The sequence below is a fragment of the Diplotaxodon limnothrissa genome, linkage group LG9, assembly GCF_057381915.1.
Source record: "Diplotaxodon limnothrissa isolate DT_005_m linkage group LG9, D_limnothrissa_male_GT1.1, whole genome shotgun sequence".
Lineage (NCBI taxonomy): Eukaryota > Metazoa > Chordata > Actinopteri > Cichliformes > Cichlidae > Diplotaxodon > Diplotaxodon limnothrissa.
The window spans coordinates 865,729-987,207 of record NC_140604.1 but is presented as its reverse complement, the minus strand read 5'-3'; the positions used below and the strand labels follow the sequence as shown (position 1 = coordinate 987,207).

General features: G+C 43.8%; 2 protein-coding genes across 4 annotated transcripts; both read left to right on the top strand.

Annotated features, from left to right (window-relative positions):
• The first annotated feature begins 44,833 nt into the window (after positions 1-44,833).
• LOC146624949 (uncharacterized) lies at positions 44,834-116,186 on the top strand. 3 transcript variants are annotated; one of them, XM_085361866.1, is made up of 8 exons: positions 44,834-44,878; positions 52,321-52,401; positions 56,295-56,425; positions 62,263-62,377; positions 104,737-105,270; positions 105,427-107,167; positions 107,251-107,342; positions 116,103-116,186. In XM_085361866.1, exons 1-8 carry the CDS (start codon positions 44,834-44,836, stop codon positions 116,184-116,186), a joined length of 2,823 nt encoding a protein of 940 aa, XP_085217992.1. The 3 variants fall into 3 exon arrangements, with proteins under 3 accessions (XP_085217992.1, XP_085217990.1, XP_085217989.1); XM_085361864.1 differs by having other exon boundaries at positions 104,737-107,167; XM_085361863.1 differs by lacking the exon at positions 116,103-116,186 and adding an exon at positions 112,930-113,091 and having other exon boundaries at positions 104,737-107,167.
• LOC146624950 (palmdelphin-like) lies at positions 68,253-72,927 on the top strand. Its single transcript, XM_085361867.1, has 2 exons — positions 68,253-68,454; positions 71,695-72,927. Exons 1-2 carry the CDS (start codon positions 68,253-68,255, stop codon positions 72,780-72,782), a joined length of 1,290 nt encoding a protein of 429 aa, XP_085217993.1. The 3' UTR covers positions 72,783-72,927.
• Positions 116,187-121,479: the final 5,293 nt, after the last annotated feature.

The window sequence follows — 121,479 nt, the reverse complement described above, 5'->3', positions numbered from 1 at the left end:
TTTGAACACGGGCCACGTGCGTTTGGTTTGCAGCAGGTTTGGGATCACAGTGAGGACAGCATTGATAGGAACACTCTCATTTGTAGCTTGTACAGATTTCTCTATGTAGACGCTGCATTGGAGCTGGCGCCATGCGTCATATGCAGCCGCCATGTTGCTCAGCAGGTCAGACTGCTGGCTCTCATTTAAAAAGTTCCAATGAAAAACAAGTGAGAACCACAGAACAAGGCTCCACCAGGGAATACTTTACTGTTATTAGCAGGATGTCACAATTCACATTTTAATTAATGTAAAATATCAGAACGATGTGGATATTTGTCAGCAGAGAACTGCACAAAGCATGTGCACAACTGTAATGTTTACTTCAATAACAGGAGTATCTTTGTTACTATGAATAATGTGAGTATTTTCGCAGCGAGTGCCCTGAGTACAGTTCAAAGACAAGCTGTGGCTTTCTGAACAACACGGCAGCTGTAATGACGCATGGCTGCTGTGGGCAGCTCTGTGGAGCTGAGTGGGTGCTGCCACCAGAAGCAGGACCAGCGTCTGCCGTGAGCATTCCCGTTTTCCTCGCTCCTCTTGTGTTACAGTAGCTCTGGGGACTGAACCGGCTCGTCGACCCGCTCTCTGATTTATGCATCACCTTTATACTTTCTGCTGTTCGAGCTGCTCCGCTCATTCAATGTGGTTTTCAAAAAGCAAAGCGGACGTGGCGAAGTCATTCATTTCTGGCAAACATGCTGCAACATATGCAATATACAGTAGATAAATGTGTCTATTTTCTATACTGTGCTCTGCTAAACCACAAACGGCAAGAACAACAACCAACAGCTGCCACCATGCCTTCCAAGCCAGTCGTTACTGGAAAGTGCCGTGCTTCAAAGCCACCGTGTCCTGTGTTGGCTGTCGTGGGTTTTTGCGGATGCAGCTTTGTGTGGTGTGCGTCAGAGGAGGCTTGGCAGAGACCCCACTGAGCAGCAAGCTCATCCTATGCATACCCGCGATACAGTGAGGATAGGAAGAGGAGACGCACACCGGACGCCGCTGCGCCCACGGCCCAACCGACACACTGGTGCCATACCATCAGACCTCCCCTGGAACACCTCGCCACCTCAACGAGAACTTCTCATACAGCTCATCCTCTGGAGCTCCAGCACCGTAGACTGTTTGCAGACAGAGCTCTCTCGAAAAGAACCATAAAGACTCGTAAGCATTAACGATGTCGCTCTCTAAGTGTAAACTCGGACTCTCCGATGTTCTGTTTCTGTGTTGACGACGACAGCATGAATCAAACGATGAACATTCTTTCTCTGTAGGATATTTAACAAAAAAGCAGTGAGGTGCATTCATTTAAATATAGCAAATGCATATTTACTAAGCCATAGGTTTTTCAGGTTGCATATTATTATTATGATTTTCTTTTTTGTCTTTTCTACTAGAATGTACATTTACAAAAACATGAGATGATCAAAATCAAACCGACAATTTTGTCATTTCAGCTTAGCAAGCCTTAAGGGACCAACACGTAAGAGTCAGGATATGCTCTTCATTCTGTGTGTCGTTTTTTAAAAATCGATAAATCTATTATACACATATATAATGAATGCTTTGATGGAGTAAGTGTCATTATTCTATGTAAAGGATATATAGATGTATATATCGCACCTGACGTTCCAGGTGTGTTTGTCCTGTTGCCAAATTGCCATGACATCAAACACACAGGTCCAGAACTGGGTACTTTGACTGGGACGTCTGCCACACCGTGATTTGCACAAAGACACCACAGAGTCTGTTTGTTGTTCAGCAATAAGTGCACTTCTGTACTGCTGTGGTGTTTATCTGTAAGTCGGCTGTCAGCGAATCAGTCTGTCTTCGTGGTTTCTTCTCCTTTTATCCATTTATAATGTATCGTTGTGCTGCTGCTTAATTGGCCAGCTCGCTTTCCAGGTCGAGGCGAGAGCTGCCGTTGGATGTGAATATCCATCTGTTGCCTGAATCATTGTGTGCTATGTTGCTCTAACGCAAACTCGCTCCGAGCGAGTCCTCTGCTTCTCTGTGCTGATCGGTTAACACGGAGGTCCGTTTATTATTTTAAGGAAGGGGCAGCTGAGGTTGGGACTTGTTCTTTGTTGTCAAAGCGTAAAAACTGCATCACTGAAAAGCCGTCATTATGGGACCTTTCAGTTGGCTCTGAAATCCTCAGTGTACACAACATTTTCAGGTAAAATCAAGACAAAAAGCTCCAGTTGGCTGAAGCTAAATATCATTTCACCAGCTTCTGAAGCCTACACAACATTCTCACAACCTGCTGCTGGCTTTTTACAGTTCTGCCTCTGTCATCATAGAAACATAAGACAAAAGAAAGATTGGCCCCTGCCATAGCCTCTAACTATCTGCTGGAGGAAAACAAAACGAGGTGACAGGCTGGTTAAATGTTGTATGTCTGCAAAAGTTGTTGAACTAGCAGGCTTGTCGAGGAGGTTAGGGCGTCACGTGTCCAAGCTGTTTACGCTCCACGGTGTAGGTTGGAGGTTTGCTGGTAGAGGTCTGGGAAAGAGATTACATCCCTTTAAGCTCTGCACAGGTGGGCCTTTAGGTTGGACTGGGAGCACGTGGAATGTGTGCCATCCACAACAAAAGCTCAGTGAACAGCTCTCCTTATATGCCTTTAATAGGTCAATCTTCATTTTGTCTTAAAGTCACCAGCAGCCTTGTACCTTCTCTTTTCCAATCCCAACATAAGTGTATAAAGATGTTTACCCAGCATTTTTCTCTCTTGAACAGAACCACTTCGGTCTGTTGAGTCTGTCTTGGCTTTTCTTGTTCCACGTTCTCGAACTGATCCAACAGCTACAACGGCCACGCTTCACTGCAGCGGTTTCAGTGGCTTAACAGCTCTGTACCGAGTAGAGCAACTCACACTCACCCCTGCTTGTTTTTCAGTTTATTTCTTTGTGAACTAACACGTTAAGGCTGGAGTAGGAGTCAAATAAAGCATTCGGCTTGACGCAGTGATTGGGGAAAAGAGCTCGCACTTGATGACAGTGCCTCCTCTGGTCTCTTAAGGCAGTGCAGAAGATGATCTCAGTGAAGGTGAAAATCTAGGCACTAAATTCTTTCATCAATACTAAAGTGGGCATGTTTATCAGATTGTGTTGATTGGACCAGACACGTTCCATCAGACACTTCATTTCAAATACACAACTTTTCTTAATGTACAAGTATATTTGATTTTCACGGTGGACATTTTAATGCATGGTTTAACTCTGATGTCCAGTGGCTACCTTTTGGGAAGCTGTTGGGTTTCTCCTTATAACATTTCTAGGCTTGACCTGGAGGATCATCTTACTGCTGTGATGATCACACTAGGCCCATAAGCTGTCCTGGTGTTTGGTCATGAAACTTGGATTTTTAAATATTTGTAATTTCTTTTCATTCATCCATCTGTTCCCTTTTACTAACCTTAGCAGGGTTGCAGGGGTGCTGGAACGTATCCCAGCTACCATAGGGCGAGAGTCGAGGTGCAGGTCACAGGGAGAGATAGCTAACACACCTGTGGGCAATTTAGATTCACCAATGAACCCATTAAATACATGACACTGGACAGTGGGAAGAAGCCGGAGAAAGGATGTAAACTTCATTCGTTTTTAGTTTTGTACGTGCTTGCTTGAAGAAGAATGAGTTTAAAACAGTAGAATTTGGAAACAACCACAGGTACAGTCAAATGCTCTTCAGTATTCTCCTTATAGGAACACTTTGAATGGTGTGCAGAACCCATTTAGTTTGCAGAGGCTTGCTTAATGACGAACACAATTCTGCACCAAGAGAGTTTAATACAATTCATTTTGTCCTCGGTGCTAGCGTCTGAGGGTTCTTAGACATAAGCAGCTCCTTCTGGAGACTAAAAAGGGCTTTTTTGTTCCCTAACACCAGTCACAAAATTCAGGAGATCTCCCAGTTGATTTTAGGTGACCATATTACTTATGAAACCTCCGTGACCATTCTGAAATTGAAGGCGCTCTTGGTCGGTCATTGTTCTTACAGTTGTGCAACCATGTAGAGCAGGGGTGTCAAACTCAAATACACAGTGGGCCAAAATTCAAAACTGGAACAAAGTCGCGGGCTAACATTTATTGAAAAAAAAAAATCTTCAGATTCTCAGATATAAGAATGAATCTCTTCTTATGGACTCAAACAAGTTTTGCTGAAAAACTGAATATGGAACAAGCAAAGCTTAATACTAAACAATATATATATTAGCTGTATAATACCAGTAGGCCAGCTCTGATAGTAATTTGGTATGGCTTCGCGGGCCAAATGTAATTAGGCTGCGGGCCAAATTTGGCCCGCGGGCCAGAGTTTGACACCTATGATTCGTCCCCATACCCGAATCATCAAAGCGTCCTTGTGGTTGGCTGACCGTGAAAAGATGGCGTACTGTCGGTCAAAGCTCCATCAGCACTACAGCTGTGTTACGTGATCGATGCTTTTTGGACCGTGGCCTTCATCACGGTGATGTTTTCTGGAAAGCAATGGGAGTAAACAAGTCCTTTCCCTTTAACACAGTCTGACAGCAAAATGGGTCATCGCTGCTTTGGTCCTCATCACCATTGCAGCCTAGCTAAATATGGAGCTTTGTAAAGTGTGATTAACTTTGCAGAAGTGTCTGTTCTAACCCAGTCCATGGTCTTTCATCAACATTATTGAACTGTTTGTTGCCTAAAACTAACCAAAGAGCTGGAGGAGGTGACCGTGGACCATGTCCCATCTTACACTGCTGCCCTGCAATCTGGCTAAATCCAACCAAAAGTATATGTTTAGTTAAAAAGCCCCAAAATAACCGGAATAAAAAGTCTGAATCGATGTTGGATGCCCAGTGTTAAAGTCCGGGCCACCACACCTCCAGCCTTCAGACTTTGTAGCTCTTTGTCTAAACGGGCACTTGACTTTAACACGAGCCGATACGAAAGGACAAAACTAAAACTCACATTGCTATGAGACTGTGTTGTTTCCTTCATACTTTTAAGTAAGAAGTGTTTGTTTAGTTATTTGGATCATCAACCATGTTTCAAACTGTTAGCAAGAAAACCTGTACCTCATTTTGGAGACTCGCGTTCTGCTTTCTCTCTTTGTAGCTCTCAGTTAAATGGGGAGAGGTGCGCTGTGACGTATAGCCATGCAATCTCAAACCTCACTCCACCGGTCAGTAGCAGCATGGCTCAGCTGTTTGGTGACTCAGACCCATTAAAGCAGCACCGTAGAATATGCAGCCTTTCCACGTTTTACTTCGTGTACACGTCAGGCCTGTTTTCCTGCTTTGTGCGGATTGATGGATGGCCACAACAGGGAGGTGTCGTGAACTATGCCAGCAGCTTCAAACCATGCACTGACAGCTACAGCTGCGAATGTATCAGTCATCTCAGAGTCAACATCCCAACCCGAGCACAACCTGCATATCTCAGCCCAAACTTGTGTCTGCAGTCGTGCAGATATCGCCCGTCTCCTTCTCTCAATATGCAAAGCCGGGCTCGGTGGCGTCTGCCCACAGAGTCCCGTTGGATCACACATGTTCAGAGACCTACCTATGCTAGCAGCATCTATACACTGTGACCGCATTAGGGTGACGTGCTCCTCTCCTGAGTGCCCTCCATCATCTCACAGACCAGAGGAAGGCGGTGTGGGTCACTAAAGGGCTCTGCCTCTGCTTGGAACAAACCTTTTCCAACCTGGTTTAATACTGCAGCGTGGCCTCTTTGGCAGCAAAGGTAGTAGAAAGCTTTAACATGTTTTATTTGGTGCCTAAGTTTGACTTTTGCTTTTGACCTGCAACGACGAGACTGCATGTGTCTGCATAACCCGCTTCATAGATGTCATCCAAAAGCTGAACGTGATCTGTAAAAAGCATCCAGTAATTAAAGTGTTAAAAAGGACACTTAATCAAAAAGAAAATACCTCTTTGAAAGACCAATGTATTTTTACCTCACTGTATATATTCCTGATTTGTTTACTCCGACTTTGCAATTGATCTGTTTTTGTTTCTATGAAATGCTTAAAGATTGGTTTCTTCTTTTTCATGGTACTTTTCTGTCACATGGCGCTGTAATGTGTTAGTGTTGTGAGCGAGCAGTATACTCTCCTTCCTCTGTTACCGTGCTCTGTGTGTGACCTGTCGCTTGTGTTCTGCGTGAACTGTATAGTCGATGCGCTTTACAAATGTCCACGCCCTCTTCTCTGGTTACAAATGCCTTGTTCAGTATGGTTTTGTTTTTTTGTTGAACAAAGGAGGGGAAAAAAAGTGGAAGTGGGACGCTGGAAGAGTGGGGTGAGACTGTTGAGCAGAAACCCCTGAACTGTGGAGGTCACCTCAAAACTCTCTGGATTTCTAGACGTATGTTATAATCTTGAAATGTTTATATAGTGTGGAGAGATGAATGAGAGGTCAGCATAGAGCTAGAGGATAGACACATGTTAACTTCTAACGTAGCTGGAGTAGAAAGTGGTGTGAATAAAGGAACCCTGTTTCACTCTCACGTTTGTGTTTGTCAGCTTTATTTGAATGCTGCACACTCGGCGCTCTAACAGCACGTGGAACACATCGTTTAAAGAGCGCGATCATGATTATGTCTAAATGCATGCTCGACCATCCAGGCGAGGACATCCCCAAAGGTTGATCCTGTTCATGTGGACATAGCGTGACTTCTTCAGTCTCAGCTGACTGCAGGTTTCCCCAACCATATAAACAGCACCTCTGCACAATGACTGCAACCAGCAGCACTGATAAACAATGGGCTGGGAGGTCAGTTTGCAGTCAGCTGAGCCTGAAGAAGTCACGCTACGTCCAGATGAACACAATCAACCTTTGCAGTACATAATGACTGCTCCCCCCACAGTTTTTCACATACTGTTAGTGTAATACAGTATTGAGCCAGAGCCACAAAGCCAGACATACTTACACTTTTTACAATTAGTAATCTCAGTCAGTAGTTTTTTTAGACCTTTTAAAGTTTTTCTTCTTTGTGTTTTTAGTGTAATCATTTTCAGAGAAATCAGACCCATTGCTAATTCGAGCACCTAACTCTTTAAGTCATCTTTAGGTGATTCTCAAAGAGCTGTTAGTAGACACAATGGATGAAACTGAACAACACAGGAAGGCTGAGCCCCTAAAACTCCATAATGAAAACAGTGTCATGGAAATTTGAAGCTGTAAGAGACTGAAATGTATGGATTTGTCTTTGAGCGGACTAACTGGTAATTCCCCCACACTATCAAACACTGTGGCTTTGACATCGAAACACCTGGAAGCTACGAACCATCTAGTCAAAAGAGCACTATTTCAGTATCATGGGTCACGAATGCTTGGATATAAAAACTGTAACAGTGGAAAATATTCAATTCACTAATCAATTCAATTTTATTTATATAGCGCCAAATCAAAACAAGTCTCCTAAAGGCGAAACGTGGCAACATTTTATGAGCACCGGCTCTCAGTTTGAGAGTCATAATCAGTCTTTAGATAAAAATCATGCGTGTACGTGTAGCTATTGTTACAGTCTCTCGTTATTCTGAGCTGTAGTTATCCGTTGTTTATCCTAAACAGTGAAAAGATGAATCGGCTGTTACATCATTTTAAACGCTGATGACTCCAGTGACCATCTGTCATTTATCCCAGCGGATGTATGGGAGTCTTAAGGCTGTAAGAGACCTACTGACATCAATCCAAATGGAATTATACAGAACATCTGTTTGTGCACCACTTCATCAGTTTTACTGATTATTTTCATGAATGCTTTTGATGGTCCGAGTTCATCCTATGCTAAAGGAAGTAATCATGGGAATGCTCATTATAGTTAGCACTATAATGAGCACAATCAGTTCTTTCCCCAGTTTCAAAATATATCAGCGATTTAGCAAATATAATATGATCTATAAACAGACCTGTCCAGGTGTCCAGTGGTTAATTGCAAGTACCTGGAGGCAGGACCTCACAGCAGAGCATGCGCCATAATGTGTTGTATGTTATTATGTATTTTGCATTTATTTTATTTACCAACATCAAGAAGTGACAGGCAAAGAAATACCACACCATGGTGCATGTTTACATAAGAACGGTTTATTGATTAAATCTATCCATGAGACTAATGATGGCCCGCTTGAAGCTAGCGCTCCAGTGCGTACCCAAACAACACACTGCAGAAGCACTGTGTCGTTTGGCCAGAGTCACGTCATCAGTGACGTCCGAAGCTTCATTTAGAACACAAGTAATTCAGTGGTTTATAGGAAAGTGAATCATTCGCGGGATTTTGAGTTGATTTTGGTCAATTTATTTTATCTGCCGAAGTGAAAAACTTGAAATGTCCAAAATCATGTTTTCATAATGTAAATATCATTACAGCATATGACTTCAGGAACACTTCCATGTGAATTAAAGCTGATAAAGACTAAAAAAAAAAAGTATTTGACACTATACGTACATTACATTGCTACACATTTTAGAAAAATCATTTTGTTTATTGTTTTCAGGTGATAGTCTGCAGGACCCAGGAAGACCGCATACCTGCATATCTACCAACTTGCAGTGCAGTTCCTGCACTCCACAGCCTCTTCTGTTCCATGCGAGAGGATTTTCTCCAGGGCAGGAGAAACTATTTCTAAGAAAAGAAACAGACTCAGCCAGCGCACAGTAACACTAATCCTCTTGTTAAATGTAAATAACAAAAGGGCTACCTTACATAGATCATGTTTTTACTTTGCAAGTTCTTGATTAGGGGTGGGTTTTGATTATCGCTTTTCTGATTACAATCCATGCTAAATTGAATAAAGTGATATTGATTCATTACAATCCCGTGTCGATTTGTAAATTAACGTTATTATGCCTGAAACGCCAGCATCTCAGGTTAAACCTCACAACATGTCGTCAAACACCATGCAGCTAAAACAGTAACTGGGAGCAGGTTTACGGATTCTGCATACAAACGTGAACACAGAGCGCGGACCCGACGCGTCAGAGTCAGATTTTGGTGTGTCGTCGGGTCCGCGCTGTGTTTGCCTCTTTTTTTCCCCCGCTGGCTTCTGCAGCTGCAGGTTTCATAACTCTCTGTTTACATCTCTAATTAAGTCTCACATGTGTCAGCTTTCTTTTAATAGACACGAAATTATGGATATATATACTGTTAAATGATCAGACTTGTAATATTTCTGACTGAGGCAAAACTTTCCAGATTCCAATCAAATTGAATCGGATCCTGTATCGAACCAAAATGATTCTACAAATCAGTGACGATGCAGCCGTACTCAGCTTCCTAAGCATTTTCCCTTTCCAGTTCACAATCAATCCCACCCCTAGGTCAAAAATATGCATAGGACAATCGGCCTAATCTAATATTTTATATGAACCTGTCCAGCTGTCCAGTGATTAAATCCACAAGTAGATGGAGGCAGGACTCCACAGCAGGAGCATACTCCATAATGTGCTGTGCGTTATCATATGTATATTATATATATTGCTCACTTATTTACCAACATCAAGGAGTCATGAGCAAAGAAAGGCCACACCATAGTGCATGTTTAAATAGGGAAAGTTTATTGATCAAAATGTATTAAGCAAATAAGCATTACAAGCCCCCCCCCCCAATCTCGAAAAAAAAAACAAAACAAAAAAAACAATTGCATGTTCAAAGCAACGCAACGGTGGCCCAATATCAGAGAGAACTCCACTCTCTGGAGTGAGCAGTGATAATTGAGCAGTCCGTTTTATTTTGCAGATTCAAGCTGCTCTTCATAATTTTCACCACCAGATGTCACCGGAGAGGACTGTGTTGAAAAGCTTCGAGTAATGAACCGTTTTTCAATACAAGCTTCAGTAAGCTTCATTTGGCCATCACTACTGCTTCCCTTTCTTACTATTTACTCTTATTGCCACAGACTGCGGAAGTAGACTGTAGGAAGTTGACGTAGAGGACCCAAAATGCAGACAAAATAGAACGTGGAACAAAACTTGAATTAACAGAAAGCGAGCCGTTTAATGAGGCTGGTAGAAAAAGGTACAAACAAAGGGCAAGGCAAACTGAAATAAAACTAACATGAACCTAAACTGGGAGAACTAAACAAACAACATGAAAGCCCTAGACATGAAACATGGCGTGAACAACAGACAACCTCACAAAGAATGAACAAACACACTGGCTGTATCCCTATTCAGGGTCTGCAGCCTCAACGATCCTCAAGGGCCGCGTACTCAAAGACCGCTAAGGCCAGAAGTGCGAGGCTTGTGAAATGGGACGGTCCAGCCTCCGTCCCGCTGCCCAGGTTGCCTAGCAACCATGATACTAACAGCTGGAAACGTGTCATACAGCTGTGTTTGACAGAGATGAAGGAGAAAATCTTTTGTTCATTTGTTTGTTTCTACATGAGCTTTGATCATTCTCTGTGAGATTAAGCTCAGCTATTGAACGGCGTATATTTTAAAGTAAAGGCTTTAAAACCAAGTTAGTACAAACGTCACTGATGTCACATGACTTTGCTGACATGTGGCCAACAGTAATGTTTTAATGTTCTTCGTTATTAAACATTTGCACATAAATAAGTGACATAATATTCAGTACTTACTTTTCACAGTTTACTCTTCGGCCGCTCCGCTTCTGCCGTCTGCGGCAGAATTCTCCACACAGACTGCTGCGCTATGAATTGTGGGATATGTGGGACCACAAAGTCTACACTGCCACAGCCTTAAAATTCAGGGAAAGGAAGGACGCATTTCAGGGCCGCATTTCGAGCAGCCTTTGAATTGGGACAGCCTTCGGCGCACCGCTGTGACGTAATCGGCCTTGAAATGCGGCCTTTAAGGCTGCAGACCCTGAATTGGGATACAGCCACAGACTAAATACACACAAGGGTGATTAGGGGAAGTGGAAGCACATGGGGCAACAGCTGACACTAGTCTGACATAACGAGACAAAGGAAGCAAAGCTGACTACACTGACATAGGACACAGACCTTCAAAATAAAACAGGAAACATGAGACGCAGACGCGACAATATAAACTTGACAACATAAGACACGCAGCATGAAACAGGGAGAGGGAAACTCAAATACAGGGGTAGAAAACACAAAGAACCTAATAAACAAATGAACTTACCCTGAAGAACTTAAATATAACATCCAAACAAACGAAAACTCAAAACGCTGGGCCAACAGACCCAGGACCATGACACTTATGTCGTAATCGCCTTACTTAAGCATGGCGAATGGTATTGATGTGGGGGTGGCTGCTGTGCGATTCATTAGCTGGAATGTGAAGGGTTTGAATGGGCCTGTCAAAAGAGCTAGGATTTTTAATCATCTTAAGTATCTAAAATGTGACATTGTATTTCTCCAGGAAACCCACCTGTTGGTAAAAGATCACATCAGACTTAAGAAAGGATGGGTAGGAAAAATGTCTCAGACCCGCAGGGGCGTTTTGTGGTGGTCTCAGGACTCCTGTACCATAAGCCTGTGGTCCTGATAAATATTTATGCCCCGAACTGGGATGATGAGAAGTTTATTGGCAAAATAATATCATTAATTCCAGATATGAACTCAAAACAGCTGATTTTTGGTGGAGACTTGAGCTGTGTGATGAACGTAGCACTTGACCGTTCCAGCTCTAAACCTACAAATCTCTCCAAAAAAGCCAAGATATTATCTGTTTTTATGGCCCAAATAGGATGTGTCGACCTCTGGCGGTTTTTATTTCCACAAAGTAAGTCATTTTCTTTTTTCCTCTAATGTACATCATTCATATAGTCGAATAGACTATTTCTTCATTGATCAGAATCTTCTCCCCTTCGTCAGGAAAACTGAATATTTAACCACTGTAGAGTCAGATCATGCCAAAAGAAATAGATGACTTTCTCATTTTTAACCAGAAAGACAATGTTTCACCTTCTCTCTTGCGGGAGACACTAAAGGCTGTAATCAGGGGAGAAATCATCTCATATTTGTTTAGAAAAAACAAAATGAATCGAATTAGGCGAGAGGAACTAATTAAAACCATCTCTATGGTAGATGCTCAGTACTGTCTCTCCCTCTCCTGAGCTTTATAAAAGGAAGCTAGACCTCCAAATACAATATAATTTGTTATCAACCGAAAAAACTGAACGTCTTCTGTTAAAGTCACGAGGTTATGTATATGAGCATGGCGAGCCGCACAGCAAATTCCACAAATACGAAAAGATGATGGTGAGTTAACAATTGACCCCGAAGAAATTAAAGAAACCTTGACTGCGTTTTATTCAAATCTTTATACATCTGAGATTACAAGTGACTGCTCTGATATGGAGCATTTCTTTGACAATCTTCAGGCTCCTCTTGTAACAGCGGCCCATAGGACTGAAGCTGAACTTCCACTCAATCATGCAGAAGTGACTACTGCACTAAAGGCGATGCAAAATGGCAAAGCACTGGGCCCTGATGGGTACTTCCACAGACAATGACTGAAGCATCTATTTTCCTCCTGCTGAAATCAGGTAAAGACAGCACAGAGCCTGGTTCATACCGTCCTATCTCACTCCTAAACTGTGATGTAAAAATCTTGGCTAAGGCTCTTGCCCTACGCCTAGAAACTACAATCCATGACGTAATATCTGCTGACCAAACTGGCTTTATCCCAGGCCGTCACTCATTTACGAATGTCCGTCGGCTCCTAAATGTTATCCACTCTCCTGTGTCCGGCGAGGTGCCTGAGGTGGTTATCGCGCTAGATGCAGAGAAAGCATTTGATAGGGTGGAATGGGGTTATTTATTCGCTTGTTTAAAAAAAATTGACTATGGTCCTAATTTTATCTCATGGATTAGACTTTTATATGCATCACCCAAAGCCTCTATAATCATTAATGGTAAACGTTCACGATATTTTAAGTTGACAAGGGGTACCGGTCAGGGCTGTCCAATCAGCCCATAGTTATTTGCCCTGGCCATAGAGCCCCTCTCTATTACACTCAAAACCTTGCCATCAATTGCAAGTATTTGTAGGATGGATAAAGAGCATAGAGTGTCCCTCTATGCAGACGAGCTGTTAATGTATGTATCTGATCCCGTTTCAAGTGTCCCCCATATCATCCACACCCTAAGCAGCTTTGGCTCCTTCTCTGGGTTTGTCAAGGGGAAATTGTATTTAGTAGTCAGTATAATCTTTTAGTGATTTAAGTTTGCATATGGTAGAATACTGCATGTAGTTATTTGTTTTAGGAAATATTTAACCATGTATACTTAGAGGCGTATAATCAATTGTGTAGTGACAGGATGTGTGATCTCTAGCAGGCCGCAGGCTTGGTGTGCACCCCAGGAATGCACCCCCACGTCCTGGGAGCATGAGAGCTCGTACCTTGTTTTATTGTTTTATGGCAGGATTAACGTAGCTACGTCTGCTCTAGTCTAAGTGCTGTAACTGCTGGACTTCCTCACCCTTTTCCTGACCAAGGATGTACCTTTTGTGCTTTTATGTTATATGACCCTTTGATCAGCAACACACACACACACACACGCGCTCACACACACACACACACACACACACACACACACACACACACACACACACACACTCACACACTCACACACACACACACACACACACGCGCGCGCTCACACACACACACACACACACACACACACACACACACACACACACACACACACACACACACGCTCACGGAAGTACACTCAACAAAAATATAAACGCAACACCTTTGTTACTGCTCCCATTCCCCATGGGATGGACGTAGAGACCTAAAATTCATTCCAGATACACAATATAACCATCCCTCCCAAACAGTGGTCACAAATCAGTCCAAATGTGTGGTAGTGGGCACATCTGCTATATTGAGATAATCCATCCCACCTCACAGGTGTGCCACATCAGGATGCTGATCTGACATCATGAGTAGTGCACAGGTGTACCTCAGACTGCCCACAACAAAAGGCCACCCTGGAATGTGCAGTTTTGTCTCACAGCAAAATGCCACAAGCAATGAGGGAGCGTGCAATTGGCATGCTGACAGCAGGAATGTCAACCAGATCTGTCGCCCGTGCATTGAATGTTCATTTCTCAACCATAAGCCGTCTCCACAGGCGTTTCAGAGAATATGGCAGCACATCCAACCGGCCTCACAACCGCAGACCTCGTGTAACCACACCAGCCCAGGACCTCCACATCCAGCAGGTTCACCTCCAAGATCGTCTGAGACCAGCCACCCAGACAGCCGCTGGAACAATTGGTTTGCACAACCAAACAATTTCTGCACAAACTGTCAGAAACCGTCTCAGGGACGCTCAACTGCATGCCCGTCGTCCTCATCGGGGTCTTGACCTGACTCCAGCTCGTCGCCGTAACAGACTTGTGTGGGCAAATGCTCACATTCGATGGCGTCTGGCACGTTGGAGAGGTGTGCGCTTCACGGATGAATCATGGTTCACATTGTTCAGGGCAGATGGCAGCTGAGAATGTCCCAGTTCTTGCATGGCCAGCGAGTCTCAGTTTGGAGGCTGCCCTTGCTAGCAAGAGGTTCTGTGTGTTTCTCTTCTCTGAGTCTTTACTGAAGAAGTGTTTTAGAATATTTTCCCTAACAGGGTTGAAAATGTTTGATTTCTTTTTGATTTCTAAAATAAGCGTATATAATGGTTTTTCATACACACATTGCAATTGTGCTCATAGGAGTGCTACTCAGTCATGTGGAGGTCAAAAGCTTCGTTCAGCGTGACCGACTGAACTGATATATTGAAGGGATGACTTGAAGTATGGAGGGATAAAATGCAAACACACTTACACACATAATTAAGCTAATCCTTTTGATTAGAGAGTCCCAAACGTGGTAGTCTGAACTAACTTTGAATAACTGAACGAACAATTGATAAGCACAGTAGAGTATTAAGGCATAGCAGGGAGAGGTGTTTTGTTTATCCTTTACAGGAGATTTCAGGACCACAGTGAAAATCATGAAGGGGTTGGCAAGAAGGAAGCACCAGACCGAACGGAACCACCAGAAAGGGGCACCCAAAAGAAGCACAGAGAATCGCAGTTTCAGAAAATTTGTTGTTTAGGAAATTAAAAGCTTGTTAAGGTTAAATGTGAACATAAAAGTAATGAAGAGTAATGAGAGGGACTTTAGTAATAGTTTGCAGGATTTCTATGTTAGGTAAGTTGCCCAAAATAGTGTTAAGGTCAGATATGTGCTACCCCTAAAGGGGGTGGAAAACCAGGAGTAAATTTTTAAAGAGGAAACGGGTTAACTCTATAGCGGATATTTCCAAAGAGTGATAAAAGTAATGTAGGACCTTTTACCAGAAAAAGCTAATTATATCTGTTCTTAGTTCACAGTAGTTATTGAGGGAGTCAGTTAATTAGGTTAACTAAGAGAAATATGGTGAACTTTCTAGGGAAAGGTAAAAAGGGGGAAACTGGTAAGGAATAAACATATTCTTAGTGCTTATTTTCTGAGTATATTGTTTTATGTATTTTAATATTGAAGGCTTGTAAAGCAAGGCCACTTTTGACTCACAAACTAAGTGCTCAGCCAGACTGAAAAACAGGAAGTTGGTGTAGAGCTGTACAAGCATATAAATAAAACAGGAAACCAGACAGAAAACACAGGAACTAGTAACATATAAGGAGTGTTTGTATCGAGGCTGTGTGTGACGTGTAAAGGACCAAAATAACACCTATATGAGACACATTTTAGCTTCTAATGTCAGAGATTCTGCAACTGGCTTTGGGCTGTGCGGGGCTCTCTCTTCCAGAAGATGATTGAATAAAGAATTATAAATGTTTTGACCACTCTGAGTCGGGTTTTCTCTGTTCTACCATGGGGATCAAAGAATCGGGGTTAATAGGGTACAAACTGAACTTCAGTGAAAGCAAATGCTATCCTGTTAATGACCTGGCTCTTCAAATACAGAACAGTCTATACCTTTCAAAACAGCCCAAAACGGCTTTAAGTATCTAGGCATGAATATAACATGAGATTTGCACAATCTCTATGAAGAAATTTTCTGCCCACTACTTGAAAAGGTCAAATCAGACTTAAAGAAATGGAAGCCACTTCATTTATCGTTGGCAGGGAAGGTAAATTGTATAAAAATGAACATACTCCCCAAGTTTCTTTATCTATTTCAGTGTATCCCACTTTACCTTCCAAAATCATTTTTTAAATCTATTGATAAAGCTCTGATCTCATTTATATGGGATGGGAAAAATCCTAGAATACGGCTGGATTTGTTACAGAGGCCTAAAAACCTAGGTGGCTTATCCCTTCCAAATTTCGACCATTAATACTGGGCCTCAAATGTTCAAAAAATAATTTAATGGTTCCACACCCCAGATGAAGATTGGTGCCAAATTGCAGCGGCATCTTGCATTTCCACCTCCCTTAGAGCCTTGGTCACCTCCAGCCTTCCAGTTTCCTCACGGCAGCACACCACCAGTCTTATAGTTATTAACACCCTCAAAATATGGGTTCAATTTCAAAAGAACTTTGGGTTTAAAAATCTTCTCCATTTGAAACCTATTCATAATAATCACCTTTTCCCTCCCACCACATTAGACTGAATTTGCTCTTTGTCATTTGTCATTAGTGACAGGACCATGCCCGGGTCTCCCGGCTTGGTCTCCTGCCCTTGATGGATTTCTGGGAACGGGGGTGCCTATCGGGGCCACCCCACCACCCCCTACCCTGCCAATCCTTTCCTCCCCATCCCCAGTTGGCTCAAATTCCCACTCCATCACACCACCACACATGCAGCTCCTTGAGGTACAGGTGCGTCACTGAGGTGGCCCCTCCTGGCCACCTGTGCCTCAATTTTATTCCACGACTTAGACACATTACTCACACTCTCATAACATATACATATAGGGCCTTGGGGGTGGGCACGCCCAGAGGAGGATCTGTTTATTCAGCCTCAGCTCTGGCACCGGTGCCCACCTCTCAATTTGAAATACATGTAGACACTGAAGGTTCTCGGTAGGGGTGGTGTTGACACCAGCTGCTGTCTGGCAGAGAGTTGTTGGTACGATGCCCCTGTTTTTAAATCCACTTTAGAATGTCACACGGCAACACCACAATGAGAGAGCATAATGAAGGGGGTCTTCACACCCCCGTTCTCTGTTCGCCATCAGCAAGGAGGAGGAGGCCGTCTGGCCGGGGTTTGGGCTGTTGGGCTTCCCTGCTGCTGCTTCTTTCCCTCTCCTTCTGTCTCTTCCCAACTTCTCTTTTCTTCATCTTTTCCTTTCCCAACTCCCAGTCCTCTCCGTTCTGATTGTAATAACTTAAAAGTAGATAAATAATAAAGGACAGGGAAAAAGAAGGAAAAGGAAAGAAATGCAGAATCAGAGGAATACTAGGGAACACACATCTCACAAAGATATGATGTTGGAGTTTTCTTTGTTTTCTTTGTATTATTGTAGGGTCTACCTTACAATATAAAGCATCTTGAGGCGACTGTTGTGATTTGGTGCTACAACAAATTGAAAGCTTTGAGTTCCTTGTAAATATGGTCACCACATAGAGCCAGGTAGTCCAGTTTCACTGTCATTTTTAGCAGGCCCATTCTCATCACGTTATTATCCCAGCTCATCAACACACAGTTACTACTGTAATGCTGGCAATGGTGGTTGGCACTCCTGTTCCTATAGCAACATCTGAAGTGGAGTGTTGTAGCTGCTCTAAAGATAGAGCCTTTGAAAAACAGCAGTTGGATGGTGGCATTCAGCAAAAACCTAAACTGACTGGTTACTGCAGAGAATGAATGAGGCCGTATAAAGTGGCAAAAAAGTAGAAAAAGAAATAATTTTCACTCTGCGATATATGGTAGATGACACACATTTAAGGTAGATTCCCCCACTGAACAGTGACAATCATGGATTACATGATGTATTGTATGATTACGTACCTGTAGTTTCTACCTGGTTATCGGTTTACTTCTCTAAAATATGAAACAGGCCTTTCAGCCATATGTAACAGAGTCACTGTATTTAGGCTATAAAATCTAAACTCATATTCACTAGAATTTTCCACATTCATATGACAGTGTAACCTGGACCAAAGTAAAACTGTGAAATCCTCTGATGCCCTGTGTATTGATTTCATATGACTGTCGTTTACTAGCCTATCCATAACAGCCTGTTGTCAATCAAAAACTATTAATAACACATAAAAGCCGTCTGAACAGATCAATAGAGTCTTTGCTTTGATCTTTATACTCAGTGTGACAGTGATGACTGCTAAAGAAGAAAAGGTCCACTTTGCCTTGTACACAGTAGCCGAGGGTTTGCCTGCAAGCCCTAAGACAAATTTTTGCTGTATGTCATTCACCTTCACTCACTCCTGAATGTTTAATCGCCGTCTCCAATATCAATCAATTTTTTTTTAAATTGAGGATTCTCTACAAAATGCATGGCAACAGTGTGCTGGAGTTCAGGCAACGTAACACTGACATGAGCTGAAAACAAAAAGAAGTAGGTTTCCATTGCACTGTGTGTGTGGGTGGGTGTGTGGGTCGGTGGGTGTGTGTGTGTGTGGGTCGGTGGGTGTGTGTGTGTGTGTGTGGGTGGGTGTGTGTCGGTCGGTGGGTGTGTGTGTGTGGGTCGGTGGGTGTGTGTGTGTGTGTGGGTCGGTGGGTGTGTGTGTGTGTGTGTGGGTGGGTGTGTGTCGGTCGGTGGGTGTGTGTGTGTGGGTCGGTGGGTGTGTGTGTGTGTGTGGGTTGGTGGGTGTGTGTGGGTCGGTGGATGTGTGTGTGTGTGTGGGTGGGTGTGTGTCGGTCGGTGGGTGTGTGTGGGTCGGTGGGTGTGTGTGTGTGGGTCGGTGGGTGTGTGTGGGTCGGTGGGTGTGTGTGTGTGGGTGGGTGTGTGTCGGTCGGTGGGTGTGTGTGGGTCGGTGGGTGTGTGTGTGTGGGTCGGTGGGTGTGTGTGTGTGTGGGTCGGTGTGTGTGTGTGGGTCGGTGGATGTGTGTGTGTGTGTGGGTGGGTGTGTGTGTGCGTGTGGGTGGGTGTGTGTGGGTCGGTGGGTGTGTGTGGGTCGGTGGATGTGTGTGTGTGTGTGGGTGGGTGTGTGTGTGCGTGTGGGTGGGTGTGTGTGTGTGGGTGGGTGTGTGTCGGTCGGTGGGTGTGTGTGGGTCGGTGGGTGTGTGTGTGTGTGTGGGTCGGTGGATGTGTGTGTGTGTGTGGGTCGGTGGATGTGTGTGTGTGTGTGGGTGGGTGTGTGTGTGCGTGTGGGTGGGTGTGTGTGGGTCGGTGGGTGTGTGTGGGTCGGTGGGTGTGTGTGTGTGTGTGGGTCGGTGGATGTGTGTGTGTGTGTGGGTCGGTGGATGTGTGTGTGTGTGTGTGTGGGTGGGTGTGTGGGTGTGTTGGGGTGGGATCAAGGGGCCGGGGGTGAGGGGGGGGGGGGGGGGGGTTCACATGTGTGGAGCAATTATTTGGCAAGTGGTATTTGTGGCGCATGGCTGGGCCTTGTGACAGACTCATAGAGAGCAGAGAGGGAAAGAGAGAGAGAGAGCGGGAGGGAGGGGGGAGGAAGGGGAGGGAATCTTCTCAGTAAATCTGAATCTCTCTTCTTACACAATCTCCCGACAAAACCTCAGGCTCAGTAATGCTCGGTACGCTGCAATAGTACCATCCGTACCCTTTCTGCTGCTCGAGGACACACAAAGCACAAATCTGGTGAGTAGATCTTTGTATCCTTGTACTGTTTGTGTTTGTCTCTACGTTAATATATGTGATGTATTTCAAGCTTTGCGTGGAATGTGGCTTTCACAGGTAGATACTCTTCTGTCAGACAGAGTGCTGCATGTAGAGCCCCCAGTGTTACAAACTACTTTGTACCATCAGTTACTTTGATGTAATGTATGTGTGGAACTGAAATGTCTCAAAAGGGTCTCTTGATTCTGTAAGCTTTTAATTCCTTTAAGCTGTCAGCTGTGTGCAACATCTCAGCGGGGGTCGGGTTTTAAATAACCAGTGTGTGTACTGATGCACTGGCACATACAGAGAGCAGCTAAAGAATCACTACGTTACATCTCTGAACATTATTCCACTGTCAGAAACAGAAAGAAAGACATTTGAAAGAGTGTGTGTGGGTGTGATGAATGTATATGCAAAGACACACATATATGCACTCCCACATACATACTGTTGTTTTGGGCTGCCTGCAGTACAGCAGTCATCCAGTGTCTTTTCCTTCCCACTCATTTCAGGTTGAGCTATAATTCAGCCGGTTTAAGGCTGCAGAGAGGAAATAATAATGAACTAGAGCTCGTTTTTACTAATTTCTCACAATTTGAAATGAGGGTTCAGTTTGTTCTGGTGAATGGTGCGGCTGCTCGGTTGTTTTGGCAGATAGTTTTCTGCGCAGTTTTTGCAGTGAAGGGGCCGGCTGCTCTTGGGAGTGTTGTTGCTATGGCAGGATACGCTTGCTCTGTGACAGTATTTAGATGGGTGGTATGTGCCTAAGTAAGATGCACATGATTGCCAGGACTCACCAGTACAATCTGCTTGACTTGTCCCTGGCTTTCAAAGTGGAGCTCGGGAGCATGGCTCAGGGTCATCCACTGATCAGAAGGTCAGTGGTTTGATCCCCTGCTCCTCTCGTCTACATGTTAATATGTCTTTGGCCAAGTGACTGATGCTAAATTGTCCTGAGGCAACTGACAGTTACACTAAAGTGCATGAAAGTGAGTCTCAGTGGATGCTGTGAGAGCATAAATGAGCACCAGTCCATTTACCAAATAATTAGAGAGGGTAAGAGTACAGACATGTTCCATCCTCTACACTGACAGTACACTGTTTATGCTGTCTGTCAGTGAATGAATCTAAGCATCATCAGGGTGATTCTCTTCATCTGGACGTATGCATCCAGACATCATCATCTTAACTTCAAATAAATCTTTGCTATACTTGATGTAACTCTGACCATGAGCACCAGAACCACTGTGCACCAGTCACACACTGTTTTATTTCAAATCCATCACATTATTGCAAGCTAACCGATTTATGCTGCAGTAAGCTGCAGAGTATTTTCATGCAACCTTTAAATAGCACAGTTAGTCTTCCCCAGCTTGTTTTACAGCACAAAATGTCCAGTTTATCAAACACCACTGAGCAGTCCTTACCCTTAAATTTAAGCTCTCTCTCCTGTCCTGTCTTTCTTATCTTTCTCCATCTCTGAGTGAAGTTAGCTCTTTTGTTCTCTACCTGTGAAATACAGCGGCTGTACCTTTAGTTAGCAGACACTTTGTGTGACAAACTGTGAATGGACTGGTTCTTATGTAGGTCTTTTCTGCTCTATTTGACCAACTGAAGTGCTTGATGCAATCTTTGCATGCTCAGATGGACACAGACAGTTTGTGTTGGTTGATGTTTGCTGAACTGATAACGCTGTATTTGTAATTACTTGCCACTTAAAAAACATAACTCCCTTTATCTTCCTCTCGCGCTTCTTTTGTAGCACTAGCTGGATGCTAAAGTACAGCAATTGCAACTTATAGACGCTCGTTCTGGTGTTGCAAAAAAAGAAAAATACTCCAAAACAAATAAACAAACAAACAAAACCACCCGTCGACTTTAACCCCTGACTATAGCACACGGTTTTACCTATTTCGTATCTTCTTATGTGACATACCCTGGTGATTACTACACAAACTGCGCTTCATCTGTTTGGGCTTAAATGCGTTTGATGTCTGAAGACATGCAGTGAAAAAATAGCTCTGCATTAAACAAAAAGAAACAAGCCTGTTTAGAAAAAATAAGGAGTAGAGAGTACAGATTTTTGTTTAAAATAAACATTTTCATTTTACACGTTGGTTTTGAGAAATACCGTTTTAACATGTTTAAACTGTTCAGTTGTGCTATTTCCTTTTTCTTAATTCTGTCTCTGGCAGCTTTTGCAAACAGAATTATGATCTGAATGCACTGCCATTCCGAGATCAGTTCTATTTATTCTCTATAGGCTCCTCTTGTTCAGGGTTTTTCTGCTTATTTCTTCATTTCTATTCATGTTATTTCAGTTATTACATTATATATGGAATACGGTATGTACGCCCATTTCCTACACCCTGCGACAGGGGCTGTAGGAAACCAATAGGATGGATTTCTAGACCAGTGTTGATATTTCCATTTACAGTAACTCTGCTCTGGGACCTGCATACATGGAAAGCAGGAGGGCAGCGACAGCAAGATCTTTAGCACAGACCATAGCATCAATAGCAGCAACACAGCCATCAACAATGTCCCAGAGCACCGTTGAGTGAAGGGTAGCACCCATTGCCCCCACCACAGAGTAGCATGGACTGTGCAGAACCAGTTGTCCACTCAATTACAACAGAGACACAAAGCAAAGGGACAAGACACACTGGTCTGGGTCTGGGAAAAGCTGCACCCAACTGTTGCTCCCTCACCCAGACATCCCACCACATCCAACGGGCCTGCGGGCATCCATGAGCCCCCAAGGCCCAGACCAAACATCCCAACATGGGCCAACCCACCCTACAGGGCGAGGCAGCCAACCCCGTGCTAGGAGGGACCCAGCCAGAGACCAGGCAACCCTGAGCACCAGGTCCCCAGGCCCCGCACCCAGACTCACCCAGAAGAGGCCAGCCACTCAGCTGGGGGCCAGGAGCCCCCACCACAAGCACCCCAGGTCCCACATCCCAAGAACACTAGGTAGTACCCTAGACACTCCAAAGCAACAAACCCAGCTATCCAGTCCACTGGGATCTGCCAGACCCCTGGAGTCCCAGAGACCGCTTTCATCCATGTGCAAGTCAAACAGGGAAACGAGAGTACAGCCGACCACTGCGACTAGTTGGAATTGGTCAGTGGACCCAGAGAGACCGCTGCAACCCATCCAGATACTAATGGAAGAGGGAGAGAGGGAAATATTAATTGATGTTAACAATGTATTTCACCTTGATAAAGTGCTGTTTATCAAGGTGATGATAGTAAAGGCACATGGTGTTGGCCTGTGCACTGCTAATCCATCACAGATAAGATTAAGGAGGGAGGAGCAGGGATTAAAAAGCAAGAGGATGTTGACTGAGTGGCCAGACAGAGAAGGAGGTTTTGGAATCATGTCACTGGGCCTGGAGTCTGACACCGATCAAAGCACTGGAATAGAAACCTAAGACAATGTAACTGGTTAAAAAGAATTGTTTGATTTTAATTTTAATTTACAAAAAATGTAAAATAAACATATTTGACAAAGATTTGATAAGGATTAAAAATGTAAAAAATTCATAAAAGAAAGGGGATCACTTATTGGATTGTGTTTATGTTTGCAAGCATAAAATAAATATATAAATATATGTACTATAAATAAATCCCTGTGGTTGTGTGAGTTCTCCGTCTTCCTACAGTGCAGAGACATGCAGTTAGTGGGGTTATATGCTGATTTTAACTTGCCCATAGGTGTAAATGGTCATCTGTCTCTCTGTGCTAGCCCAGCATCAGGCTGGCAGCCTGTCCAGGGGTACGCTGCCCTTTGCCCTATGGTAGCTGACATAGGGTCCACCTCTCTGCGACCCTGATAAGGATAAGTGGAAGGGAATGGACAGACAAATTGAATGCTACATCAGATGTATGTGCAGAAAGCAGTGAGTATGTAAAAGTGTATTAAAAGCGTGTCAGGTGTTTAGGAGTCTAATGGCAGCGGGGAAGAAAGACTTATTTAGCCTACAGGTCCTAGATTTCACACTTCTGTATCTCTACCTGAGGGTAGACGTATGAACACCTTGTTTTAGAGGCTGATGGGGTCTTTGAGGAGGGAAGTAGCTATCCTGTGGATTCTGTGATGGTAGACGCTCAGCAGAGAGGGCAGTGGAGTCCTGATAATCTTTACAGCAGTCTTCAACACTTTCTGGAGTCCATAGCATAAGTGTTGCCATACAACACTGTTATGAAGCTGATCAACATGCTCTCAACCACACAGCTGAAAGAGTTGCTGAGGATCATAGGCAAGATACCAAACTTCCTCAGCCTCCTCAGAAAGTATAGCTGCTGTTGAGTCCTCCCAACTAGCTGTATGCTGTTAAATATCACTGATGCTCTTCAGTCTCCTGAATGAACAGTGCCTGGTGCCTGTCTCCTCACCTCCATTCTGTAGGCTGCTTTATCACCAGCAGTGGTGAACGTTGGGATGATGTTATCCTTGTGACAGGAAACACAGTAGCCGGTGAACAGGCTTTTGGTGAGGAAAAGGTTGACTACACTGAGACTACACTGTAAAATCTGTCAGTGGATTCTAGATTTTTGATTATAAGGGGTGTAGGAGCCATTTTTCGGTTGATACCTTATGTATGCCACTAGAGGTCATTTTTTGAGTTTTTGGTATGGTGAAGGTATTTAAGGTAGACGCACGTAATCAGCATCAGGTGTGTTGTTAATCGGAAGAAGGCAAACAGTTTGTGACCGCTGCGCTGTTGTGTAAAATTGTGTTGGGATAAACATCTAAAGTACAACTGGAGTTATTGGACTGTTTAATAAATTCATGCATACCAGTGACATCATGTCACCCCCGTCACACCGAACGCCTCAGTGGCTTCAAGTGTAGGCTTAGCCTCTACGTGGTACAATATTTTATTTTTGATCTTTAATTAAGTCCTACCATTAATTAATTCTTCGATCTTAAATATGATCAACCTATCTCTAATGATCAGCTATGTACCACAGGCCTTCAAGCTGGCTGTAGTTAAACCTTTACTCAAAAAGCATCTCTAGACCCAGCAGTCTTAGCTAATTATAGGCCAATCTCCAACCTTCCTTTATATCAAACATCCTTGAAAGAGTAGTTGTCAACCAGCTAACAGATCATCTGCAGAGGTTTATTTGAAGAGTTTCAGTCAGGTTTCAGAGCTCATCACAGCACAGAAACAGCTTTAGTGAAGGTTACAAATGATCTTCTTATGGCCTCTGACAGTGGACTCATCTCTGTGCTTGTCCTGCTAGACCTCAGTGCAGCGTTCGATACTGTCGACCATAATATCCTATTAGAGTGATTAGAACATGCTGTAGGTATTACAGGTACTGTGCTGCAGTGGTTTGTATCATATCTATCTAATAGACTCCAGTTTGTGCATGTAAATCAGGGGTGTCAAACTCAATTGCACAGGGGGCCAAAACTCAAGGCAGACTTTAGGTCGCGGGCCAAACAAGATAAACATTTATTGAACACTAAAACAATGTTTTTTAAACATAAATATGAATAAAAGCAGACAGGAATATTATTCCAGATTAAATAAATTTAGAGAAAATAAACTTTAACTTTAAATATTTTGCTCTCCATAAAAATATATCCTGTCAAAATTATGCAAGTTAGAAATATGAACATCCTGCTATAACCCCAGAAAAAATAAATGAAAATTTTACTTTTAAGTAAATGCTAAAATACAAACAAATCAAAACAATGAGATTTTGTTGCTATTATGCCATTTTATAAAAAATAAAATAAACTTAACATATTTTGCTCTTCATAAAAATATCTCCTGTGAAAATTATACAAAATTCAAAATATGAACAAGATGCAAAACCACCCCCAAAAATATAAATAAAATTTCTGCTTTTCAGCAAAAGTTAAAATAACAACAAATCATAACATTCAGTTTTCTTTGCTCTTATGCCATTTTGTCAGAGCTGGATGCTTGGCATTTTTGTTTGTCAACAAGTTCGTTTAGGTTTGGTGTGCAGTGCGCTCAGTTTACCTGCAAAGTGCGCATTTGGGAACACTGTTGCGCCGACTTGGTTCAACATTACTTGGCAACAGGGAAAGTGAGGCAAGTTGCACTGGTGCATTTGTGACTCCCATAAGAGCAGCTTCACTTGAAACGCCTTCACCGCATCATACATGTCCATGAACTGACAGGTTTCCTTGCTGAGCTCAAAAACTCTGTTGAGAACTTTTCCCCAACTCAGCCAGCGGAGCTCTGTATGATGAGGAATGTCGGCAAACTCTGAATCTATTTTCCACAAAAAAGACTGAAATTGGTGGTGATTTAAACCTTTAGTTTACAGTTTGCGTTACGGTGATCATTACATGCTCCATTTTATGACTTTACCACACAGCGTTTCCTGGTGTGTGATGCAGTGATATGCTGTTAACTCGCCAGTACAGTCCTCCTCCTGCATCTTTAATCACATCCTGCTGACTTGTGCACTTATTTCACTGGTAGTTACACTTTGACATACGTTTTCAAAAATGTTATCCCTCCCAGGAATTTTGGAACATTTTCCTAAACTTCTGCCCAATGTTTACAGCATTGATGAAACTTGATATAATCAAACATTCACCAGTGCTATTAGTAGCTTTTGGAAAATTTGTAATATAAAATACATTTTTAGGCTTGCTTTATATCAAATATAATAAAAAATGGGGTGGTCAAAAATATTAGCCCTATTTGCTTTCAAAACACTGAGAGTAATTAACCAATCAGCTTTGAAATCACATCTGTGCAGTCAATTGACTTCCTAACAAGATTCAATTGCATAAAAAGGGTGCAAAGAACAGGACACCTGAACACATGAGAGGAACTAGTGTTACTGACCATTGCCAAAAACAAAATAAATAATTCTGGAGTTCAGAAAAAAGATAGTAGAGGCTCATGATAAGGGGCAAGGCTACATTGCCATTTCCAAGTAATTCACAGTGTCTAGAAATGCTGTATGTTGCATCATTGCCAAGTACAAGGAGACGAATTCTGTAAGAAGCACACCTGGCCGTGGCCGTAAGCACAAGATTTCAAGAACTCTGGAGAGGAAAATAGTCACAGATGTCTGCAAGGAACCGCGGGCATCTGGAGTTGATGTTTCAAGGACCACAGTTGTGACTGCTCTTCATCGTGGTGGACTTCAGGGGTATCGTCCCAGAAGAACCCCTCTACTCAAAGAGCAGCACATCACAGCCCAAATGAGGTTTGCCCATGAACATTGGAAAGGTAAACATGAATTTTGGAAGTCTGTGCTTTGATCCGATGAGAATAAACTGGAACAGTTTCAGCACATAGTTGTTGTTTATGTTTGGTGAAGAAAGGCACAGGCCTTCAAGCCCAGGAACACAGTTGGGAACATCATGCTGCGAGGCTGTTTTGGAGCCTCAGGCACAGGGAGCCTTGTTTCATTGCATGACATCATGAAAAAAGAAATTATGTTGACATTTTGAAGGAGAATATGCAGAAATAATCTAGGCTTAGGTCGTCGCTGGGTCTTCCAACAAGACAATGACCCAAAGCATACATCAAAATTAGTCCAACAGTTCCTCAAGGATACCAAAAGCATGATCCCAGAGTGGACTGCACAGAGCCCAGACCTCAATCCTATTGAGAATCTGTGGCGAGTGCTCAAAGTGAATGTCCATGCTTGGAAAACATTCAATTTGGACTAGCTAGAACAATTTGCAATGGAGGAATGGGCCAGAATCCCTCAGGAGACCTGTGCCAACCTAGTAAAGAGCTACTCTAAGAGATTGTTGTCAGTTGTGGCTCAGAAAGTGTACAGTATTGACTATTAATGGCCATGGGGCTAATAATTTTGGATGTCTCATTTTTGCCCTTTCTTGTTTCAGCTTGGTGTATCAATAAAATATCCTAATTAAACTTAGTGGACATTGTTATTTTGGGAACAGATACACTACACAAAACACAGACTTGTTGTTAATGGTCATTTTCACACTTAAATCAGGTGTATTCTCTGATTTCATAACGGGGGCTAATAATTTTGGCCTCAACTGTACTTTCATCCACAACAAGAGAGTATGCAATAAAGTCTTTGCTTCTTTCACACAACTGTGTTCTTAAATCAGTGGCATCCTCACAAACCCGATGAGCAGTCGTATTTCTGCTCAGGCTCACATTTACCAAAATCTGCGTTTTGTCTGGAGACATGACATCGCGTAGACGTAAACATATATTCATCCTCCCACCGGGCGCTGAAAGGCTCTGCTTTAGGAATCAACTTTTCTCTTCGCCATTGTGAGGGGTTAGCTTGGCAAACACAGAAGTTTGACTTGATTGAGGCAGGAATGTTCCCAGGTAGCCTAGCGTTTGGCAAGGAGGCTGCAGCGCTTCATTATTGGATCTGTAGTTTGTGTGTTATTAGCACCTCATATCGCCAGGCCATGCATAACAATAACAATAAATCTCTATAAAATGATCTTGCGGGCCTGATAGAAATGTACGCTGGGCCGGATGTGGCCCGCGGGCCTTGGGTTTGACACATGAGATGTAAATGGAGAGTCTTCTTCACACGCTGAGGTTCATTATGGAATTCCACAGGGTTCAGTGCTAGGACCAATTCTGTGTACATTATACATGCTTCCCTTAGGCAGCATCATCAAAAGGCATAGCATACATTTTCACTGCTGTGCAGATGACACCCAACTATGAAGCCAGATAACACCCCTCTAATTACCGAATTTACTGCTTCTAAAATCAGATAAAACTAAGGTTATTGTGCTTGGCCCTAACCAGATAAGTGGTAAATGGACTGATTTTTATACAGGGAGTGCAGAATTATTAGGCAAATGAGTATTTTGTCCACATCATCCTCTTCATGCATGTTGTCTTACTCCAAGCTGTATAGGCTCGAAAGCCTACTACCAATTAAGCATATTAGGTGATGTGCATCCCTGTAATGAGAAGGGGTGTGGTCTAATGACATCAACACCCTATATCAGGTGTGCATAATTATTAGGCAACGTCCTTTCCTTTGGCAAAATGGGTCAAAAGAAGGACTTGACAGGCTCAGAAAAGTCAAAAATAGTGAGATATCTTGCAGAGGGATGCAGCAGTCTCAAAATTGCAAAGCTTCTGAAGCGTGATCATCGAACAATCAAGCGTTTCATTCAAAATAGTCAACAGGGTCGCAAGAAGCGTGTGGAAAAACCAAGGAGCAAAATAACTGCCCATGAACTGAGAAAAGTCAAGCGTGCAGCTGCCAAGATGCCACTTGCCACCAGTTTGGCCATATTTCAGAGCTGCAACATCACTGGAGTGCCCAAAAGCACAAGGTGTGCAATACTCAGAGACATGGCCAAGGTAAGAAAGGCTGAAAGACGACCACCACTGAACAAGACACACAAGCTGAAACGTCAAGACTGGGCCAAGAAATATCTCAAGACTGGTTTTTCTAAGGTTTTATGGACTGATGACATGAGAGTGAGTCTTGATGGGCCAGATGGATGGGCCCGTGGCTGGATTGGTAAAGGGCAGAGAGCTCCAGTCTGACTCAGACGCCAGCAAGGTGGAGGTGGAGTACTGGTTTGGGCTGGTATCATCAAAGATGAGCTTGTGGGGCCTTTTCGGGTTGAGGATGGAGTCAAGCTCAACTCCCAGTCCTACTGCCAGTTTCTGGAAGACACCTTCTTCAAGCAGTGGTACAGGAAGAAGTCTGCATCCTTCAAGAAAACATGATTTTCATGCAGGACAATGCTCCATCACACGCGTCCAAGTACTCCACAGCGTGGCTGGCAAGAAAGGGTATAAAAGAAGAAAAACTAATGACATGGCCTCCTTGTTCACCTGATCTGAACCCCATTGAGAACCTGTGGTCCATCATCAAATGTGAGATTTACAAGGAGGGAAAACAGTACACCTCTCTGAACAGTGTCTGGGAGGCTGTGGTTGCTGCTGCACGCAATGTTGATGGTGTTTGCAGGTGTTCTGTCTCTTTTTTCCATCTCTTTCAAGTATGGAGAAAAGTATCCTGAGAGATCAAGAAACTTCTGAAGGGGTGAAACAATCTCTGTGCCCATGCCAAAACACTTCTTCCTTTTCCAGCCTCCTCACAGCTAAGCCTCCATAGCTTAGGTGTGAACAAGGTCTTGTCATTAATATAGCTCACCCTGGTGCGTCATTATACGCAGCTGTCCTCACAGAAGCTGATGTATGATGTCACAACATCCGTATACTCTTCCAAACTGTTGGTAGCAGTCCTGAAAACCTCCATGTCAGTGCAAGCCGGACATGCCTGCATCATTAGTGCGCTACCTACATGTCTTCAATACACGTTTAGAGAGTTGTAGTTTCTACCAGTATGAAGGGATCAAGTAAACCATGAGATTCCTAATGCAGCATGAAGGACTGCATGGTAGGCATTGCTTACTGTGGTGTAACAGTAGAGTTGTCTGGTTGGGCATTGAATAACGTGTATGCATTTAGGGAGCTTCTGACTGAGGTTTCTTTGGTTAAAATCACCAAGGACAATGACTAAGGTGTCTGGCTTTGTCTCCCAGGCCTCCTGTATGTTGGCCTGTGGTGGAATATACACACCTACCACACTGAATGAAGTAAACTCATGTAGGGAGTAAAAAGGTTTGCAGTAAATGACTAAAGATTCCAGATGAGGAGCACAGTTTGAATAGTTATTTAAATAACACCATCATTACACCACTGTTTATGTAAAAACAGAAACCTCCTCAAGTCCTCAGGACTTGAAGCCCTGATGTTCAGGAGCTCATCTCTGGTGTAAGAAGTTTTGGTTGTTGTCTCTTCCACTAGTACCTACTTGGCTTAGCTCATCTTGTGTTTTAGGGTTTTTCATTAGGTGGTAGTACCTGGAACCAGGTTCTTTTTTTATGACCTACTTGGCTGGGGTTCCAGGTAAAAAAACGTTTTATGAGGATGGCCTGAGGACCTGACATGCTCAGCTGCTTGTAGGGGTGGCTGTAGCTCGGGGGTAGAGCAGGTCACCTACTGATTGGAAGGTTGGTGGTTCAATCTCTGGCTCCTCCAGCATGTCAAGTATCCTTGGGCAAGATACTAACCCCAAGTTGCTCTCTGATGTGTTTGTGTGTGAATGTAGTTAGACAGCACTAAGTATAGAGAAAGTGCTTGTGAATGCTTTATAGAGCGCTTTGAGTACTCTGGGAGAGTAGAAAAGCGCTCTATAAGAATCAGTCCATTTACATTTGTGATAGAATACGTGATAAGCGCAGGAGAACCTGGAGAACACTTGATAGACATGAAAGGGTCTGGTGGCAGAACGATGATGGTCTGGGGAGGCATATCAAGACCCGATGATGGTTCAGTGGGTCCTGAATTCCTCCCCACGCATGACAATGCCCAGCCTCACGTGCCTGTATGCAGGCAGCTCCTGGAGGATGAAACAATTGATACCATTAACTGTCATGCCTGGCTGACCTAAATTCAGTAGAACACCTCTGGGAAGTGTATAGGAATTTCTTTTATTTATGTATTATTCACATTATTTTATTGTATGATGCCTTGGTGCCACTGGATTTTCACATGTCTCACACTCATACAGTTAGACAGACGTGGGGGTCTGGTAAGGAAGTTGGGAGAAGCAGACGACTCCACAGGAAGAATCTTTTGTGTCTTTGAGGACTCTGGGAGGTAGCAAGGGAGTGTGAACCTTAAGGTGTGAAACAGCCGTGTGCTGCCTTTTGTTCCTGGAGAAGGTATTTAACTGAGAGCCATGCTGGGCTCAGGGAGACTCTGCTGACTGTCTGCCCCACGATCATGCAGGCTCTCCACCAAGCTTGGTTTTTCTGTTCTTTCAATTCAATTTCAATTCAATTTTATTTATATAGCGCCAAATCACAACAAAAGTCACCTCAAGGCGCTTCATAGATGCAGAGAAAAACCCAACAATCACATGACCCCCTATGAGCAAGCACTTTGGCAACAGTGGGAAGGAAAAACTCCCTTTTAACAGGAAGAAACCTCCGGCAGAACCAGGCTCAGGGAGGGGCGGCCATCTGCTGCAACCAGTTGGGATGAGAGAAGGGTTCTTTGTGTCTTGATTAAAGAATGTTAGCTACTGCTCACCGCTTGTCTGCAGGCTTTATTTAATGGAAAACGTCCACAACAGACGTTACACCAGGCTGAACCTCACACTGTCCAGAAGCTCAGGCATGACCAAGTCCAGATTTGGAGGAAACCCCCAAGGATCATAATAAAAGATCAATTAAAAATATAATTCTTTTTAGTATGTTAACAGAGAAATGTAGTCTGAGTATTGGAAATGTCTATTCTAAAGTCCAGATTTTGTGTGTGGACATGATCCACCATCAGCCTTTTATAGCCATGTCTGGGTTTGAGAAAATAAGATCTGTGTCGGTGATCTGTCATCGTCTTTCCATGATTGTGAACAATAATGAGTAAACACAGATTATTATTATTTGATTTTGCTGATAGTTAATTATATTAAATGCCGGTCAGAACATGATCAGTTAAATATAAATATGTTTAAGTTTAGTGTAAGACAATAATGATTTGAAAGACCTCACTGAAAACTGGTGTAGAAATGACCTTGAGAGATATGAGTGTGTGTGAGAGCGCACACACAGGACATAGATCTGTGAATGTCTGACTTTTAAAGTGTTTGATTTAGTAAGAAAGCAGATTGTATTGAGTAAACTGTGACTGACAAACACAGAGTTTAAGGTGAAAAGTATTTGGATTAAGACAGATTGTGCTAAAGTGAACGTGAAATCTAAACTGAATGAAGCTTATTATTACGTAACCGAATGTTTAAATATAACAGAATTTTCCATTTTAAAAGAAAGAAATAGAGAATGAAACGTTGTGGCTGAAGAGCGCTGGATCTGTATGTAAACACTAGATCCCAGAGAGAGGGAGGTGGGACAAGTGAGCAAAGTATAAACTGGAATGTCTGGAGATGTTCTGGGCCTGTTCCTGTGAGATCAGTACAGATCTCAGAAGTCCACCTTTGGAAATTCCAGCAGAGATGCTGAGAAGGAGCAGACCACGATCGAAACTGTAGACTTGTAAAGTGGACGTGGCTCTATCTTCGCTCATCACTGCCATGTTGGAGTGTTTCCAGTAGCTCAAAGCAATGAGACGGACCACATCTTCATTGCTAGATGTACCTGTGTCCCTTCCAACGTCTCCCTACTCCACAGTAGGTTAAATAGATAAGGATGACTGATGGGATATGGCTATTATTTTGTGATACATATTATTTTTATTTCTGCTTTTGCTTTGCTCCTGCAAATTTACTTTAATAAAATCTCCCACAATTAAAGTCTAAATCGAGGACAAAGGTTTCACAAAGGGGTAAAAAGTGTGAGTTTTTAATTATTTTAGTGTAAATGGCCCTCACAGGTTTCTCCAGCCTTTTAAAGTAACAGTAGATTGGGTCCAGGCTTCTAAAACCAACCCAGATTAACAAGTGCCATGACTGAGAGGGGAGCTGACATAACAGCGGGGACTGACACAATCTGACCTGTAAGGCTGCTCAGGTTTCTCTATATCAGCTCAATCAGGGAAGACACCAGGACATCAAGTCCAGCTCAGTCCCCTCACCCACATCAGCTCCAGCTGAATTCTGCATTACCCACTGGGTGAGACTGATAGGATCAGAGATTAGGACCTTTTTATCAGACTTCCTGTGTAGGGGTCGTTGGCCCTGCAGATGGACAATGTTTAGCACTTTATCATCACAGGACATATCAAATTAACTGTTGTATGACTGTCCTCATATCTACCCCACAGACATAAATAAATTCTTCCAAGTTTAAGTCTGATGTTAATCATTAGAAAATCATTTATATAGAATTTTACACACATCAGTACATATAATGGTAAAGGTATGAGACAGTTTGTTTGTTATCTGGGTTTCAAATACTTATTTTGTTTTGAAATTCATCATTAATTCATGAGGCTCCCCGTTTGTAAGTATTTTGTGTGAGCTCATCTAAACTAAGGCCTATCTATATGTTACAGTGTGTTCAAGAATGCAGTGGAAAGGTAGCAAACAAAAGCCCAACAAAGAAAAACAAAAACATCTTAGCTGCTCTCATCAGGAAACAAGCATGAAGTGATACAGAACATGGACTGCAGGTGAAGACGAAGATCATCACTTTCATCAAAAAGTGTGTAGCCCCAGATCTAATTTCATAGTGTAAAGCGACACAGTGAAGCCACATGGTACTTTCATATACTATAGCTTCATCAGTTAAAATAAAAGATGAGAGGTTATCACCAAACACACCCAGTGCATGCCCACCACTGACCAGGAACCAAAGTCTGATCTTCAACAGGTAACAAGTGCAGTCAGGCTTGGAGCAACCTTTCTACCTGCTCATATTTCTAAAGTAGAACCACTGTGGAAATCAATTTAAAGCCTTTTTGGTTTGGTTTACATCTGTGTTGTTGTGGAAAGATGATATTTCTGTCCTCATTATCATAGAGACTGTAGATTGTAGGTTTATGTAGGTTTGCCGTATTGGTCTATCTGATTCACTTTTGCTTTTATTGTTTACTTTATTTTATTTTCACTTGCTACACACAGGACAGACATGACTGGGGGAAAGAAAAGGGAGAAAGAAAGAGGGAAAGAAAAACAGCGGGGAAGAGGAATGGTGCTAAAGGGCAAAAAACAAAAACAAACAAAACAAACAGACAAAAAATACAAATATCAATCACCTGGATCACCTGTTGAGAAAGAAAAAAGAGAAAACAAGCAGAAAAAAGAACAATAGAATAAACAACAACATCGTGATGATCTATGTGAATATAACAGTAAATACTAAATATTAAACATTATTGTGCAGCACATAAGATCAACAGAACACAGTGTGCTTTGAGGTAGGAGCCAAAAAGGGTGTAGTTTGTGGGTGTGATCACCCGTGTGTACACCTGTGAGCATGGACGCGCTTGTTTTTAAAAGGTTCCTTCATGTAATGATCTGCTAGAGGGTGTGGGGGGGCCACAGCCCCGTCCTCCAGGGCATGAAGCAGGTATGGAGGAGATCAAGACTCCAGACATCCAGAGGCCCCCAGAACACAAGAGACCAAGGAAGACCAACAGAGGGGCAGCCGCGCCACTGTCCCAGAAAGAGCTGAGGAGAGTCCCAGATGAGGGCTCACTCAGCAGCCGCGGAGCAGAAACCAGGGGGAGTTGCAGTGACGCGCCCGTGAGCTCCGCCGGCAGCCAGCTGCGCCTGAGTGACCGAGCCCCAGGCCGAGAGGCCGGGGGCACCCCACCTCCGAAGTGGCCCGAGCGAGCCCCAGGCTCCAGGCCCCGATAAGCGGCCGCCAAGGAGTGAGCCGGTGTGTACCTGGACGCCCACCCCCGGACACAAAGAACCACCAACGCACCGATGTCTGAGGGGGTCCGCCACTGGCAGGGGAAGTGGTGGTAGGTGGAGATAGGCCTCCAAACCTTGGAGGGCCTGAGATGTCCACAGAGAGGTGGCGCCTGACACCCAACCTGACATATAGACACAGACATACAGGCACACACAGACACAAACATCCATTCCCACCCTCATGCTCTCATATGCACTTACTCCACACTCAACCAACGTGGAGACAGACATAAAGAGACGCTGTACACACGATCACACTCCCCAAGCGTACTCTACAAACCGGGTCTAGGTGCCCCCGCCCCTGGAGGGGGGAACTGCACCCAGACCCAGGTGGTGTTTCCCTTTTCCCTGCGGTGGGGGGAGGCAGACCGCCCCGACTCGGCAGCAGTAGGAAGGCTCCACACTCCAGACCGCAGTCGGACGGCCAACTCCTCCTCCTAGTCCCCCCGCTCCAGCAGGTCGCAGAGAATGGGGGTGAGAGAAGACTCCAAACCTCCCTCCACCCGCTCATTGTAGTATTGATGCATGTGTGTTCTAAGGTGCATTTAAAACCCAGGAGGGCATGGAGCTACCTGCCAGAGAGCAGCAGGTAAGCGCATGGTCCCTCCTGCTAGCCCTCAATGTCTACGTGTATTTAAAATTGAGAGGTGGGCAACGATGCCAGGGGTGAGGTGTACACCCTGATGGTAATTTGGACTCCGTGTATCGTGCCCACCCCCAAGATCCTATATGTATGTGTTATGAGAGTGTGAGTAATGTGAATGTCTAAGTTGTGGGATAAAATTGAGGCAGAGGCAGCCAGAAGGGGACAGGGGGGGGGGGGTAGCCTCCTCTGCACCCTGGTGACACACCTTTACCCCAAGGCCCTGCATGTGTGGGTGGTTGTGGTGGAGCGGGAAGAGGGAGGCAGCTGGAGATGGGGAGGGAAGGAAGGGAGGGGCAAGTGACCCCTCCCTGGGGCCAGCTCCCCCGCTGACCCCAGTAGGCACCCCCATACTCTGCAACCCACCAGGGAAAGGGGGCCCAGGCCCATCTGGACCGGGGACCAGTACAGCAGCGCCGCCCAACCCCACAGAGCCCGGGACAGTCCACCCGACCCCACCACAGAGAAAACTGCACCCACCCCACCATCCACTCATCTTCCAGACTACATGAGACAATAGACGCCCAGGCTGAGATCTTCCTCCCCCTCCTGCAGAGAGAGTTCCTGAAGAGAGGAGACCTCCTGCAAGATGTAACAGCCTCCCCCACCAGTAGAAGAGTCCCCCAGGTGGCTTGATGCACCGGCGGCACCCTGCGCCAGGGCTGGGCCCCCATACACCCACCTGCCCACACCCCCGGAAACACACCAACCAGGACCCAGGGCCCCAGCCCGGAGACGGAGCACCCCCAGAACCCCACCCCCGCCCCAGACCCACCCAGGGGCAGCCAGGCTACCAGGTCAGTAACCCATGTCCGTCAGCACAGACCCTCCCCTAGCCCCGCTGCACGCAGCCACGAGGAAACCGTCACCTAAGAGCCAACAGAGCCCTTAACAGGCCATGACCGCTACCCCGAGTTGAGCCCCCCAAAGAAGATGCTCCTGGGGAATCACCCGACGCTCCAAGCCTGTCCCTACCCCAACCCCACTAGGTGATGGAGCTGATCAAAGGAGCCCAGAGCAATTGATCTGATGTGGTGGCAGAGGCTGTATCAAGACTAATGTAATCTAATAGATAATTTCTATATTGGTTAGAATTAAGCTTATTTTTATTTTTCCAGTTCATGAGGACTGGGCAGCATGGTGGCACGGTGGTTAGCACTGTTGCCGCACAGCAAGAAAGTCCTGAGTTCAATTCCAACATCAGGCCAGGGTCTTTCTGTGTGGAGTTTGCATGTTCTCCCCGTGTTTGCGTGGGTTCCCTCCGGGTACTCGGGCTTCCTCCCACCGTCCAAAGACAGCTTGTGGGGATAGGTTAATTGGATAATCCAAATTGTCACTAGGTGTGAATGTGCGAGTGAATGTGAGTGCGAATGGTTGTCTGTCCCTCTGTGTTGGCCCTGTGACAGACTGGCGACCTGTCCAGGGTGTACCCCGCCTCTCGCCCTATGACAGCTGGGATAGGCTCCAGCGCCCCTGAAAAGAATAAGCGGAAGCGAATGGATGGATGGACAGTTCATGAGGACTGTTTTCTTGGCTATGCATAGGGCAGTGAAAACCATATGGGCGATATTCTTTTCTGAAGTGACATTATTTAAGCTGCCCAACAAACACACTAAGGGGGAAGTTGGAATGTTACATTTCAGACACTTCGATAAGTCTTCACATATCTCGCGCCAAAACTTCTGAACTGGTGGACAGAACCAAAGAGCGTGGATATAATTGTCCGGTGAATTGGTTTGGCAGTGTGAGCAGTTGTTGGTAGACGTAAAGCCCATCTTGAACATCCGATGACCTGTATAGTGCACTCTATGTAATATTTTGTATTGAATTAATTGAAGACTGGGATTTCTAATTAGATGAAAGGTCTTTAAGCAAATCTGAGACCAGAAGTTTAGGTCTAAGTTAACTGATAAATCCGCTTCCCATTTTGCAATAGGAAGTGATGTTGATTCATCTGTTTTAGAAAGCATTCTGTATATTTTGGATAGTAATTTGGGGGGTTTAAGAGTAAGAAATTGAACCACACTTGGTGGTGTTTGTAGTTCAACTTGACCCGGTTTAAATTTCTTTTTTACTATGGATTTAATTTGTTGATATTCTAAAAATCTTTTCTTGTTGATCCCATATTGTGTAACTAGTCTGTCAAATGAAATAAATTCTGTTCCTTCTAGTATATGTTCTAAATATTTGATTCCTTTACCACTCCAATCTGAAAAGTTTATCATATTATTGTTTTGTAATATGTCAGGGTTCTTCCAGATAGGTGTACGTTTGCATGGGATTAATGAAGACGCCGTCAATTTTAGAAACTCCCACCATGCTGTCAGAGAAGAGCTGATGTTGATGCTTTTAAAGCATTCATGTCGTTGGATGTTTGAGCTGATAAATGGTAGGTCTGAGATCTCTAGATTATTGCAGAGTGCTTGTTCTACATCTAGCCAAGGTTCATCTAAGAGGGTATGTTTTAGCCATCCTGAGATAAACTGAAGCCTGTTGGCTAAGAAGTAGTGCTGAAAGTTAGGCAGTTCTAGTCCTCCTTTATCCTTGGTCTTTTGTAGTGTTTTTAAGCTTATACGTGGGGGTTTATTTTTCCAAAGGAATTTAGACATACATGAATCTAGAGATCTGAACCAATCTTGTGGCGGTTTAGTTGGGATCATTGAGAATAAATAATTTATTTTTGGTAAGACCATCATTTTTATAGCGGCAACCCTTCCCATGAGTGATATGGGTAGACATTTCCATCTAGCCAGATCATGTTCTACCTTCTTTAAAAGTGGGATATGGTTTAATTTAGTTAGATCTGCAAGCTTGGGAGAAACATTAATACCTAAATATTTTATATTTCCCGATTGCAGTGGTGTAGAAGAGGAATTATGGAGGGAGCAATTAATCGGTAGGACTGTAGATTCTGACCAGTTAATTGAGTAATCTGATATTCTTGCAAAAGAGTTTATCAATTCAATCACCCCAGAGATATTGGTTTGTGAATTTTGGAGAAAGCGTAACACATCATCCGCATAAAGGCTGATTTTATGTTCCACGTTCTTGCATTTTATGCCCTTAATTACTGAATTCTGTCTAATTGCTGCTGCTAGTGGTTCAATAAAAATTGCAAACAGTGAAGGGGAGAGTGGGTGTTGGGTGAGTGCTGAGTTTTTGTATATGTGTGCATGAGGGTGGGAATGCATGTTTGTTTCTCTGTTTTCCTGTTTGTCTGTGTCTATATGTCAGGTCGGGTCTTAGACTCCACCTCTCTGGGAAACTCCCAGGCCCTCCAAGGCCTGTCTCCCCTCACCACACTCCCTGCCGGTGACTGAATCCCTCAGGGGTCGGTGCACTGGTGGTTCTTGGTGTCCGGGGCTGGGCACTCAGGTATGTACCGGCTCACTCCCGGTGGCTACCTGGCGGGGCCTGGTGCCTGTTGCTCGGTCAGGCCTCTTCCGGGGTGCGGGGGGCCCTCGGGCCTCCGGCCTCTGTTCACTCTGGCACAGCTGGCTGCCGGCAGAGCCCGCGGGCACGCCGGTGCAGCCCCCTCTAGCTTCTGCTCGGTGGCTACTGGGTGACGCCTCGTCTGGGGATCCTCAGCCCTTCCCATGATGGTGGCACGGATGCCCCTCCGGTGGTCCTCCTTGGGCTCTCGCACTCTGAGGCCTCTGGATGTCTGGGGCCTGGCTCTCCTCCATGCCAGCTTCATGCCCTGGGGGACGGGGCTATGGCTCTCTACATCCTCTTGCAGACCATTACATGTGGAAACCATTTGAATACAAGCGCGCTGATCCACACAGGTGTGCACACGGATGTTCACTGCTCGTAGACTTAAATTACACCTTTCTTGGCTGCTACTTCAAAGCACATTGTGCGTGCTGCACAACAACATTGAATATTTAGTATTTAATGCTGTTTACACTTAGCTAGATTAATGCGATGGTGTTGTGTTTAGTATGTTGCTTTGGGTTTTTTTTTGCTTGTTTTCTATTCTTCTTCTCTCAACAGGTGATCCAGGAGATTTTTTTTCTCCCCCCCCTTTCTCACTGTCCCTCTCCCCTTCTGTTTTTCTTTTCCTTCCTCTTTCTCTCTCCCTTTCCTATCCCTCACTCATGTCTGTCCCGTCTGTAACATCTGAAAATAAAATATAATAAATAATAAAAACAAAGGTCGATCAAATGGACCAATACGGCAATGCCACGATGATCCATTTGGCAAAGTAAATCCATTGGGTCTCCTTGTTGGTCTTCAGACAACAATTCTGACGGCTAAAGAACCAAATGGGACAGGCAAAAAAAAAAAAAAAATAAATAAGAGAAGTCAAAGGCAGAGAAGAGAGGAGAGGAAAAGGACAACGGTTAGGAGGAGGTTGCAAGCTGTAAGCAGTTTTTGACAGCTGGAAGAGAGGTGTAATGACTTTAATTAAATCCCATCTTGCCTTTAAAAAAAAAAAAAAAAAAAAAAAGAAGGGGAGAGTGGGCATCCCTGCCTGGTGCCCCTCAAGAGACAGAAGCTGGAGGACGTCTGGTCATTTGTTCTAACACAAGCTGTTGGGGAATTATATAATATTTTTAACCAGTTAATGAAAGAGGATCCAAAACCAAATTTGTGTAAAGTTGCAAATAGAAATTTCCAGTTAACTCTGTCAAATGCTTTTTCTGTGTCTAAAGAGAATATTGTAGTTTCTAGGTTTTTACTGTATGAGTAGTCTATCAAATTAAGTAATCGACGTGTATTTGTTGATGAGTGCCTACCTTTTATGAAACCAGTTTGGTCAGGATGAATTAAGAGGGGGGTTATTTTCTCCAGTCTCTTTGAGAGAGCTTTGCAGATTATTTTAAGGTCTACATTTATAAGGGATATTGGACGATAGCTTGAGGGATATACAGGGTCTTTGCCTGGTTTTAGCAGCAGATTAATGTTTGCAGAATTCATATTTGGTGGTAGTCTGCCCTTTTCCTTGATTTCCTGCAACATTCTGTGGAATCTTGAACAACACCTTTTATTGTTTTTTATTTTTCTTTTTTTAGCTGGTTTGCTAGAAATTGACCGGATTTATTACCATGTTCATAATTTTGTAGGCGTAGTCTTTGTACTAAGAATTTAGTTTTTTTTAAAATCAATTATCTCATTTAATTCTAGTTTTGTTTTGCGTATTTTGTTCAATGTTTCCTGATCTTGGTGGGACGCGTAGGCTTCTTCTAGTGATTTGATGGTTTTTTCTAATTCCTGAATATTTTTGTTTTCTTCTTTCTTTTTATGTGATGAGAAAGAAATTATTTTACCTCTCATCACAGCTTTCCCTGCTTCCCATAGTACAGATGCTGAAGTTCTGGGAGTGTCATTATAGTCTAAATATAGAGATATTTATATTATAATAATTATTTTCTTGTACTCACACTGGGTAACATTGTCTGTGAGACATTTCACCGACTCCCTTAGCGTGGCATTTTCAGCAGCGAGCATTTCCACCTGCTGGTGGCTGAACTCGAGGGATTCTCGCAAGGATTTAAATTCTCGGTGTAGAATCTCCACCAAGGACAGCCTTGCGTCGAAACTGGACAATCGTTTGTTGATTGACTCCAGTATGTCGACAATATCTTTGCCGGCTGGTGATGTTGTGCCGGGGGAATCTGCTGGGCGACATCTTTTCAATGACAGCGTCTCAGATTTGGCCGGGGAAGCTGCACTCTGGGCCTTCTTCATCATGAGATCCTGGAAGCACCGATCAATGTAATCTTGGAGAGCCTCTAAACTCTCCCCATTGTTCTCCAGGGTGTTGGAGAAGATTTAGACAAATGTTGTTAGTTATAAGACAATTGATAAGTGTATTTGGTAAAATTGAAGCTTAAAGGAATTTGTTCAATTCTAAGCTACCATTCGTCACTTCCGTCACTTACCTCTCCAACAGATTTCCTAACATGACAAAATAAAATTTACTTTTTCTTCCGACTACTTACATACTGCTGAGTTTAGCTAGCATGGCTCTACTTTTCCAGCTAACCTTTAGATTGTGTTACATTTGCTGCTGTTTCGGGTTGTGCGGTCAGTGCAGAATATTTCTACATGAATAAAATGAATAGAAGTTTTAAATGTGAATTGTAGTATTGTTTTCTTTTGTCCCATGTCAGTGGATTGCAAAGCATAGTGTAATGCTGTCAGTGCAAATAAGAATAACAATATGCAGTCATGTTTAATATGAAACGTTTACATGTATTTAACTACAAGCTCAGATGTACCTAGTGAAATGCAGTGTTGGGGAGTAACGGAATACATATACCGCTGTTATGTATTTAAAATACAAAATATGAGTAACTGTATTCTGTTACAGCCTCCCTGGGAAAGTCTATGCCAGGGTGCTGGAAAGGAGAGTTCGTCCGCTAGTCGAACCTCGGATACAGGAGGAACAATGCGGTTTTTGTCCTGGTCGCGGAACACTGGACCAGCTCTTTATCCTCTCGAGGATACTTGAGGGTGCATGGGAGTTTGCCCAACCAGTCTACATGTGTTTTGTGGACTTGGAGAAGGCATTCGACCGTGTCCCTCGGGGTGTCCTGTGGGAGGTGCTGCGGGAGTATGGGGTGTCTGGCCCATTGCTACGAGCCATTCGATCCCTATACAACCGTTGCAAGAGCTTGGTTCGCATTGCCGGCAATAAGTCGGACTCGTTCCCGGTGGGTGATGGGCTCCGCCAGGGCTGCCCTTTGTCACCGGTTATGTTCATAACTTTTATGGACAGAATTTCTAGGCGCAGCCAAGTGGCGGAGGGCTTTCGCTTTGGTGGCCTCAGAATCTCATCTCTGATTTTTGTGGATGATGTGGTTCTGTTGGCTTCATCGGGTGAGGGCCTCCAGCTCGCACTGGAACGGTTCGCAGCCGAGTGTGAAGCAGCGGGAATGAGGATCAGCACCTCCAAATCTGAGGCCATGGTTCTCAGCCGGAAAAGGGTGGAGTGCCCACTCCGGGTCGGGCATGAGTTCCTGCCCCAAGTGGAGGAGTTCAAGTATCTCGGGGTCCTGTTCGCGAGTGATGGGAGAAGGGAGCCGGAGATCGACAGACGGATTGGGGCTGCAGCTGCAGTAATGCGGTCCGTTGTGGTGAAGAGGGAGCTGAGTGTAAAAGCGAAGCTCTCAATTTACCAGTCGATCTACGTCCCTACCCTCACCTATGGCCACGAGCTGTGGGTAGTGACCGAAAGAACGAGATCGCGGATACAAGCGGCAGAAATGAGCTTCCTCCGAAGGGTGGCTGGCCTCTCCCTTAGAGATAGGGTGAGAAGTTCGGCCATCCGGGAGGGGCTCAGAGTAGAGCCGCTGCTCCTCCACATCGAAAGGAGCCAGCTGAGGTGGTTCGGGCATCTGACAAGGATGCCCCCTGGGCACCTCCTGGGTGAGGTGTTCCAGGCATGTCCCACCGGGAGGAGGCGACCCGGCCTCGGATAAAGCGGATGAAGATGGATGGATGGATGGATGGATGTATTCCGTTACAGTTACTGTTTAAAAAGGTGGTATTCAAAATACAGTTACTTTGTTGAAATAAATGGATTACATGGCGGTCTTTTCCTATTTCACATGTTAGGCTGTCCCCTCTCTGTTTTTGGTAATTTGGTAATTCCACACCGGTGGAAACCCAAACAAAACACGCATTAACCTCCTGAGACCCGAACTCTTTCATGGAATGCATTTTTAATTTCTCTTTGGACTGACTGGGACCTGATGAATGCAAAAACAAAGAATGATCTTTTTACCTGATTTTGCTCTACAAGGGCCTGGATATACACATATGAGGACATTTGTTTTGTGGCAGTATAATGTCCTTGTAAGAGATATCAGGTACTTATTGAGCAAAATTTAGTATTGTGGTTTGGACAACCCAAAATATGATGTCCACATATGTGGACGCCAGGTCTTAGGATGTTAAGAGGCTCTAATGCCTGTGTCTCAATCTCGCGGCCCATGTCACCTCTACTTGTGGCCTGCATAATGACATGATGAAATATCTTTAAAAATTATTAAAAAAATTATTTAATATGAAGGCAACAGGCAGAGTGTTACAGGCATAGCTTTAAAGAATGTAGCCTGATGGGTAGTGTAATCCGTGTTGCAGGGAAAATGGACACGAACCCGACATATTAGCCAGAGGTCCCTTTACTGCGGTTTGGGGCCGCGGACCTGTTTTATATACGCGCGGAATAGTTTTCTACACGAGATCGCTGCAAAAAGTGCAGCCTTACCTAATGTCCACCTACTGTTACTCATTTATATTATGATTTAAACATCTAGTTGGTGTTGGTGTGGAGAGTAACCTTCAGTAACAGTAATAAATCACACAGCAGTAGTACATTCATGTAGTTGTAAAAAGCATGATAATATATTAAGTAATCCAAAGTATTCAGAATACGTTACTCTGATTGAGTAACGTAACGGAATACAGTACAAATTATATTTTGGGGCATGTAATCTGTAATCTGTAGTGGAATACATTTTAAAAGTAACCTTCCCAACACTGGTGAAATGATGTATGATGTGCTATTATTCACTTCATGTTTTAAAGCTAAACCCACGATAGCAAAATATATTCTTGATGTTTATGATGATGATTGATGATCAAATAAAAGCTAAAAAGAAATCATTATCAATATAAAGAGGTAGAATACTCTGTTTGACAATGCTGTGTGATGGATGAATGATTTAGATCTACTAATACAAGTCAGTAAAATGTATTTTTAAAGCACAGGTTTTGCTGACCAAAGTGCCATACGGATTATGTATTCTTGTAATTATTTACACAAATGAGCATCAAAGAGTAAAATCTGGGAACATAGAACACAGAATTATGAGCCCTTCAACAATAAGCAGTTACATATCAGAAGAACATCCCAAAGGGAACTTCCTGTCTCTGACATAGCTCATCTGCTGTTTGTATAAGAATTAAAAAGTCTATGGGTGTGATTGATTTTCTGTGTCTCTGTTGTATGACGGAGAGAGAGAATGTTCCATAAAGATGTTGTAGAGTGGGTAATCACAGTGATTCGTGATGGCTTCTAACTTCTTTAATTTGCTGTGTTCCTGTGTGGCTCCACAGTTGCAGCTGATTAACTGTCACATGCTTTGTCTCTCACGTAGGACATGGAGGAGGCCGACCTGCTGAAGGAGAGGCTCCAGGCCATCATGGTAAACAGCAGTCCTACAGTCTCTGTAGTTTAAGTAAAAAGCCAGTTTCCAAATAATCTGTGTTACATACTGACTTGAAGTAAACTTCATTTTTAAAAATTTGGTGGTGATGGGTTCTAATCCATTTGTGTAGATGGCAAAGATAGCACTAAAGTTGACCATCATATCTAGAGGGGCAGAGCTGGAAGTCTGTCATCGGAATGATCTGATTTGTGTCCACATGAGTTAGTTAGTGACGTCAGGTGAGTGCGTCTTTATGATTTAGTAAAACAAACAAGGAAGTAATTCCACTGGTAGCTTTAGGCTAGAAACAGTGTGAACAGTAGGTCCATCTTCATAACATAAGTTCACATTTTAATACAACAGACGCTTATGGAACTGTAATAAAATGGGCAGCTTATAATCACACTTAGCTTTAGAGTCTGAGTAACTGTTTTGTCTTGTTTTTGTCCTGCTGAAAGTTCATATTAGCTTCTGAAATGTGAAAATTATATTTTACAATGAATGACTGTAGTGGAATTTGTCTTTAGTTTTTACCAAACACAAATGAACAACTTGAGAAATAGGCGATGTAGGATTTTGAAATTCATGCCGTAGGTGCATCTACTAAAAGATTCAGATGAGTTTGAATCCTGGTTACCTTCATGTCTATGTCCAAGGTCAAGGTTCCAGGGTTTCTGAACATCTTGTGAATGCGATGATTAAAGAAGGAAGTCGCCTGGCACTTCACATTCATTCCATAGGTGCATGTTTTAAAAATGTCAGTTGAATCCTGGTGACCCCGACGTCAAGTAGAGGCTCCAGGCCATCATGGTAAAGAGCTCATAGTCACACTCTTTGATGCCATCATATATATATGTCAGCAAAATACCTGTGTATCAGTAGATGTTTCTCATTGTGTAAATCTCTGCATTCTTGTAATTCAGAGCTGTGATACTTTACTTTAGCAGGATGTCAGGATGCAGAACTAAGAGTTGTTACCAAAGCACAGCCTGAAAATAAAACATGTGGGTGTGTATTTACAAGATGGCGTAGAGAGAAAATCCAGCCAGAAAAGAGTTGTAGCTGTGCAAGTCAACTCGCCTGTCAATGTGCAGAGAGGCTGCATCGCTTTCATCTGAGGCAGAAAGATATTAACATAAAGCACTAACTGATGATGACATAAGGTTCAGTGAATACTTACCAGCACTCACTAAAACTAGAGCACAGACTTAATGTACGAAACAGCAGCCCATATTGTTTCTTGGTTAATTCTATTAAATATGGCATCAGTAGCACAAGCACAGGTGAGAGGCTGCCTCTGTTGGCACACCTGTCAGTCAAAGCGATGGTGTCCCTGGTAACTTGTAGCTCTTCCAACATTCAGGTGAGTTATAAAAACAGTTGTAATGAAGGAGAAGATGGAGTCCAGGCCAAAACTTTTGTAGTGCTAGGCTGTGAACATGTTAATTTATTGGCTGAAGTGAAACAATCGAGGGGACTTTTGGAGCCAGCTTTAATTGGCAGCTAGTATAACTGGAGTAGTTCTGGCACTTCTGTGTTGGCTTTATTGTTCATCCACAGGGGCTTCCACTTTTTACAATATCTAACTTGGAGTTTTACTATATTTGTTATTATGTTATCAGTTTCAGCTTAACATGTTTCATGGAACTTTAATGAACTTTAACCTCCTAGGACCTGGCGTCCACATATGTGAACATCACATTTTGGGTTATTTAAACCAAAATACTAAATTTTTCTCTACAAGGGCCTGATATCCACTTACAAGGACATTATGCTGCTACTATTCTATCAAAATGTTAAACGAATATCCTGATGTGTGGCTCTTATTTTTCTTAAAAACAAAAATAAGGTAAAAAAAAAAAATCTGGTAATTCTTTGTTTTTACATTCATTGGGCCCCAATATGCCCAAATATCAAAGAGAAATTAAAAATGCATGCAGTGGAAGAGTTCGGGTCTTAGGAGGTTAATGTGACTATAGCTAGTCATGTTGGGGCCACAGTTTCAAATAGCATGGTCCTTCTTCTGTAACAGACAAAAACCCACAGGTTCACTGTGTAGATCGCATAGTCCCTCTGATGGATACCAAATCAGTCAATCAAACATCTGAAGTACTCTCTTTTTAATCAATGAATCTTTGGGAGCCTTTTACAGCTCAATATTTAAAGTTGGGCCATAAGTTGGAAACAAGAAGGGAATGCTGTGGAAACCATTTCAGGATTATTTAAAGCCAAGTAATTATCTTATATTAACACTGTTAATTAACAATTACCAATTAATTAAATTAGCAATAAACAATTAACTGAGTAATGTTACACTGAAATTTAAGCCCAGAAACCGAGCACAATAATGTAACCTATGCCCATGAGGTGAAGTCAATTAGTAATAGTGTCGTTGATTTCACTGATAGTGGGTTACAAATTGTTAACAATGTTTATATTATCTGTGCATTAGGATTTTTATATTCTGACTTAGGTACCAAAGTCATAATAATAAGGTAATATTGATTAATAATAAACAGATTATTTTTTCCATTATTTTAATTCCAACAGGATTAATGCTGGAATTATAATAACAAGAAAGAGTACAGATAGAAATGAAAAATGTATCGCCAACTGCTGCACCTTTAAAGCATCAACATACAAAAATGAGAAAATACACAGATACATAAATCAACAGTCTTCTAGTAGTGTGAGTATGAATGTGACAGAAAGAGAGAGACAGAGAGTGAGTGTCTCGGTGTGTGTGTCTTTAAAACAAATGCACTTGATAATGAGGGTGGAAAGGTGCAATAATGTCCTCCCAGGTCCTGGAGGCAGATGGAGTCTGAATTAGGACAACAATCACAGCCATCCTCAGCTCCCAAGAGTACTGATGACCTGAGGCCACACGTCTTGGTGACATCCGCGTGTCCATCCAAGCAGGAGGAGGGAGGCCACAGATGCAGTGCCCACGGTCAAAGGGTGAGTGTCTCAGAAGACCAGAGACAACAGGCAGTCAACCCTTCCAGAAACTGCCACCCTGGTACAAATCAAGAACAGGTGCCAAAGAACCACCTGGCATCTGGCTGCCCCTTCCTCAACATTGAGAAGATCAAAGCCACCCCTAGCCACCAAGGGAATGGGCCAACAAGCACACCTGAACATCAAGCCACGCACCCCGGAACCAACAATCACCCACATCCCAGGGAGGGGCAGAAGCATCCAGGGGGGAAGCGGTGATAATGTATGAACGGGAGGTAAAGGACTATCCTTGCAAGGAGAGAGCCAGTAAACGACTGACTCAGTAGGCACCCCATTCCCAACATCCCACCACAGAGCAGGAACAAGTTGGCCTATGGCCTGCAAGGACAATGCCCCAGAGCACCACCGAGTCCAGGGCAGCAGCCACCACCCCCACCAGAAAAAGTAGACTGGAGTGTTTAGAGGAGTCCCAAGACTTGGGGTTTAGACCACCCCTGCACAAGGAGGGAGCCAGAGACCAGGTGACCCGGGGCACCTGGGCCCCAGGTCCCACATCTACCCTTGCCCAGAAGACTGGGGGGCAGCACCTGCCACCACAAGCACTCGTATACCAAGACCCACCCAACAGCAACCACTGCTGTCCAGCTCCCACGAGGCTGGCAGACACGGGGAGTCCCAGAGAGCATCCTTATCCACCTGAAGGGCATACAGGGAAACGAGACTAGAGCCGACCACCCCCACTAAGTAATGGAGTTCATCAGTGAGGACCAGAGAGAGACAAATTCATCCAATGTTGTTTTTTAAAGAGACAGACATTCGGTGAGTCCCGGCATCCTCAAGGCTTGTGCCTCCCAGCTTTGTGGAGTCTTTCATAAACTGTTCATGCTGAGTCTGAGTCTGCAGAGGGTCCCAGTGCTGTGAAGACGCCATGCCTCGTCCCTGTACGAAGACACCACATCCCAGTTCCCCCCAGGATTACAGGCCTGTGCCACTGACTTTCCACGTCATGAAGACCCTGGAATGGTCTTCATGACCATCTGCCAACTATAATCAGGTGACATTAGGCTCCCCTTCAGTTTCTTTACCAGCCCTGCCTTTGAGCAGAGCAGGCCATCATCTACCTGCTCAATCGAGTCTTCACCCATCTGGACCAGCCGGCAAGCACTGTGAGGGTCATGTTTTTTTACTTTTCCAGTGCATTCAATACCATCAGGCCGACCCTCCTGGGTGATAAGTTGACAGCGATGCAGGTGGATGCTTCTTTGGTGTCCTGGATTGTTGATTAGCTAACAGGAAAACCACAATATGTGTGTCTTCAACATTGTGTGTCTGACAGGGTGATCAGCAACACAGGGGCACCACAAGGGACTGTCCTCTTCACTTTCCTCTTCACCCTCTGATGTTATAAAGAGAAAACATTGACTGTAGGACAATGCTCAGGATTTTCTAGGAGTCTGTTGTGGTCAGTGCCATCCTCTATGCTGTTTCAGGCTGGGGCAGCAGGTTGAGGGTCACAGATGCCAACAGACTCAATAAACTGACCGACAAGGCCAGTAATGTTGTGGGGATGGAGCTGGACTCCCTTAAGGTGGTGTCTGAGAGGTGGATGTTGTCCAAGATAAGGACAATGCTGAACCATACCTCCCTCCCACCCACTCCATGACGTGCTGACCAGTCACAGGAGCACGCTCAGTGAGAGGCTGAGATTACCCAAAAGCATCATTAAGCGACTCAGGAAATCATTCCCTCTGTATCTGTATTATCTCTCTATTATCTCTTTGTACAACTCCTCCATCTAATGCACAGAACACACTGCAACAGTTACACCCTTTGCCCATCTTCCATAGTGAAAATAGCAAATAAAGTTTTACACTTTAGAGTAAAATGTCAATCAAATATATTTAATCTCTGTAATATTTTGAATATTTAAAATTGGGTTCATTGTATATATTATTGTATTATTGATTTAGTTCAGTCTGTTCTTACTATAACCACATAATTTCCTTATGGATTAATAAAATATTCTGATATGGATTCTGATTTTTTTTGAGTGTGTAAGGTCCATTTGGAAAAACTTTGTCCTGTGTAGTACGTTCTGTAGAGAACTTTGTATTGTTTAAGTTGTAAGTCGGGCTTTTAGTCATTTTGAGGGTGCTCAAGCATATTTGTGTCCAGATGTTTTTATCTGGACTGGTGGAAAGATCTTGCTGCCACTTAGCCTTTGGGAGGGAAATTGATTAGTCAATTTTAAACAATAGATTATAAATTATTGATGACAATTTGGGGGTATAGTTCTTTTAAAAAACATGCTTCTGTTAGGATGCCTGGGTCGTTGACCCAGGGTTTTGAGTTTATTATATTATTTATCATTTCTAGTCTTTGGTTTCTTTGAGTTCTGTCTTATGGTTTATGTCTCTGTGTTCTCTAGTTGCTCTGTCTCCTCTGTCAGCTGTATCCCCTTGTCAAGTTCGCGTCTCTGTGTTATGTTTCCTGTTTTACTTTGAAAGTCTGTGTCTCATGTAAGTGCATCTGGTTTTGCTTCCTTTGTCTCGTTAGGCCTGATTTGCCCCAGCTGTGTTTCCCTCCTGTTGCCCCGATTGCTCCCTCTGTGTATTTAAGCCCTGTGTTTCTCTGTGTCCGTGTTGTGATCTACCCTTATTTTGCTGTGTGTTCTGGCTGCATAAGTTTACCTTGGAGTCTCAGTTTTCTTACTTTTTGGAGTTCAGCATTAACGCTGTATTTAAGTTCACCTTTTGTCTCCGACTGTCTGCACTTTGGGTGCTTTTCCTGCCTGCGCACAGCCTTCACATGACAGCTTCCCAAGTGGGATTCAGTTGACAGGGATTCAGATTTTCCTGTATGATGGTTTCAGTTGCAGATATATTAAAGAAATTCACCTTTGCTGATTTTATATTTTGATCAAATTTCTTCAAATGAAATAAAGTTTGGGTCTTGTATGATTTTTTTTAAAATTTCTTTTTTTGTCTTATTCTCATGCCACGATGAGAATGTTAGTATTTTTCTAGTAGTTAGTATTCAGTGATTTTTCTTTATAGTTTTATTTTAAAAACTTTTTAGTTTACATGGGATAAGTGCAGACTTTTTAAGAATTGTAAAGAATTCCCACCAGGCTCTTAGAAAAGTGTTTATGTTGAGGCTTTTAAAGCTATGATGATATGTTGTGATGCTTAATAAAACCATGTAAGAAGAGTCACTCTGTTCCGTACAGCTCTGGACATCCTGAGGGAGTGGTCTTCACTTTGGTACCCTCAGAATTTCATCTTGGCTTTTTGCAGTTGATGTGGTTCTGTTAGTTTCATCAGGTGGTGACCTTGTGCCCCAGCGTGAAGTGGCAGGAATGAGAATCAGCACCTCCAAGTCTTTTAATATGGTTCTCAGTTGGAAAAAGGGTAGAGTGTCCAAAGCATGCTTGTGAGTTCTGACCAGCAGTTTCAGTATCTCAGAGTCTAGTTCATTAGTGAGAAGAGAGTGGCCCGTGAGATTTACAGATGGGTTGGGCGGTGTCCGTGGAGACGATGAACCCTCACCAGCAACAGTCTCAAGGCACTTCACACTGTAGCATCGTTAACTTAAAATACAAGTTACTTTGAGGCAACTGTTGTTGTGATTTGGCACTGTAAAAATAAAAATGAATAATTTAAAGTGAGTTGAAAATATATTTTAATCATAAGCTCTGAGTAGTTACAATGAAGTCATGATACAAGTAGCAGGAATGGGTTTCACTGGTCCTTCCAGAGGGACTTGGAGAGTCCTCGCTCTTCCACGTCGAGAGGAGGCAGCTGAAGTTATTCAGGCACCTGAGCTCCTAGACGCCTCCTGGGTGATGTGTTTCAGGAATGATCTAGTGGGAGGAGGCACTGGGGCAGACCCAGTACTTGGTGGAGAGATTATGTCTCTCAGCTGACTTGATAATGACTCTGTGTCCTCCCGGATGAGTTAGAAACGGTATGAAGAGAATTCTGGGCTTCTCTGCTTAGAATGCTGTCTGGACTGAGACAGAGTCATAAATACTAGCAGACATCAACAGGGAGATCCCCTTTTACTCCGGCTTAATTCCACACTGATCCTGGATCTAGGAGCTAATATTAGTGAGCAGTGAGGCTTAGTTAAAAATAAAGGAACTAAGCAGCGTGTTTGCCTGATATCCAGGATAACAACTGCACAATTTATTCTGTCCAATGTATCTGATCAAATTTCTAGATGTCTTTGCTACATAGTGTACTAATTAGCAAAGAGTGTTGTTGAAATTATAGCAAACAGACAGACACGTACACACACACTCAAGCAACAGGTAGGTCACGTCATGAAGCCTGTGCTGCTTTTTGTCTATTTATAGCTGTTGCTGTCCGTCTGTCAGCTCAAGGTTGAAGTGTCAGCACGAGGAGACAACAGGTGGAATAGTTTCCATGCTGTAATTGTGCATATGACACAAATGTATGTTTGACCTGCCCTCACAGGACAAAAGAAGAATCCAGGAAGAAATTGCCAAGAAGAGGAGACAGATAGAAGAAGAGAAGTTAAAACTCCAGTACATAAAGGTATGTCTCTAATTTACAGCCAAAAAGCAAAAATTTCCAGGAGAAAATGTGTCAGTGTGTAACAGTGTACAGGGAATGTGAGGAACTCTCGCTTGAAGGTTTAATGATTTCATTTACTGTTATATTTCTCCACATTTTCCTTGATGCAGTCTCAGAGCTTTATTTCACAGATATATACTCACTGCAGTAGCATTGTTCATATTATAGCTACAGCTATTCCTCTTCAACACAACTGAGGGTATTTCATACATTATTGTAAAAGTCAAATCTTCTTTTTTCATTCCATCGTTCCAAGTTATATTTTTTTCATGTTAAGATAAATTGGGCACACATCTGAAGTTTTCTTAAGAAGCAGTTACGCACAAGTTAACCCCAGTTACAGTTAACCACAAGGGGGCTGTCTAAAACTGTGTCACGCCACTGAGCTGTTTCCTGCATCTTTGGCAAACTGGTCACTGCTGGTGTTGTAGTGGTGTGTAATGATATCACCTTCTTATATCAGTGACTACCAAAAAATATCTAAATTCCCTATGGAAGCATGCTGGAAAAATGAATAAATCTAACAATAAACAACATATTTAAGAGTTTTTGTTGCATTTTAATACAATGTCCATTAAATATTATAAAACAAGGTATCACCAAACTGGATGTTAGAAAATGTTTTGGTTATTTTACAAAAAAGCAAAGTAAATACAATCAAACTTTATTTTTAGTAAATGATACTACAGAGTTGTCTTTGGAGGCCTTTCTAGTTATCATCCCCACATATTCATACTCTGACGGATACATCAGAGGTGGGGTTCGCATCCTGCCCAAGGATATTTGGAATACAGACTGGGAACCACTAACCTTCTGATTACCAGATGACCTGCTTTGCCTCCTCAGCTAAGGCCACCCAGCTACTGGGAATAAGATAAGATAAGATAAGATAACCTTTATTAGTCCCACACGTGGGAAATTTGTTTTGTCACAGCAGGAAGTGGACAGTGCAAAAGTTATGAGGCAAAAATTAGAATACAATAAGAATAAATACAGTACACAACTGTACAGAATAGAATAAAATAATATACTATATACAGTAGAATAAAATAAAATAAATATACAATAAGATAAAAATAGAATACAAATACAAATACTATATACAACTGAGTAAAAATACAACGATGACAGAAAGGATTATTGCACTTAGTATTATTGCATATGTATGGATGTGTGTGCTTGATCAGTTAAAGTCTTTATTATGGAGTCTGACAGCAGTGGGGAGGAAAGACCTGCGAAATCTCTCCGTCCCACACCGTGGGTGCCGCAGTCTCCCACTGAAGGAGCTGCTCAGTGCTGTCACAGTCTGCTGCATGGGGTGGGAGATGTTGTCCAACAGGGATGACAGCTTAGCCGCCGTTCTCCTGTCACTCACCACCTCCACTGGGTCCAGAGGGCATCCTAGAACAGAGCTGGCCCTTCGGATCACCCTGTTCAGTCTCTTCCTGTCCCCAGCAGAGATGCTGCCGCCCCAGCAGACCACGCCATAAAAGATAGCAGAAGCCACCACAGAGTCATAGAATTTCTTCAGGAGTGGGCCCTCCACTCCAAACGACCTGAGTCTCCGCAGCAGGTACAGCCTGCTCTGCCCTTTCCTGTAGAGGGCGTCTGAGTTATGAGTCCAGTCCAGTCTATTGTTCAGATGAACACCAAGGTACCTGTAGCTGTCCACAGCCTCAATGTCCATACCCTGGATGTTCAGTGGTTGCAGTGGAGAATGCTTGTGCCTGCGGAAGTCTACCACCAGCTCCTTGGTTTTACTGGCGTTGATCTGGAGGTAGTTCAGCTGGCACCAGTCCACAAAGTCTTGGGTCAGACCTCTGTACTCCTTGTCGTCCCCATCAGTGATGAGGCCGACTATTGCAGAGTCATCAGAGAACTTCTGCAGGAAGCACTGGGTGGAATTGTGGGAGAAGTCTGCAGTGTAGATGGTGAAGAGGAACGGAGCCAGAACCGTTCCCTGTGGGGCCCCCGTACTGCAGACGACCCTGTCCGACACACAGCCCTGAGTCCTCACATACTGTGGTCGGTCGGTGAGGTAGTCCAGGATCCAGGTAGTGAGGTGATGGTCCACTCCAGAGTTCACCAGCTTGTCCTTTAGAACCGAGGGAAGAATGGTGTTGAAGGCACTGGAGAAATCAAAGAACATGATTCTCACAGTGCTTCCAGCGGTCTCCAGGTGAGCGAGGGAACGATGTAGGAGGTGAATGACGGCATCATCCGCTCCAATGCCAGGCTGGTAGGCAAACTGAAGTGGGTCCAGTGATGAGCTTATTAGGCGCCGAAGCTGAGCCAGGACCAACCGCTCCAGGGTCTTCATCAGGTGGGATGTCAGAGCCACCGGCCTGTAGCTGTTGAGGTCCTTGGGGCGTGAAGTCTTTGGCACTGGTACAACACAGGAGGTTTTCCAGAGCTGTGGGACTCTTCCCAACCTCAGGCTCAGGTTGAAGAGGTGCTCCATCACCCCACACAGTTGGTCCGCGCAGGACCTGACGACCCTCGAGCTGATGCCATCTGGACCCGCTGCCTTCTTGCCATTAATCCTCCTCAGTTCCCTCCTAACCTGGGTGGTTGAGAGAGACAGGCTGGAGCCTTGTGTTGAGTGTGTATTGGATGCTGTTGTTGGGGGTGGGGGGGAGTGAGCAGGGTGAATAGAGGAGGTGTGAAGTGTCTGAGGTGGAACAGCAGCAGTGGGGGTGGGTGAGTCTGCAGCCGATGTTGCAGACTGCCTCATGGCTGAGTCAAATGTACATAATTTAAACTTTTGAATGCAATGAGGGTAAGGAGAAGGGCAACACACAGGCCTGACCCATGCCCAGTAAAGTCCAGGTGGGGAAGCAGTGATTCAGTACAAAATACTTCGACTGCTCTGAGACCATAATCCAATGGAGCAACAATGAGTAGCGATAAAGCTAAAAATGATAATTGCAGTTCGTAAGTCTTCAGTAGTTGGGCAGTGGTTGATTTGGTAAAAATATTTACCCCCCAAAACTCCAGAGTCCTCTCTTCTGATGTTGCTCTCCATTAATCCATGGATGAATACGAACCCTCGGCCTTCCCAGAAGCTCTTTTATACTCATTCTGCACCCCCCCCCCCCCCCCCCCCCGCCCCCAGTGTTTTTCACGTGAGTGGAAAAGGTTTTAAAAAACATGCTTCTGTTAGGATGCCTGGGTCAACTCCACACTCATTTTCATTTCCTGTTGCCACACCGTGGAACTGTCCACTGATATTGGTTACATTCAGTCTCTTTAACATAGTGAAGGTTTTTGTTGGACACGGGTTCGTTTAATACACATCTACATATTTATAGCAGAGCTTTGAGAACATCCGTACTCTTCCAGTCATGATTACAACTTGTGCTTACAAAAGCTCCTGTGTCTGAGTTTCCAAACTGTACATGCTAAAAACTAAGATCCATCTCATTATTATTTGGACAACATTAGTTTTTACAATTTCACTAAAGATTTGTCTCCCACAGTCCATGCCAACTATACTGAGAAGCTCTTTGCTTCCCATTCTGGCAAATCTAAATATGTCAGACTGAGACTAACAGCTGAATGGGAAGCGAGGGACTGGCTCCACTGCAGCTGCTGCTTCATAGTGTTGGATCTAGTATGCTGTTTGTGAAACTGAGGAGTGTGTGCAAACGTAATGTTCCTTAAAATATCTGATAGAGAAATCAGCTACACATTTTTCTTTGCTTAACAGGATAGGAAAAGAGTTTTTGAAAGCAGAGAGTGTCAAATGGAAAACAGAGCAGGTGTCACCGTAGATTTGAACATTTTAAATATGAGAAGAACACTGAGCTCGGTTTGAGGCTAAAGCAGAGGCCTGTGTGTTGGTTGACTGACAGAAGAAGGCTTTGAGGGAGCAGTGGCTGATGGACGGTCTGAGTCAGCAGTCGGAGGAGGAGCAGGAGGCCATGAGGCTTCAAGCTCAAGACGAACAGCAACAGAGTGACCACCTGCAGAGCAACATCATCAGGTAATCCAAACCTGCACTGAAGCTCACACTACATCCCAAAGTGGACACATGGGGCACAGCTCAGTATGAGCAAATCAAGTAGGTGAAGGTAACACTTTATAGTCACTGTCTGCCTAATAATGCCACAATATTAGGCATTAGTAAGGTATTATTAAGTGTTTAATTCATCATTTATAAAGCACTACTCCGTATGTAATTTATAATTACAGATATTAATGTTTATTTAGTATTTTAGTATTTTATTTATTTATTGTCATTGTCAAGAACAATGAAATTGCGTTTGGGGCTTCCATACAACCCAAAAAAAAGAAGAAAATAATAAATACCCCTTAAAACCCAAGTGTACATATTTAACCCAGTGTGACTCCAATGCAATAAGACAATCCTTAGCAATAATGTTCGTAGAAATTCAGACAAAGACCTGAGAAACATGACAAAATACAACAATGCAACCCATTCAATATTATTGTACTGTGAGATATGATATCAGATATGATAGTTATCTATTTAAGAAAGAGGGGGGGGGGGGGGGGGGGCAGGAGGGGGAAGAGAATAAAGATATGATGCACCAATGCAGACCAGTTCATTGCTATTAAGAAGTTGGATATGGTTATTGTCCGTGAGAGGGGGGCAGAGAGTTCAGGAGCCTCACAGCCTGTGGATACAGGCTGTTGGCCAGTCTGGATGTTCTGGCCTGTATAGACCTGTACCTTCTCCCTGAGGGCAGCAGATGGAAAAGGTGGCGCGCAGGGTGATGTTATTCTTGATTAACAAGCTCACATACAGATACAGATCATGATAGCCCGCTGATGGGTGGACATAATGGTACACCTCACCTGTGATGTGGATGATGCAACCATGAGTAATAACACCCCTAAATGAGAATTAGGAAAACTAGTGGAAATGTCTTGTGTATTCACCGGGGGGGCAGTGTGGAGGCGCGTTCATTTACACCAGGGGTGTCCAACTCCAGGCCCCGAGGGCCGGTGTCCTGCAGGTTTTAGATCTCACTCTGGGTCAACACACCTGAATCACATGATTAGTTCTTTACCAGGCCTCTGGAGAACTTCAGGACATGTTCAGGAGGTCATTTAGCCATTTTAATCAGCTGTGATGGATCAAAGACGCATCTAAAACCTGCAGGACACCGGCCCTCCAGGCCTGGAGTTGGAAACCATGATTTAAGCCCTTGATACTATATATACTTATACCTTGTAAATTTGTTCAGAGAATATATAATTATGACAGAATAAGCCTTTCTATAAAATATTGATACAGGTTTTCAGCAAATAAAATACAGGTTGTGCACACTGAACAAGCCAAACAGGAAGTGATGCTTGCATTCTATGATTATTACTAAGTTGAACATGAAAGCATTAAACGATTATTTCACTGAACTGCTAATATTCAAAGTTTAGTCTGTGTGTATTTCTGCCAGAAACATGTATTTGGACTTGCACTATATATTTCTGATGATTAATAAGGTGAGCCACAAAGCTCTGGCACTGTGCCTAAAACTATTAGTAATTCTCAAGATTTAGGTTTTCCAACTAATTTAACAGTCATAGTGGTAATGATCACAGTCACACCTGCTTACTCCAGTTGTCTGCCGCTAATCTCAGTCTATCACCTTTGTGGTTTTTATGTGAAAGGGACACAAGGGATGTGTTCCACATGTAAGAGTCCAATGTGCAGTATTTATTTTATTTAGCTATAGATGGAAAAACTCCATGTGCTGACAGGTCGGAGAGAATTACATTGGGGCAAAAAAGTATTTAGTCAGCCACCGATTGTGCAAGTTCCCCCACCTAAAATGATGACAGAGGTCAGTAATTTGCACCAGAGGTACACTTCAACTGTGAGAGACAGAATGTGAAAAAAAAATCCATGAATCCACATGGTAGGATTTGTAAAGAATTTATTGGTAAATCAGGGTGGAAAATAAGTATTTGGTCAATAACAAAAATACAACTCAATACTTTGTAACATAACCTTTGTTGGCAATAACAGAGGTCAAACGTTTACTATAGGTCTTTACCAGGTTTGCACACACAGTAGCTGGTATTTTGGCCCATTCCTCCATGCAGATCTTCTCGAGAGCAGTGATGTTTTGGGGCTGTCGCCGAGCAACACGGACTTTCAACTCCCGCCACAGATTTTCTATGGGGTTGAGGTCTGGAGACTAGCTAGGCCACTCCAGGACTTTCAAATGCTTCTTACGGAGCCACTCCTTTGTTGCCCGGGCGGTGTGTTTTGGATCATTGTCATGTTGGAAGACCCAGCCTCGTTTCATCTTCAAAGTTCTCACTGATGGAAGGAGGTTTTGGCTCAAAATCTCACGATACATGGCCCCATTCATTCTGTCCTTAACACGGATCAGTCGTCCTGTCCCCTTGGCAGAAAAACAGCCCCATAGCATGATGTTTCCACCCCCATGCTTCACAGTAGGTATGGTGTTCTTGGGATGCAACTCAGTATTCTTCTTCCTCCAAACACGACGAGTTGAGTTTATACCAAAAAGTTCTACTTTGGTTTCATCTGACCACATGACATTCTCCCAATCCTCTGCTGTATCATCCATGTGGTCTCTGGCAAACTTCAGACGGGCCTGGACATGCACTGGCTTCAGCAGCGGAACACGTCTGGCACTGCGGGATTTGATTCCCTGCCGTTGTAGTGTGTTACTGATGGTGACCTTTGTTACTTTGGTCCCAGCTCTCTGCAGGTCATTCACCAGGTCCCCCCGTGTGGTTCTGGGATCTTTGCTCACCGTTCTCATGATCATTTTGACCCCACGGGATGAGATCTTGCGTGGAGCCCCAGATCGAGGGAGATTATCAGTGGTCTTGTATGTCTTCCATTTTCTGATGATTGCTCCCACAGTTGATTTTTTCACACCAAGCTGCTTGCCTATTGTAGATTCACTCTTCCCAGTCTGGTGCAGGTCTACAATACTTTTCCTGGTGTCCTTCGAAAGCTCTTTGGTCTTGGCCATGGCGGAGTTTGGAGTCTGACTGTTTGAGGCTGTGGACAGGTGTCTTTTATACAGATGATGAGTTCAAACAGGTGTCATTCATACAGGTAACGAGTGGGGGACAGAAAAGCTTCTTACAGAAGACGTTACAGGTCTGTGAGAGCCAGAGATTTTCCTTGTTTGAGGTGACCAAATACTTATTTTCCACCCTGATTTACGAATAAATTCTTTACAAATCCTACCATGTGAATTCATGGATTTTTTTTTTCACATTCTGTCTCTCACAGTTGAAGTGTACCTCTGGTGCAAATTACTGACCTCTGTCATCATTTTAAGTGGGGGAACTTGCACAATCGGTGGCTGACTAAATACTTTTTTGCCCCACTGTAAGTTATTAGGGTTCAACCTGGTCTGTACATCTTTTTTAAACTATGTTATTGGAAAATTATTAGCAGCTGACATTTTTAGACATTTCTATAATTTTTCCAGGGATTGTGCAATCAAAGCTTGATCATCATCATTGAGCCCTCAGCCTGAATGTAGGGAATGAACCAGGAAACTGTAGGAACTGTCTGAATCCTGACGATGAACAAATAAATAAACACTTTAATGAAACAAATTGTTAAATATACTACACACAACATTCACAGACGATGGAGTATGCACGGTGACACGTCTGTCAGCTTTGACCATTTTGTCTTGGTTGCTGTTAGTTTTCTTCCTTTTTATAATGTCTCAAAATGTCCTAGGACTACATGTGTTTAATCACCAGTTGCTATTAGAAATCAAAGCATCTTCCGATCTAGTTCTCAAACAAACTGAGACAGGACAAGGTTACGGACTTCCTCCACCACCTTTGAGTCATCTGTTCTGGGTTACCTGTGCAGCCATCCTCATGCCACACCCTGGAACAAGCGCCCAAGGAAACGGGCCTCTTCTTAAAAAACACAATCTGGACACAACCATTCTGGCTAATTACAGGCCAATCTCAAAGCTCCCCTTTCTTTCAAAAGGTCTGTGAAAGTGGTTTATTTAAAGCTGCACCTTGATCTTAATGGGATGTCTGAAAAGTTTCAGTCTGGTTTTAAATCAGTACACAGCACTGAGACAGCACTTTTAAGGGTTTTTAATGGTATTAACTCTGGATTCTGGCAGCCCTGCTGCCCTCTTGTTGTTGGACTTGACAGCTGACTTTGACACAGTCAGCCATTATATCCTCCTATCATGGCTGGAATCATATGCTGGCCTAAAAGGGTCTACTCTTCAGTGGTTTCCTTTCTACTTATCTTTATTTTTTTATGTGAACATGGGCCTCTAGTGCTAAAAAAAGGACTCTCTCTAAATTATGGTGTACTTCAAGGCTCTATCTTGGGACAAGCCTTGTTTGCACTGTATATTGATTGATTGATAATACTTTATTCATCCCGAGGGAAATGTTATGTTGGCACTGGGGAACTCCAGGCCTCGAGGGCCGGTGTCCTGCAGGTTTTAGATCTCACTCTGGGTCAACACACCTGAATCACATGATTAGTTCATTACCAGGCCTCTGGAGAACTTCAAGACATGTTGAGGAGGTAAATTAGCCATTTAAATCAACTGTGTTGGATCAAGGACACATCTAAAACCTGCAGGACACCGGCCCTCGAGGCCTAGAGTTCTTCCACCCCAATCTACATGGACGTTAAAATCACCCACATCAATTATTTTATCTGAGCTCAGAACTAAATCAGATAAAAAGTCTGAGAAATCAGACAGAAACTCTGTGTAAGGCCCAGGTGGACGATAGATGATAACAAGTAAGACTGGTTTCTGAGTTTCACAGCTGGGGTGGACGAGGCTAAGCAGCAGGCTTTCAAATTAATTAAAAGTCTGTCTGGGTCTTTGGTTGATTAATAGGCTGGTGTGTAAAATTGCTGCCACACCGCCCCCTCGGCCTGTGCTTCGAGATTTCTGGTAGTTAGAATGACTCGGGGATGTTGATTCATTTAAAATAACATAATCATCCTGCTGCAACCAGGTTTCTGTAAGGCAGAGTAAATCAATTTGTTGATCAATTATTAAGTCATGTACTAACAGAGACTTGGAGGAGAGAGACCTAATATTTAATAATCCACATTTCACTGTTTTACTCTTTGGTTCAGATGTGGATACTGTATTGTTCTTTCTTTGTAATTGTTTATGTTTAATTTGCTGGCTTTTAGTTTGTTTTTTGTCTGTTTGGGAGCTGACACAGTCTCTATGGAGATGGGTTTGGGGGGTAGCAGGAGGAGAGAAGCTGCAGAGAGGCGTGTAAGACTGCAACTCTGCTTCCTGGTCCCAACTCTGGATAGTCATATTTTGGGGGGTTTAATAAATTTGTCCATATTTCTAGAAATGAGAGCTGCTCCATCCAAAGTGGGATGGATGCCGTCTCTCCTAACAAGACCAGGTTTCCTCCAGAAGGTTTGCCAATTATCTATGAAGCCCACATCGTTTCTGGGACACCACTCAGACAGCCAGCAATTTAAGGAGAACATGTGGCTAAACATGTCACTCCTGGTCTGATTGGTGAGGGGACCAGAGAAAACTACAGAGTCCGACATTGTTTTGGCAAAGTTGCACACCGATTCAATATTGATTTTAGTGACCTCCGATTGGCGTAACCGAGTGTCATTACTGCCGACGTGAATTATGATTTTACTGAAAATCTTTTGAAAATGCAAAATACACAGCTACCCAGTACAACCCATAATGCCATATATTAAAAGTCTTGTACTTACCTTGTTGAAGCTATTCAGAGACACCCTAACATCCAAGTGTTTTGGATGCACAAGTGATTTCCTTTTGTATTTGCTAACACTGTTCATTATATTCAACTGTACAGAATGGAGAAGGAGATTGAGGCCTTGGAAACACAAGAACTCAATATCTCTGCCAATGAAGAAATTGTGGTGAAGCGGCTAAAAGAGGTGGAGAGAACAGCTGAAGACATTATCAAGGTAAGCAAAAATCAAGTGCCTTTTAACACTCAGCTTGCCTTTTTGGCTGTGACACTAATGCATGTCACTTATTAAATACATCTGGGCGGATTAGTGCTACTAGTACGCTAGTATTTGCTTTTCACCTTAGTACGATTAAGAATAATGGACAATGAAAAAGGAAAACAATAAAAGAAATCAAAGACACACACCTGTATTTTGATGTGTTGATGTGTCAACACAGCTCCCAATAACAGATGATGCACATTAAAGGCTGTGTGACACAAAGGACCCATACATACACACTATTGGAGTACTAGTTATGTTTTATTTGCAGCTTTTTTCCAAGATCACTCAGTGGAGATTTTCATGTGGAACAAGGCTTCCCACAGAGGGCCTTCTTCACCTGTATGAACGCTGTCTGGCACTGCTCTGTCCACTGGATCAGATCTGGGTCACCCTTTTGGGTTAGAGCAGTCAAGAGGCTGGCCAGCTCTGCGAAGTTTGGCATGAACCGGTGGCAATAACCAGCCAGCCACAAGAACTGCCTCACCTCTTTTTTTAGTCTTGGGACATGGGCAGTATACGATGGGTGTTGTTTTCACCTCCTGCAGGCCCACTTGCTCACCTCCCCAGATACTGTACCTTCCCTTTGTCTGCTCACACACTTCTTCAGGTTGGCTGTGAGCCCCATCTGCCTCAGAGACTCTAGGACTATGGCCACCTGCTGCACATGCTCTGCACAGGTCTCACTATGGATGATGATGTCATACACCAGGTTCATGAGACACTGGAAAGTTGCTGAACAAGCTGAACGAAAGTGTGACAAATTGGTACAAATCGTACAGAGTGGAGAAGAATGACTTTCTTTAGACTCTGGAGATAAGGGGATGTGCCAGTAGCCACTGGTTAACTCCAGTGTCATGAAAAAGGTGCAATGCCTATCTGATCCAGGAGCTTGTTGACCCGGGACATGACATATGCATCAAACTGTAACAATTCACCTTGTGGTAGTCGCCACAGAACCGTATAGATAAGAACTATGGGGCTAAACCAAGCACTTCTTTCTGAACATTTTTTCTTTATGTTGAGGTAACCTGTAGGGCTGTGAATGCACCATCTCACCAGGACACATTTCAAAATTGTGCTCTGAGTGTGGTATGGCCAGGCAGGGGGGAGAACACATCTGCAAAACACTGTTGCAATGCAGCAACACCCATTCTCTGGGCTTGTGTGAGATGGTCATTACAATGGGGGGAGTTGGGAATAGTGGAATTTGGCACTATCATCTCTCTCCTTCGCCAGGCTAACCAGAGAATTTCCCAAAAGCTTTAAAGCACCAACAACTGGGTGTGTTCCTCTTCTGTGCGACTGTTACAACTCACCCAATACAGTCTATGTCTGATTAATACAAAATTCAGGTAGGCCAGTGCTGTGTCGGGGCGCACCATGTGACCAGTAATTTTTATCACTTGGTCAAAGGCTGAGTATAGAGTTTTGTCATGAGACTGCTGTAGTGGGAAATCTTCCATGGAGTGAATCAGTGCCGTCTCCTCCCCAGAGTCAGCGATGGATGGCCTCGGATCACCGCTGTACACAGCATATACACTACATGCTGCTACAGGTCATGAATGCATCCCCACACACTGCCCCAACAGGTTTTTAAATCATGGCCAATCCGTCCCCAGAATTAAAGGATGTGTCAGGCATGACCTAACCACAGCCTTCCCACTACGCTTTTTGTCCTTGTACTTAATTTCTGGCAGCACAGTAGGATATTTGTGTATGTCCCCATGCATGTACTTAACCTCCACCCACTCTACCTTCAGCAATGCCCCGGGCCAAACCAGAGTTTGGTGGACCAAGGTCTGTGTGCACCCTGAGTCTACAATAGCCTGGTGTATACCCCTTACCACCTTACCACTATGCGTCCCTCGTGGACTGAGGGAAGGTGTCAGAGGGCAAAGTGATGGCAAAGGACCACTCCGCTGTTCCTGTCGGGAGTCCCTTGACAAACTGCTCGAGAATCATCAGATCCAGCAGCTGAGCCTCCACCTTTGTGTAGCCGGGCTTTTTGCGGCCCTATTCAGTACCCCAAGAAGTTTTGGTGGCAGTCCTCGGGCACATGGCCTAGGCCAGGGGTCGGCAACCTTTCTGATGATGAGTGCATCTAAAATTTTCCTCAGAAGTCAATAAATTGCAGTAGCAATTTATTGACTTCTGCAATAAATAAATAGCAATAAATTTAATAACGCTCTATATTAACAGTTACACACTATATAGAACCACTTTATAGAATTATATTTGTTGGCAGATGTTGGCAGCTGTCAGCGAATAGTTATCAGCTATTTTGAAACAAAAAAAAAACAAAGACTTTTTATCCATAACAGCAAATACAGAAAATGCAAATGCTATTTATGGTCTCCTCACAACAATGATAAGAAAAATAAACTGGGCCAATATGGCATGTTTGTTAATACAGAGACACACATGTTAATATGATCTCTGGTCTCCCACTCAGAGACACAGGTCTCCGAGTGTCCAGCATTCAGAGGCTACCTGAGGACTCGTGTGAGAGAAAATCTGCTCAGACAGACATGTCGAGCCAAATACTGTCAATAAGGCCTCTGCAATGTTCTGAAGACAGTTAAACTTGTCAGGCAGTGATGTCCAGCAGGTGGAAATGCAGCTCCATGAACATGCACAGCTGTGGATTCCAGCTGCGTCCGTAGTTCTGCAAACTTTGACCCCACAGAGTCGAGCTTTTCAGTTCTATCAGCTGCATTTCGATGTCCTCTTTGTCGAGCCAGTTAATGCGAGACAAACCCAGCTGCTCATTAAAGCTTTCTGGTTTGATCAGAAAAGAAAACATTGGTCCATACGCCTGAAAGTCCCGAAAACACATTGTGAATTCTGTCTCGAGTCTACGGATGTATCCGTGTGTTTCCACGGTGCTGCGCTGAGCGAACAGCTGCTGAAGCATTTGAAGTGTTGGAATGTGGAAATTTCAACATTGCTTGAAAAAACTGCCAGCTAGCAACGTCCCTCTCACCGGTAGGCTAAGTTATTTTTAGCCAATTACAAGTTCCATCTGGTAGTTGGGGTTGTTAGCTAAGATACCGTCATTAAGAAGCGGCACAACTAATGTGTCTATGCGAGCTAATTTGCAATGTGCACCGCTGTCCCAGCCATTCATTTTTTAATGCACCTGCTCAGATTAACTCACTGCGTGTCGTGCCCAGGGCTGGACTGGGACAAAAAAATCAGCCTGGGCATTTTGACTAGAGACCGGCCCCCCAGGTATTAAAGCCATAAAGCCTTTGAATGAAAACAAACGCTGTTGTGACAGTGATGTACAGTCTTGTTGGTATATGTATGATTTTTATACATTTTAAATCAGATAAAAACTTTGGTTTTTATCTGATTCAGATAATTATTTAATAAAAGTGAGACATTTTAAATGAGAATAAGAAAGAAAAGTATTTCTTTGTGCCCCCCTCTCCCTGTTAATGCCCTACCTGCCCCCCTGGCATAACTTTGCTAGACCCGCCCCTGCACAGTTACCAGCTGTCAGCTACTTAGAAAAGGATCCTGGTGTTATTTGTCTCTCAGAAACAGTTCATAACTTCAACTCATTCATGTCACCTAAAAGGTAAACCTGTTTCTCCATCACCTGTTCAGCTCTGATGATTCAGTAAGGACATCTCCTGGTTTCATCTTCATGTTTCCCTCTCACCAGATAACCAAACCATATCATGACCAGCAGCTTTACAGCTGTGGCTCCAGCAAACAGCCGATCAGCTGATCATTGATCAGTTTCATGATTGAAGTAGCAACAGGAGTGGGAGGGGCAGAGAATGACAAAAGAAGAGGCAGCTCTGCAGCAAAGACACAGAGTAACTCCAGCTTTGTGTCTTTTTCTATTCTAGCTGAAGTCCGGGACAAACTGTTCCTTCTCAGCTCAATACGAAATGCGTAATATTTTCTCTGAATGCGGGACGATTCCGTTTGTATGGGACGGTTGGCAACTCTAATAATTAACCTTATAAATAAAGTTCACTATCAGTAACATCATAGCACCCACCCAGCTGTATAGAAACTCCATCATGCTAGCTAGCACGCAGTACGAGTTATTGCAACTGACTGTAAAAAGTCAACACAACGAAAATAAACTCCATCTAAACTCGGTTTATATCTGACCCAGATAGACTGCAGGTCATAACTTCTTACCTGAAGTTCAGTTCACCTGACACTCGGACCAGCGGCCGCCTCGGGTCTCTCCTCCTCCTGCCTCCCCTTCCCTCATCCACCTGCTGGCCTCAGTGGAAGCTGTGCCATAGCCACCACCAGAGTTATTTTTACACATCTGGCCAATCCACCACCTCTCATTGTTTATACCATTACAAAAAAAATCATCGGCCCATAGAAACGAAAAATCACAGTCGGCCCAGATGGCCAGTCCAGCTATGGTCGTGCCATCAGTTAACCCTTCGCGTGCCAGCTGTGGCACGTGTGCCCAGGGTTGCCGATCCCTGTTCTAGAGTTTTTAATTCTGCACCTGACCCCACTGCCACGTTAAGTCTTTTATTTGGTCTGCTGTTAGTGATGTCATGTTGCCTTAATGTCATATTATCTTCATACGAGGAGCAGGGTATCTTAATCTTATAATGTTACAACCACATTTGACTTGAACACATTTGACTCGAACTAGGGATGAAGTTGGTAATTAGTAATATTTTAGTTAATGTTACGTGTTAGCTGTTTCATTACAATCAGTTGAGAAAACTATATTTTGATGATGAAGGCAACAGCATCAGCCTTGAGTGTATAGTTTTCATTGCCACACAACTACCAGCAGAAATATATGCCTACAAGAAGAAAATGATCACACAAATAGAATTATAGTGTTAGACTTTAAAATGATAAACTGATATACACACAAAGCACTGTGCATAGTGTACTATAGATGTGTACTGTAGTGTTAATCTGCAGTTAGATCAGTTAAGGTCTTAGACTAAGGCTTGTTCATTGTCCATTGGGGTCACCTTTAAAAACACTAAGTACTCAATTACTGCATTTTTTAAGTGTGCAGAGTAGCTAAATGTGTTTTGCTGGTGTGGTTTCATGCAATCCACGCCAGTTTTACCGAGGACGATGATGATTTGAATTTTCATTGTTGTGAACAGATTCTAGCACCTTTTTAAAGGAATGATGTTTTCTCCTGACTTCCTGCTAACTGCTATGCTATCTGTAAGCTCTGCTTGTTTCTAATAAGATGTTCTCACTGAAGACTGTGTGGGTGGGCTTTGTTGCACAAGCGACTGCTTCGAGTGAATTAGGTGGCAGATAAATGGATTACTCACATTGTGAGGATGCAGTGCAAGGACTAATATGCCTGATTTGCTTTGCTTTCTGTCTTCATTTAACCTAGTGAAATTACTAATGTGACAGCTGTGGACTGCCGTTACTAAACAAGCTGAACTGTAGCACTGCTGTGATGTTTACTTCATGCTTCTTTCACTACTTTGAACCTCAACTACTTTGTCTCCACATATAGGAGGTACACGCAGAGTCCCAACCAGGTGTGCACTTTTTTTAGCTCTTTGATGTGCTGTGAGTAATTTCTCTTGGTAAATGGTTACAAAACTTATTAGAGCTTCATTAAAGTATAATAGCAGCTTTTGCATCATGGGATACTTGGTTATCCCGAGTGTGCTCAGATTACTAGAAACATAATAAAATGTTTATGGCATGATAAAACTGAGCATCAGTTGTGAGAATTCATTCAGAAGATGGATATCAGTTTTCATTTTGATCTGTAATTTCTTGTATAAGTGTCTTTGTTGTCACATACTGGAATAATGTGTCATATTACTAATATAATGAAATCTTAAAAATGGTGACATATGTATATATTTGCCCAAATATAGCTAATCTTGGCTTATGTTGTGCTTGCTTTCATTTCACTGGTCTTATATTCTTCTTAGATGTGACCCATCATGTCCCTTCACCACTACCAGATATGCTATCACTCATTCCACTGGCAGCAGCAGAAACCCATCCTGTATGTGAACTCGGTAGCCATGAACCAAAGAAAGGTATACTTCTGACAGGCTGTAAAATATTACATTGGTGCAGATGGATTAAAATGATCATCCTTCAGCATGATGCTAAGAATACACTGATCAGCCACAATATTGAAACCTATAATATTGATGCTAGTCTATAACAATGTTACCATGTTTCAGTGGTTATGTGACTGGTACATGCTGTTCGTATCATACATCTGATGCCAGCTGTCAGTTTCCTTGCACTGGAAAAATGTAATGTACATTACATCAGTCTTGATGCATGCTCAGTCATCCAGGTAAATCTCCAAAAAGTTGATTCTGTTCATCAGGACGTTTTCACTGGGAGAAATGTTTCGTCATCATCCAGGTGACGTCTTCAGTCTCAGCTGACTGCAGGTTTCAATCTTATAAACAGGACATTTACATAATGACTGAAACCAGCCCACTGAGGGAACAATGGGCTGGGAGGTCAGTTCCTTCATCGTGATTATGCAAATTCTCATGACTATTGATCAACAACCACTGATCAATGGCCATGAGTCCCATTCACAGAGAGTTGGGGAATGGCTGCAATCACAGCATTGTAAGATGGTGACAGATGTACCCTTAGGCCCCTCCTCCATTCAGAGATGGTCTTTCCCTTTTCACGTAAATGGCCTCCTTGACTCCGCCCTCAAACCAGCATTCCTCCCTGTCCAGGATGTTACATCCTCATCATTGAAAGAGTGTCCACTGGCCTGTAGGTGTAAATAGACTGCAGAGTCCTGGCCTGACGAGGTGGCTCTTCTGTGTTGTGCCGTCCTCTTTGGTTGTTTGGTTTCCCCGATGTATAAATCCTGCCAATCCTCCTGCACTTAACAGCGTACACTATGTTACTCTGTTTGTGTTGGGGGACCCGATCCTTGGGGTGGATCAGTTTTTGCCGCAACATGTTTTGGGGTTTTACAGCCACAGATACGTGGTGTTTAGAGAAAATGCGTCTCAGCTGCTCCGATACTCCTGACACGTACGGGATCACTACAGGTTTTCGCTTAGTCATTGGTTGTCCTTCTCTCCTGGATCAGCTGGTGGTTTCTTTAGGAGCCTTTCCAGCTCTGACAAAAGTCCAGCTGGGGTAACCACATTTACTCAGGGCCTTCCTGATGTTCTTCTGCCTCCCTGGCTGCTGTGTCAGTGGGGATGGTGTTCGTTCTGTGTTATAGCGTCCTGATGACGCCCAGTTTGTGCTCCAGTGGATGATGAGTGTCAAACCTCAGATACTGATCCGTATGTGCAGGTTTACGGTACACGTCAGCTTTTAGATGTCCTCCATTACTGATGGAAATCTCAGTCTAAGAAGGCTAACCTGCCACTGTTCATATCCTCCCTGGTGAATTTGATGTGTCGGTCCACCGAGTTAATGTGATCCGTGAATTGTGGTACATCCTGAGATTTGATTTTCACCCAGGTGTCATCCACATACCTGAACCAATGGCTTGGTGGTGTTCCAGGGTAGGATAGCAAAGCCCTCTTTTCCACTTCTTCTGTGTACAAATTGGCCACGATGGGTGAAACTGGGAGCCCATGGCACCCATGATTCTGCCTGTAGTACTGACCCTTGTATGTGAAATATGTGGAAAGAAGACGCAGTTCAAACACACTTGGTCGGTGCTGAGAGCGGTCCTGTTGCTGCAGTCAGAGACTGAAGAAGTCACGTGGATGACTGATGAAATGTTTCTCCCACTGATAATGCTGCGTCCAGATGAACAGAACCAACCTTTCGGGTACATTACACAACTTATCTATATAAAACTTTAGACACATAACACACTGATCAATAATTAGTCATTTGTTATCTTGTAATTAGCCAAACTAATGAAAAAAGGTCTGTTACAGTTGGGTAACGATGATGTGAATATTTGAGCGACGATGAGGTTGAAATGAGTTTAAGACTCAAAAAATGTGTTTTAAAGTGGACTTTTAGCTGCATCCTGTCCGAGTTCTCAATATTTTATGTTACATTTGTTTACAAATTGAGAATTAGTTCAGGACTACATGTTGTAAAAAAACATTTTAAAAGGCACAGTGTCTGAAAGTCAGAGCGAGAACCATCTAAAGTCTCAATACAGCAACACTGAGTTTGATTACCCTGACTCGTGTCTGCTCTCAGTCCTTTTGCACTGCAGGACAAATCCAAAAGACATAAGGATTGCAGATTCAGACTGGATGTGTATCCACTTTGGATCCAGCTTATTCTTTCCCAAAATGATCTGTATTCTTTATTTAAAATGAAAACTGTGCTGAAATATTTAAAATCAATGAAATCGTAGACTTTTTTGTTTGCCTTTCCTGATAAAACATGCTGTCCTGTATTTTTCAGTAAAATGTTGGGTAATTCGTGACCACAGAAAGTATAAAAACTGGTTTTCAATGGTTTTCATTCTTTTGTCACGCACATGCTTAACTGAGCGTGAGCTTACTCAGAGTTGAGACTCTTGGACTTGCTTACATAGTGTTACTCAACTTAGACTTCATGGTTAAACTGTTGTTGAATATGTTATTGAGTTTGTTGAAGATACTTCCTGGGGCTTCTTCCAGAGGCCTGGGACCTACCACAAAGCTCAGGCAACATACCAGGGGGATGCTTCCCTTATTCCATTTCCCAGATTATATCATTCTTTTTCCACAGAAAATGATCCCTATGACTGCTACCTATTTTATGACGTGGTGATTAAAAGTCTATAAATCTGTTGTAAAAAGCACAGGCAATAAATGCTGACGCAAATCTTAATTTAGTATTTTAGTGATAGAGCATAAAATAAATATTGTAATTCCAGAAAATTATCAGTTTGTATTTCTAAGGTGATGGCTGTACTTTAGAGCACTGCAACTGTTTATTGTCCCACAACCTGATAAAGAAGGTTTGTGACTTTGTCACAGATCAAAGTGAAATTAACATGCGTGATTCCACAGGAATTCTTGGTGTGTGTCCTGTGTTCTAGTAGCTTCAGTTTCAACAGTGTAACATAGACTCAGCAGCAGATTAGAATCAATTACAATATTTATACATTTTTGATATCACCAAGTTAATACATGCATGCACAGTTTGCATTTCAATGGTTGTAGTAAGATAGACTGAAGCAGCACGTATCAAATGCATTCCCCCAGCAAAAAATCTATATTGTACGTAAAAGCTTTTGTTACTGTAGTTGTTTCCTGAGCATTTCTGATGCCTTAGTTGTAGGGATACAATTGAAACCAAGAGTTCATCTATGTCTTTCATTCCAGCTACATTTGCTATGAAGATCAGTGTGGAAAATGATAAGAAAACAGGCAAAAGTCATGTGGTGTCAGCTTCAACCATCATCCCAGAAACCATCCAAAAGAATGGGATAAAGGTGTATGATGATGGACGTAAGTCTGTGTATGCACTGCACCCAGGGACAACTAAAATCCATAGTGAAACAGTTGGAGAGATGACCCCTACCGAGGTAGAAGAGCTTCTGCATCAGGCCGCTGATAGGAATGTACCTACTGAGGTGCAGTACCATCTACCTGTCTATTCTGTGCCCTATATAGGGACGAATAGGCCATCAACACCAAGGAAATCAACTAAATCACTAACAAAAAACTCAAAACCCAGCCCCTTACGGAATGTAAACTCATTCAAAACTGGATCTCTAATCCTAAATGAGAAAAACCACTGCAGCCAAGGCCTGCAGGAACAAAAACCCCCAAACAAAACTCCTCTATCGATCTGTCAAGACTCGACTTTAAAAGTACGAAGAGTTGGAGAAGGGGCCAAACTGCACTCTCGAGAGCAGGCCAAGTGTGAGACCTTTCTAATACCACAGTCACACTTTAGCACCAAGTGTCCAAGAGCATTCGCCAACAGCACAACAGATACAAGCAGTCCAAACACAGCAGCTCTTGTTTCAGTTAAATTCAGGCCTGAAGGAATGCCTGGACCCAAAGAGCCAGTCTACAGAACATTAGATAGATCTAGTTCTTCACTCGTCCACCATAAATTTGATCCTGATCCCTTGCTAGGCACCTCAGGTGACTCTAACAAAGATTTACCCTCTTGTGCAGAAAATAATGTCTCTCTGAACCTTGTCAGCACTCTGCCAGGGGAGCTAGAACCCATATCAATGATCTTCATGGGCTACGAGAATGCTGAGGAGGAGGAAGACATTCAAGCTGAGTTGGTGATTATTGACAACAGTTCTGATAATAACGACAACGATGAGGATGAAAATGAAATCAACAGGGAAGAGTATCTTTTATACCACCCACAGGGGTACAGAAGCAAAGTATTTCAACCCAAGGTGCATACAGCTAAGGTCATAGAGCTCAGAGACATTACAGATACCTAAAGAGACCAGGAGGATTTAGGACTCCACAAGCCAACATTCATCCACAAGTATGGAAAGCACAGTCCTTATTTACAGGAGCGGTCAAAATGGAGACGATGAAGCTCAGTCAAACAGGAAAATGAGAAACTGAATTGTTAGGAAAAGAACTGGGAATAGAATTTGTTAGGTGATTTTTCTTCCCCAACATTTGTCTTTTTTTCTGGTGAATGTGCTCATGCATGCATTTTCTGCTGCCAAGCCAATGTAGTACTTCTCAGCCTGCCAATCTTTAATAATAATAAATTGTGATTCGTGCCATTATGAAACCTTAACTTCTCTTGAGTGATAGAAACACCTGATAGACTTTTTGTTTATTAGTAACTGTGCCACTGGAATTTAAATTTTATCATTCAGTTAGTTTGTTGCTTTGTAACTGAGTTGCATTAAATGGTACTGTGCTGTGAATCAACCTGTGCTCATACCTTTGATCTAAGTTCATTTGTTTGGTCAAGTCTATGTCTTAAATTTCTGATGGCAGTTATCTACCAAATTTCCTTGTTTCTAGTGCACTTTAGGAGTTGGAATGGGAAAGTCTGGTATTGGCGGGGCATAAACATGTCAAAATATTAAAACCTTTTGTCACGGTCCTGGGTCTCCTGACCCAGCGTTTTTAGTTCTTTGTGATTTTTCGTATTATTGTACTTGTGTGTGATTTATTCTATGGCTTCTAGTTTTGATCCCTTGCCCTTCATGTCTCCCTGTGTGCCCCTCTGTGTATCTGTGAGCCCTCGTCTCTCCTTATGTTTTATTCCATGCTTCCCCTGCCCATTATGTCTAAGTTCTCCCCGTGCTCTCTCTTCCCCCTGTGTGCCCTCTATGTATTTATGAGCCCTCGTCCCCTTTCGTGTTTATTCCGTGTCTCCCCTGCCTGTTACGTTGGTGTTCTACTCGTGCTCTCTCTCCTCCTGTACTTCCTGTTCCACCTCTCCCGTCAGTGTTCAGTTCACCCCTGCCCTGTCTCGTTATGATTATCAGTGTCACCTGTGTTCCCCGTGTGTTCCCACTTCCCTCGTTAACCCTCTGTGTATTTCTGTCTGCGTCTCCCTCTGTTCAGTGTGACGTCGTCCCTCATGCCGTGTGTGGATCTCCCTGTGTCTCTCTGTGAGTTCTTAGTTTGTGGTTTCCCAGTTCAGTTTGTATATTTGTTCTGCCAGCGAATAAAGCTGAGTTTTGAGTTCATTCCCTCGTGCCTGTGAGTCCTGCATTTTGGGTCCTACTCCTGCCTGCCGCACGGCGATTCATGACAGTACGACGTCACCAGTAATGGATCCAGCGGACTCACCGTGGAAGCGCAGCTCCCGTTTTGACGGGACTCGGCTAGCGCTTGGAGGGCCTCCATGCTGCCGCTCCTCACTAGCTGCTTACCCTTCGGTCCACTCACCTGCTTCCTCTCCGCGGACGCCCAGGTCTCGCAGAAAACGCTCCAGCCGGTCCCGGGAGGATTACTACGAGCCTGCAAGCAATCAGCTCACGCCTGCACAAGCCTTCTACAAGATGTTAGGGATTATTATCGTGCCGCCCGACTCACCCAGCGTTTCCACTTCACAGCAGGAGCCTGGGACTCTTCTCGACCAACCGCCTAGGGTGAGTGACAAAGTCCCCCTACGTTCGCCTTCTGTGTCGAGGGATAAACGTACCGTTTCCCCCAAGGCCGCTAACGTCGGCTTCATGAACTCTAGATCTTCTGTTCCTCCTGTTCCAGAAAATGACAGTATTTATTTTGAGAGCGATCGTTTCCACTTTGGTTCAAAAGACTGTGCTTCTGATGCTCCTTCGGACCCAGGAGTTAAGACTGTTTCATCTGGAACTGTTTATTCTGGAGCTATGTTTATTCAGTCAGCTGCCCGTCCGCTTTCAGCTCAGTCCCCTGCTCAGCAGCCGTCTGTAGCTCAGTCTCCAGTGTCACCTGCTCAGCAGCCACCTGTAGCTCAGTGTCCTGTGTTTCCTGCTCAGAAGCCGCCTGTAGCCCAGACACCAACTCCACCACCACCGTTTTCGCCCCAAGCTCAGTTAGCCGCCCGGCCCCAAGCTCAGTTAGCCGCCCGGCCCCAAGCTCAGTTAGCCGCCCGGCCCCAAGCTCAGTTAGCCGCCCGGCCCCAAGCTCAGTTAGCCGCCCGGCCCCAAGCTCAGTCGCCACCTCCACCACATTCAGCCTCGCTTCCCATAGCACAGTCACATCCACAGCCTGACTTACTACAAACCTTATTTCAATCCTTAGCCCAGTCAATAGCTCAGTTGGTAGAGGAATCATCAGCCTTATCGACAGCTCAGTTAGCTCCCTCGCAGCCCTTCACAGCTCAGTTAGCTCCCTCGCAGCCCTTCACAGCTCAGTTAGCTCCCTCGCAGCCCTTCACAGCTCAGTTAGCTCCCTCGCAGCCACCCTCAGTGCAGTCTCCAGTGTCCCCAGTGCAGTCTCCAGTGTCCCCAGTGCAGTCTCCAGTGTCCCCAGTGCAGTCCCCAGTGCAGTCCCCAGTGCAGTCCCCAGTGCAGTCCCCAGTGCAGTCCCCAGTGCAGTCTCCTTTAGCACAGTCACCCACTCAACCACCAGCACCACAACCATCACTACCTCTGGTTCATTCTCCTGTGAAGTCATCTACCTCTACTCCACTCTCACCACCTCCGTTACAACAGACATCAGTTCAGTCCCCTGTGCCAGTGCAGACGCCCTCAGTTCAGTCCCCCGTGCAGTTATCTACTTCACCACCATCAGTAGCTCAGCTCCCACTCTCATCCGCCTCTCCAGTAGCTCAGCTCGCACCTGAACCATTGGCCCAGTCCCCGATAGCAATACGGTCTTCTGTTCGGCTTAACATTCAGCCAGGGGTCCCAAACCTCTCTGGCTCTACATCAGCTCCTGCTGGAAGCTCGGATGAGCTCATCCAGGACTCCGTGGCTCCCACGCCGCCATCTACCTCATCCGCTGGGGGTTCCAGTGAGCCCGGCCAGCACCTCGTCTCCGCTGGAGGGTCCGAGGGGCCCGTTCAGCCTCCTGTCTCCGCTGGAGGGTCCGAGGGGCCCGTTCAGCCTCCTGTCTCCGCTGGAGGGTCCGAGGGGCCCGTTCAGCCTCCTGTCTCCGCTGGAGGGTCCGAGGGGCCCGTTCAGCCTCACGCCGCATCAGCTGGAGGGCCCGAGGAGCCTGTCCAGCCGCCATCTGCGACCGCTTCGTCATCGCCTGGGCCAGCCTCTGCCTGTGCTTCTGCTACGCCTGGTCCGGCCTCAGCCTCTGCTACGCCTGGTCCGGCCTCAGCCTCTGCTACGCCTGGTCCGGCCTCAGCCTCTGCTACGCCTGGTCCGGCCTCAGCCTCTGCATCTGCTACGCCTGGTCCGGCCTCAGCCTCTGCATCTGCTACGCCTGGTCCGGCCTCCTCCGAGCCTTCGTCCTCGTCTGGCCCAGCCTCCTCCGAGCCTTCGTCCTCGTCTGGCCCAGCCTCCTCCGAGTCTTCGTCCTCGTCTGGCCCAGCCTCCTCCGAGTCTTCGTCCTCGTCTGGCCCAGCCTCCTCCGAGTCTTCGTCCTCGTCTGGCCCTGCCTCCTCCGAGCCTTCGTCCTCGTCTGGCCCGGCCTCCTCAGAGCCTTCGTCCGCTGCAGCCTCCTCAGAGCCTTCGTCTGCTGCAGCCTCAGCCTGTGCTTCGCCTGGTCCCGCCTTGACTGGTCCCGTCTCGACTGGTCCTGTGCCCACCGGGCCTCGGCCAGTACGCCTGACACTGGAGTGCCGCCGCCGTCGCCTTCCGCACGGCCGGCCCCCGGACCGTCATCGCCTGAGTGGCCGCCGTCGCCTTCCGCACGGCCGGCCCCCGGACCGCCTTCGCCTGAGTGGCCGCCGTCGCCTTCCGCACGGCCGGCCCCCGGACCGCCTTCGCCTGAGTGGCCGCCGTCGCCTTCCGCACGGCCGGCCCCCGGACCGCCTTCGCCTGGGTGGCCGCCGTCGCCTTCCGCACGGTCGGCCCCCGGACCAGCGCTGTCATCGTCGCCGCCGCCTCCCGCGCGGTCGGCCTCCTGAACTGCTCCGTCGTCTCCTTCACCGCCGCCGTTGCCTCGCGCACGGCCGGCCTCCTGAACTGTTTCCACGTCGCCGCCGTTGCCTCGCGCACGGCCGGCCTCCTGAACTGTTTCCACGTCGCCGCCGTTGCCTCGCGCACGGCCGGCCTCCTGAACTGTTTCCACGTCGCCGCCGTTGCCTCGCGCACGGCCGGCCTCCTGAACTGTTTCCACGTCTCCGCCGTTGCCTTCCGCATGGTCGGCCCCCTGAACTGCTCTGTGTTTGGGTTATTTTCTTGGGCTCCGGTGTTTGCTGTGCTCTTCTTTTGTTTTCTGTTCCGAGCCCTCCGTCCTGGGCCCCCGCCGCCCGCCCTGGGTTGTTTTCTGTTTGGTTTTGTTTTTCTGTGTTTGGGCTGTCTGGAGCCAGCCCTTGAGGGGGGGGTACTGTCACGGTCCTGGGTCTCCTGACCCAGCGTTTTTAGTTCTTTGTGATTTTTCGTATTATTGTACTTGTGTGTGATTTATTCTATGGCTTCTAGTTTTGATCCCTTGCCCTTCATGTCTCCCTGTGTGCCCCTCTGTGTATCTGTGAGCCCTCGTCTCTCCTTATGTTTTATTCCATGCTTCCCCTGCCCATTATGTCTAAGTTCTCCCCGTGCTCTCTCTTCCCCCTGTGTGCCCTCTATGTATTTATGAGCCCTCGTCCCCTTTCGTGTTTATTCCGTGTCTCCCCTGCCTGTTACGTTGGTGTTCTACTCGTGCTCTCTCTCCTCCTGTACTTCCTGTTCCACCTCTCCCGTCAGTGTTCAGTTCACCCCTGCCCTGTCTCGTTATGATTATCAGTGTCACCTGTGTTCCCCGTGTGTTCCCACTTCCCTCGTTAACCCTCTGTGTATTTCTGTCTGCGTCTCCCTCTGTTCAGTGTGACGTCGTCCCTCATGCCGTGTGTGGATCTCCCTGTGTCTCTCTGTGAGTTCTTAGTTTGTGGTTTCCCAGTTCAGTTTGTATATTTATTCTGCCAGCGAATAAAGCTGAGTTTTGAGTTCATTCCCTCGTGCCTGTGAGTCCTGCATTTTGGGTCCTACTCCTGCCTGCCGCACGGCGATTCATGACACCTTTGTTGTAAAAATATTAAATATATCATTTTATTACGATGTCCGTCCTCATAATTTAGTCAGCTTGAACTTTGATTAGATGATTTCTAATTTTACCTTTCATTTAAATGTTTTCTGAATATCAAAAATATCCTTCCTTTGGGACTGCACCTGCTCACTCCTTTTTTGTAAATAGCCTTTGTGTTGGACTTCATATACCATGTTTTCTGCACTATAAGGCGCACCTAAAATCCTTTAATTTTCTCAAAGATCGACAGTGCACCTTATAATTGGTGCGCCTCATGTATGAATTCTGGTTAGGCTTACTGACCGATTTTATGTGGTACACGGCGCTCAAAAATCTATCAAAAAATGTTGTAGTATGACTTTGCTAAGCTACGAAGCCGCACCGCTTGATGGATTGTCTGAGCATTACGATTACCGTAGTCAGGAGCCTCGCGGAGTAATCTGGGTCCAAAACTCCGTCAGCTTCAGGTCCCAAAGTCAAACGAACACTGTGGCGCCAATGAGAGTTACAAACTGTCTAAATTCTTTCACCTTTAATAAAATGATCAGCGTTGCTGCTTTAGTTTAGTTAGCAGGAAGTTAGCTCGCGAGTTTCCACCTAAGCATGATATTGCATGTTCTGACTGAGAGATTTCTGAAACATTCAAACGTACAGCTCTGCTATCACTTCCAACATAAATGAAGACAGAAAACTAAACAGCAGTGACGTTTGTAGGGTTACTGAAGTTGGGCTAGCTGGTATATACTGATGTGCTACGTGATCGCTAGTGACACAGCTATGTTAACATAAACACAGCCCGTTTCACAGTGTAGGGTTGCCAACCGTAGTACACGTCCCGTATTGAGCTAATAAGGGACGCACTTTGTCCCGTAATACAGTGACAATCAAAAGTAGTCTATAAATGTTAATGGAATTAACGCTTTGTTTGAAAACATAATTCCCAGCCCCTCTCCTGCTTTGTGACCAATGAGCTGACAGCACACTTATGACAATTCGAGTTTGACAATTCAGATTACCGCTCATCTCATTGGTCGAGGAAAGGTCGCTTACGGAGAAAATACCGGAAGACAACAGATGACCACAACAAGAAGCATGGCCAGCAGGGAAACAAACGCTGACACTGCGGTGCAAGTCTCGGACGACAGTACACCTAAAGCTGGGCAGACACTGTGCGATTTTTTCAGTCACGTTATTCAGCTCCTGCTCAAACTGCACGATTGACTCGCAGGGGTTAGAAGTTGGTAGGTCACGATGCAGGTCTCACACTATACCGCCCGATGCTCTGATGCGACCTGAGTGCTCACACTGTGCCTCCATAAAATGAAGGTTATAACAGAGAATCTGTCGCTCGCTCTCTCTGTCTCTCACTCACACAGACACACCACCACCATCAACTTTGTTAAATTGCTAATGAAAAACATGATCAGGCAGCTGTGATTGAGCAGCATGTAAATCCAACTATTTTCAGGGTTGTTGTGGTCGTGATCATTTTGTGATGCCACATGGAAGTTCTACAAGTGCCTCCATCGCTTGTGTCCAGATCACACGCTGCACAGCCGTGCTGCTCCGTCTTTTTCACCGACGTTTATGTGTTTGCGCGTGAGCAGTGTGAGCGGCTCACGAGCGATTGATGATTGGGAGCTGGTCGTGAGGTGTTAATCGCTTCTCGTTACCCCACGTATACTACACGATGCACGATGAAGTAAGCACAGTGTAAGCCCAGCATTAGAGCAGCAATGTTTGTTCGCTCAGAAAAAGAAAAAAAGGCTGCAAAAGTACAGGGAGGAATGGGAAAAACACCTGGCTGGAAAAGTGCACGATAACACCTTTAAAGCGCACTGCACTGTGTGCCGGCGCACTTTTTCCATAGGCATGCTTCTAGTGGTGGGCACATGAAGAACATGAGGGGCGTGAAAGCTCGGGGAACCCTTTACCAATTTCTTGTCCACCAGGCCACAGCAGAAGCAGATATGGGATGTAAACATTGGTTTGTTGTTTAAACCCTCTGGTTAAGGTTAATATGGGCATGTGCAGTGAATATCAGGGCTATGTGGCCAGAAGTGTGATAATATCATTTATTTTGTGTAATAAACAACTGCAAGGATAAATGATTACAACAAATAGATGACTAATACATAAAAGTAATAGATTAATAATGATGATGAGTTATGATGCGTAATCATGGGAACAAGCGGGTTTTAGAAACAGGAGCAGCTGATTAGCATTAGAAAAGCTGAAATACTCAGCTGAAGCCAATTGTACTAAATGCACTATATGTGCACTGTTACAAGAATGTTTTTCGTTCTATTGTTTTCTATTAATTTATATGATTTTAAGTTAAGCAGGACAGAGTGCTTTTAAAGAAAGATTTACTTATATTCTCAAAAGTTAAGCATGATAGGCTTCTGTTTAAGAAGGAGACCTGTTTTACTGTGTTAATGTTGTCATTGTGAGCTAAAAATAAATGGCTAAATGATCATTTGTTTCCCATATGGTCATATCACAAAGAATATGCATCTGCTTAAATCAAATTCAAGTCAAATGCTTAAAAAATAATTTCACACACAAAAAAAAGAGCTACCACACTGGGAAGGGTGAAGACAACTGGGTTGCCCGGCCATGGCCACGAGGTGTCCCTTATTTATTTTTCAGGGACTTGGCAACCCTAGACACAGCTATGTTAGCATAAACACAGTGAAGCTGGAGGATGAACGCTAACTTTTTTCCTCTCGATAAAAGTTAACGTGAAGGTTCCTGATGGTTAGAGACAAATGCAATCGCATGGCAGGATGCTGTAAACGGACCAAACTTCAGTCAGGAGAACAACTGAGATGATCCATCCACAATACGAGGTTAGTCATTAATATACTGCAACAACATGGGAATAGAGCAGCTGCAGAGAATTCAACATTGATGAATCAATGTTACAGAAGTGGAGGAAGCAAGAAGAATGAGTTGAGTAAAGTTTGACTTATCTGCCTGTTTTGTTTTGCTTGATGCACCTAATAATCCAGTGGGTGTGAGATATATATATATATATAAAAAAAAAAACACCCAGCACGCCCCTGCGGGCGGTTTATCCTTCAAGCTCGGGTCCTCTACCAGAGGCCTGGGAGCTTGAGGGTCCTGCGCAGTATCTTAGCTGTTCCCAGGACTGCGCTCTTCTGGACAGAGATCTCCGATGTTATTCCCGGGATCTGCTGGAGCCACTCGCCTAGCTTGGGAGTCACCGCACCTAGTGCTCCGATTACCACGGGGACCACCGTTACCTTCACCCTCCACATCCTCTCCAGCTCTTCTCTGAGCCCTTGGTATTTCTCCAGCTTCTCGTGTTCCTTCTTCCTGATATTGCTGTCATTCGGAACCGCTACATCGATCACTACGGCCATCTTCTTCTGTTTGTCTACCACCACTATGTCCGGTTGGTTAGCCACCACCATTTTGTCCGTCTGTATCTGGAAGTCCCACAGGATCTTAGCTCGGTCATTCTCCACCACCCTTGGGGGCATCTCCCATTTTGACCTCGGGACTTCCAGGTTATACTCGGCACAGATGTTCCTGTACACTATGCCGGCCACTTGGTTATGGCGTTCCATGTATGCCTTGCCTGCTAGCATCTTGCACCCTGCTGTTATGTGCTGGATTGTCTCTGGGGCATCTTTACACAGCCTGCACCTGGGGTCTTGCCTGGTGTGATAGACCCCAGCCTCTATGGATCTTGTGCTCAGAGCTTGTTCTTGTGCTGCCATGATTAGTGCCTCTGTGCTGTCTTTCAGTCCAGCTTTGTCCAGCCACTGGTAGGATTTCTGGATATCAGCCACCTCCTCTATCTGCCGGTGGTACATACCGTGCAGGGGCCTGTCCTTCCATGATGGTTCCTCGTCTCCCTCCTCTTTCTTGGGTTTCTGCTGCCTGAGGTATTCACTGAGCACTCGGTCAGTTGGGGCCATCTTCCCAATGTATTCTTGGATGTTCCTTGTCTCATCCTGGACTGTGGTGCTGACACTCACCAGTCCCCGGCCCCCTTCCTTCCGCTTAGCGTACAGCCTCAGGGTGCTGGACTTGGGGTGAAACCCTCCATGCATGGTCAGGAGCTTTCTTGTCTTTATGTCAGTGGCTTCTATCTCCTCCTTTGGCCAGCCTATTACCCCAGCAGGGTACCTGATCACGGGCAGGGCGTATGTGTTGATGGCCCGGATCTTGTTCTTACCATTCAGCTGACTCCTCAGGACTTGCCTGACCCTCTGCAGGTACTTGGTGGTTGCAGCCTTTCTAGCGGCCTCTTCATGGTTCCCATTTGCCTGCGGGATCCCCAGGTACTTGTAACTGTCCTCTATGTCTGCAATGTTGCCTTCTGGTAGTTCAATCCCCTCAGTTCTGACTACCTTCCCTCTCTTTGTTACCATCCGACTACACTTCTCCAGTCCGAACGACATTCCAATGTCATTGTTGTATAGCCTGGTAGTGTGGATCAGTGAATCGATGTCTCGTTCACTCTTGGCATACAGCTTGATGTCATCCATGTACAGGAGGTGGCTGACAACTGCTCCGTTCCGTAGTCGGTATCCGTAGCCAGTCTTGTTAATGATCTCACTGAGGGGGTTCAGGCCTATGCAGAACAGCAGTGGGGACAGAGCATCTCCTTGGTAGATCCCGCACTTGATGGTAACTTGTGCTATGGGCTTGGAGTTGGCCTCTAGTGTTGTACGCCACATCCCCATTGAGTTCCTGATGAAGGCTCTTAGGGTCCCATTGATCTTGTACAATTCTAGGCATTCCAGTATCCAGCTGTGGGGCATTGAGTCATAGGCCTTCTTGTAATCAATCCAGGCAGTGCACAGGTTGGTCAGTCTGGTCTTGCAGTCTCGGCTGATTGTTCTGTCTACCAGTAGCTGGTGTTTTGCGCCTCTGGTATTCTTGCCAATTCCTTTCTGTGTCCCGCTCATGTATTGACCCATGTGCCTGTTCATCTTAGCCGATATGATGCCTGACAGGAGCTTCCATGTAGTACTGAGGCAGGTTATTGGTCGGTAGTTGGAGGGGACCGGTCCCTTCTTGGGGTCCTTGGGGATCAGGACCGTCCGGCCTTCAGTTAGCCATTCCGGGTGTCTCTCGTTAACTAGCAGCTGGTTCATTTGTGCTGCCAGACGCTCGTGGAGTGCAGTCAGCTTCTTCAGCCAGTAGGCGTGAACCATGTCGGGCCCTGGTGCTGTCCAACTCTTCATACTGGAGACCCTTTCTTGGATATCTGCCACTGTGATGGTTACTGGACCCTGTTCAGGGAGGTCGCTGTGGTCTGCCCTCAGATCCACTAGCCACTGAGCATTGCCGTTATGGGTTGCATCCTTCTCCCATATGCTCTTCCAGTATTGCTCCGTCTCCAGCCTTGGTGGTGCTGTTCTCTTATTGTTCCCTTGCCACTGAGAGTACACCTTTGTTGGTTCTGTGGAGAACAGCTGGTTTATTCTCCTGCCTTCTATCTCTCTGGTGTACCTCCTCAAGCGGCTGGCCAAGGCTGTGAGTCTTTGCTTGGCAGTTTCCAAGGCCTCAGGTATGGACAGCTTGCTGTATTTCTTAGGCACCTTATTCGTCGCACCTTTCTGCAACTCCGTTAGTTGGCTAACCTCCCTCCGTGCTACTTTGATCTTGCCCTCTAGCCTCCTTCTCCATGGAGGGTACTGCCCCTTGTGGCTGTTCAACTTGTAGCCAAGCATCTCACTGATCACTGCTGCCGTATTGTAGATCAGCTTGTTAGTGTCGGTAATCGTGGTTGTGGGTATTGCCCGTAGTGCTGCATTAACATCATCTAGCAGACCTTCTGAGGGTACTTCACGTAATCTTGGTAACCGGCTACGGGGGATCCAGGTTTCAAGCTTGGCCATGATCCTATTTTTCAGGTCAGTTCCTCTCGCACTCAACGATCCTTCTCCTATCGCACTTGGGGCTATGTACCCAATCTCGGGTGGGGGTGATGATATCTCCCCCCTGACCTGGCGTCCTGACTCCTCCTTGCCGTAGCATTTGTGTTGTACCTCGTCAATCTCTAGCTGTGAGAGCAGTCCCTTCTTTCGAATGTTGGAACACTGAGCTACTAGTTGTTTCGCCGTCATTGTGGATGTTGGGTATCGAAGAATCCATAGGTCCCTCATCCTATTCATGTAGCCCCTTCCGCCGGGGTTACTTGCGTAGTAGCATTCCAACAACGCCCTGTTTTCGTCCCTTGCCCACCGATGCCTTCTTGTTCCAGTAGCCCACTTTTCGTCAGGGTGCCCTGGTTCCTCAACACCTGACGCGGACCTTGTTGATCCGGGCGACGTCCGAGCCGGCATGCCTTCATATTTATCTGTCTCGCTCATATATATATATATATATATATATATATATATATATATATATATATATATATATATATATATATATATATATATATATATATATCAGGGACTTGGGTAGCTGTACTTTTCTGCAACATTAACATTCTGTGCTGTAGAGCTCAGGTGGTAGAGCAGGTCACCTACTGACCGGAAGGTTGCTGGTTCAATCCCTGGCTCCTCCAGTCTGCATGTCAAGTGTCCTTGGGCAAGATACTAACCCCACGTTGCTCTCCGATGAATCCATGCTTGTGTGTGAATGTAGTTAGAAAAGCACCCAGTTTAGAGACAGTGCTTGTGAGAATGGGTGTGATTGGGTGAATGTGGCATGTTGTATGTATTTGAGTACAGAGAGTAGAAAAGTGCTATATAGCAATCAGTCCATTTACCATTCTGTCCCAGCACAAACCATTTGCCTCTTCCTTCTAAAGTTGATCATTAGCCCTCTGTTCTTGTTCACATTCAGATGCAGATGATTTCTCTAAGCACTGCTCCTGCCTGTCAATAGCACATGCAGCCACTGCAGAATGAGCACAGACTGAGCTGTACTGACAGTCTGAGGTGAAATGGAATGGAGACAACACAGTACCCTGTGGAGCTCTGAATTTCACATCACCAAATCACACACACAGTTTTATGGTACTACACTGACACAGCTCATCCTCAGATACTGTGCCTGTCTGTCAGGCGCTCAGTGATCCATGAAATGGTGGATGAATTTAGAGAGATGTCCTGTAGCTTCTTCTCTCTCAGTATCAGTGGCTGAATGGTGTTTAAAAAAATCAAAGAAGGCGAGCCCCCCCAAAGACTAACCTCTTTGCTGCATCCAGTCACAGATTTGGTTTGTATGCTAACTGCAGAAACTCTATAGATGTTTTCACCTGTGGTTTTAGCTGGGTCAAGAAATACACTGTGAGGGCAACTGGTGAATACTCATTAACTTCAGATGTTCCATTCTCTGTTAAGATAATCATGTACTGCTCCACTAATGTTGAGGTCGAATCTCTGAGCTGACAGAAAGTGCTAGGTACGGTTTTACTGCACCAGCAGTTTGGCGTCATTGTCAAACTGAAAAATGAAGCCGTAGAACGATGGAAAGCAAATCTTACTGTATTATTCTGTGTTTATACTTCTCCAATAACCACTGGCTCAAATGCAGCCCCAAACCATGACACAGCCTTTTTAACTGTCTCCTGACCTCCAACATACACATCCACAATTAACTGAATCAAGATGTCAAATTTGGGTTCATCACTCCATAAAACTTGTTACCACTGACTTTCATGAGGGTAATGCTCCAGTCTTCATCAACAGTAACAGGGTGGAGTGTGTACCATGGTTTAGATTCCATGGGATCTCCTAAGATCTATCAAGGAAAGCTAACATCACAGCTCTGTTGGATAAGGTCACTTTTCCTAAGAAGGCTAAAAATGCTCCCCCTACAGGTGCTGCCGACCAACTACAGCAGGGGTGTCCAAACTTTTTTCACTGAGGGCCACGTACATAAATATATAGGAGGGGCTGGGCCGCTTACTAGAAATTAGGTATATAACCTTAACTTTAGTGTATTAAAGTTAGAAAAATCACTTAAAAGTGGTCAAATGTGTTATATTGTTGAATATAATTAAAGCTGCCTTCATCACAGCTTTCCATAAATGGATCTTTATTGATTTATTCAGAAAAAGCTTTGGTAGCTCGTTCTCAGAACAGCCTTAGATTTCTTCTTAGACAGCACAGAGAAAAACAATGAAGATGGGACGGGTACATTTCAAGCCTGTTATTTAAGTTATTAGGCTCAGCAACACATCTATTAACGTTCGCTTCAAACGATTATCAACATTAACAGGCTGAACTGGACTTAATAACAGGAGTGCATCATTTTAGTAGATTATTCTGGTGAGTATCAGCTGCGCTGGGTATGTAAATCGGGCCATCCAGCTGTGGTGCTGATCACCACTCGTGCCAAAATTCAAATGTCACTTGATCGAGGAGCAGATGTGCATCAGATGAGATCAGCTGACTACGTGTGCGTGCGCTGTGCGTATAAAGAAAGTGTTACGCAAAACCAGGGTAGTGACAGAATCAATGCGCTTTATTGATATTTGAAGCATGTGTGCACGTGCATGCTTATTAACACACGGGTACTGTGGAATAGATTTTTAAAGCGCTCGTGCTCTCGTCCACTCCCTGCAAAAAAAATAGCAGCTGTGCGGCGTCTGTGGCGTCGGTGCTCTCATCACATGCGATGGAGTAAAAATCAAAAGCGCAGCTTCATCAGACAGGTGCAGTTTAATGTTGGCTGACGAGTTTTCAATGCGTCGCACGACTGGATTTCTGGACACGCTGACGTTGTTGAAGTTCTGCACTTTTTCCGGGCACATTATTTCGGTGACTTTAACGAGGCCGTGTTTTATGAGGTCTCCATCTGAAAAAGGCTCGCCATGTCTTGTGATGAGTTGGGCGACCTCATAGCGGCTATTGGAGCCTTTTCCTGGACCTTTTGAGCACGAAGAAATACTGTTGCTGACCCCACAGGAGAGCTACCCTTTGCTTTAATTTCTGCTCTGGCTCAGCACCAGTGTCGGATGCACAGGCCTGATGTTTGGTTTCATAATGACGTCATGCATTATCCTCTTTCATAACTGCCACAGTCTCAGTGCAGATCAAACAGACACACTTTGTCTTGAACTCTTTGAAGGAATCTTCACTCTCCCACCATGTCTGAAATTTTCTGCACTCACTTTCTACTTTTCGCTTCTTTGGTTCTGCCATGTTTAGTAACTTGGGGTAAATTTCTTCTGTGATTGTCCTTTTTGGTGGAGCAACTGCCTTGATCAACAGCAGCTCCCCCTGGTGTTAAAACTAAGAAGTGCAATACACTCAAGCAAAAGTTGAAGTGCGGCCATATTCTATTTAATTTATAAAATGACGGGCCAATTAAAAATGGCCCTGAACTACAGCTATACCACAGAGACCTTTTTCATATCCTAACATCTTCACAGCAGCAGATCAGGAAACAGCTGCTTGGGTTAAGAGACTGAACGATTTCTTGACAAAATTTCTTCGCCGTGCTGTAAAAGACTCACTGTCAGTTTTGTAAATGCTCGATTGCAATTTGCAGCAGATTGCTGCTAAGCCTGGCCCAACCAGTTATTAGGTTTACGGGGAATCACTTTTTCCCACAGGGCCACGTGGGTTTGGATTTTTCCCCTTTAATCATAAATGCCTTCATTTAGAAAGTGCATTTTTACTTCTGGTATCTTTGTCTAATATTTACATTTGTTTGATGATCTGAAGCATTTAAGTGTGAGCAAACACACAAAAAAATAGGAACTTAGGAAGAGGGCAAACACTTTTTCACACCACTGTCCATCCTGGTTAAGAATTTGTCACAATGTTACTGGAGACCAAGGAGATGAGTAAGTATCTGGTTAGACACAAACACCAGGAAGCTTACTGCAGTCCTGGGGCCCGTTCTTCGTACCTCGCTTACTACATCCAAGATCAAATGACACATCCAAGACCAAATCATCGCGCTAACTTTGAGCTCGCTAATCCGGTTCTCCGAACACACCTGCTGTTGACGATTAGTACAGCTGGATGAAGTAATGTGAGATCACTGGGTGGCTTAACAGGAGCTACGCATCGATAGTAGAAACATTGATCGGCAACCCTTTGATTGGTCGGCGAAAATGTCGAAGGAGCACGCTCGGTATTTTTCGGCAGCAGAGCAAGAACTCTTGAGTGAGGGATTTCAGGAGTTTCAGAGTTTAATTAAAACGCAAGGGAACACTGCAAAGGCTGCAAAAGCAAGGAGAGAGGGCTGGCAGGAAGTTGCTGACAAATCAAACTCGTAAGTAATTTAATAATAACAATAATAATGGAGTGGATTTATATAGCGCTTTTCAAGGCACCCAAAGCGTTTTACAATGCCACTATTCATTCACTCTCACATTCACACACTGGTGGAGGCAGCTACGGTTGTAGCCACAGCTGCCCTGGGGCAGACTGACAGAAGCCAGGCTGCCATATCGCGCCATCGGCCCCTCTGGCCAACACCAGTAGGTGGTAGGGTAAATTTATTGTATCACACTATATTATCCAATATTATATTACATTATATTATATTATGTTATATTATATCCCCTTTCACATTAGAGCCACAACAGGACCCACTAGAACATGGGAACAAGTAAAAGTGAAATATAAGAATATTCTACAGAATGGTAATATTTATCACTTATATTGCTTTTAGTCTCTTGGAAAGAGACCCTGAAATAATCTGTTTGTTTATAACAGCAACCAAGAAAAGGGCAGAGCAAAAAAAGACAGGTGGTGGTCCTGCACCCCCTCGTCAACAAGTTGGTTAAGTAAATAATACCCTCACGGGAAAATCGATATCTCTCTATGAGCACACTGTCGCGCTGAGCTAAAGGATCCTGTCTATCCCGCAATATACGCTGAATTCTGAGGACTCTCCTTATCAATCTTGCACCTTCCGCAATGGGCTGCTCGCGTATACGGACAGGACATGGCTGCGACAGGCTTCCCAAATCCACCTTCGCTTTTATAGCCGTGGTCTCTCATCCTGATTACATGAAGTAATTTACAATTACTACTCTGAAATATGAATTACATCTGTAATAATCACATACATGTAATAGAATGTTAATAGTACATTTCCCTTTTTTAGGAAATGACCTGTATGTATCTGTGTGACATCAATAAAAGGATCAGGTGCTGCATTATCTTTAGTTACATTGATGTTATTTATTTATGGTGAAACAGTGGTGGAATATCGCTGTTGCTTTCATATAAATGAAGCGGACATACCTGCGTGGCCGCGATCTAATCCTGTTTACATAAAGTAAGCCTGCTCCCGAGCAGGTTTACGCTTACGGCTCTATTGCTATGACAGCAAGTCCCGGATGAGCTTCGGGGAACCGAACGATCCAAGATCACGCGAAATCGTCAACAATCTCATCCAGCTAACTTACTTAGCGAGGTACGAAGAACGGGCCCCTGTTATTGGGTATGGATGTCAGGATTGGTGTTGGTTATGAAAAGAATCTCTTAATGAAAATGTTGAAGCTTCTGGGATCTCAGAAACATGAAAGTGTCTTAAATCAGTTTAACATAAACCAGTGGCCTTGGAAACACTTCCAGTTCTCTGAAAGTCTGTGAGTAAATCTAGGAAGAGCTAACACTTTCCTAAAGATATTATGGTCTCACGTGCTAGTTTCAAGTCATATTAAAACAATATGCAGTCAATTTGTAAATGATAGTCATTATAAGAGACGGTACTAGGTAATATTAAAGTTCTAATGTTAAGCCACACAACATTAAAGTAACAGTTACCGTTTTTAATATGAAAGAAAAAGAATCTTTAGATGCTGTACAGAAGCACAAAAATGAGGCTTAAGCTCGTGCAAATTGATCTGGTAAGCCAGAATAATAAATAAGAACAAATAAGAAAAACTCTTGTTTCTTTTCAGCACTGTGGCCAGGTGGACAAAGAGTCAGTCTGTTGAGCAGAGGATTTGTTTAAACTTAAGAACTTCATGAATTTCTTCAGAAATAACATTTTAACCATTAAAGAAACAAATCCTTACCAACTCACATAACTTCTTATTATTAGGAATACCCAGAATAGAAAAGAATAGCCCCTCACTGTCATTGTACATGGACAAAGAAATGATGGGTGCTCCACACCAACTGTACAGGAATAAAATATAAACAGTCAGACACGAGGAATAGATAAAAACAAGGCAGAGGAACACTTTGGAGAACAAAGTGCTTGGAAGCAGTGCAAAAGGACTTGGTCTGAGTATTGAGTCCATATGTGAGTGGCCTCAGTGACGGCATTTACTCAGACCATGGCTCAGATTGGTGAGGTGAGTGGGCAGGGGTGGGGTGTGGGGGATAGTGTTTTTTTGTCTGAATGACCCAGGGGAAGAAGCTTTTAGTAAGTCTGGAGATGTGGGACCTGATTGACCTGAGGTGCTGACTGGAGGGGAGCGGGTCAAACAGGTGTTGAGCAGGGTGTGAGGGCTCACCTGTGCTGGCTTTGCTGTTCCTGAGACAGGAGGATCTGGCGATGGCCTGTCAGAAAGCAGACAATGATTTTTTTGGTGTTACTGACCCTCTATGCAGCCTTCCTGCTCTCAGTCGTGGCCCCTGAGTACCAAACACCAGGCAGGAGGCCTGAGGAGCGGTAGAAGGCCAGCTGGTCCAGGTTATTCATCCTCAGGACAGAGAGGAAGTGCAAACGCTACTGGGCCTTCTTTACCCCGGCGATGGGGTTGTGGGTCCAGGTGAGATTGGCGGGGAAGTGGGTCCCCATAAACTTGAAGGTGCAGACAGATTGGTTCTGATCTGTCTGAGCCTCCTGAAGTCCATTATGAGTTCTTTGGTTTTAAGGATGTTCAGCTTGAGGTTACTTTCTGAGTACCAGCCGGACAATTCTCTACCTCTGCCCTGGTAAATGCTGCACTATGTCTGGTATTATGGTGTTGAACGCTGTGCCATAGTCCATGAAGAGCATCCTCACGTGGCTCTTCCTGTTCTTCAGATGGTTCAGCTCTCTGTGAACGCTGATGGTGATCCTCTGTGAGCACACTGGTGAGGGTGGAGGGAGGGGGTTAGTCTCTGCTGAGACACTATCTGCTCGAAGCACAGCATGACTACAGACGTGAGGACTTTAGGTCTAAAGTCACTGTCAGTACATGCTGCTATCTTGGTTGTATAGCGTACAGCTACTTTCAGTACAATTGTTATTTATTTAGACTATTTCTCTCTAATGAATCTTTAGTTCGTCTTTTAACACCATCGTGCCTGAACTTCTCTCCTCCAAACTGTCAGTGGATCACCAGCTTCCTGACAGACAGGAAGCAGCAAGTGAGGCTGGGGGAGATCACCTCTGAAACTCGGTCCCTCATTGGTGCCCCTCAAGGATGTGTCCTCTCACCACTACTGTTCTCCCTCTACACCAGTGACTGTTTGCAGATGACACCACTGTCATTGGCCTCATTTAAGATGGTGATGAGTCTGCATACCGGCAGGAAGTTGAGCGGCTGGTACTCTGGTGCAGTCAGCACAATCTGGAGCTGAACACTCTTAAGACTGTAGAGATGACAGTGGACTTCAGGAGACATCCCTCAACTCTGCGCCCCCTCACCATATTAGACAGCCCTGTGTTGACTGTGAAGACCTTCAAGTTCCTGGGTACAACCATCTCCCAGGACCTGAAGTGGGAGACCAACATCAACTCCATCCTCAAAAAGACCCAGCAGAGGATGTACTTCCTGAGACAACTGGGGAAGTACAGTCTCTCACAGGAGCTGCTGATCCAGTTCTACACTGCGGTCATTGAGTCTGTCCTGTGCTCCTCCATCACAGTCTGGTATGGAGCAGCCACTAAACAGGACAGGAGCAGACTGCAGCGGACTGTACGGGCAGCAGAAAGGATCATCGGCCCCCCCCCTGCCCTCCATCCAGGATCTGTACCTCTCAAGAACCAGGAAACGGGCAGGGAAAATCATCACAGACCCCTCACACCCTGCACACAGACTTTTTGATCTGCTGCCCTCTGGCAGACGGTACAGAAGCCTGCAGACCAGGACCACCCGACACAGGAACAGTTTCTTTCCCCTCGCCATCTCCCTTCTTAACAGTTGACCTGTCACACTGCTCCCACTGCCAGACTGCAACTGCACCTTATGTACATTTTGTAGTATTCATTCCACCTCATTCATTTCTGTATTTATGTATATACGTTTAGATTAGTTATTTATGGTTGGTTTACACAGCTTGTGTATGCATGTGTGTGTGTGTGTGTGTGTGTGGGGGGGGGGGGGGGGTGTTGTGTTGCTTACATTGTGGACATTACATTATTATTACATTATACATTGCTGTGCTTGAGAGTCACCATCTACCGGAACCAAGTTCCTTGTATGTGTCTGTGCATATACATGGCCAATAAACGTGATTCTGATTCTGAGTCTGACCTCCCTGGTCTAACAACACAGGAGAAAACAAGGCTTCCCAAAAATATTGGGGAGCTCACTCCTACTCACTCCGCACTTCACACACACGCCGGAATAACTAAATGGCTAAGGCTGCGTTTGCTCAGTCTGGACCTGGACCTGGACGCCACGGCTCTTCCATCGTCCTTTATTGGCTATGTCCGCAGAGGCCCATCCTTCTGTCCACCAAAATTGATCACAGCACAGAAACAGCTTTAGTGAAGGTTACACATGATCTTCTCTGACAGTGGACTGCTCGTCCTGCTAGACCTCAGTTCACTGTATGATACTGTTGTATTTGGCCATGAAAATCTTAGAAATGGTGTCCTATCAGTCTATGTGTCCTCACCTTGGCCTCAGTGAGATGTGGCCAGGATGTCCTTTAATGCAAATATTAAACAAACATGCAGAACTGCTTTCTTGTATTTGTGCATCATCTCTAAAATTAGAAACGTCCTGTCTCAGAATTATGCTGAAAACCTAGTTCATGTATTTATTACTAATCACATTATCTTAAATGGTAAATGGCCTGTATTTATATAGCGCTTTCCTAGTCCCTAAGGACCCCAAAGCGCTTTACATATCCAGTCATCCACCCATCCACACACTGCTGATGGCAGCTACATTGTAGCCACAGCCACCCTGGGGCGCACTGACAGAGGCGAGGCTGCCGGACACTGGCGCCACCGGGCCCTCTGACCACCACCAGTAGGCAACGGGTGAAGTGTCTTGCCCAAGGACACAATGATCGAGACTGTCCAAGCCGGGGCTCGAACCGGCAACCTTCCGATTACAAGCCGAACGCCCAACTCTTGAGCCACGATCGCTCCCTGAAAACTCTTTAGCTGATCCAAAATGCCGCAGAGAGTACTGAAAGAGAGCAGGTTTCTCCTTTACTGCCTTCTCTTCATTGGCTTCCTGTTAAATCCAGAATTCAAAATCCTGCTCCTCACATACGAGGTCTTAAATAATCAGGCCCCATCTTATCTTAATGACCTTGTAGCACCATATCACCCTATTAGAGCACTTCGCTCTCGCTCTGCAGGTCTACTTGTTGTTCCTAGAGTATTTAAAAGTAGATTTTCAGAGCCTTCCTCTGCCTTAAAGATGAAGCTTCAAACTTTCATTTTTGCTAAAGCATATAGTTAGGGCTGGACCAGGTGACCCTGAATCCTCCCTTAGTTATGCTGCAATAGGATGATAGCATGATACACTTCATTCACACTCCTTTCTATTCGCACTCGTCATGTGTCGATCACTGTCCTGTGCTTGCTCACAGCAGGTCTTCTGATGGTTGGGGTTTTCTCTGTATTAGTGTGGGGTCTATAGCTTGTTGTATAAAGTGTCTTGAGCCAACTGTTGTCATACAGTTGAAGTGACCTTAACTGAATTTAATGTAGGTTTAATTTCAAAAGATAAGTAGTGAAATTTACATTCATTTCACTACATGTCCGTTCCTCCCCGAGAGAGAAAATAAGCACGTGTTTCAAATCAGTCCCAGTGTAGGATAGAACGAGTCCAAAAGGACAAGATGATCTCCTCTCAGCTCGACTGTGTTCATCAGAGAAAGCTCAAGCATTGGCTGCCTCCAGTGTAGCCCTCCTTCACCATCTGTCCAATCAGAGGCAAACGCAGCCATGCAGAGCTGCCAGTATAAAGCTGCACTCAGAAACAGAGCAGAGCCCTCTGCATTAGCCTGCTACCCTCTCTCAGGTAGGTCCATTCACACACACACACAAAGTTTACCTTTGTTAGAGTGCAGAGTCACACCACAGTATCGACTTCGTCTTCTAACATGGAAATGACGCTGTTTGTTGATGTGGACGTCGTGATGCTGCGGGGGGGTTAAACTGCCCTTGAGGAGAGATGCTTTTGTTCTTTATGTTGTTGATAGAAATCTTATTCTCAGTTTTCACTTCAGTGCTGACATTAACTGTAAAATTCTACAGATTTCATTTAGCCTTGTAATGGAGTGTGCTTGGAGATATGCTCACTCACTCACAGTTGTTCTTATGGAGTGTATTGTGGTCTAGGTATAGGAAGGAGCCCAGTGTGTGTGTGAGGTTGGATGAGTGGCTGTGTTTTAAATTCATTTGTATGAATTCAAATTCAAAGATTTTTTCTTATTCTGCAGAAAGTGACACAGTAACATCAATGATTGGGAACATGTTGTGTTGCCTCATTTTTATAATGGTGAAAGAACTCTGAATAGAAATCATGCAGCTCATTTGTGTTTTCCTTAAGATGGATATAGGAATGAACTTCGTATGCAGAAACACGATACACAGTGCTGTGAAAAAGCATTTTGCTGATTTGTCACACTTAACGCACTTTCTGATCATCAAACTAATTTTAATATCTTAGATACGAAATGCAGTTTTTCAGTTAACAGAGAAAAAGGCTTAAAAAGGGAAAATGAATTCAGCCTTAATAAATGGTTCAGTGGGCAAAGAACAGCCTGTTTCATGAGATGACATCTGAATCAAACTGAAGTCATTTTGTTCATTTGAGCCCTTCAGAGGTGGAGCTGCTGGGTGTTTCAGACCATCGTCCTGCTCCATAACACAAGTGTGCTTAACCTTCAGGACATGAACTGTTGGAATGAGACTCACAGGTTTCTCACATGTCCATCATTTTCTTTAGATCGCGATGCTTTTTGATCTTTTGTTCCACTTCACTTTGTCAGACAGGTTCTATGCAAGTGAGTCCACAGGTCTGCTAATAATCATGTCTGGGTGTAGATCCTGCCAGGCATGATGAAGGAAATCATTATTTAAAACTGAAATATGTAAGTGTGAGAAATTTGCAAATAACTAAGAAGTCATGAAAAGGGCAAATGTGTTTTCACAGCATGTATGTAATCATGTCTGTTGTGGCTGCCACCAACGTGCTGAATGCTTATTATTAACATCACGCGTGTTTGTCGCATCTCTGCCTGCCCTTACCCCATGTTGTCATGGCAGATGGCTGTGGAGAGATTTGTTATCATAAGTCACACGTGAAGAAGAAAAAAACATAATCGGAGCAAATATTTTCATTTCATGAGTGCAACTGCTTGTAACTTCAAAAACCCACGCATACAAGTCATATGCAGCGTGTCTGCTCTGTGCACTTAGAGAGGAGTCAGGTTTGACTGCACAGATGTCCCATTCATCTGTACAGTATTACACAGCCTTCATGATTTTAAAAACAAAACGAGGATCAGGTACATCTAGCTATTGTAAACTCTGGTCAAAATACAGACATGTCGTCTGCAGCAAACACAGTACTGAGCATGAGAAACCTGCCCCCGAGTTCAACGGTTTTTAAGATGTTTTTCGGTATTAAAGTGAAGCCGGTGATAGATCAGGACATCCACACGTGCACAACACAAATAACAACGTCGTCAAACTTTACCTTCAAAACATCAACAAATCATCAAAAAGACACAAAGTTACTGATAAGTAGCACAGATCACTCTTTCACAATGGCAGATATTTCATAGAGAACTCTAATGTTATGTAGCATTAATATAACACAGTCTAACTAATAAACTGTGGTGTGATTTACCCACAGTGAAATAGCTCCAGCTGTGGTTTACAGTTTAATGCCTCAACAAGTATATTTTAACACATAACATCTGTACTTCTACTTCAGTAAAAGTGTCTTTTTACAGAATGTACATATACTATTACAACTTTTATATAGGATTCGGGATAGCTGATCATCAGTATTTGATCAAAGTGTTTTCTGGCTCTTTATGGAAACAATAATTACTAATAAGCACAGATCAAAGCACTGACACAAACAGCTCTGTAATGATGGTCCTGTTAGTCTCTTTATGAACACTGTTAAGATTTTAAATGAACAAATACACAAACTTATCAAACTCAAATTAAAATAACTGTAAGAAATATTTGAGCAGTGACAACAGACAGCAGATAGATGGTTTCCCTGTGGACTGTGGGTGAAAGGCAGGACACCAGAGTGACAGATCCACAGACACGCTGAAGTTAATCTGCCGTGTAGTTGCACACAGATAACCACAACACATAAAAACCTAACACAAGTAGCACGCAGTGGCTACAAGCATTGCATGTAATTTGTTCTAATATCCTTCAGATTTACACATGATGACAGCAGAAACCTGTTTAATCAGACAAATGAGCTCCTCATCAAAGAGAGCCGGTCACACCGTCCTCTCCTGTTTCCAGATGAAACACTGGAGCCTGAACCCACAGACAGCTGAGCTCTGGAGCCAGATGTTTAGTACTCACTGGCAACATGAGCACGGCCTGTATCTGATCACATTTTTAAAAGTTCAGTTTACTTTGTTAACTAAGAAACTAAGAATCTGTTTTCTTGCAACTGACTTGCCAAGCTGTCCTTTGATTTAATGCAGTAACTGTCCATCAAAGTGACCAGTTCCTCATTCTTTTGAGCTCGGCCTCCACACATTGAACATGAAGATTAAACTTCAGCAGCACACGCAGATCAAAAGATCAAAGTCAGCCACAATCATCCCAGTGCCGAAGAAGTCTCCCATCTCCAGCCTGAACGATTACCGCCCTGTGGCCCTCACACCGGTAATCATGAAATGCTTTGAGAGACTAGTCCTTCAGAACATCAAGGATTACCTCCCCCCAGAATTCGACCCCCACCAGTTTGCATACCGTGCAAACAGATCCACAGAAGACGCCATCGCCACAGCCCTCCACGCTGTGCTGAGTCACCTAGAGCAGCGGCAAAGCTACGTCCAACTGCTCTTTGTGGACTACAGCTCAGCCTTTAATACAATCAACCTGGACATCCTCATCACCAAACTGGTCACTCTTGGCCTCCCTCCTCTCACATGTGCCTGGATAAAGGATTTCCTCACAAACCGACCCCAGACTGTAAGACTCCGCCCCCATCTCTCCTCCACTCGCACACTGAGCACCAGCTCCCCACAGGGCTGTGTGCTGAACCCCCTCCTGTATTCTCTCTACATCCACGACTGCAGTTCGACCCACAACAACAATCTCATCATCAAGTTTGCTGATGACACCACGGTAGTCGGACTCATCTCGAAGGGAGACGAGGAAGAGTACAGAGAGGAAGTCCTGAAGCTGGCAGCCTGGTGTTCAGAGAACAGCCTGGCACTGAACACTAAGAAAACCAAAGAGCTCATTGTTGACTTCAGGAGACACAGCACTGACTTGGCCCCCCTCTACATCAACGGGGAGTGTGTGGAGAGGGTCCACACCATCCGGTTCCTTGGTGTCCTCATCTCTGCTGACATCTCCTGGACAGACAACATCTCAGCGGTCATCAAGAAGGCCCAACAGCGGCTGCACTTCATGAGAGTCCTCAGCTGAACTCCAACCTGCTGCTGACCTTCTACCGCTCGTCCATTGAGAGCCTGCTAACCTACTGCATCACGGTATGGTACGGCAGCTGCACCAAGGCGGATAGAGCGAGGCTTCAGAGTGTGGTCAAGACAGCACAAAAGATCATCGGCTGCCCTCTCCCCTCCCTGATGGACATTTATGCCTCAGCAGAGCAGCAAACATTATCAAGGACAGCTCCCACCCTGGCTCCAACATGTTCAGCCTGCTTCCCTCAGACTCAAAAACAGTTTCTTCCCCAAAGCCATAACCACCCTGAACTCACACATGCACAGATAACACAGCCCCCCACTTCCCACTTCCTCTATGGACCACCACTGTGCAATACCAATTCTATGTGCAATAACTATATACATAACACTATTTATTACATATTACTTACGTCTTGTATATTGTACATTTTATGTATATATGTTTTTCCCTATGTTAATATTGTCCATATGTACATAGCGCTGCAGAACTGTGCCCCCCAGCATGTTTACACTGAGTAGGAGATGCTCTGTATCTCATTGTACAACTGTATAGTGACAATAAAGGCATTCTATTCTATTCTAGACACCTGCCTGCTTCTTGTTGTCACACGTAAAAGTGTGGAGCATCAGTCCACAGCTGGCCAGCCTTTCCTGATTCTGCTGTTTACTCACCAGTGTTTTTTTCTAAAGGTTCATCTGATGTGAATCCTATTGTGATTTATAAAAAAAATAAAATGGCCAAATATTAAAAGCCTGAAAGAAATCCGTTGCTGTGATATAAGCTGAACACCACTGCTGAAAGACTTCGAGGTCTTTCTTTTCTTCCAGATTTAAACCAATCACAGGTGAGCCCTTTGTGAACGTGCATTTGTCAAACCCCACAATTATAAATGTGACATTTAAAGAAGAACAAAATGTTTGAGACGTTGCTCAAGAAGTGTGGAAATAAATGGTTTTCTGATAAGTAGACAATCATTTAAGATGATAATTCAAAAAGCTCTTTTGTCTTTGTTTGGTTTTAGACATTTTAGCATTTCATTGTATTGAATCTAAATCCAGTAGTTGATCCTGCAATTGAATCCACGCCAAAGCACCTTAATGTAACTGATTTGGCGCTATATAAATTAAACTGAATTCATTGGTCTTCCTTCTCTCACCCCAACCAATCACAGCAGATGGCCCCGCCCCTCCAGAGCCTGGTTCTGCCGGAGGTTTCTTCCTGTTAAAAGGGAGTTTTTCCTTCCCACTGTCGCCAAAGTGCTGCTCATAGGGGGTCATATGATTGCTGGGTTTTTCTCTGTATGTATTATTGTAGTGTCTACCTTACAATATAAAGCACCTTGAGGTGACTGTTGTTGTGATTTGGTGCTGTATAAATAAAATTGAATTGAATTGAATTTGAATTTATATTATAAATAATACACAAAAAAACAGAAAACCCCAACAATTAAATGACTCCCTATGAGCAAGCACTTTGGCGACAGTGAGAAAGAAAAACCCCCATTTTATCAGGAAGAAACCTCCGGAGCCATGACGGGGATGAGAGGAGGACAAAGCCACTGCTTTATAGAGGTCCCATATATAGACAGTGTTCTGTATACAGAGGAGGACAGTTTGCTGATAAAATTTAAATCAGCAAAACAATGAATGAAGGAATGACTTTTCCAGAATCATCCAACCACCAGCGGCAGTGAACTCTGTTCTGGCCCAACATCATACTTCCTGTTAAAAGGGGGTTTTCTTTCCCACTGTCGCCAAGGTGGTGTATGGTAGCTGTGTTGGTTTTTCCCAACGATTACAATCTTTCTATAGATGCAACACATATATGGTGCTGATGAAATTCATCTGAGAGAACGTGAAAAAGAACAACACAGCTGGATTCCAAACATTTTTGTTCTTCCTTTTAAAAAAGGAAAAGGAAATTTGGAGATTTCACAAAATCTATCCAACACTAATCCGTGACTATTGTTGAATGTATTGTTTATACTAACATGAAGAATCTGATACCCATCTGTATCAACTGAATATAAAAAAATACACAAAGCTGTGCATCCAGTGGTCAGATAATCAGATAGTTATTTGTCTTGTATTCTCTGAGTGCTTCCAACACATGTAGAGTGTTACAGCTACTAATGAAGAACTAATTACTGCTTAAAGAGGTGTTGAAAGTGACAGTCAGACTGAACAGTATATCCTTGCCTTTTCTTTAAACACAAAGCTCATTGCTACAGCCAGGGATGGAATAAAAGTGATGCCCTTCAACTGCTTTTTAGTTTTAGCTTCCCTGTTTTCCACCACAGTCTAGGTTCTGTCACTAGTTACCTAACATTAGCAGTAACCATCCACAGACATTGTGCATTGTCTTAGATCCGGCTTGTGTTAAATCTGTGACAGGTTTTAGTGTAGGGCCCCATGATGTAAATTAGACTTAATACATGTCGTGTTTCATGTCCACTTTGAGTACAGCACTGCTTCCAGTCACATTTAACAGGCTGCTGATGAGTTGTTGCGGGGGAGGTGGAAGTGGAGGAGGTGACAGCTGAGCATTGCAGTATAAGTGCCAGGCCTTTCAGTGGTTACCATGGCACCAAGTCTGTCGCATTCTTGTGTCGTTACAGGAGAGTGTGTGTGTGTGTGTGTGTGTGCGTGCGTGCGTGTGTGTGTGTGCGTGCGTGCGTGCGTGCGTGTGTGTGTGTGTGTGTGTGTGCGTGCGTGTGTGTGTGTGCGTGCGTGCGTGCGTGCGTGCGTGTGTGTGTGTGTGTGTGTGTGCGTGCGTGTGTGTGTGTGCGTGCGTGCGTGCGTGCGTGCGTGTGTGTGTGTGTGTGCGTGCGTGCGTGTGTGCGTGCGTGCGTGCGTGCGTGCGTGTGTGTGTGTGTGCGTGCGTGTGTGTGTGTGCGTGCGTGCGTGCGTGCGTGCGTGCGTGTGTGTGTGTGTGTGTGCGCGTGTGTGTGTGCGCGTGTGCGTGCGTGCGTGCGTGCGTGCGTGTGTGTGTGTGTGTGTGTCTGTGAGTGTGAAACCTTCCACTGGCAGTCTTTGCCACTGTCACTATCCAACTGCAGATGAAACCAGATAGAAAACAATTTGATTCATGGTCCAGGAAGGTAGGATGAGACTGAAACACAAAGACGGGGTCTTCTACAAACACTGAGCTCAGCTTTGAGGACCTGAATATAACAAAGTGACCAAAGTACAGTTAAATATTACTCCTTGTTGGTCCTAATTAAAAGTAGGATCGGGAGGAATTTTAGCCACATGTAAACAAGCATCGCTAACAGAACCTAAAACCTATAAAGGGCTGTGGTCCCAAACCATACCCCACCTCGAAAGGTTAAACCTTACAACAGCGGTCCCCAACCTTTTTTGCACCACGGACCGGTTTGTGCCCGACAATATTTTCATGGACCGGCCTTTAAGGTGTCATGGATAAATACAACAAAATAAAACCAGTACCAGTACCGAAAAAAAGAAGATTTATTCATAACACACGGGAAAAGACCCAGGAAAACCGAGTTAACGATAAAAACGATAACAAAATAACGCTGAAAACCGATAAAAACCCTGAAAACCAGACATTTCACACCTGAGCCTCAACTCTCGCGGCCCGGTACCAAACGACTCACGGACCGGTACCGGTCCGAGGCCCGGGGGTTGGGGACCGCTGCCTTACAACACACTAAGACTACACGGTAAATTTATACAGTTAAAGAAGGAAAAGACCGGCCATAAAGTCCATGAGTTTTATTGTTGAAGTTTCTAAGACCTGTAGGATTCCCCAGTGAGCAAACAGGTGTTGGCCACCATGTGAAACATCCATTAAAATATTGCTTCACTCTGGAAAGTTATGGCCTGGGTTTCAGTATCTTCCAGGAAGATGCAGCTGATGATATTTTTTGCACTTTTTGCTCTTTGAAAAGCCATTTTTGTCTCCTGCAAGATGGAAAGGAACTCAATTTGTTTTTTCTGCTTGATTCATTATTTTCTATGTCTATATACAGATGCTGCCTACCTCGTTTGTAAGAAGTAGCTGACTGAGTTATTCTTGCCTCCTTATCAGCTCAAAGCAGTCTGGACATCCTCCTCTGACTCCTGACATCAACAGGGGGAACTGCTGCTCACTGAGTATTTTCTCATTTCAGACCATTCCCATGGTTGTACATCAACCTGAATTACTCACAGCAGCTCATCTGCATCAACAATCATCTTTCTTTATGTTGAGGCTTGGTTTGAACTTCAGTGAGCTGTCTCAACTGTAGCTACGTGCCTACACACTTTGACTTGCTGCTGTTTTAAGACTGTATAAATTTTCTTCATCTGTTGTCTCATGCATATAGTTCCACATGTATGATTTGCTTCTGTCAGTGCTATCAGTTTTGTTTCAACAAATCGTTCACGTTTCATTTTTCTGTCTGAACACTTTTTCTCTAGCTTATGTCTACATTTTTACAGAACTATTTCCAATGTCAGCAAGGCTTTGATAATAAAATGAAACATTTTGATAACAAAGTCTTCATACTGTGCTGAAAGTGTTTGAATTCCTATTCATGTTTAGACAAATGTCAAATAAGGTTTAATTGTTTTCATGGCTTTTGCACAAGCAAGTCTGTGTTATGAAAATGCCATAACTTGATAAGAAGTGCATGAAGAGCAGTGAAGATGACATCCCTGCTGGGAGAACTGTAATAACATCAGGAACTTAATGGTACTATGGACGACAACACTTAAGACGAACTCTGAGGCAATCACACAAGTTACCATCACATGTGGAATATACCAATGTGATGCACTGTTCCCCACTGTTGATCTGCACAGGCCTCAGTCCTCTAAGCCAGCAGTCCCCAACACCCGGGCCATAGGCCGTGAGAGTTGAGGCTCGGGTGTGAAATTTATGGTTTTCAGGGTTTTTATGGTTAACTGGGTTTCCCTGGGTCTTTTCCCGTGTTGTAGTTGTGTCTTATATTGAAAGAAATGTTTACGCGTTACCATAACGACCAGAGAGCATTAAGGGGGAAAGAGGAGGATGTTATTGTTGGCGCATTTCAGGAGGCCGCTGCTAATAAAGTTACACAGTTACACAGTGAATTCGTGTTTATTTACAAAATACCACAGTTTTTGCCTTAATCGTATCATTTTATTTTGTTGAATTTATCTGCGACATCTTAAAGGCTGGTCCATGAAAATATTGTCTGAGATTAAAGTGGTCACAAGGTTGGGGACCGCTGCTCTAAGCCAGCCCACCACTGAGAGTGGATATAGATTCAGGAGTGGAGTAAAATCTGCAACCTCTAGAAAAATGTACCGAGACAGTCTTGTTAAAAATCTGCTGCTATCTAGCAGGACGATGAAGACAAAATGAGGGTGGATGCTTCTGCAGTTGCCTCACAGTACAAAGAAAACAGAGAAAACCCAACAAAACATGAGCCCCTTTGAGCAAGCACTTCGCTGACAGTGGGAAGAAAAAACTCCTTTTCAACAGGAAGAAGCCTCTGGCAGAACCAGGCTTAGGATGTGCTGCAACAGGAGAAAGACACCCTGTGGAAGAGAGCCAGAGATTAATGATAACTAATGACTAAATACAGAGTGCCGTATAAACACAATGGGAGTTAACAAGGTGAGGGCCCTAACAGCGGCCATAGTAGTTTTGTTGGTTATCAGAATATTATTTATTATTCTCTAAGGCAGCGGTCCCCAACCCCCGGGCCTCGGACCGGTACCGGTCCGTGAGTCGTTTGGTACCGGGCCGCGAGAGTTGAGGCTCAGGTGTGAAATGTCTGGTTTTCAGGGTTTTTATCGGTGTTCAGCGTTATTTTGTTATCGTTTTTATCGTTAACTCGGTTTTCCTGGGTCTTTTCCCGTGTGTTATGAATAAATATTATTTTTTTCGGTACCGGTACTAGTTTTATTTTGTTGTATTTATCCGCGACACCTTAAAGGCCGGTCCGTGAAAATATTGTCGGGCACAAACCGGTCCGTGGCGCAAAAAAGGTTGGAGACCGCTGCTCTAAGGAAATGATGTGGGTTACAGTTGCTCCAGACAGTAACAGACTAAACTAATTAAGTAGTACAACATGTTACAGAGTTTACATATTTAAAAAATAGCACTAATATATAGAAATTGCTCACTGTACCGTATCACCCACAGGATGATCTGGTACTGTAAGGTCATTGAAATAGGATGAGGCCTGATTACTCAACACCTTCTTTTCCATGAGAAGAATTTTAAAATCTGTGTGGCAGAATGGGCCAAAATGACACTACATGCGACTAGTTTCTCCATACAGCAGGCAGCTTGAAGCTGCCATCATCAACAAAGGCTTTTGTGCAAAAGATTAAATACATTTTAGTAAGCATATATCTTTTCTGTGTGTTATTTCTAATTTAGTTTTAATAACAGGAAAGTTTGCAGCTTAAATACATGCACAGTTTATGCTATCCTTCAGTGGCAAAGCTAAGAAGCCACTGTTGTGGCTGATAGTTTGAATGTTAATGTATGTAGGAAGTAGCATCCTGGCATTTGTAATGGCAGTACTCACTTTTTCTATTTGTTTAACAAACATATTTACAGACAGACGTGTGCACACAGACACACAAACACACAGGGAGAGTCTTTTGTATTGTGTACATTTCTGTCACTACTTCTTGTCTTTATTATTTGGTTACTTGTGTAACTAAACAGCATATATAGGGCTTATGGTCTGAACAGGCTACATTTTCCTATGACATTATTTATCAAAAACGCTGCAAACAAGACTTGATTTTTTTGACAGATAAAGCTGCAACACAAGATTTCAGACACATTTCCTGATGTAGCAGCAATCAGCCCCTACAAAGCTTACTTAAAGTGTGTGGTGGTACCCAGACCCAGTCCTTACATAAGGGTAGACACAATAGACAAAAAATACTCTCTAATTTAGCTGTTTTTTATACGCTGCCTTTCTTTCTGCACTCAATGACAGAGGAAAGAGAGAAATTAACACACACCCACACACACCTCTATATGTGTGTGTGTGTGTGTTTAAAACAAACAAACAGCAATTCTCCGTTCTAAAAAACAAATCTTTCCTTCTCTTATTCTCTTTTCTCTCAGAAGGCTACCTCAGTGGATAGAGAGGCAGATGGAAAGGAGCTGAAGAAAGGTTGCAGCACAGCTGACAACTCCATGTCCATCACCATGGAAACAGCAGAACAATCAGCGTTGGAGATGGATTGTGAAGTGGATGTTGGCATGGCTGATTCACCTAAGCAACAGGATTTTATTGCAGATGATGAGCTTGTTTGTTCAGCGACACCGCCATTAGTCCCAGAGTCTCCGTTGGAAAAGGTAACGCTCGACACTTTATTAACTGACATGCCACGCAGCAGAGACGCAAATGACAAGCTTGACTGCTCTGACCCCAACGTCTGCACTGAAACGGCTTGTCAGAATCAAAAAGAAGCTTTGGTTTTGGAGCCGGCCTGTGAAGAGCTCAGCAGGAATGAATCAGTCACCTCATCTGTGTCCGACCCACTCTCCAGTGTAGACAGTGTGTGTGAGAATGACCCCCAACATAAGAGGAGGAAAACACCAGAACTAGATCCTGCGCAAGAACAGACCCCTGAGCTAGAACAAGATGCTGTACCAGTACAAAGCCCAGAGCCTTGTGAAGATCCTGAGGAACTAAGTCTTGAACTAGAGCAATACCCTGAACTAGAGCAATACCCTGAACCGGAGGAATACCCTGAGCCAGAGCCGTTCCCAGAATCAACGCAATTCCCTGAACCAGCGCTAGACCCTGAGCTAGAGCCGTTCCCAGAATCAACGCAATACCCTGAACCAGAGGAATACCCTGAACCAGTGCTAGACCCTGAGCCAGAGCCGTTCCCAGAATCAACGCAATTCCCTGAACCAGCGCTAGACCCAGAGCCAGAGCCATTCCCAGAATCAACGCAATACCCTGAACCAGTGCTAGACCCTGTGCTAGATCAGTATCCTGAGCCAGAGCCTGGGGCTGTTGACAATTATCTGCATTCTGAACAAGATGGCTATCTAAATCTGGAAATATATAAAGACCCAGAGGCCCAAGAACTCATATTTGAACCATCCGTCACAGAGGAGTCTATGTTAGCACAGTGCATTAGAGAAGAAGCTATGTCAGACGTCTCCACCGAATCCTGCCATGAACCTGGTCCTGATGAAATGGAAGAATGCCTGAGAGTTGCGATTGCAGCAGCATCTTCAGATAGTGAGACGGATGAAAAATGGAGAACAATATTCTCCTCTTCTATTAATAAAGAAGATGATGATTCATACTTGGATAGTCTTCAGTTGAGTGCCCAGGAGCTCTTTGTACAAAAAGCTGAGATGACAGGTGCTGAAGACCAAGACAGCAACGCTTTTCATGAAGTGTGTTTTGAGGTCCCGCAAGTGGAAGACGTTCTGGAACAGCCCGAGGTTAACGTTCCTTTTCCCAGCCCTTCACAAGAGGTTAAATATAACCCGTTAGGCCTTCAAGGCTTGTCTAAAATATCTGAAGATGAGAGTGAGAATGGTAAAGATGCCAATTATAACCACATCACTCACCAACCGCACATCAGTGTAGATGCAGTCAAGAAGCTACCTAAAGACTTCTGTGTGATACAGGAAACCAAGAGTGAGAATGTTAGTACAGAGCACGTGGACTTCCAGCTGGCTCGTAAACAGTGGCGGGAAATGGAGGAACAAACCAAAAACAAGGTAGTCTTACCTACAACCAAGCAGCTGAGCTTCCACGGCAGCCACAGCTTCATGTACACTCCAGTACGCAACATTGACCGACCTCACAAGAAAGCACATGATCTGGAAAACTTAGATCTGGTTGGGGAGTATCCTCACACCCAATTCAGCCCCTGCTCAGAGGATTCTGGTTTGGATGATTCCAGTTACAGGTCCCCTTATGATGATCCAGAAGCAGTTGAAAGGGATATTCGCATATCACTGGAGAGGGAAGAAAATTTCAAAAGGGAGAGGGGCCTTTCCAGGATGGGCAAATCTACTGATTGTGCACCATCAAGAAGTATCCCTAGATCAATAAGCACTCCACTGACGCCGTCATTCATCATCACCTCCTCACCTACCAAGGAACCATTCAAACATGAAATGTCAGCGAACAATGTAATTATTCTGGACCCTAGCAATGATTTTACCTCTAGTCCCAGGCATGTTAAAGACAACATGAAAGCTCAGTCTAGTGAGTGGCACTCCAAAGAGACCAGCTCCAGTGTCATCATCCTGGAGACGTCCAATTTGATTATTCGCAGTGCCTCTGAGTTCTCTCTCAGTAAAGCATGTGAGCAGCCCCAGGAAAAAATGTTCCTGAACAACCCATTTTTCAAACTACGTTCGAGAAGCACAATATCCTTGGTGGATGAAGAGATCAAGATGGTAAAGCAGAGGGAGGATGAGCTGAAGAAGGAGAGGGAAAATCTGTATGCCAAAGACAGGTTCTGCGCAGAAAGAGTATTGTCAAATCGCATGGAAACGTTGACCTTTAATAACTCAGGTATGCTAGCATGATATTCACCATGTTTTTCCCTCCATTTGCCTATGTTAATGCTAATTATCAATTGTGGTGTGTCGTATTAGTTGATGTTCCTGTGAAGTGCAAGTCGTCTCCATCTTCACCAATGAAAACCACCCACAGGATGGATCGTGCTGCTCTATCGTGTGATCACAGAGTGAGTTCTTGATGAAACATCTTTGAATTTCTTTGTCATCAACCAAAACATGCAATTTCATGCTTTGCATTTCATATTTATACTGTCATTATGAAACCTGAGACTTGATAAATAAGCTCAAACATAATGTGCTCATTGTCTCATTTATAGTGTAAATAAGATATGAGGTGATTGTTTGTGTGTTTTCATAAATACAAATTTTTTCATGGTTAATTCCGGCATTTACTAGTAATTTGTGTGACCTCATCTAACGTAAGGACTATTTTTGCCTTATAAACATTTATAAATAAATGTAATGTCTCTGGCCTGTGTCCAGACATGTTGACACCGCTGCAAGTGATGTCGCACAGAAGGAGCAGCAAGTTCAATCTGTGTCTCTGGGAATAAAGGGGGTTGGTATCCTAGGGAGATCTCAACAGAAGACAAAACTGTGCAGATGAGGTGTGAGACATGTGTACATACTCCACCCAGACAAGATATGATGACCAAGTTGATGGATTGTTGGAAGTGAAGCAGTGAAGCGTAGCCTCCAGCTCCTGATCCAACCCTTCTGTTTGGCTGTTGGTCTGGGGATGATATCTGGAACTGAGACTGACCCGGGCTCTGTCATGTTCAGTTTCTTCAGAAGGAATTACAGGAGAAATATATGTAATTTAAAAAGATTTAATTTGCTTCAGCAGTTGGAATTACAAGTTGGACTGGACCTCCATGTGAACACAGCCACCTGTCTTCACACAAAGGACGGCCCTGGATCGGGCCGTATCGTTTTTATAACCCAACAATAACACACTATTATTATAACTGTCTTCTTCCCCGAACCATCCTGATGTCTCCATTTGGCCTTCTCCTCACTCACGACTAGGGATGGGTATTGATAAGATTTTCACGATTCCGATTCCATTTTCGATTCTGTTTAACGATTCGATTCTTTATCGATTCTCTTATTGATTCTTTTTAAAAAAGGAGAACACTAAGGTCGATTAGCTTAGAACTTTGTTTTATATCTTCTCTTTGAACAAGATAGAAATTTAGGAGTAACATGGCCTTACAAACCCAACAGTGACATCTTAAGAGATCCAGCCTACAGCTCTTCAATGGGGTGTCACAGGGTCCCCAGGAAAAAAAAATTGTAAATGTAAAATAATAAAATAAATATTCTTCTGTAGCAATAACAAAGTATAACATAAATTGTTCTGTAGCAATTACACAAGAATATCCAGTAATGTCCCTGCCTACAATTAAACACATTCACTTACCAAAGTGAAATCGGGGCATCTGCTGTGGCAAATGGGTGCAAGGCTTTGACCACAAACTGAGTCACTGCTCGGTGACATTCGTCTATCCTGGCCTGAAAGGAGACGCTACCGGTAGACTGCAGCGAGAACTGCCAGCATCTGAGCCAGACTCTGTCTCATCATGGTCACTAAATGCACAGTAATGGCAGGTTTGTAATAAGGCAGATCGCGCTAACATAATATGGACTGTTAGTTGATTATTTACCTGCCACATTAACGGGAGAGGACGTGCAAACGTTACCGCTGCTGCAGGTTGAGATTCACGAGTCCGGAGCGGAATTAAAAACACGACATTCATTTAAGGTCATCGTGTGTTTTGTGAGCAAATGCTTTTGCATGTTCGTAGTGTTTCCTCCCTTAAATGAAATATCTACTTTGCAAGTATTGCAAGTTGCCCTGTTGTCATCCGTTCTCGTAAAGTATAACCAAACTTTTGAGCGTTTGAGCCGCCATGTTTCCTGCCAGGTAAATGACACTCCACAACGTGGTGACGTCATTTGGGGCGACTGGAATCGATAAGGGAATCGTTTGCAAAAATGGCAAACAATTCCAAGGAATTGAAACAGTGGGAACCGGTTCTCAACAAGAACCGGTTTTCGATACCCATCCCTAGTCATGACCCTCATTATCTGCTTCTTTTCCTGGAATGACAAGACAGAAAAGAAAACACCTCCCTGCCTAGCCTTGATCATTTTAATAATATCCTACTACTGTTTCTATTTAACTCTCTTCGGCCTAGCAAATATCCTTCTAACCATTATCTAGTGTGATGTGTAAGCATGTAGCAAAACCCTCTGCTTCCCGTCAGTTCTCAATATTTGGACTTAGTGCTGTCTAACTACACAGTCACACTCCGGTGGATGCATCGGAGAGAAACTTGGGGTTAGCATCTTGCCCAAGGATACTTGGCATGCAGACTGGAGGAGCCTGGGATCAAACCGCCAACCTTCCGATCAGTAAGTGACCTGCTCTACCTCCTGAGCCACAGCCACCCCAAGCCACCCCTGAACAACGTTTTAGATCCTCAAAACATGGAGCGCCAACTTGTTTTTGAGCACATTGCGTTGTGTATATAAAAATAATAAAAACAGCTTTAATTAATCATTTTAAACCCTAGCAGCTCCCAATGCAGAACAGAAGGACTTCCACACCTGTGAAGTAAACTGAGGACCTCGATCAGACAGGATCTGGAATTCCGTGGAGTCGGAAAACATGATCTGTCAATAGTTTAGCTGTCTCAACAGCTGATGGCAGTTTGTCCAATGCTAAAGGTGGGCTGAATTAGAAATCCTATCAACACTGGTGAGTATTACAGTTTTTCCCGAGGAAGCGGGGAGACCAGTAACAAAATTTATGTGGAACAGAGTCTCTGTGGAATGGCTAGTGGTTGGAGCAACCCGAAAAAGCACTGGTTATGGTGTTTATTGCAGGCAAGCTACTACGTACTCTCTCACATCCTTTTCTACCGAATCCACCAAAAGTGACAGCGAAGCAAACATATGGTCCTACTCATCCCAGGATGAATGGAAAAATGGAAGGTATGGATCCAGTGGAGTACTGTGGCACATGTAGAGGTGGGTACAAACTGGCAACCAGGCGGGCCAGTGCCTGGGTTAGGCTTCTCCTGAAGGGCCTGCTGGATCGTGTCCTTGATTCTCCAGGTTACTGCACCCACCCTGCAGGAACCAGGGAGGATGTAGCCAGGCTCAGCAGTACTAGTGTTGGTGACGAACTGGCGGGAGAGAGCGTTTGACATTTCTGGACCTTGAACGATAGGAGTTAAAGTTAAAACGTGCAAAAAATAGTGACCAGTGAGCCTTGACGGGCGTTCAGTCTCTTGGCTGTTCTCAAATAGGTTAAGTTCTTGTGATCTGATTCAGCTTCAGGTGGCCAAGTGAACAAAACCTTTGCTGACATGAGGTAAGTTACAGGTGTCTTGATTAGAGATGGCACGATACCACTTTTTTATGTCCGATACCGATACCGATATCATAAATTTGGATATCTGCCGATACCGATATGAATCCGATATAGTGTTTTTTAATCAACAAAACTGTTTTTTAAAATATCTTGCTGCATTTTGCAAGTCTGCAAGTTCATACTCAAGTTTAAAACAACAACTACACTAAAGCTATTCTGTTATACCTGTATACAAAAAAAATATTTCATAGTTCAGCAATACTGATCAATCTAATAAACTTAAACCTACACCATCCTCCCTATTCTGGTATTTTAAAGAGTACTTAGCGTAAATATTAAGCAACCTAACTAATAGGGTTCCAACTCCCAGCAACAACAAAAATAAATAAATAAAAAATAGGGAACCACCCCTCACGCTCCACCTCATGATGCTTAATCAACGTAATCAACCTTAATTTGATGCAGTGTGAAAAAAAATGCACAGAAATCAATTATTTTTCAAGAAATATTAAATAGATTCAACATCTTTCTTCAACAAAATTGCAGACTGCACAGATGGTACCTTCCCAAAGGAAAATGTACTATAGCTTACTAGGGTATATATATTAGACTTAATAGTCACTATATACAGTAATTGACTTCTATTCATTTTACATCAAATTAAAACTTTGGGTGTCAGATAATTAATTATTAAAAGCTCGACATTTTAAATGAGAATAAGAAAGAAAAGTATGTCTTTGTGCCCCCTTTTCCCAGTTAATGCCCTATCGGCCCCCCTGGCTAAACTTTGCTAGATCCGCCCCTGCACAGTTACCAGCGTCAGCTACGTAGAAAAAGATCCTGGTGTAGAAAGTAATATTAAATAAATTCTAACAACAGCTTATCAAGCTTAAACGTGCTGCTGTTGTTCAGCCGCTGGTTTCCTCTTTCTGGCGCAAAGTGGGCCAAAAACAAACAAGAGAGACTCACAACAGAAAAGCCGATCAGCTGATCATTAGCAGTTTCACGATTGAAGTAGCAGCCGGAGAGCGAGAGGCAGTCGCTCGTTAAGCTTAACGTGGGAATGCTTTACAAACATTCAGAGATGGACTTACACACTTGCTTTACTTCTCTCGGGATAACTTTGTCGGAGATGAAATGCCGGGTTGCTAGCGAAGCTCCAAATGCTATCCAGACCACCGACAGGTCCCGCATGCCACAGCTGCTCTATCACGTGATGCATACTGCTCCGACATTCTGAGGCGAGTTACGGCGTGTTGCAAGTTTTGTGAGGTGCTTTCGTGATATTTAATGGATCGGATTACAATTTTTATTTTTCTCCGATATCCGATCCAGTAATTTAGGTCAGTATCGGACCGATACCGATACGTAATATCGGATCGGTCCATCTCTAGTCTTGATGCATGCTCAACCAACCTGGTGAGTAAGTGACTTCTTCAGTCTCAGCTGACTGCAGGTTTCCCCAATCTTATAAACAGGACATGTGCATAATGACTGAAACCAGCCCACTGAAGGAACAATGGGCTGGGAGGTCAGTTCCTTCATCATAATTATGCAAATTCGCATGACCATTGATCAAAGCCCACTGATCAATGGCCATGAGTACCACTCACAGAGAGTTGGGGATTAGCTGCAATCACAGCATTGTAAGATGGTGACAGATGTGCCAGTGGTTGTTGAGTCATGAGAATTTGCATAATTATGATGAAGGAACTGACCTCCCAGCCCATTGTTCCTTCAGTGGGCTGGTTTCAGTCATTATGCAAAAGTACTGTTTATAAGATTGAAACCTGCAGTCAGCTGAGACTGAAGACGTCACTTGGATGAGTGAGAAACGTTTCTCCCACAAAACACTACGTCCAGATGAACAGAATCAACTTTTGGAGATAAGTTACAGGTGCTGCTACCTGACTGTTGTTGTGGATAAAATGGGAAACGTCTGTACAAGTTTGCAAACCCAAGGAACTGTTGAAGGTGCCTGCGAGTGGAAGGAGTGGGCCATTCAGCGACTGCTCAGATTTTGGCAGGGTCCGTCTTCACCTGCCCCCCTGCCAGAAATTAGTCCAGAAAAATGACGGATGGTGAATGCAACTCGCACTTCTCTGCTTTACATACAGCAGCCACTGAAACACCGCGTGAAAGCGGATTCAATTATCTGGGAGATCCTTGGAAAAAATGTCATTGAGGTGGACAAACACGAAAAGGTTTAGGAAATCTCTGAGAATGTTATTCACTAGTGCCTGAAAAAGTGCTGATGCATTTGTAAGACTGAAAGGCATGACTTGGTATTCAAAGTGACCCAGTGGGGAATTAAAGGCTCTCTTCCATTCATTCCCATATCTGATGTGGACTAAATGGTAGGTGTTTTTCAGGTCCAGTTTTGTGAAGATGGTGGCACCATGGATGGGTTCAAAAAGATGATGGGATGGCTGCCAGTGAATCCAGAATATAGAACAGAATGGAAACTAGGACCAGAGGAGGTGGCGCGGGGACCGGGATCGGAGACTAATGAAAATAGGTGGGCTGAGACTTGAGACTCCTTTCAGCCCTCTCTCCCTCAGGCCATTTTCAATCCTAAGAGAGAGAGAGAGAGAGACCAGATCCTCGAAGGACTCAGGCATCTTGGGAGGCTAAGTTGTCCCACATCTGATCATTCAGGCCTTGAAGGAAAATACCCTGAAGGGCGCGATCGGGTCAGCCTGCCTCAGCTGGCATGGTGTGCAAATTGATCACAAATTCCATGACGCTTCATGAAAAGGGTTGCAAAGAAAGCTGTAGGCACAAGGAGACAAGGTAAGTATGCAACAATCAACAGCTAAATCACAAGGAAATAGAGCCATGTTGTCACCATGAGTCGCTGATGGACTGGAGAAGAAGAGATGACCTCACCGGGCTTAAATGCAGCCACGCTGATCGTCACTGAATGAAACAGGTGAGTGTCCAAGGTCCTGCCCAGGATCCGGGAAAACACAAGAGGAGACGGAAAAACACTGGCCGTTCACACGGACATCATATGCCTCATCACCTGAGCCAAGGTGCAAGAATTCCTCCGTCTAAACTCACAGTATAATAAAAACACCATGTTTGTAGCCACAAAAGGGAGGTGCACTGTTATTGTAAACTCAACACATTATTACACTAAGAATTCTACACTCCTCAGTGACAACGGCACCTATGAAGCCCACACTACAGTTTGTTTTTGCCTTATTTTCCACAAAATTGACACCAGATGTTTTGGTTTTTATTCTTTCTCATATTTCTAGTATTTTTTCTTCTCTGTCCTAATTTTACCAGATAAAGAACTGAAGGCTCTGTTCCTCTTACATGTCAGTATTCTGGAAACCTCGAATGGGAATGTTTGTACCTGCCAATACATTTGTCTTTGTTCTGTATCTCTATGTGCATCATTTGTGTGTTGTTTCTGTTGTGAATAGAGCTGAGACTTGTTGTACTTGAGGTACTTTAATTTTCATTTATAAATGCTTTATAAGGCAAAAAAAAATAGTCATCACTTTAAATTTAGGATATTTAATTAATTCATTAATTTTCTTTTATTAATTCATTTAATGAAGTTAGTTAAGCACACAGAATGCTTAACCAACAACTATTTACTGCTTGAATTAGCCATGAATCACAGTAAGAAATGACAAATCACTTATTTGGACTTGTTAAATGATACCATGCACATGTTCTACTGTATATGAGCTGATTAACCAGGAGAGGTTAATACGCTTCTGGCGACTTTATAAATGAGGAATTAAGCGCTCACTGAGGAGGGACATTATTAAACTTCAAAGTCTAATCTTTTTTTCAGAGGACTGTAGTCTACTGTGCAGTCCTGTGAAAAACACGACTGCAACAACTATGTTGTGATTTAAAAGCATGTGGAGCCACGTTTAGCAGCGATAACTTGAAGTATTTGTTTTCAGTGATCATGTCCATGATCTCATGTCACTCCCCTCAGCTCGTGATCATAGCTGAGGGGAGCAACGTAGATTTGATAGGTAAACTGACAGCTTCACTTTTATGCTCAGCAGAGTGTCTGTTAGTCACACACTCTGCTCTCACACCCTCGTTTGTGAACACAAACCCAACAGACTCCTCCACTCGGGGCAGCAACTCGTTCTGGAGCTGGAGTGGGCGCTCCACCCTTTTCCAGCTGGCAGCTTCTCATTCATGTCACCTTACACTGAGCTGTGCAGCTACTTCAGTGCAAGGCTGGAGGCAGAATTTAATCATGAGGCCACTAAAGAGGAGACACCTCACCAAGTGGCTCCTGTATCAGTTCACATGACACAGTCCCAGATCTCGTCCCTGGTGTTTGCACCCAACTACAAGTAGCTGGTCTCTGCTCATGGATATGCCCACAACAATGCTGTTGTCTGGAAACATCCCTCTCTCAGGAAAGCCGCAGAGCTCAATGGCCAGGACGACAGAGTTCGGAGTTTGACTCTCAGTCCGGGCTGCTCTGATATTCCTTCCATAAAAACTATAATCAGAATTTGTGACCAAGAGCAGCCTTGTCAGAGTCCGACACCCACCAGAAACAATTTTATTATTTTTATTTTATTATAAACAGATACTAAAGCTTCTGCGTAGATTATTTGTTCGTGTAAATGGAGAGTCCTCATGCAATAAACGTTAACTATGGAGTTCCACAGGGTTCAGTGTTAGAGTCATTTCTATTTACATTATACTTGCTTCCATTCAAATATTATTGGGATTAATACTGGAATCTGTGAGTGTTCAGAAATGGCTCCAAAAGATCTTCTGTTGAAATCTACAATTCTCCTTCCCAGATTTTCACTGAGATGAATTTTATTCTGAATGTTGGTTATTCTAGTGAGTGCTGCTGAACAAATCCAAAGAAAATATTACTCTGACATTCAAATGCACACTGAGTGTATGTAACTCCTGATCACAGGGGTATATTTTATGGCTTTGTTTGTTACAATAGTCTTTATTTTAGGCAGAAAAAACAGACTTGCTTATTCAGGAAACCTTTTACATCCTTTTTCTTTGTGGTGAAATACTTTTACTAGGACATTTCGCCCTCCACACAATTTATTGTAGCAGCCAAAACTACAAGCTTTATAAAATAAACTCTACTTCATGCACCCGGCTGTATCATATTTGATGTCCAATTTTCACCATGAATTTAGTCAAAGTTAGTATGCCATGCACAGTAAAGACATGTCTCTTTAAGACAAATATTTATATTTAAGTAATGGAAGCCATGTTGAATCAGTCTCCCTCTGAAGTCATCTTGCATTATAGTTTCGATGATGATTTGTAGATCTGAAAAAAGTATGTGCGTCAAATATAGCAGCAGCTGGCGTGACAGGGTTGTACCTCGGAAAGAAAGAAGTCACATCCTGTCTTAACTGACAATAGTTTGAGTCACAATAGAATAACAGAAAGAAAAGGTAGACTGTCATTGCAAAACTTCCTTATCCCATCTTTATTCTAATAAGCTGAGAAAGCTGGTGGAAGAGGTGGAGGGAGTGGTGTGAATGCAGTAAACCAATAAAGTGTCTTTTGCCAGTTTCCAGAGATCCACACTGGAGGAAGACGCAAGAGTGCCATGGCTTTGCGCTGGGAGGCGGGAGAGTTTACAAAGAATGAATGAAATGCAACAAGTCAAAGGTTCACTGCTGTGTTATTCTCATTCAAGTCAGATGCACTGTTAAAATGGTTTGTTTCATGTTGTGACATAACCTAAATTCTGCTTCGTGTGATGCTTGGGCAAAGAGTGTTTATCCTTACGTTAGTCTGAACAAAGTTTATTGAGCACTGATGGCGGATCTGATAACGCTCAGTTCTGGCCAAGAGGTGCCTATTATGTTTGTGAACACCCAGACGCATTTGACATTTGTTCATTACTTGTGAATAAATACTCATATTTGCTGCTGTTTTAAAGTCTTAATAAGCTACAAAATCTGTAATTGTTTTAGTAAAGTGATGTTTCTTAGACAACTAAAAGCGGTGCCAACATACTTTGTATTTAAACCCTAAACAACTATTTTTCTTCTTATGTTTTGGCTTGTGAAGAAGCACAGAAGGTCCTAAAACTGACAAACAGTGCAGTAAAATAAGAACAGACCTCAGCAGTTTGATATGGCATTGAGTGCATGTCCTGTCAATGCACTACAGTGTTTAGTGGATCCTGGTCTTTTGCTGAAGATTTCCTTCTGTGGGAATAGATTGGATAAAGGATCATTTCATTGTTTGTGCCATGTCAGATGACTGATTGGAGTTAGTCAGTATTAAACCTCCAATAATGTGAGTGTAAAACTGTAAATGGACTGCATTTATAGAGCTCTGTACCTTTATTAACCAAGAATGTGACCCTGAAATGTCTCTGCTGGGAGAAAAGTGCATCAATTGTTCTGTTGTTGGTGGCAAGAATGAGCATAGCAGGCTTCATATAGTCCCAGGCTCTCAGCATCTTAAGGCCCTGTGGATTACTCACAACAAGAGGAACTCACGGTATGGTGGATGCTTCATATGGCTATAGTTACCATCTGTTTGCTTTTCTATTGTTCTGTCGTTGCAGTTGATGTGCTTTTCTGCTTTAACACAACTGAATTCTCCAAAAAGGCTCCAATATGTTTCTGTTTCTGCTGTTAGACAAAGGAACATGCATGAAAAACAAGAGACTAGTTAAAACCAGCTCAGTCCCTTTAATGCCATTTTCTTTCTCGCTGCTGAAATCATCAGAACAGCAACGTTGTGTGGAAAAACCAGAAGGTGTACATAGACAGACAGCTTTGCCTCAGTTTTATATGATGAATAGACTCGTCTGCCTTTAAAAACATATGAAATTAGACACAAAAAAACTTAGTGTCAAAGGATGAAACGAGAAACAGAATCATAAAACCTGGAAGCACAACAAGGGCTCTGTGAGAACGATGACACAATCTGAACCAGTCCTTCAGTGAAAGCGTTTGTTCTTTCTGCCCCTGACAAATATATAATACTGTCCACTTTTTGCTAACCTTTGAGACATTATACATGTCAGTCAGATTTTTGATGTTATTGTATGTCTTGATAATGAAAATGTGACATTGGTCGGTGTATATTAACTGTATTTTCATATTATGCTGTTAGTTGCAACTGATATTTAAGCTGGATGAACACAGGAGGAATATCCATGCATCCAACTGAAACAACATAGACATCACTCAGACAATCATATTATAAATGTCAAGATTTTTATGAGACTACATATAAATTTATAATTCCTTTTCAACCCTCCTTGTGGGGGTCAATGAAGCCATGGCCTAGCTCTAAATTACACAGGGTAATTAAAGGTTACTCTAATAATTAACAACTTATTTATTTATTGTTACAGTGGGTTCCTTTACATGAACAAACACACTGATGGTTTTTTAATAAATGTTTCAGCCTCTCTGAAAAACAATTTATACAAATTCAGTGCTTTCACCTAAGAGTCTATTGATCCTAAACAGTTTATTTTTCATTTCAGGTTTGTATGCTTAATTGCTGAAGTATAGCTTACAAAACGTAAGGATTGCTTGCTGATGTTTAAACATTTTGTGTATAGCCTCCTCTGTCGCTTTCAGGGGCTGACTGGGGCTCTATTTGCAGGGGATTTTCACCGTGTATTCCTCATGCAAAAATAAATAAAGCTATATATGATATATGAAGAACTTTGTCTAGCTTTGTTTGCTGTTCATCAGCCTGTGATGCCTGTTGTGAAAATATGGTTGTGCAAAGGACACAGTAATCCTGAAAGTCACACTCAAAGGTTTATGAATGACAAAAAACAAAAAACAGCTTATCATCTTTATCATCTGGTGAGTATAAAATGCCATAAAATCATTGTGATTCTGTAAGTCCATGAATAATGTCCTCATCTTTTTTGAGATTCACTAAAAAGACTATTTAATTTAAATAACTGCCTCATTTACACCAGAAAATAGATTTTTGTTGTTGTTGTTGTTGCTAGAAATGTTTGTGGGGTTTTAAAAAAAAAAAATGTCATGTTTCAAGTTTTTGCTCTTATGTAAAAAAATTCCCAAGAATGGTGACTGAAAGTTTTCATAACTTGTTCATAAGGATCCAAAATGAAGGACCCCAGACTCAGGGAAACACTCAGAGTTGCAGCTTTATTAATAATGCCACTATAGTTGCACATTTCTGTCCCAAGCGTCGAAAAAATAATTCTTCCACTTCTTAATGTGAGCTGTCCAGGTTTATATCTGACTCGTACACACAAAACAAAGCTACCACAGCACGATGTCACGGTCAAAAAACTGTTTGCAGCTACAGCGCGCATCTCCCCCGCTGTGCTGGCTCATTCTAACCACACAAAAGGACAAAACACGGGGCAGAGGCAAAGGAAACGGGAAGGAAAATAACTAGATGGGGAAACATACATGTGACAGGACAAAATAGAAAAGGAGCTGATGTGAGGAAAACAGGAACACAAAGGAAGGATTAAAGCTGAGGCAACTGGCAACTACTATAGTGCAAAAATAAGAAACAACAAAAATACAAAGCAAACCTGGAATCTCCATGACAATAGTGTTTACTGATGTTTTTACTGCTTCCTAAGTCATGTGATTTATTTTTAAGACAACCTCAAAGATCACATTTTGTTTGGATAATTTAAGCAGGTTGGATAGGTTGCACTTCCTGTTACAGCTCGGTAATAAAGGGGTAATAGTAGGGTAACGAGGGGGGAAACAAGAGTGTAATCATTTGTAATCAAAGTTATTACCATGCAATGACCAGAGTAATAACAATGTAATATCCAAGTAATATCATGGTAGCAACAGCGGTTACAGTTGAGTGATTTTACCATGAAATTTATGTAACACTTTATTACCACTCAGTTACCTGTGGTAGTTTCTGTGTAATAAGCAGGAAACGGAGCTGCAAAACTGCCTGTTTCTATTTAATAACATATTAATAACCAGGTAATAAATAACCGTCTAAAACAAACTTAAAGAATAGTAATGACTACCAGGAAACACCTGTGGCAGTTTCTGTGTAATAAGCAGCAATCTAATACTTTGGTCATGATAGCTGAATAAAACAAGCATCAGGAAGTCTGCAATGAACTGGAAACACTGAAAGAGGATCCTCTTTCACAGCTTAGTTTATCATGGATGACAACACATAGCATTGTATTTCAGGGAGGAGAGAAGGTGGAGCACATTTTTAAACCGACTCTTAACCATCCAAACATCCAGCCTTTCCTCCAGTGAGGAGCACAAAGCCGCCCACTGCATACTGAAAAATGAGAAGTTTTAAAGAAAAACAATGTTAAACCAAGCGTGATGTAACTGGCAGTTCTGAGCAACAATTTGAAAGATACAGACTGTCCTATTGAAAAAGTGCACCATTATAATTTTGTATGAAGTAAAATAAATAATTCATCTTTTTCCTTTTCTAAGCAAAACCACATATTAGAATATTTCATGTCTGTCATTAAAAATAAACCACTGCAAAATGCACTGGGGGTAGATAGCTATATTCTGAGTACAGAGTGGCTAAAGCTAGCAGTTGGCACCCCTCGTCTTTGTCTTTATCCAGGGTTCAAATAGGAAGTGCAGACTCCCAGTAGGCAGCAGTCTGCCACCTGCTGGCAGGCAGCTCTTTGCAGGCTGTTTCTATTTATACTTATTACACAGAACCCACCACAGGTGTTTCTAGGTAATTATCACAGACTTTTTAAGGTTGCTTCAATATTCTATTAATATGTTTGTCCAGTTTGTCCTGTACTGATGAGAGTCCAGGTTCCATGGGAGGCAGGCCTTTATGTGCTGTAGGATAAGACTCAGGAAACATTAGGTCTGGAGTTGGTGAGACACTTTAGGGCAGATGACATGATCTGTGATCCATGTGGTCCACACTGCAAAAAAACAGCTGCAAAAAACTTTGTTGTTTGCAAAACTCAGTTACTTTTTTGAAGAAGTAACTATATAATTAATTGCCCAACGTTGGTCATTATTTACTGTATTTTGCAGACAGAGTTACAGACTCTCTCCCAGACCACAGACTCATAATACAGTCAGAGCTTTATTTTAAAAGAAAAGAGAGCGAGAGAGAGAGAGAGAGTTTTCTTTTCAAAATTGGAGTTCAAGTTATTTTTCCTTCTAATAGTGTTAACATGCTGCACAGGTCATGAACAAGATTGTTTTTAATTTTCATTGTAAGTGGGCTAAAGCATTAATTAAAAGTAGTCTAACATAAATGTAAATGCTGTAATTTGATTACTTTAATAAACATGTAACTTGGATGCTGACGTGACCACAGCGCACACGTCTGATGTTGCTCACAGTGGTCCAAGGGACGCTCAGGGAGTTTGTGTGTTCGCTCAGACACATGAAACATTAGAGGGAACATTGCTCTAGACATGAACAAATTAGAGTCTTCACACACTAAGGTTGATTATGGAGTTCAATGGGATTCTGCTCTTGGACTACGTCAGTTTACATTATACATGCTTTCTCTCAGCAGTATCATTAGAAGGCATAGCGCACATTTTCACAGCTCTGCAGATTATACCCATGTCACGGTCTGTGGATGCAGACTGAGTGGAAGTTAGAAAGTGGACCCAAAATCAGACATGTGGAACAAAACTTGATTTAAACAGAAAAGCAAGCCATCTAATGAGGCTGGTGGAAAAACAACAATAAAGGCGAACCAACAATAACCTAACTGGGATAAATGGGATGGGATTTACTACATAAATACGCATGAGCCTGAGGAGGGAAAAGGAAACACTCAGGGAACACAGCTGGGGTGAATAAACATAATGACAAATGAAGGAAGGAAACAAAACTGAACACACTGAACATGAGATGCAAGACTGTCAAAGTAAAACAGGAAACACGCAGACTAAGACTTGACATGGGACAGGAAAGTAGGAACGGGAGACAAGACACGCA

Coding starts and splice junctions, on each gene's coding strand:
- LOC146624949 (XM_085361863.1), top strand. CDS start 44,834: ATGGAGGAGGCCGACCTGCTGAAGGAGAGGCTCCAGGCCATCATG. Junction 44,879..52,320: donor AGAGGCTCCAGGCCATCATG/GTAAACAGCAGT, acceptor CTGCCCTCACAG/GACAAAAGAAGAATCCAGGA. Junction 52,402..56,294: donor TAAAACTCCAGTACATAAAG/GTATGTCTCTAA, acceptor GTTGACTGACAG/AAGAAGGCTTTGAGGGAGCA.
- LOC146624950 (XM_085361867.1), top strand. CDS start 68,253: ATGGTGACATATGTATATATTTGCCCAAATATAGCTAATCTTGGCTTA. Junction 68,455..71,694: donor TAGCCATGAACCAAAGAAAG/GTATACTTCTGA, acceptor CTTTCATTCCAG/CTACATTTGCTATGAAGATC.